General features: G+C 42.8%; 1 protein-coding gene and 1 pseudogene across 1 annotated transcript; one reads left to right on the plus strand and one right to left on the minus strand.

The window, feature by feature from the left end:
- Positions 1 to 13362: 13362 nt before the first annotated feature.
- On the plus strand, positions 13363 to 15201 carry LOC120924485 (annotated as a pseudogene).
- Positions 15202 to 31878: 16677 nt separating this feature from the next.
- TMEM38B (transmembrane protein 38B) lies at positions 31879 to 92341 on the minus strand. Its single transcript, XM_040359208.1, has 6 exons — positions 92155 to 92341; positions 49414 to 49570; positions 42408 to 42592; positions 36508 to 36595; positions 35648 to 35765; positions 31879 to 33210 (listed from the first exon to the last, which is right to left on the minus strand). Exons 1-6 carry the CDS (start codon positions 92261 to 92263, stop codon positions 32968 to 32970), a joined length of 900 nt encoding a protein of 299 aa, XP_040215142.1. The 5' UTR covers positions 92264 to 92341; the 3' UTR covers positions 31879 to 32967.
- Between the last annotated feature and the right edge of the window lie 51838 nt (positions 92342 to 144179).

A 144179-nucleotide genomic window follows, 5' to 3' on the forward strand; every position in this document is an offset into this window, starting at 1 on the left:
ATCTTAGGATGCAGTACCGCGGCCGCCGCTGGGGGGAGTTTGCTTCGTAAACCAGCGTCGGGTATGCAAATTAGGAGTTTGCGTTCGCTACGTCGCCGCTAGTCTAGTTTCCCGTCGCAAAGTTAGTCGTCGTTTTGGGTGCCTTAACTTTACACAGCCCATGTTAAAGTATGGCCGTCGTTCCCGCGTCAAAATTTAAAAAATAACGTTGTTTGCGTAAGCCGTCCGGGAATACGGAATTACGCTACGTGCGTCGCCGTTCGAAAAAATTACGTCACGTCGCGCAAAGCACGGCGGGTAATTCAAAGGGGAGCATGCGCAGTAGGTCCGGCGCGGGAGCGCGGCTAATTTAAATGGCACACGCCCCTTTGAATTACGCGGGCTTACGCCGGAGGCCGCCGGCGTAGTTTTCATCGCAAGTGCTTTGTGAATCAGGCACTTGCGATGAAAACTTGCGGCGGTGTAACGTATCTACGATACGTTACGCCGCCGCACTTCTACCTGAATCTGGCCCTAAGTCTCTACCTCCTCGTTAACATTGGGTGGTCTATAACAAACTCCAATGATTAACTTTGAACTACGCACATCTGTATGCAGTTCCACCCATAATGCTTCAACCTCATCACACTTTCCATCAACCAGGTCCTCTTTCATGCTTGCTTTGAGGTCACTTCTCACATAGAGACAGACCCAACCACCTTTCCTTTTTACCCTGTCTTTCCGAAAGAGAGCAAAGCCAGGAATATTAATAGCCAGCCAGGAATATTAATAGCCCAGTCATGTGATGATTGAAGCTAAGTTTCAGCAATTCCGATTACATCATAGCTCTCCTCATGCACCAGAGCTTCCAACTCACCTATTTTGCTTGGCAGACTTCTGGCATTGATGAACAAACACTTATGTTTTTATTAGATTTTTCGCTGGTGTTTTTCATATCATTTTTAGTAGTACAAATGGCACAATAGTTTCCAATGGCTGTTTGCAACATGGGAACTTTCTTGTCACCTGCCAAAACCCTCCCCCCATCTATTCCCATTCCATTCTCCATTAATGTCTGACCCCTAACTGACCAATGTAATTCTAGTTCACCCTCCCCTCAAGCCTAGTTTAAATACTCCTCCAGCATTCCCATAAACCTCTCCCCCAGCACAGCAGACCCCCTTCAATTCAAGTGCAAACCGTCTTTAGCATATAGGTTGCCCAATAAAAAGTCAGCCCAGTTCTCTAGAAACCCATATCCCTCCTTCCTACACCCGGTCTTTAGCCATGCATTTCGGCTCTCTAATCTCCCCCTGCCTTTCCTGTGTTGCGCATGGCACAGGCAATATTTCAGAGAATATCACCTTGGAGGTCCTTCCCTTCATCTTGCAGCCTGGTTCTTTGAATTGATTCTTAGGGAGCCTCCACCTTCCATGTATACTGTCATTGGTTCCAAAGTGGACCAAGACAGCTGGGTCATGCCCAGCCCCTCCCAGTAATTTATCCACCTGGTCCACCACATGCCGAACCCTGGCACCAGGGAGACAGCAAACCATGTGTTTGAGGCCATTCCAGGCGACAAATTATTCTATAAGTCTTTCTGATTATAGAATACCCTATTACCACCAACTGTCTAGGCCTACCTGAACTCCCCTCACCACCTCTACTAGATGGGTTGCTCTCTCGGCTGTTAGGGGTAGCAGTGACATCTAGGGCTGCCACCTCTGTGTTTGCTCTGGATTGAAAACATACTATGGGTTGGAGATGTCCAAGGCTGTGTCCAGGATGTTGCTGAAATCCCCAGCTATAATGATTCTGGAAATTTAAAAGGGGCCATATTTTTCCATAGAAAGTGTATAAAATAGATTGAGTAAAGGGTGGAGGGACATAGACATTCACAAAAACATACTGGGTGGCACAAATATGCAGTAAGAATATGAGAACATTATATAGAAAAGATTTGGCAAGGAGAATGGCAACTCCCCTTGCATAACTAGAATCAGTAGCATGGAAGGCCTGTTGGATCTAGAATCAATGAAGGACTAGGATCTTACTGGTGGGTCTCCTATTGAAAAACAATATGGGATTTACGAATGTTGAAAATTATAAACATGAGGGATTTCTTAAACTTGTTTTTGAGGCCCTGCATATTCCATGATAGTAATTTAAAGTGATTGTAAATGATCACCTTGAAAAACGACCAATTCTGTTTAAAATAGAAATGAAAGGCAAAACAGTTTAGAGAACTGACAATGGTGTGCTCTCCTGCTTAGTCTGGTCAGTTTTTAATAGGAAAGCAAGGGGACTATCAGGAACACCAGGGATTTCACACAAGGGAAGCAATACAAAGAGAACAGGATACTTTCTCATACAAGTACATGGTACAGCAGACACATGTCAGGAATATGAAGTGTTGGGGTAACAAACGCTTTAAGCTCCATAATCTAGCGGGAGGTAGAGAATCAGGAACTGTAAAGGTTGCAAGATTTGGTAGTGTGAATAAGAGGAGTTGCCATTTCCAATAAAAAAAAAAATGAGGAGATGCATGTAAACACATTTGCAAGATAAGGATAAGTGAAAACTGAGGTCATCAGTATAAAACTAGCATAGAGAACTCCTTACTGACTGATGAACATACTAACTTAACTAGCTACGTCAGTTTTTTACCCAAAACTATAACTGCCATTCCTTCACTTCAACTGTAAGGTCTACCTGAGATGGGACAGCTCTAGCCAGTCTACAAGTCCTTCCACGGAAGAAAGATAGACTTGGGGAGTAGGAAGGCACCTTGGTGTCTGTATGGACAGGTTCCTGGGCAAATAGTGCAAATGGATAGCAACAAAATACTTTTAGACCACAGGGGCAAAAACTCCCAAAGAATAGGAGTGACAGGATAGTGTTCAGTACTAGTAGAGACAGAAAGCCACAAGGTGTATTGGCAGCCTTAGCGTTCCAAACTGAAGTAAATTGATGACCATAAACAGAGCAAAAAAACTATAAAGTGCTCCACGTGCACAGAGTAGAAAAAGTGGGAACATAGTAGCCCAGGATTACAATCAAGATAGTAGTCAAATAAGGAGCAAACTACCCTGTCTGCATGTGCAGATCTTACCGAAGCAAGGAGAGTCAAAAGTCAGCTTCTGCAGGTGTATCAAATAATCTCACAGTACCAGCATATTGTACACAACTAAGATATATCAGGCTGTATTTTACATTCTGTTCCCGGAGGCACTGTCTGGCATTTGTAAAGGTTTTCCTCTTCCTCTGAAGTCCTGCTGAGAAGTCTGGAAACAAAAGTATAGGAGGCAGTCAAATGTTTCCTTGCTTCAGAAAGGATCTTGTCTCGGTCCCAATAGTTGAAAAATCCCACCAAAAGGTGACACGGAGAGTTTCCTGGGACAGAACACAAGGCCGGGACCCTGTGTACTCTTTCCACTACATAGTACTCAGTACATGAGTAGTGTTATAATACACTATTCTTTAAAGAGTGATTATGTGGGATGCTTCCCTTTGGTCCCCTCCTGGAGACCGAGGATGCGCACAATATTGCAGCTAAACCTATTTTAAAGGAACACTAAAGGTTCATTTTTTATTAGATCAATTGATTGCTGTAAGCTAGAGCATTTAAATATCACTTACCTCGTTTTTCCTTTTGACCTCCAAAATACAGTAATCCAGGTTTGAAAATGCCATTTCCTGACTCTCCTCTTCTTGCTTTCCACCAGCATCTGAGCCGTTTTGCATGGTGGAAAGTAGAATGTGCTCACCCCCTCCCTATGACTACAGCCCTGCGTGAAGATGCTCTCTTATCCCTCACAGGCATGGAGGCTAAGCCTAATGGGAACTGTAGTTCCCATTAGGCCGTGATGTAGCAAGAATGAATGCGCACCGCAAACCAGGAAGTCAGTGATAATAATGATTCAGGAGTGACGGAGGTGAATAAAACAGCTCGATTTCAACAGGTATCAAACTAGTTATAATGCAAAACATTACTTTTTACTTTATCAGCTACTGTCAGACTTTAATTTAAGAGGAAAATATTTTTGTCTTTACAACCCCTTTAAGCATTGCCAGACTTAGCCACTAGAGTCTTTACCAGACGTTTTGGATCAGTTAGGGTGCTTAAAAGCTGGGCAATGAGAGCCTATGTGATAGAGATTCAAAATTCGGGCTACTTCAAGTGGCTTTAGATTTTTTTCCAGATCATTTCTTTTTAGGTTGTATTCCTCTGTTGAGCGATCGACCTGCACCAGTTAGAAAGTTTTGCTCTGTCCTATTGTCAATGGGGTAATGGCAGTGTTATCTTACTGTGAGAGGAGTGGTTTGCTGTGCTGTCTTCTCCATCTTCATCTTAGCCAGATCACTGGGAGGCTGAGTGGTTTTTGGCATTGCCAGACAGACTATGGTACACAGGGCAAGGATATCTTGCTGAACTGGAGGAAAACCAGTCAAAACAAGGCAGGATATCAAGGGATCAAGGAAGGATTGCAGGAGCTCTGCTCAGAATTGTTTGCATCACTCTACATTTTTCCATGCACCCATGATGCTTTTTGCTTTATCAACTTGGTTGCTCTTCTTAGATAATTGGATAACTAATAGGGTGTCTTTCCAGAAGATTTTTCAGCAGTTGGATCATGAATGCATGATTTGACTAAAAAGGGTCTGGTTGTAAAGGTTTTTTTTTTTTTTTTTCTGAATAGGTTCCTTTAAGCTAGTGCATTGTTGGTTTACTTACCTTTTCCTTCGATTTTCCTTCTAAATGTTTTTTTCCTTTGTCTGAATTTCTCACTTCCTGTTCCTCCTCAGTAAGCTGTTCAGTAAGCTCTTCTGGCTGACTCACCACTGCTCGGATGATGGTGGCAAGTTTAGTGAGGAGAAACAGGAAGTGAGAAATCCAGACAAAGAAAAAAAACATTTAGAAGGGAAATCAAAGGAAAGGGTAAGTGAACCATCAATGCACTAGCTTAAAGGAACCTATTTAGAAAATAAAAAACAAACCTTTACAACCCCTTTAAGACTTAATCTGCATTTTCAGTATTGTTTTCTGATTTGTAAAAAAAATTCCATCAAACAGCAGAAAAGGCATCTGTGTGGAATCATTGGGTACCAACACCTAACAAGGTTCTTTCTTTCTTTCTTTCTTTTTTTTTTTGTGGAGGCTTGCCAAGTAAGATATGCATGGAGTTTTCCACACTTGGGGAACTTCAAGAACTGTGTTCCTCTGGGACTTCCAGTAACCCTGAGAACTTCAAATAGACTTTCTTTGAGAAAGTTTGTTAGGAAGCAAGTAGGTGCATTACCAGCTGCAAGTAATAATATTCCAATTGAAGTAAGTAGCATCAAAACAAATACTCTTGCGCATAAATGTGTTGACCAGGCAACCCAAAGTTTAGAGTTGATAAAATCTCAGGCCTTCCTGCCCTCCAGGATAGGGCTATCTTAGCAGTCAAAAAAGAGAATAGAAGAAAGAGGCCACGTCAGCCTTGTTCATTATCCTTTGATATAATTATTAAAAGAGAAAGTATTAAAAACTACTCACAAGCACGTCCTCTCTCTAGGATCTGGAGACTGCTATCAGTAGACTGATTGTCATAAGCCAAAGACTGTTACATTGTGGTTTTCTTTCCATGCTTGTGAGTAGTTTTTAATACTTTCTCTTTTAATAAATATATCAAGGACAATGCACAGGGCTGGTTTGCCCTCTTTTTTTCTTTCTCTTTTTCAATTGAAGTAAGTGCCTGATCTGATTTTCAAAATTCTATATGATTTCACATATACAAATGTTACAGTAAAAGTTCCTAAGCATGCAAAAAAATTAGTTATTATTGTCTCCAGTGGCATTAAAAAGATAGTTTGTGGAGTGGAAAGTCAAGTGAGCAATGGAAGGGATGAATGACCGGTGCAGAGTGATGAGGCTACATACTGTACGTGTAACCACATCATAAAAGTGAAAGATGTCTCCCTGTTGCTAGGCCCCAGGGATGGAGTCAGAGATAACTGGACTCTTGGAGGAGGATGTGTGAGACCTCCTAGATTGAGCCGTAAGACCTGGGGTAAAAGGTGCTTTATGTTGGAAAAAGTATGGAGTTAAGTCTCAGGTTTCCAAACGAAACCCAATATGTGCTGCAGTATGTAGAATGGGAGAACTGGCTGTGTGTTTAGCCATAGAACCTTCTGGTGTCCTCTTGACATATGACTCTCAAGCACTTGACAATAATTTCTCAGATCGCGCACTCTTCTGCTACAGGAATTTTGGCAAATGTTAAAAAGATGATATCTAAACGTACATATGAAGTCCTTCAAAATTTAAAACCCTCCAGTGGTACAGTATCTGTTAAGTGATACAGTATATAACATTATGCCATTATTTTCTCCAAACAAGTTTTAAAATGGAACTACACATCCGGAAACAAAGCTTCATAAGCCTTTTGAATTGTTTGTTGAACACCGTGTGTTTCTTTGTGGAATGTCTGTCGAATTTTTCTCTGGTTAATGACTCACACACTGATTTCCACATGACTAGTTTAAATATGTCAAGGTCAACTGAAAGGATTGTCTGCACTCGCATGAAAAAACGCAAATGTTAACAGTGCATACTTGATGAAAGTGTATGCCTTTTTCAGTAATTTGAAAGCTGTAAAATAATTCAGCTTAACCACTTCAGCCATGGAATCTTTTACCCCCTTCCTGAACAGAGCACCTTTTACAATTTGGCACTGTTCTAACTGACAATTGCGCGGTCATGCAATGCTGTGCCCAAACAAAATTTGCGTAATTTTTTCCCCACAAATAGAGCTTTCTTTTGGTGGTATTTTTTACTTTTTGCTAGAATAAATATCCCCAATTTTTGTTATAAAAAAAATCTTCATCAGTTTAGGACGATATGTATTCTTCTACATATTTTTGGTAAAAAAATAAAAATAAATTCTCAATAAGGGTATATTGATTGGTTTGCACAAAAGTTATAGCGTCTACAAGCAATGGAAAACATTTATGGCATTTTTATGGCTTTTTTTTTTGTTTTACTAGTAATGGCGGTGATTAGAGAGTTTTAGTGGTACTGCGACATTGTGACGGACATATCGGACACTTCTGACACATTTTTTGGACCATTGACGATCAATGCTATAAACATGCACTGATTACTGTATAAATGTCACCGGCAGGAAAGGGGTTAATACTGGGGGCGATCAAGGGGTTAAATGTGTGTTCCCTAGGTGTGTTTTAACTGTATGGAGATAGGACTGACTAGGGGGGGAGACATATCATTGCTCCTATTTAGTAGGAACAAACAACATGTCTCCTCTCCCCTGACAGAACAGGGATTTGTGTGTTTACACGTGCTGGCTCTCATGCATCGGGTCCCCCTGCCCTGCAGTGGGCACACCCTCTGCCTGTTTTTAAAGGGAACCCTGTACCCGTTTGGGGTTTCTTGCAGCAGTGCCATTATGCTGCAGTATATGTGTGCCGATCGGGAACCGGTTAAAGAACCAGCTTCATTGACTACCACTTACCATTCAATGAAATCTAGCTTCAAAGTAAATCAGAGTATTTTTATTCCTTAGGCAGTAAAATTGGAAATTGTTACAGGAATTTTATTGGAGTAAATACTGGTAAGTTTACTGTTATTTTTCCCGAAGTGTTGAACTTATGGCAATTTGTGGAAAAAGCTTGAATGTTTTGATACATTGCAGGGCTTAGGATTTATGTGTAGGGCAGTAATCTTTGGAAAACTGTTCACTATAATGTCTTCTAGCAATCAAAAGCATTAGTCAGAGCATATTAATGTATATACCATAGTGGATCTGACCCCTTAAATGGGCTCCAGGTCATAGGCAGAATTGAGTATAAAGATCATGAGCATGGTTAACCCATCAGTATATGGGTAAGCCCCAATTCAGGGTTGCACATAGAATGCACAAAGTACTGTGCTCTGTTGGTATAGCTTATAAACATTCATGGTAACATTTTACAGTAAACTGGTAAGCCCCCTTTCACACTTGTACGACTTCAAAGTCGCGCGATGTCGCGGACGAAATTTTACCGCGATTTTGCCGCGATTCGCGGCCGCGATTTCAATGAATGCCTGTGTAAGTGGCATCAAAATCGGACCAAAGTAGTGCAAGGACTACTTTGAAGTAGGCACAACTTAAAGTCGTGCTAGTATGAATGGTAGTCATTGAAAATAATGGAGAATGACTTGTCATACGATTTTGCAGTCCAAAATCGTGAGACAAGTCGTATAAGTGTGAAAGGGGACTAACTAGTGATGCTTAAATCAAATCTATAGCATTTCACATTTTGATAAATTGACTCTTGAAACCTATTGCAGACTATTGGAAAATGGTATTTAGAACATCAGATGAAGTAACCCCTAGCAGTCCACAGCAGGTTTCTAGTCCAATACTAGCACTTTAAACAGCCAGGGTTAGCAATATACAGAAAGCTAGTAGATCCTTATAGAAGGTAGATGGGGAAAAAAGAGACAGAGATATTCTGGGTGTAGGTATAGAAAGGGAAAGAGGAAATGAGCCATCCAGCACACATGATCGTGTGGGAAATGTTAGTGCATATTTAGGCTTAAGTAGGAGTCCCAGGTTCTCCATACAGCATTAAATGATTAAATGTATCCAACACATTCCGTAGTCTGACCATAAGGTGCATCATCAATCTCACTTTTTTTATTTGATTTAGAAGGTCATGCATAGATAGGAGTGTTGTCTGTTTCCATCTAGTGGTGATCAGCCAGTGTGTCGCTGTGAGAATATGGGACATCAATTTATTAAAATACATTTTTACTCCCCTTAATGGAAGACCTAATGCCCTGTACACATGATCGGAATTTCCGATGGGATAAAATCCGATGGAATTTTCCGTCGGAATTCCATTCAAGCTGTCTTGCATACACACTGTCAGACCAAATTCCGACCGTACAAAACGCGGTGACGTAAAACACTACGACAAGCCGAAAAAAATGAAGTTCAATGCTTCCGAGCATGTGTCGACTTGATTCTGAGCATGCGTGTTTTTTTCTCCGTCGGAGTTCCACACAGACGATCGTAAAAAAAATAAAACATGTTATATTTCTAAACTCTAAAATAAAACATGTTCTATTTCTAAACTCCGACGGAAAAAAGTCTGATGGGGCCCACACACGGTCGGAATATCCGATGAAAAAATTCTGTCTTTTTTCTTCGGAAGTTCCGATCGTGTGTACAAGGCATGAGAGTTGAGTCAGAGGATGGAATCCCCTTTTTAAATGGATTTTCATGCAATAAATTCCCTTTTTAAAAATGCCATTCTTCCTTTATTTTTCTATGCTGCTTAATTTGATAAATTCGCACTTGATTATATAGTAATGTTTGAAAACTTAATGATGAATTATTTCTCAAGAACAGCCAACAATGTTTTTGGTAAAGTTGGAAGAGTTACAAACTTTCAGGTTTTACTTACTAACTTATCAAGCCATACCGAACAGACATCCATAGATAACCCTTGTGAAGGGTGGGTGTAAGTGCAAATCCAAACATAAAGGCCCAGATTCACGAAGCAGATACGACGGTGTATCTCAGATACACCATCGTATCTCGGATTTTTTCTGGTCCTATCTATGCGCCTGATTCATAGAATCAGATACGCATAGATAGGGCTGAGATCCGACAGTGTCACACTGTGTTACACTGTCGGATCTTTTTTTTTAATTAAAAATGGCGCCGGGGGCGTTCCCGCTGATTTACACTGAATAATATGTAAATCAGCGAGATACGCGAAATTCACGACCGTACGCGGACCCGACGCGGTGTTCTTACGTCGTTTCCGTAGCGCGGTACCCGTCGTATACTTACCCCTGCTAAAAGCAGGGGTAAGTATTGTTAAGTATGGCCGTCGTTCCCGCGTCGATTTTGAAATTTCCTACGTCGTTTGCGTACGCCGATTCACGAACACGCGCGTCGCAAGTCTAGATCACGTCGCAACCACTGACGTCCTATTGACGTCAGTGGGAGCAATGCACGCCGGGAAATTCCCCGGACGACGCATGCGTATTTAAATCGGCGCGGGAGCGCGCCTGATTTAAATATGACACTCCCCTAGCCGCGGAATTTGAATTCCGCTGGGGGATTTAGGATCCGCCGTCGCAAGTTTGGAGGTAAGTGGTTTGTGAATTAGCCACTTGCCTCCTAAACTTGCGGGAGCGGATCTTAATTCACGTAGAACGAGCGGATCTATAGATCCGCTGATCTACGTGAATCTGGCCCAAAGAGTAAACCAGCTGTTTTTCTCTTCATTGTTAGGTTTTAATTATTTTCTGTGCCCTGATTAGTATGATCCCTCTTCAATTTCTGTCCTGGTAATAATACTGGAAATTAACAGAATCTCTCTAATCGGAACACAGGCAGCACTAAAAAGTTGTCAGGTGTTTTTAACCTTCCACATTCTACAAAAAAACAAATATTGCTGTGTGTGTCCTATTAGAAAGATTGTGCTCATTTGTTTCCACACACACAGAAGGCAAAGTAAAATGTCCTCAAAGAAACAAACATATGTTTGAGATGCCAAACCTTCTGGGCAAAAGTGATCAATAATACCTATTATAGAAGCACTCTCAATATTATATCAATCTCCCCAGAGAAAAACACTATTAATAATTTTTCCATAGCCAGCTTTAAAGAAGAAAGATCAACAGAACTGTGAAAATTAACATAACCCTATTTAAGCAATGAGCATTATCTAAACATCTAACTGAAAATATAAAAAAGTATACTAGTGCTTTACCAGACCCAATGAACACTACCCCCTTCCACTGAAATCCACCCACTGACCCTTTGCCCAACCTCCTTTCTTTTTACCTTCCACAATATCACACTACATAACAGTGAATGAAAATGCCTTTCACACAAAACCCCTAAACATTATAGAAAGTATTGACACCTTCATACCATGCACAAATGAGCATTTTGCATGGCCATTCAAATAGGCTAACAACATACCTAAATGCTCTGCAAAGCAGACCTGAATTTTTTTCTACGGTGATCATTTCTCCCCCACGGCGAGGCAGGATGCAGGAGCCTTACCAACAGATTTTTATTGGGCAAACTGGATGCATATGCATATTCCTGCTGTTTTTTGAACACCCCTGACCTGTCTGAGACAGCCAAGTGGAATACCAGTAATATCAGGTGGTCTCATTATGTGCTGAACTGGCCCTCATGTTTTCTGAGGCCCCTACCTATCCCACCTGTTTCTCAGATCGAGTGGGGTGTAAGGTGCCCTGTCAATGTGATGGCATTTTTTACCTCTGTTTTTATTGATGTGACCTCTTGTACCAAAGCCTGGGGACACTTCACCAGATCTACATTTTTTGCAAAGCTATCTTTGAGGACCAAGTGACTAAAAAAAGCATTGGATATGTATATGCACCCTTTGCGTGCAGATAACAATACAGATATTGTATAAAATCACACGGTGGTAACGTGTACCCCGTATTTTATTGTTCACCATATATTTTTGATATATTTGTTACTGTGATGTTTGTGATAGATCACTGTAACCCTTGCCCCTTTTTCTCCTGATGCATGATGGGGGGGGGGGGAAGCTGTACCAGGAAGTCGGGACGGTGTGTGTGGGGTGGGGAAACTGGAAGCAGACACACAAGGCTGGAGAGGGATTAAATCTGTTAAGAACAGAAACTGTTTGGATCAAGACTACTCCATGTAAGAATGCCATAATGTTTCTGAGTGTGTAACTTGCTGAGCAGATACTGGCAGCATTGCCAGCAACACCGGAGAGACACAGAGCGGCAAGGGAACATAACAGTGGCGACGAGGATTGTGGATTTTAGCACACATGGCCTTCATAGGGTTTATTCAACCATTTGATCCTGCGGCTGAGTCATGGAGCTCTTGGGTGGAGAGGCTGAAACAGTATATGGAAGGAAATAATGTGACTGTTGAAAAGAAAGTTGCAGTTTTTCTCACTGCATTAGCTCAAGCTGCATATGGATCTCTCAGAGACCTCATAGCCGGCCTCTAAGCCCCTGCCTGAGTTAATTCATACACACTACAACCCAAAGCCGTTAGAAATCACAGAGCGGTTTAAATTCTACAGTAGGAAGCAGCGGGCCAGGGAGGATATAAAGACATATATCATTGCTTTACGTAAACTAGCTGCCACTTATCAGTTTGGAGACTACCTGCAGACGGCTCTCCGGGACATGTTCGTCATGGGACTCTGCGACCCAGCCATACAGAAACGTTTACTCACAGAACCCGACTTGATTCTGGCGAAAGCCACTGACCTTGCTACGGTCATGGAGTTGGCAACTCAGGACGCCACCCTACTGAAGGCACCGCCTGAACCTCCTGCAAGCCAGGGTGAGGAAATATTCCACACTGCTATCACGCCTTACTCCCTACTTCTTCGGTCTCTGGGACCCCGACTTGCTACCGTTGTGGTAACACTATCCACAGTGCGCCTGCTTGCAAGTTCAATGATGTCGTTTGTTTTCGCTGTGGAAAGACTGGTCATATTGGGCGTGTTTGCCGCAGCTCTCGCTCCCCGAACACTACCAAAAAATATTGACGTAAACAGACTTCCCTTGTAGATATGGACAATAACGGTTTCAGCTCTGATGAGGAGACCTGTGTCCAGCATGTTGGACTGTTTCGAGTAGCTGGGAGCACTCCTGCGATTACAGTGGATGTCACACTCAATGGCTATCCTGTCTCCATGGATGTTGATACGGGGGCAGCTGTGTCTGTCATTTAATGGACTGATTTAAAGGCATCGGGTCTGTCCCTGCCGCTCAGACCTACAAAGCTCACACTACAAACCTACAGCAAGGAACTACTACAACCCTTGGGTTATGTACAACCCCTTGTTACATTAGGCACCCGCAGTCAAAGTCTAGGCCTTTATGTTGTGAGGAAATGGGGTCCTCCGCTATATGGAAGGGACTGGATCAAAGCCCTGGGCATGCCTCCTTTTGCCATTGCCCAATGTACATTGCTTTCTGAAGTAGACCATTGGGTGGAATCCCTGAAGTCACGTTTTAAAAAGGTTTTTCAGGACTCTTTGGGCACAGTAAAGGGAAAGATGGCCCACCTCCTCTTGAAGCCGGGTGCTACACCTCGTTTTTGTAAGGCAAGGTCAGTACCCTTTGCCTTGCGGAAGAAAGTGGAAGCAGAGCTGGACCACCTATTGGCTGAAAAGATCATAACAAAAGTTGATAGAAGTGAATGGGCATCGCCAATTATGCCTGTCAAGAAAAAGAATGGAGACATTAGGATTTGTGGTGATTTCAGGGTAGCCCTGAACAACCAACTTCTTGTGGATCAATACCCATTGCCTCGACTTGAGGATTTATTTGGCTCACTGGCTGGGGGGCAAAAGTTTCACGTCATCTGTTGACCATTAACACTTATAAAGGTTTATTCCAGTATAACCGCATGGTTTTTGGCATAGCCCCAGCTCCAGCCATCTGGCAGCGGCTCATGGATGAGGTCCTGGCAGGAATACCTTTCACCCAATGTCTATTGGATGACATGCTCATCACTGGTCCCACTGATGAAGAACACAGAAAGAATGTTGAAGCGGTGCTAGAGAGACTCCAAAAGTATGGTTTACGTGTTAATCTTTCAAAATGCGAATTTCTCAAGTCTCAACTGGAATTTTGTGCCCACACGGTGGACCGACATGGGCTACACACTACTGAAGAAAAGGTTAAAGCCCTTACCCATGCCCCTACTCCCCAGAATGTCACCCAGCTCAGGTCCTACCTTGGCCTCCTAAATTACTACCACCGTTTCTTGCCGAACCTGGCACACCAGCTCTACCCGTTACATCGCTTACTGGATGCAAGCGCTAAATGGATATGGACAGAAAATGTGAAGAAGCTTTTTGGTTTTCTAAAGACATCATTCTGTCTTCTCGAGTTCTGGTCCACTATGATTTAAAGAAACCTATCATCTTGGCTTGTGACGCCTCGCCTTATGGACTGGGTGCCGTGCTTTCCCATGTCATGCCGGATGGCACGGAGCGCCCCATTTCTTTTGCCTCCAGGTCTTTAACCTCCACGGAACAAAACTACTCCCAGATAGACAAGGAAGCTTTGGCCATTGTATGGGCCACAAAGAAATTTCACGCGTACATCTATGGTGGGGAGTTCACACTTATCACTGACCACAAACCTCTGTTGTCAATACTGAACCCTCAGAAGGGGATTTCTACAACGACCGCATACAAAGGTATGCTTTATTTTTAGGAGCTTATACTTATTCTATCAGATACCGCTCCCGTGATACCCATGGCAATGCAGATGCATTTTCCAGATTGCCACTTGGAGGCCACCCACCAAGAGACATACGTGTAGTGGAAGTACACAGGCCACGATCTTGCCTCTCCACCTCCCTGATTGCCAGACATACAGCCACAGATCCTTTCCTGTCTCAGATATTCTCTTATGTTCAGACTGGATGGCCAGAGAGAGTTCCAAGTGAATTTCGTCCGTACTTTGCCAGAAAATGTGAGCTTGTGACGAATGTTGGTTGCCTACAATGGGGCAATAGAGTGATTGTACCCTAGTATTTGCAATCAACCATGCTGCGGAAGCTGCATGAAGGCCATCCTGGTGTGGTGCGCATGAAGCAGCGAGCCCGGAGCTATGTTTGGTGGCCACAAATGGATACGGCAATTAAAGATTATGTTGCTCAATGCCCTGGGTGCTGTCAAGCCCAGCGACCCTAAAAGAGAGGAACCAACGGACCCGTGGTCAAGACTCCATCTTGATTTTGCTGGCCCCATCCAGGATACAATGTATTTGATCGTGGTAGATGCGCATTCCAAATGGATTTCCATCCAATCCAATTTCAAATGCCTTCTATTACCTCGGCTGCTATCATTCTAATCTTAAAGAAGCTCTTTGCTCAATATGGCTTGCCGACAGCCATAGTCTCCGATAATGGCACTCAATTTACTTCGCATGAGTTTCAATCCTTCCTTGGTGGCTTGGGCGTCCACTACTACAAAACTCCTTATCATCCAGCTTTGAATGGGCTGGCGGAACGATTTGTGCAGATGTTTAAGAAGCACTTACTGTCCACTCTGGTCCAGGTTGGACTGTCAGAGGAGAAGCTGCTGGAATTCTTGATCATGTACACACTACTACTGGGCTGTCACCAGCTTTTCATATGTTTGGCAGGCATCTCCGCACCAAACTTGATTTAGTTCGTTCGCAGGAACCGTCACCAACACCTCCTTCGCCAGGCCGTCTGGGATTCCGTGCCGGTAATCTTGTATGGTCTCGGAATTACAGAGTTTTGCCCCTCCTGGCGTTATTGATGGAACTCTTGGTAGAATAATGTACCTTGTTCGCCTGGAGAAAGGCATTTATGTTCAACGACACTTTTCGCAATTGAGGAAGCGCATTTGCCGGCCACTAGTGACGAACCCGACCCCTCTTGCTAACCACCCACCAGAGTCTACTCTGAACTCTGCTGGTGACATATGGCATGGTGTCTGGCATGATCCCACAAGTTTACAACTAAACCCTGAAACGGTTGGTGACCATATTCCTGAGGAGCCCAGTCATGTGCCTGGAGTTACAGAGACTGATTTGTCTGTGGGACATCCACTGACATCTTCAGAACCTTTGACCGACTCTATTCCTCCCGGTGCTGTGCCACTTCTTAAGTCTACCCGTCAAAGACGTCAAACGCCTCGTTGGCAAATCGCTGAAATTTTACGGGACACATTGGAGATCAGGACACAGAGACAAAGGGCTCATGAAGTGCTGCGGGAATCACAGAACTGAGTTGCAGATACTACTTGCTGAACTGATTTAGCTTGCCTCGTTATGTTCTGTGTTCAACATTTTGTTCTCGTGTTATGTTTTTTTTGGGGGAAAGAAAGGAGGTGTGATGTTTGTGATAGATCACTGTAACCCTTGCCCCTTTTTTTCCTGATGCATGATGGGGGGGGGAGCTGTACCAGGAAGTCGGGACGGTGTGTGTGGGGTGGGGAAACTGGAAGCAGACACACAAGGCGGGAGAGGGATTACATCTGTTAAGAACAGAAGCTGTTTGGATCAAGACTCCTCCATGTAAGAATGCCATAATGTTTCTGAGTAATAAACCTTGCTCTGGTTAAGAAGTACATCGGCCTGTGTGTGTAACTTGCTGAGCAGATACTGGCAGCATTGCCAGCAACACCGGAGAGACACAGAGCGGCAAGGGGACATAACAGTTACTTTGTCATATAAAAACGTTTTTGATAAATAATAGTTTTGTATTTTAATCATGTCTACTCTTTGAACCTTTAAAGTCCCACTATATGCAGGGAACCTCTTTGTTACAACATTTATGGGATGTGGCCATGGTAAGCAGAAATTCAGACCTCAATTCGTTTTGGCTAACTTTTTTTCTTAAGCCCTGTACACACGATCGGTTTGTCTGATGAAAACGGACCGATGGACCATTTTCATCGGACAAACCGATCGTGTGTGGGCCCCAACGGTTTGTTTTCCATCGGTGAAAAAAAATTAGAACATGTTTTAAAATATTCCTATGGATAAAAAAACAATAGAAAAAAAGATCGTCTGTGTAGAACTCCATCGGAGAAAAATCCACGTATGCTCAGAATCAAGTCAACACATGCTCGGAAGCATTGAACTTCATTTTTCTCAGCACGTCGTAGTGTTTTAGGTCACCGCGTTGGACCTGGTCGGATTTTTGACTGATGGTGTGTAGGCAAGACTGATGAAAGTCAGCTTCATCGGATATTCGTCTAAAAAATCCATCGGATTAGATTCCATCAGATATCCGATCGTGTGTACAGGGCTTAACACTCCATATGGCAACACACAGTAGATACGAATACAGCAAAAAATAAAATGGGCATGCTACATGCCTATTTGCAAAGTAGTGAATGTGCAGGTGAATCTTCCTGGTGAATATTTTCAGATACATTGAATGTTTGGTGAATGTTGCATTTGCTGCTTTAAATACTATAAAGACTGCAATCTTATTTTTATACAATTTGTATTAAAACATAATGCTAAAAAAGTAAGACATTTTGGCTTTCCCATAAACTCCCTATCTTGGCGTAAAGTCCAGAAACAAGACAACTTATTTATATACCATTGATTGCAGCTTTGTTCCTTTAGTTGATTGCACACTGGCAAGCTTTTGATGAAACACCAACCTGGGACACCTCCCCTTTAGACCTCGCCCACTCCATGAGTCCTCGGTTTTGTAGCAAGCCATGCAGAGTAACAAGGAGAGTTAGGGAGGGAGGCATGTATCCTGTACTGTACTCCAAGATATGAAATTCACAGGCAAGTCAAAAGTTCTCTTATCCTATTCTACAGGACACAGGCAACGTATTCATACACCATTGGATGTTCCAAGGCAATGACAACAACCAGGCAACAGAACTGTGTCAACAGCTGAAAGTAAGACGAGAAGATCAGGTGGTGGCCTTACAGAATTGGATGAGAGAGGATTGGTGCCTAAATGCCTAGGATGCTCCAACAGATCTAGTGGATTGTGAGCATAACAGTGCACTAAGAGATGTTGTTTTACAGCATAAGCCAGTGATTCTCAAATTGAGATTTGCAGGTGTGCCGTGGGATATTTTGGGGAGTCGTCAGCAAAAGACTGTAACAGTGGTCAGAGTGACCGTCAGACCCATGGGGCCAGGGTCGTAGGACTTGATGGCAGTCTGTGTTGGAGTGCAGCGTGACATCCAGTGCCCGCAGGAAAGTGGATCACTGGTTGAAAATGGCGCAATGTGTTTTCAGAGCATGCGTGATAGTCCAGAGAGCCAACAACGCTCCCTTCTCAAGCTCTCCAAGCCCTGTACCTGTGTACCAATGTCTATACCAACTTCACCAGCACCACGGAAGCACCTATTGTATGATGTGCCTGTATACTTCCTCCCTCATGTGAGCTGATTATTTTAATAAATGTTGAGATGCTACTACACTGTCTTAGACTTAGAGATGCCTGTCCCCTTTTCTCTTTTTTCTACACTATAGCAGGACATTTTTAATAAAGTATTGGCTGATATGTACTAGAGCAGGGGTGTCAAACTCAGTTTCATTGTGGGCCGCATTAGCATTATGATTGCCCTCAAAAGGGCTGGTTGTATCTGTAAGATTAGATGTCCAGTGCATCCCCTCCCTCTTACATTATATGTCAAGAGCCACCCCACCATCAGAAGTTGAGTCCCCCACTCTCCCTTACATCACAGTGCACCCCCCTTTCCTTATGCTGCTGCTGGGAAGAAGCTGGATGCATTGCTTGAAAGCCGAAATTAAGGGTCTGGAGTAGGACCAGCTGCAGGAGAGTTGCGAGGGCCACATGAAATGGCCTGGATGGCTGGATTAGGCCTTGTGTTTGACACCTGTGTACTAGAGAATAGGTCAGGGTTTTAATACAAGGATTAAGAGACCGCAATTGATGCAGTAGTGTAAAATAAGCTGGCAGAGGGAAAATATTTTAATTAGCAAGGCTCAAAGAACTAGGGTTTTACTACAAAAAATAAGATACTGCAGAGAATACAGCAGTGTAAAATGACCATTAGTGGGACAGTTTTAATCTAACTAGTGTATGCCAACCTTTTACAGTATCTATGAGGACCTTGTGTAGCTTTTTCCTGGCTGCGAGAAAAGATGTTAGAACTAGAGATGGGAAGGACTAGAAGAAAAATCATTTTTTTCCCATTTTTGTTCAAAGACTTTTTTTTGCCTTTTTGCTGAAAAAAATAAATAAAGAAATGTGGAATATGTTAATTTACAATGATAAATAATATATCTTTGACACAACATTCAAACTATTTAACATGAAGATCTTAATGAAAGATTTCTGAGACTTTATGTAAGGTCTTAAATTATTGTTCTCTCAGCTGAAGACCAGCAAATCCTGGAATTAGGTTAGTTTGCTTGTGGACTCCACCATCAGGGCCGGACTGGGAATGAAAACCAGCCCTGGAAATAATTTCATACCAGCCCCATAGTGTTATTATACCAGCCCAACGTCATTATTTTCTTGTTTATTAAAGGGGAAATCATACATTTTAAAGCACATTTGAAGAGTGTATTATGTATAGATTCGACGAGAGAGAGAGAGAGAGAGAGAGAACGAACACAGTTAAAAGAGGTAGCTTAAAGCAAAATTTCACCCAAAAAGTGATGTTCTGCTTGTCTGCCTTCTCCCCCTTTTGGCACTTTAAAAAAAATGTTGTGGGTTGGTTGGGGGCAACCCAAGCAGGACAAGCCCCCCCCCTGCAGCTTTCTGGTTACACGGCACAGGCCCCAGACCAGAGCAGGAACATTTCAAAAGTGCAGCGCAGTTTGCACATGTACAGTGGGAATCTGGCTGTAAAGCACAGCTGGTTTTCCAAGGGTAAGCATTCCAGTGCCGGGAGCCAGAGGACCAACAAAGAGCCAGCTTGGGTAAAGAGTGCTGAATCCTTACAGGTAAGTGTCCCATTATTAAAGGTCTGCAGCTACAGGATTTGTAGCTGCTGACTTTTAATTATTTGTTTCATTGCTGATGGGGACACTGCTGATGGGTACACCAATGATGGGGGCGCTGCTGATGGGGGCGCTGCTGATGGGGACGCTGCTGATGGGGACGCTGCTGATGGGGACCCCGCTGATGGAGACACGGCTGATGGGGACACCGGTGTCCCCATTTGTGGTGTCCCCATCAGCAATGTCCCCATCAACAGCATCCCCATCAGCAGTGTCCCCATCATTGCTGATGGGGACACTGCTGATGGGTACACCAATGATGAGGACGCCACTGATGGGGACACCGGTGTCCCCATCAGTGGTGTCCCCATCAGCAATGTCCCTATCAGCAGTGTCCCCATCAACAGCATCAGCAGTGTCCCCATCAACAGCATCAGCAGTGTCCCCATCATTGCTGAGGGGGACACCAATGATGGGTACACCAATGATGGGGACGCTGCTGATGGGGACGCTGCTGATGGGGACACCGCTGATGGGGACACCGGTGTCCCCATTTGTGGTGTCCCCATCAGCAATGTCCCCATGTCCCTATCAGCGGTGTCCCCATCAACAGCATCCCCATCATTGCTGATGGGGACACTGCTGATGGGTACACCAATGATGAGGACGCCACTGATGGGGTCACCGGTGTCCCCATCAGCGGTGTCCCCATTTGTGGTGTCCCCATCAGCAATGTCCCCATGTCCCTATCAGCGGTGTCCCCATCAACAGAATCCCCATCAGCAGTGTCCCCATCATTGCTGATGGGGACACTGCTGATGGGTACACCAATGATGAGGACGCCACTGCTGGGGTCACCGGTGTCCCCATCAGTGGTGTCCCCATCAGCAGCATCCCCATCAGCAGTGTCCCCATCATTGCTGATGGGGACACCAATGATGGGGACACCAATGATGGGGACACCGGTGTCCCCATTAGTGGTGTCCCCATCAGCAATGTCCCGATCAGCAGTGTCCCCATCAACAGCATCAGCAGTGTCCCCATCAGCAGTGACCCCATGTCCCCATCAACAGCATCCCCATCAGCAGTGTACCCATCAGTAGTGACCCCATGTCCCCACTGCTGATGGGCACACCAATGATGGGGACGCCGCTGATGGGGACGCTGCTGATGGGGACGCCGCTGATGGGGATGTCGGTGTCCCCATCAGCCATGTCCCCATCAGTGGTGTCCCCATCAACAGCATCCCCATCATTGCTGATGGGGACACTGCTGATGGGTACACCAATGATGGGGACGCTGCTGATGGGGACACCGCTGATGGGGACACTGCTGATGGGTACACCAATGATGAGGACGCCACTGCTGGGGTCACCGGTGTCCCCATCAGTGGTGTCCCCATCAGCAGCATCCCCATCAGCAGTGTCCCCATCATTGCTGATGGGGACACCAATGATGGGGACACCAATGATGGGGACACCGGTGTCCCCATTAGTGGTGTCCCCATCAGCAATGTCCCGATCAGCAGTGTCCCCATCAACAGCATCAGCAGTGTCCCCATCAGCAGTGACCCCATGTCCCCATCAACAGCATCCCCATCAGCAGTGTACCCATCAGTAGTGACCCCATGTCCCCACTGCTGATGGGCACACCAATGATGGGGACGCCGCTGATGGGGACGCTGCTGATGGGGACGCCGCTGATGGGGATGTCGGTGTCCCCATCAGCCATGTCCTCATCAGTGGTGTCCCCATCAACAGCATCCCCATCATTGCTGATGGGGACACTGCTGATGGGTACACCAATGATGGGGACGCTGCTGATGGGGACACCGCTGATGGGGACACCGGTGTCCCCATTTGTGGTGTCCCCATCAGCAATGTCCCCATCAACAGCATCCCCATCAGCAGTGTCCCCATCATTGCTGATGGGGACACTGCTGATGGGTACACCAATGATGAGGACGCCACTGATGGGGTCAGCGGTGTCCCCATCAGCGGTGTCCCCATCAGCGGTGTCCCCATCAGCAGCATCCCCATCATTGCTGATGGGGACACCAATGATGGGGACACCAATGATGGGGACACCGGTGTCCCCATTAGTGGTGTCCCCATCAGCAATGTTTCTATCAGCAGTGTCCCCATCATTGCTGAGGGGGACACTGCTGATGGGTACACCAATTATGAGGACGCCGCTGATGGGGTCACTGGTGTCCCCATCAGCCTTGTCCCCATCAGCAGTGACCCCATGTCCCCATCAACAGCATCCCCATCAGCAGTGATCCCATGTCCCCACTGCTGATGGGCACACCAATGATGGGGACGCCGCTGATGGGGACGCTGCTGATGGGGACGCCGCTGATGGGGATGTCGGTGTCCCCATCAGCCATGTCCCCATCAGTGGTGTCCCCATCAACAGCATACCTATCATTGCTGATGGGGACGCCGCTGATGGGGACACCGCTGATGTGTCCCCATTAGCGGTGTCCCCATTAGTGGTGTCCCCATCAGAGGTGTCCCCATCTCCCCTGTAGTGTGCTTCTCAGTGTTGTGCAACACAATAACATGATCAGCCTCTTACCTCTGTACTAGATCATTTCTTGTCTTCTGCAGCTACTGTCTCCGAGGCGCGGCACCTCCCCTCTTCCCGCTCGCTGTTTGAAGTTGCGATCCCACGAGTGACGTCACAGGCGCGGCACCTCCCCTCTTCCCGCCCACTGTTTGAGCTTCTCCCTCACTGGTGCGGTGCTAACGCGGCCCCTCACAGGCAGATGGAACGGGGAAAGCAGCACCACCACACCGCGGCGTTCTGACGTTCTGCTGCTCGGCTCCTCCCCTCGGGCACATGATCACTCTGCATCTCCTCAGGCATGTGCGCGCCAGATCAGATGCAGTACAGCAGCGATGGCGGCCGCGGCTCTCCGGCCTGCCGCTGCTTTTTGAATGGTGACAGGCAGGCAAAAGCGGCCTCAGGGGACTGAATGAAAACGGCCTACCGGGATATTTCCCGGGATCCCGGTAGGCCAGTCCGGCCCTGTCCACCATCCTAAGATTTACCTATAATTTGCTCAGTAAATTGGTTTATCTTTTCATCCTCACAGTAAATATATGCTTCTGGATCAGCATTGTCAATAACTGAAAATGCATATTGGCAAGAAGCTTTTAAATTATTATGAGGGTGTTAGAGAAAGAAGCTGTGTGTTAGTGGGCGTCCTGACACTCCTGCATAAATGCAAAATGCTACTGTCCCCTCCTGAAGCCTCCTGAAGCCTGTCAGCTGCTGCTAGACTGCTCTCTAAAAAATTATCCTTTTCAGAGAGTGGTTAGCATTACCACATGTCTGAAAGAAGCCTTAAAATACTGCAAGCAGAAGAAAATACTACCAATGTAATAAAGTAATTCAACAATGTGATTACCATAAATAGCTAAACATGTTAATCTTCTCTCTATGATTTAGGGATGTAAGTTACAACCAGAGTGATTTCTGATGTCTTGCTAGTACTTGAGGCTGCTGGGAGCAGACTGGTCCTGCAGGTGCCGTAATCCCTCCTGAAATGCATTACTGCACTACAAAAATCAATAAATATTCATCTGACATGGAGAATTTGTTGGTAGAATGTTATTATAAAGGTTGATCAAGAATGGGTAATTGGTGATGGATAAGCTTTGCATGCCCTTATAAAGCTGCTCAAATGTCATTGATATTTGGGGAATAATTAGGTGTTTCAACTAATCAAGTATAAACAAATTATTGACAATTATTTGCTTTGACGCCCAAACTGGGGAAATTATCTCAAACACAAATAGTAAAATGTAGATAGATAGATAGATAGATAGATAGATAGATAGATAGATAGATAGATAGATAGATAGATAGATAGATAGATAGATTTTAAATATTACTAAAACCATCCTTGTCCAAAATAAAAAGTAAATTACAATATGAAACACGACAAAAGCTTTTGATCTGGTATATTTCCCAAATCCAACACAATAATGCATACACTGTACAAAAACAGGTTCTCTCAAACACCTGCCTTTCAGAATGTTTCTGTAAAGAGAACCTGAATAGATTCCATTAGTAGTACAACAAAGCAGATAGTACAAATGCTATAGCCTTACACTATTTTCATATAGAACATTCTCATAGTGCTCAACAAAAACCATAAAGAGACGGAGATTGAGTTGTCATGTACAAAGTAATAATTTTCTTTGAAATGCATAACATCTACATATAACTATGTGACACTTTCAATTTGCATTTGACTTATTCCATAAAACACTGATAGCAGAGTATAATTTTCATTTCTTCACCACTCTGGCAGTACTTTTATATAGAAACTAATTTTCAACTGTATAAAGAACATATACATCAGAAAAACACCTTGACTTTTGTTATCCAAATTGTCTGAGAAATTGTCAAGCTTCTCTTAGCCAACAAAGCAACAAGGATTTAAATATATCCCTTTGATAAGTGAAAATCTGTAAAGGAAGAAAAAAATTGAGAAAACCAAGAGAAGGAGAGAAACGAGAAAAGCAAAAGTTGTAGAACAATTGGTAAGAAATTAAAAGAATAGAAATCTAAGAAAAAGATATACAAGTCAAATCCAATGTACCTTCTGTGGCCCGGATCCACAAAGAAGTTACGTCGGCGTATCTATTTATACGCCGCGTAACTTCTAGGATGCTCCGGCGTATCTTTGTTTTGTATCCACAAAACAAGATACGCCTGAAGCTGGGCTAGATCCGACTGACGTACATCTTAGTACGCCGTCGGATCTAAGGTGCATATTTACGCTGGCCGCTAGGTGGCGCTTCCGTTGATTTCCGCGTCGAGTATGCAAATTAGCTAGATACGCCAATCCACAGACGTACGTCCGCCCGGCGCATTTTTTTACGTCGTTTACGTAAGGTTTTTTTCGGCGTAACGTTACCCCTGCTCTATGAGGCATACGCAATGTTAAGTATGGACGTCGGGCCAGCGTCGGATTTTCCGCTGTGTGCGTAAAACGTTCGCGAATAGGGCTTTGCATAAATTACGTTCACGTCGAAAGCATTGACTATTTGCGACGTGATTTCGAGCATGCACACTGGGATACCCCCACGGACAGCGCATGCGCCGTTAAAAAAAAACGTCATTTACGTGAGGTCAATAGGAATTACCATAAAACACGCCCACATCTTATCCATTTGAATTGCGCGCCCTTACGCCGACACAGTTACACTACGCCGCCGTAACTTACGGCGCAAATTCTTTGTAGATACGGAAAATAGGCTGTAAGTTACGGCGGCATAGTGTATCTGAACTACGCTATGCCGGACTTATAGATGCGCCGAGGTACGTGGATCTGGGCCTGTGTATCTATGCGTGTGTGTATATATATTAATGTGCATACTGTGCAAAGGTTTTAGGCAAAGTAAGAATGCTTTCAGAAATATATATTTTAATTGTTTACTCTTATAAATTAAAAAAATGCAAAGTGGGCAAATTCAGGTCAATATTTGGTGTGACTACCCTACAAACCAGCAACAACTCTAATGCCGCGTACACACGGTCGGAATTTCCGACAAGAAATGTTTGATATGAGGTTTTGGTCAGAAATTCCGACAGCTAAAGTTTGAGAGCTGGTTCTAAAATTTTCCGATGGGAAAAGTTCTTGTCGGAAATTCCGATCGTCTGTATGGAATTCCGACGCGCAAAAAAACATGCATGCTCGGAATCAATTTGATTAAATTTGAGGCATGCTCAGAATCAGTGAACTTCATTTTTCACGGCTTGTAGTGTTGTACGTCACAGCGTTCTTGACGGTCAGGATTTTGTGTGACCGTGTGTATGTAACACAAGTTTGAGCCAAAATTCCGTCGGAAAAAAAATCCATGGTTTTCTTGTCGGAATTTCCAATCGTGTGTATGCGGCATTACACTTCCCCTCTTACATAAAGTCAGGGATTTTCTTGGAATAAGAGTCAGGTGTATGATTAACCAACTATACCAAGCAGGTGCTAATTATCATCAAATTCATATGTAGGTTGAAACACAATAATTAAAGGAGTAGTAGCAGCACCCCCTAATACATACCTGAGCCCCATCTCTATCCAGCAATGTCCACAACTGCCTCAGCCATCTGGGACTCCCCTTCTCATTGGCTGAGACACAGCAGTGGCGCCATTGGCTCCTGCTGCTGTCAATCAAAGTCAGATAGCCAATGAGGAGGGAGAGGGGGAGGGTCCAAACCGCAGCAGATGAAAGATGCATCATGCCTACAGCCGTGGCCAAAAGTTTTGAGAATGACACAAATATTTATTTTCACAAAGTCTGCTGCCTCAGTTTTTATGATGGCAATTTGCATATACTCCACAATGTTAAGAAGAGAGATAAGATGAATTGAAATTAATTGCAAAGTCCCTCTTTTCCATCAAAATTAACTTCATCCCATAAAAACATTTTCACTGCACTTGTGAAGAAGGCTTCAGGGTGCCCAAAAAAGATTAGCAAGAGTACCAGGACCGTGTCCTACATGACTGAGGTTGATTCAGCTGCGGGATCGGGGCACCACCTTTGCAGCTTGTTCAGGAATGGCTGCAAGCAGGTGTGAGTGCATATATATTACAGTAAAACATTGGTTTGAGAGTGTTTTGCAAGACAAGCAATTTTTTAAAATAAATTTTGACTTGATATACAAGCGATGTCTTCATATAAGAGTAGTGTCATGTCACAACTGAGTATAAAAGAGAAGAGAGGCGCCTCTAAGTGTAGCAATATGGTTACATTTAATGAAGGTACAACATTTAGAAACTCACACGGTTGATGATTAAAACCGGCACATCTAAGTATGCAGGCATCCGGGGTAAATCTGTCAACATAGATCATTCTCTGCACCACCATTGATGTCGTCCCTTCCACGAGTGGTTCAAGCCTTGCTTTCACATTGCTTTACTTCAGGGTAGTCTTCCCGGTCACGATTGCAGACTGACATCGGTGAGAGCCGGCGGTGAGGACGACGCTCTATGTGGATTGCTTTACCCCGGATGCCTGCATACTTAGATGTGCCTCTTTTAACCACTTAAGACCTGGACCATTATGCAGGTGAAGGACCTTGCCGCTTTTTGCGATTCAGCACTGCATCGCTTTAACTGACAATTGCGTGCGACGTGGCTCCCAAATAAAATTGGCGTCTTTTTTTCCCACAAACAGAGCTTCCTTTTGGTGGTATTTGATCACCTCTGCGGTTTTAATTTTTTGCGCTATAAACAAAAATAGAGCGACAATTTTGAAAAAAAAACAATATTTTTTACTTTTTGCTATAATAAATATCCCCATAAAAGATATAAAAAACATTTTTTTCCTCAGTTTAGGCCGATACGTATTCTTCTACCTATTTTGAGTAAAACAAAATCGCAATAAGCGTTTATCGATTGGTTTGCGCAAAATTTATAGCGTTTACAAAATAGGGGATCGTTTTATGGCATTTTCATTAATTTTTGTTTACTACTAATGGCGGCGATCAGCAATTTTTTTCATGACTGCAACATTATGGTGGGCACATCGGACACTTTTGAATTTTTTTTGGGACCATTGTAATTTTCACAGCGAAAAGTGCTATAAAAATGCACTGATTACTGGGAAAATGACAATGGCAGTGAAGGTGGCGCCAAGGGGTTAAGTGTGCCCTAAGGGAGTGATTCTTACTGTAGGGGGGGCGTGGCTGTAGGCGTGACATCACTGATTGTCGTTCCCTATAATCAGGGAACAGACGATCAGTATCACTGCCACACAAAAGAACGGGGAAGGAGTGTTTACACACACCTCACCCCGTTCTTCAGCTCCTGTGACCGATCGCGGGACACCGGCGGCGATCGGGTCCACGGGTCCCGCGGGCACGGTCACGGAGCTTCGGACCGTGCCGCCAGCGGAGCGCTCCCGAACCACGGCTGGGCTCTTAAAGGGGACATCTATATACGTCCCTGTGCCCAGCAATGCCATTCTGCCGACGTATATCGTCGTGCGGCGGTCCTTAAGTGGTTAATCATCACCCATGTGAGTTGCTAAATGTTGTACCTTTATTAAATGTAACCATATTGCTACACTTAGAGGTGCCTCTCTTTTCTTTTATACTCTAGCTTCTGCTGGATTTTGCTTTTAATCCCCATTGGGGATGGACATTCTATGGTTACACAACTTATCACATTGCTATAATCTTTTTATATGGACTATAAACTGAAGGACCTATGAATAAATGGTTGTAGAACAAATCATTTGAGTTTCCATTATTTCTTATGGGAAAATTTGCTTTGATATACAAGTGCTTTGAATTGCAAAGATGCTTCCGGGACAAATTATGCTTGCAATCCAAGGTTTTACTGTATATGAAAAATGTATTCCCAACCTGAAGCATCCCTTCTAAAATAACACCTTAAAAGGAGCACTATTGCAAAAAATATTGTTTTCTGATAATTGTACATGGTCATTTTCTGTAATAATTAATAATAGTATTCAGAACATTACTTTTTAGTTCAAATACCTTTATTATTTTTTCCTCCAGTTATTACTTCTTTTAAACCTAGGGTAATCAAAACCTTTGTGACCTGACCACACTTGAAAGTCTTGATATGCAGCAATAAACTTAACAATAACTTATTAAAGCGGTAGTGAATTAGTTTTGTGGACTTGTACCTACAGGTAAGCCCATAATAAGACTTACCTATAGGTACATTGATCATCAACTAATGCAACCAGTGACGGCACCAGCGCATGCACTCTGACGGTCTGGCATACCATGTTGGCCCATCAGATCCCTGCGCCAGAGCCAACTGCTCCTGCGTGCATGCACGGGAGCGACGTCATCTCGGCCCCAGCCACTCATATCCGGCATTTACTGTTATAAATTCTTTCCGGCTGGCGCATATCCCCCCCGGATCTTCAATTACTTCTAACTAGAATGGGTTATCTTCCTGTCTCCCTTACTGTACCCTCCACTTATCTTGATTTCAAAAGTCACTGCTAGGTTCTGCTAGATTTTAGTTAGTGGTATCAGAATCAAAGGGGGCTGAATACAAATGCACGCCACACTTTTCAGATATTTATTTGTAAAAAAAAAAAAAATTTAAAACCATTTATATTTTTCCTTCCACTTCACAATTAGGTGCCCCTTTGTGTTGGTCTATCAAATAAAATCCCAGTAAAATACATTTACGTTTTTGGTTGTAACATGACAAAATGTTGAAAATGTCAAGGGGTATGAATAATTTTTTAAGGCACTGTATATGACTAATACAGAAGGTCTTAGCAGGCAATAATGCCTTTTGAGGGATGGATAGATATATTTCATCTGCTTTTATGTAATGTTTTTGACCTATGTACCAATAAACTTTCTGTAATGCTGTATAAATCGAGTTGATGTGCAATAAATTTTTGGGATTATGTATAGCAGCTTATGTGGTACTAGAACTATCAGGTTATGCTTAATATGTGCTAAAAAAGTAGTGCACACTCAATAAAAGTGCATGGAAAAAATCAACCTAAAAATTCTAATTGAGTCTAATTGAAGCTCCCTTACTACCTGGAAACGTGTCTGTTCCATAGAAACAAATTCAAAGGTAGAAAAATGGATAGAGACACAAGAAATTTTCAAATAAGATGAGAATTCCCATCCTACCCAGAAATTTTCAAATAAGATGAGAATTCCCATCCTACCCAGAAACAAGCAATAGAAAATTATATCTGTTAGATCAATTGTGTGTAGTCCAAATTCGGAGTCTGACGGAAAACAAACAAGTACTGAGGGACAGTACAAAAGAAAAGACAATTTCCATAAACCCCCACAATCCCATAGGGGGGAAATGGTTGGTGTCAGTGGAAAGTGCAATTTTTTTTTATAAATACCAGTTTTTAAAGAATAATGCAATAAATAATCGGTCCTCCTCTTTACCTTTACTTTACCTGTGAACCGCGGGTCCATGGGAAGGTGTTATGCCGCGTACACACGATCAGTCCATCCGATGAGAACGGACCAATGGACCGTTTTCATCGGTTAACCGATGAAGCTGACTGATGGTCCGTCGCGCCTACACACCATCGGTTAAAAAAACTATCGTGTCAGAACGCGGTGACGTAAAACACAATGACGTGCTGAAAAAAACAAAGTTCAATGCTTCCAAGCATGCATCGACTTGATTCTGAGCATGCGTGGATTTTTAACCGATGGTCGTGCCTACTAACGATCGGTTTTGTCCTATCGGTTAGGAAGCCATCGGTTAATTTTAAAAACAAGTTGCCTTTTTTTTAACCGATGGTTGACTAACCAATGGCGCCAACACACGATCGGTTTTGACCGATGAAAACGGTCCATCAGACCATTCTCATCGTGTGTACTGTGTACATGGCATAACAGATCGATGCCTTTCATCTGAGGGCTGTACACATGCCTATTGACCTTTGAGGTCTGGCAAGAACCCATTAATGTTCCTTCCCTCTTTTATCCATTTTTGTTCTATAATCATCAGCTCTTTGCCGTTACACTTTTTCTTTTAACAGTAGAAAATGTATTTCTTCTTAGGTACAGGTATTTATGTATTGCTTTTACTATTTCACACACAAATATCACAAAAAAAATAATCACTTTCACAAATGTATATAAAAAAAAAAAAAAAAGTAGTGTTGCAAAACTATAGCTATTTATTGAAGTGTCATTCATTTGATGAGTTCAGTGAGAAATTTCAAAAAAGTCACAATTTGAATATCAAACAATACAAACAGCAACTTGCTTACAATAGTATGACAACAATTATCTCATTAGCTAGTAGAAAATTGAATTAGAATTAGGTTTTAAAGAACTAAATTACAATATAAAAATCAAAAATTTAATTGCCTAGCTAAAAAGTTTTACAGAGTATTTAATTTAATACACACTGTAACGTAATTGATAAAATGCTATTTGTAAGTCATTTGCTTACTTTAAATATTCAGAAAACGTATTGCTTACTTTTCTGGAAATGGATATGTGCCTAGGTAGATGTTTTAGAAACCCCACACCACAATAAAAGAAGGCCAAGAAAAATAATAAGCACATTGACATTTGCATCTTTTTTTAAAAAGCATACATACTGTAGATGCAATGTTGAAGTAGTAATTTTCCCCTTTTCATTTTCTATCTTCTTATAAATTTTTTAATTAAAATTTAATCAGATCTTTTTGTCAGTTTTAGCACCGTATGAATGGGACATTGTTTTAATGTTCCATAATTTTCCCTTCCTTTGGATGAGGTATGAGCTTTTAAGAATCTGATTAAGTTTAAATAGTTGAAAATTATACTGAACAAGCCTGGGTATAATCAAACAACTGATTCTAATTATCCCTTATTTAGAATGACATAGGTCAAGAGGTACAATTCCACACCTGTGACTGCACATTTCATTATCTTCCACACCATGAAAATTATTTGAAAAAATATATAATTTTTGTATGTGCCGTAAAATTATTGAAGTTCCTTAAGGGACAAAGGCTTCAGACACAATTAATTATACTGCTGTAAACAAAGAAGGTGGGGGTTGGGTGTAAGATAATCATGACCCTACATAGGTACAATCCCATAGAAAACTGTGCAAAAAATTATACTGCTGCCTACAGGAGGGTTTGGGCACTGTCCTAATTGAGGTGAAGGAAGGTGGCTCTGGGTCTCAACATTACATTTTTTGTGCAAGATCAGGAAAGGTTCTTTATAAGGCAATCTGCTAGCTGGCCTTGCAGAGGTGATAGCGACTATTCAGATGCCATGGAGTCACAGCTGGTGGCAGAAGAGAGACTACATGAGAGACAACCTCATTAATACTAACACTTATAGGTAAAAGTTGCCCAGCTATGACTAAGCATCTATCCATGATGTGAAACATGTTAGCTTTTTTGTCCCCTATGTCCTTTTTTACCATTGATTGCAGTGTTGCATGATTTTTTGGATGTTATACAGCTTTGGATTTTATCCTTTGTTTATTTTGTTTCAATAAATCGCCTATCAGAGTGGGGCAGTCCAGGAACATTTCTTTTTTCCCACAGGTAAAAGTTGATCCAGGGAATATCCAATTGGCTGTCGGAGGGCATCAGGAAGAATTTTTTTTTGCCTTCCTCTGCATCAACTGTGTATATAAGATTGTGAATATGGGATTGTATTTTTTTTTTCCGTTTTATTGGTTGAACTAGATGGACTTTTACACTTTAGCTAGTGATGCAGTACTGAACTGCTCAGCCGGTTATGCCTTTTCATGTAGAGTTAATAATAATAGGATTTAACAATAGCACTCAGCAGTTCTAATGTAGTATATCCCAATGTTCAGACCATATGGCCAACTCATCAATAAGTCTACAGAGACTGCATTACACCAGATACTACTATGCCATGGCTCGAAACCTGGAACGCACTCTGCAACCAACACAGTACATGAACGTCTGGAAGGCACCACAAGTAGAGCCCAGTGACTGAAAGTCACATTCCAAGCCGATCTCACATTTTCTGTCCAGTGGAGTCCAGGTGTGGACACTACCAAAGTACCAGAGAATACATCGAATCAAAGACCAGCTCAAGCGGCCAGTCAAAGTCTTGAATAGAACAAAAAATTATCTTGAAAAAATACGAAATGGCTAGCAAGTCCGTTAAGCTTTTCTCAGTGAAGATGTCAATCCTATAAGGCAGTGGTCATCAACCCTGTCCTCAGGGCCCACTAACAGGCCAGGTTTTTTGTATTACCTTGGGAAGATGCAGACTAGAATGCTGCAATCACTGAGCAGCAAATGATATCACCTGTGATGTATTTCAGTTCTCTTGCAAACCTGGCATGTTAGTGAGCCCTGTAGACAGGGTTGATGACCACGGCTCTGAGGACACTAGCAACAAATGAGGCATACTAGGAGTGTGAGAGATTATACCAGTTTAGTCACTTTTTATGTTGCCATTGTACAAATTCTCCTGTAGGTGGCTGTAAAATCAACTGTTTCTCAATCCTGTGTCCCATAATGAACTAGAAGAAATTTGTAGTTTGCGCTTTCTCTATTCATATACTGCTATAACTAAAAGATATGATGAAATTTCCTGTTAAATTGGAGAAGTACATTTTTTCACAGAATGGTTTATAGGAGTAGATGTGGCCAGCATGGCATATTTACCCTTTTAGAACTTGTAGGGAATAAATATAAGCATTGTGTAATATGGTACATTGTTTCACATTAAATACAACAAAGGGAACTGGTAACAATCAAAGATGTATCATCTTGTATAATTCAGCAGAAGGCAAATCCCAAGAGCCAAAAAGCCAAAACAGCTGCAGTACAAGTTTTTAAAATGTTTCTATTGTCATCACCTAAAACGTTGAACTGACTGGCTCTGGAAAGAATCTGACCTCCCATAGTATAAATACAACCTGAACAAGCCCAATGCATTTCACATTTCAATCATCACAAGCATATCATATTTTGTGCTTTAACAATTGGCAGCAAGTAATTCTGTATTAACACCAAGTATTTCCAGGTTTATCAGTCAGTTTCAGTAATTTTTTTAACAGGTCTTCTTCTTGTGGATCCACTGGGCTCTGAAATTTTCTCGCTAACTCCTTCCTTGTTGGGTTTTTCTTTTACTTCTGGTTCCACTTTGTCTTTGGTTGAAGGTCTTTTTTCAGCTGTTGTTGGGACTTTCTGCAGCTCGAATAACCAGCGACTCATAATGTTTTCAATGGGTTGAAGTGGAGAAGTGGAGGTCTGTGTTAGCATCATGGTAACCTAAACATAGAACCAAGGTGTAAGCTTATGTCTGACATAGAATATCTTATTTATAGACCGGAATACATTATTTATTTTTTTCAGAAGAGATATTGAATTACAGACTTAAAACAGACCGAATACTTACAAGACACAGCAGTGGCCAAGATTTGCAAAACAGGGCAATATTCAAATACAGGCTAGACAAAAGGCACACATTTACTATGAACTTGAACCTTTTATAAATGTGTTCTGTAGAGATTGGAAGTAAGATTGTTCTTTAATACATGTTTCTGACCTGGTCTAAAAGGTGATCTAATTTTAAGACATAAAAGTACAAAGACAATTTTATTGCAATTCTATGCTGCAATAATTTCAGATACCTATAGTTCATGATGCCATATTGGTTCCACCCAAAGTAACATTTAAGATATTGTCTGGCAGCTTATATATGATATACACATGCGTTAGCAAAGGGAAACATCATGTTCTAGAATGTTATCTTGTGTTATAAGATATAAAAGTAGCTTATCTTTCAGAGTATGTATTGATATGTTTTGGATTTGTGTTTTCGGTACCATGGCTGTATTTTGTACTCTGATTTTCCTTTTCACCAATAATAAAAAAAAACTTATTAACATTCTAGAACAAGGGATAAGTTATAGACCAGGGTCAAAATTCTACACACCTTAAAAGAAAAATGGCCATAGTGTTTTTCTTACTATCAGCTTTCATCACAGAGTCGATCCCGCCTTTGGAAGGATCCCAAACATATTGCTGTGATCCACCCAGCTGACTGACAGCTGGCTCTACCTCTTAATGCCATGCTGAGAGCCAAAGCCAGCTGTGCCACCTCTCCCACCCCCTCCTGCCTGGTGCTCCAACTGAGACCTGTAGGGACAGACATGGGACAGCTGCATCATCACACCAATGTTGTTTCATAGAGGTGAGTTACTGGAGCTGAAAAACAACCTACAGAATAAGCCTGTGTTTTTCATGCAATTAGGGGTATTTTTTTATTTATTTATTTTACACAGAAACTAGGAAGGGAGGAGAGGGTACTTGGTTTTGCAACAGTGATCTGACTGGAAGTTCACCTCTGTCCTCCCCCCACAGCCTTCTGCTGGGCCATTCACAAAGCACAGCTCACACATGTGCAGTAGTAAACTGGCTGTGATGGCTGAAGGCTTCACTACCGGTTTCCCTTACTTACGATGCCTCCATCTGGATCCAAAGCCGATTGAAGAATTGGCTAGGGTGAGGACATCCCTGAATCCCTGGACAGGTAAGGTCCTTATATTAAAAGTCATCAGCAACAGTATTTGTAAACTTTTTTTTTTTGTGGGGGGGGGGGGGGGGGTTAATCTTTAAACACCAAGTGTGAGTGTTTTTAATAAATCTCTGTTCATTATTTTATCCTAAACAAAGCTCTTTGTATATAGCATGGGAACTGTATTACTGAAAAATGTATGCTGCTTTATTCTTACAGAGGTTGTAAAGGTAAAAAAAATTCACTTACCTCATCCTTGGATTTTGCTTTTAAATGTCCTTATTTCTTTTGGGAAATCCTCACTTCCTGTTCTTCTGTCTGTAACTACACACAGTAATGCAAGGCTTTCTCCCTGGTGTGGAGAAAGCCTCTTGAGGGGGGAGGGGGCGATCAAGGAAAGTCAGGACACTCTCTACTTTGCAAATAGAGAAAGGAGCTGTGTGTTAGTGGGCGTCTTGACACTCCTGCTCGCCCCACACCAGGGAGAAAGTCTTGCATTACTGTGTGTAGTTAGTTACAGACAGAAGAACAGAAAGTGAGTATTTCTCAGAAGAAATAAGGACATTTAAAAGCAAAATCAAAGAATGAGGTAAGTGAAGGAGGACTGCACCAAGGTAAAGGAAGCTATTTAGGGAAACACATTTTTACCTTTACAACCCCATTAATAAGGAAGTTATTTATATCCAGGTAAAGAAGAGGTAATATCCAGGGTGGTAACAAAATGGTAGGTAAACTATATTCAGTGTCCTCAAGCAAACTTAGATTAATAAAACACTTTTGTAGTAATGATATTTGTTGCACACATTTTTATAAAATTGAGGCTTTCCTATATGCTAAACTCTCAAAAGATCAAAATTATTAAAACCCCTAGTAGTATCTGCTTTGTTGCAGTACAATAATGCATTAAGTATATGCCTTCTTCATTCTCCAGATATTTGCTCTGGTGATTTTAAATGAAATGGAGTCTTTTAGGCCATGTAAATCTTTAGACTCTACAGACAGAAGTAAAAAATCCCTTGGCAAGCAAACATATCCTATATTACACAGTATATACAAAAAAAAGGAAGTTATGTTAAACTAAAACTCATCTTCAATCTTCTGTACATATACAAAAAAGCAGGTCAACTCAAGCAAATTTTCAGTGGAGTAAAAGCCTTCTTAAAAACAATGGACTGTCACCATACCTACCTTTGTAGTAATTAGAAACATGGTGTAGAGAAATATAAGGTGGTATCTTGCTATTGGTAGAAGCTGAATTTGTTGCAGTGTAAACAAAACTGCTCCAAGTAAACTGATTTTAACAGGGCTGAAAACAAAGCGGAGGACCAAAGATTACAAAAAACACTAAAATAATGCTATACATATATTTTTCGTAGTTATTTTTACTCAATGGATGCTGACTAGGTATACAACAGAAATAGCCCAATCAGAGAACACTAAAAGCATTACTGACAACCTGGCTTCTGAAATTAGAACTTGAATTGTCCTGTGGGTCTTGGAACTAAAACATTTCCACTGACAGCATTCAGTGCAGGGAAGCTGTGCCCATAAAAGGATGACAGAGGGCAAACAACTAGTCACCAGTAAATCCTGGGCTTCCTGCAGCTGATCTTTCCCCAGTACAGACTTACCATTCCTTGTTCTAAACTGTACCTTTGTGTGGAGGTGGCCATGTAGGTAGAGGCAGGGCTTTGCCAGGGCCTCCAAGCAGATCAGTGAGCAGAATATCTTTCCTTACAGAAGAGGCATGCACTTGTTTCTTCTACAATAAAAGTCTACCTGCCAACAATATTTTGAATTAGGTCTATAATTCTGCTTTGCCCATAAAACATAACCTAATTCTTACACACAAGAAGACTAAACATAACCTTAACCCATAACTTCTAATAACTACCCTAAAAAGCTGGACTCGATTTGCTGCAAATGAATTGGCACTGCATACAGCCAGTCACAAACCCAGACACAACTGGTTCACCTCAGTTGCTATTTAAAGACCAGTTCAAACACTAAAATTAAAATGAAAAACATAAAAAGATACAATGACTTACAATGACATTTTCAGTAGTTCATTGTTCTCAGGTTTCCAGATACCTCGGACTAGTTGCTCAAAGTTAGAAATCAGACCACCTCCTGCAGCTGGAAACAAACATGCATTTTATTTAAAACAAACGGCCAAATTATTGCTTTGTGCATCATAAAATGTAAAAACTAATGCCGCGTACACACGATCATTTTTCGGCTTGTAAAAAGCAACATTTTTCAGCCTCTCGAAAAAACAAAAGTTTTTTCCAACTTAATCATTAAAATGATCTTGCCTACACAACGATCGTGAAAAAAAATGCTCTAGCAAAGCACGGTGACGTACAACACCTACGACGGCACTATAAAGGGGAAGTTCCATGTGGAGGACGCCACCCTTGGGGCTGCTTTTGCTGATTTCATGTTTGTAAAAGACGATTCACGCTTTTCTGTCTGTTACAGTGTGATGAATGTGCTTACTCCATTACGAACGGTAGTTTTACCAGAACGAGCGCTCCCGTTTTATAACTTGCTTCTGAGCATGCGCGTGTTTTTCACGTCGTTAAAGCCCACACACGATCATTTTTTACAACCAGAAAAAACGACATTGTTTAAAACGTCGTTAAAAAATAGAGCATTTTCGGTCGTTTTTCAGAACCCGAAAAATGCTCTGAAGAGCACACACGATAATTTTAAATGACATTTTTAAAAAAAATATAATTTTTATGGGTTGTAAAAAGCGTTGTGTGTATGCGGCGTTAGGATACCAGTAATTGCCTAACAATAACAAGTGTTGTTTCTAATTTGGAGCATAATTTGCGATGCTTAGGACATTTATGACCTCCTAGAATAAGCCAATTGTAGGTTGTAGTCCAAAGCAGCACACAAAATTAGGTTGTGGAGTTAGCACATTCACATGTATTATGCAAGATTCTATGCCACTAAGCTGCCAGCCAGTGCAATCCATCTGGGTATTCCTTGTTGATGTCCCTGTATAGTTTGGGTATTTTAAGCTTAGTGCTTACAATTCACCTACTCTGAGTCTGTACACCTAGTACCAAATTCCTAGCAGAGAAAGTACCAACTCAGAGCATCTTTTTCGATGTCTCTACTACAGGCCTTAGAATACTCTGTGTTGTCTGATGACTAAACTCACTGTCTGACTTAGGTATGAAGTAGGAAAGATAACAGCTGGCACAGGAGGGCAAGAATTATAAAGCCAAAACTATGTAGTTAAAAATACTTATTGCACAAGAATGTTCTCAGCTCTTTGGAAAATCCAATTATTTCCTTTTTCTATGGAGAACAAAGATGAATCAAAATATGAGCACACTATCACCAATGAGTGAGAACCATCACAGTGAGCTCCAATCACAATGAGCCAGGAAGATATTTTTCCGCATTTCCCTCTTGGGCCCCATACACACGAGAGGATCGATCCACTGAAATTTATCGGCGGGCCGGTTTCAGCGGATAGATCCCCTGGTGTGTACAACCCAGCGGATATTTATCCGCGGATTTTTTTCGGCCCGATTGATTTCCAGCGGATCAACATTTCTTAGCATGCTAAGAAATCTATCCGCTGGAATCCAGTCCAGCGGATTGATCCGCTGGTCTGTACAGACACAGCGGATCAATCCGTCCGATTACATCCCTTGAATGCGTCGTAATGATTCGACGCATGCGTGGAATTCCTTATATTACAGCGTCGCGCACGTCGCCGCGGCATCATCGCGGCGACGGCGCGACACGTCACCGCGGAGGGAATTCCGCTGGGATTTTGATCTCATGGTTAGTACAACCATGAGATCAAAATCCGCCAATCGATCCTCTCGTGTGTACTAGGCCTTAGGAAGATATAGGGGGGAAAAAAAAGCAAATTATACAGTAATAAGTAAACAAATTTGCTAAGTTATGGTTCTCTAATAATGTATTCATTAGAAAGGTTCAAAATAAAATGCCTCTGTTAATACTTCTATTTATATAAACAGCAGTGATTGGTTTGGTGACCCCAACCCCAGCAAAACAAAGAGGACACTACAGCAGGTATGTTCTGGAGATGTACGAGTATGCAACACTTCGACCCTAACAATTACCCAACATGACGAAGAAGGCAAAAACAGAGAACATCAGTCCACCTCTAACCTCCAATCACAGCCTTTATTAGGGGCTCATTTACAGCAAATAAAAGCCCCAGACAGATCATAATAAGACTCTTCACCGGGCCCACTTCAAAGCTTTCACCTCCAACAAATATACAAAAATCTTTGACCACTCTGAAATTAAACAGAAGGTCCACAGGGCTTGCTAACGAACTGTTACTAAAGAGACAATCACAGCAAAGAGTGACAAAGCTTAAAACTTCCCATGAAACAAATTAGCAACAATCTACCTTTATGTAACCCCACTTTGATGATCATAGTAAGAGGTATATGAGCACCAAAAGATAGGAAAGTGATGTCAGCAGAGGTGCCCAAATGTGAAAGCCGAGAAATGGATTCAACATTGATTCGATATTTATTGCTCACAAAATAGTATAAAACACAATCAATGCGATTTGTGGCACTACACTGGCCACTTTCTCAGGATGGTGCATAAAACACTTTGAACAGCTATAAACATCTGTGATTTGTCCCTCGTGCTGCTTGTGAGTGTGCTGGAAGCAGGTAGAAGAAATAACAGGTTTAGAGAGATCCCAGAATCCTCTGGCGCAGATGACATAAAAAACATCATGCGCCAATTTCAACTGAAATAAATAAAACCCTCCTGACGCTCAAATAGAAATGGATAGGACACATTGGACTCTAGCCCCACTGGCCCGGACAAGACTTTTTTCTTATGAGGCACAGCGACAACCCCCTTTTTGTAAAAACAGACATTACAAGTATTACCTGGTCAAACCATGCTCCATTCACGATACTGCTATAATTTAATAAGACCATGTCCCTCATGTATGACACTGGTGTCTAATAAAAGTTTACTACAAAACACATAAATATTAGAAAAAAACATAACCAAAGAGATAGACCCTTTACTTCTACACAAACACTAACGCTACACTGTTAAAGCAAAGGCCAATCTGTCTTATTGATCTTCCATGGATAAGAATGTGGATACCTTCAGGCTCTAAAAGATTAACGCCTAGGGGTAAAACAAATCTCAATGCCCGAGCACAATTTTGCAAGTATTGACATGTGTTAGTAAAACTGTACAAATCGACTACTTAGTGTATCCAGATGGATTATATCTGGCTTTTTTTCCAGGACAAATTGGGCTTTCTTTTGGTGGTAAATGATAACTGATGTCTCCTGATTTTCTTTTTTTTTATTATCAAAGAAAAACTGGGCCAAAATAGTAAAAAAAAAATGTTTTTAATTTAGCTGTAAATGGTAAGGAATATCCCATCCAATGCAGTGCACACTGTGGCCCGGATTCAGATACAAATGCGTATTGTTATGCTGGCGTAGCGTATCTCATATACGCTACGCCGCCGTAACTTTGAGAGGCAAGTCCTGTATTCAGAAAGAACTTGTGCCTAACGTTACGGCGGCGTAGCGTATATTGGCCGGCGTAAGCCCGCGTAATTCAAAATAGGCTGTAGGGGGCGTGTTGTATGCTAATTTGCCATGACCCCACGTAATTGACGTTCTTAACGAACGATGCATGCGCCGCCCGTGAAAATATCCCAGTGCGCATGCTCCAAATTACGCCGCAAATAGTCAATGCTTTAGACGTGAACGTAACTTACGCACAGCCCTATTCGCGTACGACTTACGCAAACGACGTAAAATTCGACGCTGGCCTGACGTCCATACTTAACATGGGCTACGCCTCATAGAGCAGGGGTAACTTTACGCCAGAAAAAGCCTTACGCAAACGACGTAAAAAAATGCGCCGGGCGGACGTACGTTTCTGAATCGGCGTATCTACCTAATTTGCATATTCAACGCGGAAGTCTTGGGAAGCGCCTCTAGCGGTCAGTGTAAATATTGCACCCTAAGATACGATGGCATAGGAGACTTACGCCGCTCTTATCTAGGCAACATTGAGGCGTATCTGATTCTATGAATCAGGCGCCGAGATGCGACGGCCCGCATTCGGAGTTACGACGGCGTATCTGGAGATACGCCGACGTAACTCCTTTCTGAATCCGGGCCTATATATGTGCTTTCAGGCAGCTGAGTAAGGGCTTGTGTCTCCTTCTCCCAAGGCAGCGTCTTTGCACTGTATAGCCCTGTACACACGATCGGTTTGTCCAATGAAAACAGACTGATGGACTGTTTTCATCGGACAAACTGATCCTGTGTGGGTCCCATCGGTTTGATTTCCATCGGTGAAAAAAATAGAACATGGTTTTAAATTTTTCCTATGAATAAAAAAATGATAGAAAAATCCGATCGTCTGTATGGAACTCCATCTGTCAAAAATCCACACATGCTCAGAATCAAGTCGACGCATGCTTGGAAGCATTGAACTTCATTTTTTTTGGCTTGTCGTGGTGTTGTACGTCACCGCGTTTGGACACGATCGGATTTTTGACTGATGGTGTGTAGGCAAGACTGGTGAAAGTCAGCTTCATCGGATATCCGACGAAAAAATCCATCGGATTAGATTCCTTCAGATATCCGATCGTGTGTACAGGGCTTATGAGTTTTTTTACTTTTTGGGGGATGTACACATGATGAGATGAAGATTTCTGTGGAAGTTGTGGAAACAAACACTGAAGTGAAAGCACTGTTGGACGGTACAGAGGACACAAATGCACATGATCAGAAAGTCGTACAAAAAAAAATACAACTTTCAAAGCAATCGTATGATAATCGGATCATTACTACACAGCTTTCCTCCAAAATTTTCCAAAGGGACAAACTTGAAAATGTTTCTCATACAATACCAGATCGTATGATTTTTATTTTTTTAATCAGTACAGTTTTAGTTCCGAAAATACAATACAAAATACATTACAACACATGACATCACTTCCAAAATTTTAATTCTGTCGTAAAAGGATTTTTGTACTTTAGTAAACTCCTATTTTTCGATCCAGAAACTAGCACAAAAAAAAAAAAAGAAGAAGAAATGGACGATCATTTGTCCAATAATCTCATTGTGTGTACTAGGCTTTAGACCAATTTTGATACATGTGGGTCAGAAAATCCAAAAAGTGTGGGAAAGCGAGTACTCACATTTGATAGTTAACATATTCCTGAGGCGCTGGACAGTTAAACTTTTATTGAATTTTGATATGCCTGGGGGCATTGATGTTTTGTTCAGCTGATGTGGGTTGACATTGGGAGCCCTCAAGCACTGGTGGACATTCAAACTACATTCTCCAGATTTACTTTGCAGCCATATATTGTGTTCCCCTCCCTAATTTGTCCTTGTGGCCAACATCGCTAGCAGTGAGCAATAAAAACATGACAGAGATTCTAAACCAATATCCCCCCCCCAAATGTGACGTTACATTTGAAGTAAGCACATTGTAAGTGATATTCCCTAATAAACCATCTAGCGATTTAATTTATTCATAGCTTGAAGCTGAAAACAATATTTGTTTTCCTGCTCAATTTCATATATATCTACTTTTAATTACTAGGGTTATAACCTTGGCCATTACGGAAGAAAATAGTCTTAAACATATTTCATAAATCATTTCCTGTCACACCTCAGGTGTTTTTGTACTGCCAGAAAAGTGTTATGGTATTTAATATGAAAAAAAACACTATTCTGAGATTTGCAATTTCCTTGTTGCCGTAACAGCTGCCTCCTTCCAAGAAGAATGCTGCTGCATAGATATAAGATGTTGAAGTTTCTTCATTGTCACTACTCTGAGTTTCACTGACATGATGTAGTTAAAGCTCAGTTTTCTTTTATCCCTCCTTCCTTTACACTAAATTTATTTCAATTTGCATCAAAAATGTCACATTACCTTTAGCCCAGCCATTTGCAATCATGACAAGCCAGGCATCTTTGAAACGACTATTTGCCTGTGTGACTCCAGATAAGATCTTCCCAGTTCTGGTCACTTCCTTCATTGCAGCAGCAATAACTCGAAGAGGTAGGAAGCAAAAAATTCTGTAGACCAGGTCATGTGGAAAGTAATATACCATATACCTGAAATTGCAAAAAGAAAAAAGTTGAATTTCGACATACCTTTAAATTCTGTATCTTACAGTACATGACACAGGAATTGACTCACAGTTATATGATGTTACTGTCAGGTGACTGGACAATCGCTGGGTTTGCCCCCTAGTGTCCCTAAATAACCCTGCCCACTCTGTGAGGTTCCAATTTTGTCAGCTAGCAACACAGATTAAAAAAAAAAAAAAAAAAGAGAGGGGAGAAATCTGTGTCCTGTACTGTACTCCAAGATATAACTTCCATTGAAATCAATGGGTACAAGTTGCCTACAAGTCGGATTGAAGTAGTACAGGAACCTTTTCTGAAGTCGGAGTGACTTCAGTAGTGTACATTAAGACAGCTCCATTCACTTTCATTGATTTTCTCAACCGCGCGACTTGGGACGACTTGGGGAGACTTCAAGTCGGATCCCAGGTCGCCCCTGTGTGAACCGGCTCTTACAAGATAATTTACTGTTGGTGACTGGAGAAAAAAAAATAATAGAAGGCATACCCTTTCTCCGTGTCTACAAAGGTAAATGGAGGAGCTCAAGTCCATCACAGGGATAGTAATGACATAACCCCAAAATAACTCAAATGGCTCAAAATTAAATTGGTTCAGAAACCTTTAGACAAAATAGAGATGAATACAGCACTTGGAAGAGTTGAGTTCTTATTTAAAATATGTTGGGCTTATCCAAATCTGGAAGCCCCCTTTAACGAAGGGGAACTCCAGATCTCGGCCCTCCCCATGTGAATTGGTAATGGGGTACCCTTTTTTGCTAGAAAATTACTTAGAAAAAATATATATAATGTTTGGGGGTTCCAACACCCTAGAGCAGGGATATGCAATTAGCGGACCTCCAGCTGTTGCAAAACTACAGGTCCCATCATGCCTCTGCCTCTGGGTGTCATGCTTGTGGCTGTCAGAGTCTTGCAATTCCTCATGGGACTTGTAGTTCTGCAACATCTGGAGGTCCGCTAATTGCATATACCTGCCCTAGAGACGAAAATTGCGGTCATTGCAATACTTTTTGTCACACCGTATTTGAGCAGCGGTCTTACACTTTTTTTGAAAAAAATTCACCTTTTTGAATAAAAAAAATAAGACAACAGAAAACTTAGCCCAATTTTTTTTATATTGTGAAAGATAATGTTACGCCGAGTAAAATGATACCCAACATGTCACGCTTCAAAATTGCGCCCGCTCGTGGAATGGCGTCAAACCTTTACCCTTAAAAATCTCCATAGGCGACTTAAAAAATTCTATAGGTTGCATCTTTTGAGTTACAGAGGAGGTCTAGGGCTAGAATTATTGCTCTAACGATTGCGGCGATACCTCACTTGTGCGGTTTGAACACCGTTTTCATATGCAGCCGCTCCTCACGTATGCGTTCGCTTCTGCACACAAGCTCGTCGGGACGGATCACTTTAAAAAATATTTTTTTTGTTTTCTTATTTATTTTAATAGATTTTATTATTTTTACACCATTTAAAAAATAAATGGGTTTCTTTTTTCCTACTACAAGGAATGTAAACATCCCTTGTAATAGAAAAAAGCATGAAAGGTCCTCTTAAATATGAGATCTGGGGGTCAAAAAGACCTCAGATCTCATATTTAGACTAAAATGCAATAAAAAAAAAATGTTATTTGGAAAAATGACAACAGAAAAATGTGCCTTTAAGAAGCATGGGCGGAAGTGACGTTTTGACGTCACTTGCGCCCTGCTATGCTATGGAGATGGGTGGGTGGCATCCCAGCCAAGCAGCGTAAAAGACCCGATCGCCTCCGCCGCTGCCAACGGCTCCGGTAAGTGGCGGAGGGTGTGGGAGAGCAGTGGGAAAGGGGGCCCCTCTCCCGCCGCCGATAACGGTGATCTTGCGGCAAATGCGCCGCGGAGACCACCGTATTCGTTTACAGGACCGGCCACGTTAAAGACAGATATCTCGGTTGTGGCAGCAGCTGCTGCCATTACCAAGATATTCATTTTTAAAGTGATGACGTATATGTATGTGAGCCGGTCATTAAGTGGTTAAATTACTTCCCCTTTAGAAATTACATTTTGTGCAGGGACAGTTCTAAACACGGGAAACATGCGCTACTTTACAGGCATACTATACACACTCCCCAGGTACGAAATTTAAAAGAATATTTCACTTTTATTGTTTCACTTTAAGCATTATTAAAATCACTGCTCCCGAAAAAAACGGTAGTTTTTAAAACATTTTTGCATTGATACATGTCCCCTGGGGCAGGACCCAGGTCCCCAAACACTTTTTATGACAATAACTTGCATATTAACCTTTAAAATTAGCACTTTGATTTTTAATGTTCGTGTCCCATAGACTTTGGGTGTTCAAACACATTTATTATGTTCTGGTGCAAACCGAACCGCGGGGTGTTCGGCTCATCCCTATTCCTGGGTACAAAATCCAATGCAAGCACCCAACAAAAGGTTTCAGAGTCCACAGACTTACTATAGATATTTTCTTACAAAAGACAACACAAAACAGCCAACATGTTTTCGGGGCTCAAAGATCTCCCCCTTCTTCGGGGCTTGAATGTGATGAAGATGCAACAGAGTTCAGTGGATCAATGGATCAGCATGGAGATTTTTAAACTCCCAAAACGTGTTTGATGTTCTGTGTTGTCTTGCTGTGAGCTCATATATATTGTAAAAGCATTTGGACTCAGTTAGACCTTTTTTGTTGTTGGTCTCGCTGCATTTTGTACACTGCCATGTTGTTGTCCAACTGGATGATTCTCCAGTCAGGTATCCTCCATTGTGTGGATACCAAAACATTAAGAGCTCCAGAATGTTGGCCAGGAGGAGAGATTTCTGTAGCAAAAAGGTCCTCTGCACCGACAAGGTGTCTAGGAATCCTCCCCAGTCTTTCATGCTGGTATGCGTCATGAGGATCTTCCAAGACAATATGAGAAAAGATTTCTCCACAGCCATCATGCAGAATTACAGAGTTGGACAGCACTTGTACATGTGCTGGGCCCCTAATCTACATGCAGGGCACTGGACGCATGGATTTCAATGTTTTTTTTTCCTTTAAGCAAATGATTAGAATGTAATTGGCTTCAAAAAAAGGGTGGACTCCGGGTGCAGAGCACAGCACCTTAAGCCAACCCAGTTGTGTTACATTAGCAAATTAATATCCGCTAATGTCTTCTTGCTTCTCCTCCTGGCCAATCAGAAAGTGGGTCCTGAGATCCAATTAGCCAGGAGTCTTAGGAATTAGGCTGGGAGGAGAAGCAACAGCCCGGCACTTCCCACAACAAGCTGGAGCAAGCTGGAGAGAGGAGCAGCCTAAGGTAAGGCCACTAATCTCCGCCTTTCCAGTCTGTCTCCGCGGCAGGGGTGGGAAAGGCCGGCGGTCACAATCATGCAAGTGAGGGGGAGGCACAAAGGGGTTGATTTAATAAAACTGGAGAGTGCAAAAGCTGGTGCAGCTGGTCAGTGGATGACGAAACATGCGTCGGGGGGGTTGGACGTACTGACGCCATCACGCTACTCTCGCTGTGGACAGGTGTATGCTTGCTCGCTGGCCGGCTCTTTTATGATCTTGTGATTTTTACAGAATGTAAGTGTAGCCTTTAAAATTTCAATAAATGCACCTTTTAAAACGGTTTAACGCTATGTAAGCTCCTTTACTTTTGTGTAATACACCGGCCTACTTGAGTCCTCTACACAACAGGAGTACGTATCAGACGGAGTGCTGTGATTCATCTTAGTGGATTAATCTGTGTTGCCGTGCTTCCTGGTACAGGACCCAGGGTGGGTTATAGCTGCAGGCTTTCATTTAGCTTGCTTTTGGTAAGCTCAAAATTCTCACGTGGTGGTGCACAAGTTTATTATTGGTGGACATCATGTCACTTTGAGGTTTTTTTGTGGATCATATTTCTCCATTCACTTCATCATTCACAGGACTATTACTTATCTATCTGATTCACATTATCAAGATTTAAGGACATACTTAATAATTAAATTATTGATATTTATATTAATAATTATTTTCTGTTTGCATATATGCAGTTAATCATTTTGGTTTATTTATCAATTTATGCTTATCCTTTATGGTGATCACTTAAGGGTGTTTTTTGTCTACAGTCAATTTATTAAAATTTAGACACTGGTGTATATCACTGGTTTCAGTATATATCCCCTAGAGGGATTCTTGTTAGTGCAGCTTTAATTTTCAGTATTTGTATTTTGGTGTGTATCTCACTGTCTAGCTGCAGCTTTTTGTCCCATTATAGCACGGTGTCCTGTTTTTCCCAGCTGTGCATGGTAGCCAATCAGCTTCTTACTTCAGCTTTTTCAATTAAAATAAGTTAATCTTTTAACAAAAAATAAAACAAAATGTCCATTTACTCTTTTTGTTTTAGGTGCCTGGAAAGCATTACAGTAGCGATTGGCATACAAGTCCGTATAAGCGGTCTGCCTGTACATGGTATGAGGAGGCAGTTTTTCACTGACAGGAATAATGACCTACCACAGTGCTCAACAGCACCATAGTAGTCCATTGAGAACTACAAGCCGCCAGCCGCAAAGGATGTCGGCACTTGTGGTTCATTGATTCACAGTGATCTGTGAATCAATGACGTGCCGTTTGGATGGATCACTGGCTCATAATGGGGGGGGGGGGGGGGAGTCTGATGCTGAACATATTACACCCTAAATATGGGTATAACATGTAATGTGTTCAGCAAGGTGAACTTATCGCTTAAGCTTCGACAAACCCAAAGCATTGTCATTTTTTTTTTTTTCACTTGAAATTTGTTTTATTGAGTAGCAGTCATTTTTAATAAAGTACACAAGATACAGACAGACAAATAAATGAGATGGGATAGCTGAGAAAGACAAACATATGAGACAAACAGACAAATATACAAGATGAGATAGCAGTGACACATAGGCTGTAAAACAGCTAGATAAAATATATAAGAGATTGAATACTTCCGAAACATAGATCCAAGTTCTGAGACAGATGGATTAAACACAGACAGAGCCTTTCACTTTTTTTTTTAGCATCTCTAAATTTTCTGCTACACTTGCGATACAGATGCTATAATAACATTACGCCAGCAGATGGCACTGGAGTTATACGACCTTGCAAACAATTCGCTTGAAAATCACAGCCCATTTTATGGATAATTTAATACTTGAGCTTCACAATTTCAAAAAAAAAAACTGTCAGCTTTCAAATGTAGTTAGCTATACTGTACATGTATCATCTGGAAGATATATGTCTCTGGCTGTGCAGCAACCAGTTCCACATTCTGACAGTTTGTTGTTCCCCACAACCTGAACTGATTGTAAATTACACAAAAGTACACTTCAGCAGATACACAATATGCTAGGTCCTTTAAATGCAGTCTTAGTTGAAAACATTTAATTTTGTCCAACAGATGCATGCTACTTTGCAAATGAGTGTCATGCAATGTGACATAAAAAAAAAAAAAAAAAAAAGCGTCGCTAGGGGGTGCACACCGCACCCAGGTGACACCCGCCTGAGGGGTGACACAAGGGACGGACTGAGCCGGGCCTTTCTGATGCCCCGCAAGCGGTGAGGAAGCGATCAATCTTTAAACAAAACTGTATCACGCTGCATCCGATCACAGCCTGAATATTGAGGAGAGCCAGACAGAGAGGGAATCTATTGCCACTTGGAGCCAAGATACCAGCCGCTGTAAAACAAAGTCCCGCCTCCTGGATTGGCTCCTATGATGGACACCACACTGGTCCAATGCTGGGAAATTGGACCAGCGCGACGTCCATCATAGGAGCCGATCCATCTATCGCACAGAAGCTAGTATGGGGATTCTATGCTATCCATTAATTATCCTTATTTGGACTTTTTATGAAAATTTTATTTATGTTCTCTAGGGCTGCACTCTGGTAAGGATTATGGTGGCAGCAGCACTGACATATAAACTTCCGGTTAGGTCACAGGCTTACCTGTCCCTCAGGCCAGACCATCCATGTTCATAGCTTTCAATATCCGGCCACTCTGGCAAGGAAAGAAACTAAATCGGATACAGTCTGTACTGCAACTTTAGAAGAGTGCAGGAGTATTATTAGGAGGCCTAATAAACCCCTGATGTTTCCTGAAAGAAAACCTATCACTTTGCTATCACATAGGAGGTTTATCAGCCCCCTCAAAGTACACACACCACATACAAACTCATGTGCCGAGTGCGAATGTGTATGAAAACGACAATTGTGTCACACAGATTGAGTATTGCATTGCATGCTGGAGTGAGAGCAACAATTCTAGAGCCACTATTTACTGGTAACTCTGAACTGATAAGCTGTAACGGATTTTAAAGTGTTACTTACGGACAATTTTGGGCAATGACGTTTACCATTTTACAGGCACCCATATTAGGTAATTACATTGAATTTGTGTGCACTAAAAGTCATTTGAGCTTATTTTTTACTGTAAATTGTAGGACTTTAAAAACAGCAACGAAAAGATTGTGTGACATAAAAACCTGCAACTGCCACTAGTTTATTCCATAGGGTCTCTGCTTTCATAAAATATATAATGGTTTGGTGTTAAGTAATTTTCACTTCTACATGTACATTTTAACAAAAATAAATAAATAAATAATAATAATAATAAATTACTTGTTTCTGACTTAAAGGTTTCTGAAAAAAACTAACAAGAAAAAAAAAAAAAAAAAAACTGTTTAGAGATTTATTTTAGGTACATGGATCGGATACTATAAAATGTATAGGTTTTAAATGATAAAAAAAAAATCACAATTACCAAGAAATAAATACATGTAATAGTGGAACTTACCAAACCACAGAAGCAAAAATTATGTTAGTGGTGTTCGACAAGATTGCTACAGGAGGTTCTGCTAGCATTAAAGAAGATAAGATTCCCCCACCAAAGCAGCAAAGCATTGCACTGAACCAAGATGCCATAGGACTTCGCGATGCCACATCAACAGCACCTACAATATAAAAAGAAAAAATTTAATGTGTTTCTGAAACCTTGAGAAAATGGGAGATTATAAACTTAGGCATGTGGAGACTATCACAAGATCACACATCTTCTTAAATGCATTTATAATTTAAAAAGCTTAAATTTTCAGGATTTTGGTAGAAACACCTTAAAAGCGGAAGACTATGGTGTGTGTGTGTGTATAAAGTTTAAGAGGGTGTCGGGCATCAGCAAGTAAAGTCAGTTATCTATGCAAATAACCAGGTAGGTCCCAAAAATACCATTCAAATCTACAAAGGGGATACAGCACAGTGAGTATACACTTATAACCAGTAAATTAGCAACATCAGACATCCCTGCCCTTTATAGTTACAAACCTGCACCATGCAGTAAAAATAGGAAAAAAATTAATGCTTGGGTCCAAACAGCTTCATACACACACACACACACACACACACACACACACACACACACACAAAACACATGGGAAACTGAATGAGTGTTACCCATTGTTAACTCTTGTTTGTAAAAATTAGGATTCTTAGTTACCATATATTGCAATACATATACAAGCTGGCTATATACTGTATTTATCGGCATATAACAAGCACTTTTTCCCCCTGAAAATCAGGGGGAAATCATGTGTGCGTGTTATATGCCAATTCCCCTGCTGTCTGAGGGGATAAGGAGGGGCGAGCGCCATCGGATTACACACAGCCGCGATCTCCCGATACCCGGGGCTCAGTCCACACAGTCCCACCTCCTGGCCCGGCATTGGACCACTATTCTGTCTATCATAGGAGCCGGGTCAGGAGTGTGACTGAGCGCCGGGTACACAGGAGATCGTGGCTCTGTGTAATCCGACACTGGCGAGGCTGCAGATGGGCACTGTGCAGGCTGCATTAATTGGCAATGGTGAGACTGCAGATGGGTAAAGGAGAGGCTGCATTAATGGACTGTGACCTTTATTTTGCTTCAAAGTTCTTTATTTAAAATTTATAGTTTAAAATATATAGTTAAAAGGTAACATTTTGGTAGCATAATTATTAATGTGGAATGTACGTTCCTTGCTAACAGTTATTTTTTATCAAGTTGTTATGGGTAAAGTTCCACTTTTAAGAACCCCTGTCTCTTTGAAAGAGCACTGTTATAGTTTAACCTCTGTTATATCCCGGTCTGGAGTTTCAGCGTGTATTTCATACTTTTCTTAAAAGTTAGCTTTGTTACAGTTGCTACTGTTTTCCTTTTATAACACATGGTAGTAGGTGTTCTACTGTATATATGTAAAGATTTGATGTGGAATTAACAAACCCCATTATTAAATCACCATCAGTCTAATGGCAGTTAGATTGTGCAGGGTGAGACGAAGAGTGCCATTGTCACATATTGGTGGTAGCGGCTGAAATCTGACATTGTTGTTGTCACACCATCTTTTGGTTACCTTTTTCCTTTATATATGGATATCCCTTATCATGTACTCAGACATTCCGTATTTTCTTTGGTTTTAGTAACAGATGGAACCTCCAATTCATGAGTTCTGGCCTCACTCAAACCCCTTGATTGTTCTGGGTCAGTGGCTCAAAAATATTGCGGCCAGAGACAGAAGGTCAGACATGGCAGTCTTCATTTTCACTCACTTCAGATTTTGGTTAACTAAAACATACTTACCCAGCAGTTCACCATTATTCCATATACAGTTGGATTGCAAGCATAATTCGTCCCGGGAAACATGCTTGTAATCCAAAGCACTTGTATATCAAAACTAATTTCCCCATAAGAAATAATGGAAACTCACCAAAAATATGTAGTAGAATATATATTGGCTTAAATTTATGAAATTAGATTTTTTTCATTTTTGTATTCGCTATGTATTTACGCAATGCTGTGGTATATGCACGTTCCAATTAGTTTCCGAACACTTATAATATAGATTTAAAACAAGTCTTTAAACAGAAAGCGTTCACCTTTTTATGTGGTAATCCATGCATTAATGTGTAGGCCCACCTTAGTTTGCGAATGATTTGGGATTTCCAAAGTTGTTTTCTCACAAGAAAAAATAAAACTATTGAATGGCCAATTTTAGCAAAGTTTGAGAGCCCCTACTGGTTGCATATCTAGGGACCATTAGATAATTTATGTCTTGCTTGGATATTTTTTGCCAGCAGCCTATTTGTTCAGTAAGAGCAGAAGCTATTCTTGGGGTGCTAATCATCCAGATAAACATGTCAACTGATATCCCAAGTGTGGATGCTTATGTAGGCGTTAAGAGATTAGATATATTTAATATTTTTAAAGTTGGATTCCTTCCTGAATTTCCATCAAAGTCTACTATTCATAGCAAAATCAATGAAAACTTCACTTTTTTAATAATTCTCAAATTTTCCCATAGAATGCCATACTGCCTAAGATGTCACTTTTTGAAAACAGGTATTTTGAAATGCAATTCTATCTTTGAGGGGAATATTATATACAGTTAAAATGTTAACAAGGAAATTCAAATACAATGCATTTGGGTGCAAAAATATGAATGCAATCTACTCTCACTGGGGAGGGGGGGAACCTCTGGGGGAATCTAGGATGGAAAAGGACCTGGGGGTCCTAGTAGATGATAGGCTCAGCAATGGCATGCAATGCCAAGCTGCTGCAAGCAAAGCAAACAGAATATTGGCATGCATTAAAAAGGGGATTAACTCCAAAGATAAGAGATAAAACAATAATTCTTCCACTCTACAAGACTCTGGTCCAGCCTCACCTGGATTATGCTGTCCAGTTCTGCGCACCAGTCCTCAGGAAGGATGTGCTGGGAATAGAGAGGGTCAAGAGAAGAGCAACAAAACAAATAAAAGACTGGAGGACATTAGTTATGAGGAAAGGTTACAAGCACTGAACCTGTTCTCTCTGAAGAAGAGACGCCTGAGAGGGGATATGATTTCAATGTACAAATACCATACTGGTGACCCCACAATAGGGATAAAACTTTTCCGTGTAAGGGAATTTTAATAAGACATGCAGCCTCACTAAAATTAGAAGAAAAGCAGTTTAAACTTAAACTGCGTCGAGGGTTCTTTATTGTAAGAGCGGTTAGGATGTGAAATTCCCTTCCAAAGGGAAAAAAATCACTGATCGCCGCCATTACTAGTAAAAAAAAAAATATTAAATAAAAATGCCATAAAACTATCCCCTATTTTGTAAACACTATACATGTTGCGCAAACCAATCAATAAACACTTATTGTGATTTTTTTTTAACAAAAATATATAGAAGAATACGTATCGGCCTAAACTGAGGGGAAAAAAAATTAAATATTTTTTGGGGATATTTATTATAGCAAAAAGTAAAAAATATTGCATTTTTTTCAAAATATTCGCTCTATTTTTGTTTATAGCGCAAAAAATAGAAACCGCAGAGGTGATTAAATACCACAAAAAAAGGAAATGTGATGAGAGGACCAAGAGTTCAAGAGGTGTTCAACACGAGCGATGATAGAGGGGTAATTTGCCTTGTATAGTTGTGGATATGAGGAGGTAATATTGACTCCTAGATATTTTAGGGAATCCTGACACCAATTGAACTGAAAGTTGCTGCTCAATCTGGTTAATAGATCAGGGGGTAAGTTTAGTGAAAGAGCTGAACATTTGGTGGGGTTAACTTTGAGACCTGAGACAGTGTGAAAGGTATTTAAGGTATCCAACAACACCGGAATAGACAGGAGGGGTTCTGTGAGGAATACCAGTGCGTCGTCCGCGTATAAACTGATCTTGAACTCCGAGTCCTTGCAAGGGTACCCCCGTATGTCAGTGTTGTGCCTGATGGCCTGTGCCAGCGGCTCTATGGCCAACGCAAAAAGGAGTGGGGATAAGGGGCAGCCTTGTCTGGTTCCTCTACCCAGTGAGAAGAATTCTGAGTTATGTCCCGGAATTTTGATACAGGTTTTTGGGGCGTGGTAAAGGGCATTAAATCCCTGTAGGAAGTTACCTGTGATGCCGAATTTAGGGAGAAGTTTATTCAAATAGGACCAGCTAACGCTGTCGAAGGCCTTGTGTATGTCCAAACTCAAGAGGCAGGCCTGTTTGGATTTCAGATTAGCGTCTTGTATAATATTAGTAACTAATCTTATGTTGTCTACTATCTGTCTACCTGGGATAAAGCCTGATTGATCATGATGGATTAATGGGGAGATAACAGAGGCCAGTCTGTTTGCAAGGATTCTACCAAATATCTTAAGATCATTATTCAAAACTGAAATGGGGCGAAAATTTTGGGGGAGGGTGTGGTCTTTGTCTGGTTTAGGGATCAGGGAGAGGTTTGCCAGCAACATCTCATCTGGGAATTGATTACCGTCTAGGACATAATTAAATAATTTCATAAGACTGGGTGTTAAACGGGAGGAGAATTTTTTATAATACATGGTTGTGAAACCATCAGGGCCCGGGGCCGTTGAAACCTTTAGAGATTTAATTACTTGGGTTATCTCCTCAGCTGTACAGGGTTTATTCAGGGATTCAGATTGGTTGAGGTCAAGCGAGGGAAGTCTAAGGTTGTCTAGCCACGTGTTCGCAAGGGCATCTGGGTTTGTACCTGGGTCAGATAATAGTTTTTGGTAGAATTTGGTGAAGATGTCAAGTACACCTTTGGGATGTGTCACCAAGTTGCCCTGAGAGTCTCGTAATTTATAAGTATGGGAGGGGTTAATGTCTTGATTCAATTTTCTGGCGAACATTGCCGAGGGAGAGTTACTGTATAGTAAAAATTTGGCTTTCGAGAACCTCAGAGATCTCTCTGTATTAGCTGATAAAATTAGATCAAGGGCTTTACGTTTTGATTGGATCTGTTGCGTCGTTTCTGGTGAGGCTGAGTGTTGTAATTTGTGATACAGTTGGTTCAGGTCATTGGTCAGGCTTCTAATTTGTGCCAGTCTTTCTCTATTTTTAGCTGCAGCCATTTTAATGATGTGGCCCCTAAGAACTGCCTTATGGGCCACCCAGATAGAGGTTGGGGGGGTGACATCATTTATGTTATCCTCAAAGTAGTTATCTATATGGGAGGCAATCGAATCTCTATTTATTGGGTCAGTCAAAAGGGCATCATTAAGTCTCCAGTTGTATACTGAAGGGGCAAGGCCAATGTGAGATGTGTCGAAGGATATGATATTATGATCAGACCACGGGCAAGGGTGTATACAAGCATGTGAAGAGTTAGCCAACAAGACAGGAGTACAGAAGATGTAGTCCAATCTGGCATAGCAGTTGTGTGGGTGGGAATAGTGTGAAAAGGCCTTGATCCCTACATTATGGGCCCTCCAGGTGTCAATTAATTGATTTCTATTAATTAGCCTATTAATAGTTTTGGAGAAGGATTTCGAGGAGGGTGAGATTTTACTTCTGTCCAGAGCGGGATGCGCTGTCAGGTTAAAATCTCCACCCAGGATTGTATGTGGGGAGTGGAATCTATCAAGTACATTGAAGAAATTTGAGAAAAACGTTGTTTGGGATTCATTTGGAGCATATATAGATGCTATTGTGATCTCTTTGTTATTGATAGTACCCTTAAGAATTATAAATCGGCTGTCTGGGTCTTTATACATTTGTTGTATATCAAAAATAATTGTATTACGAATAAAGATTGCAACTCCCCTCGTTTTGTTAGTGTAAGTAGTGTAGTAGTGTTGGCTATATGTCCTGTTAAAGAATGTCGGGTGGTTTGCCGTGGCAAAATGTGTCTCTTGTAACATGATTATGTCCGCACCAAGTCTTTTATAATGTTGAAATGCTTTTTTTCGTTTGTGCGGTGAGTTAAATCCCTGTGTATTGTGGGAAACTATTTTAAGGTTCATTGGTAAGAAATAATAGTATTATCCTCTGAGTATTATCTATTGGGGTATCAGACCACAAAGTTGCATTCTGGGGCAGATTTATCATACATAGGGTTATTATACACATATGGTAACTATCTCTGAAGTGTTGAACGTAGCCATAGGGGGTGTGTGAGTCATGTATTCTCAGTCTGCATGAGGCAGTGATAATTTTGGGAGCAAAATGCATCAGAAAGAAACTAGCATATATAAAACCGTAAAATGATTGTCTCTGAGTGAGCTTATCCGAAATGAAAAGGGCCCTAGTGGCCAACAACATATACCACTGAATCATCAACATAGTAGGATATAACTTGGGGACAGGAGAAATCCTGTCAAACATTACACAACACTGGGTTGTAGAAGGTGGGACCAAAATGTCCCTGGACCACAAACTGCTCGGGTGATGTCCCATCCGAGGATGGAGCAGCAATCGAGAACAGCTGTGGAAGTGGGGTCAATCTAGCGACGACGGATGTTCTAGGCATCTTGTATTATATATATCAAAGCAGTAATGCATTGTAAAGGTATTCGGTTATCAGTGAGCTGGAAGAAGCAGAGGGAGATAATAAAACAAAACAAAAACAAAAAAAAAAACCCCCTGAGATAAAATAATGGGCATAATCAAAATTTGCGAAGAGCTACTTAGGGTGGGAGCCCCCACCCCAAATTCGATGCTGCAGTGAAGATGAGTCAGCCAGGTCTATTAAAGTTGGATCCAATCGGGCAAAGAGATGCGTGCATTTTATGTATGGCAACATGGAGTTTGAAGGTTCACAAAGTTTGTGATGTGAACAATACATTTGTCCGCTTGTTCAGGGAGTAGTAATAAATCTTCTAAGGTGAGTATTCAGTTATTCATGTATCCGCAGCAACTGTCCTCCAAAGTGCAAGCAGGGTGAGAGTCTGGAAGATAGATTGGTGACCAGATCTGGCTCGCAGTCCTGCTCCAAAGAGGGGGGACTGAGTGATAAAGGGTCAATAGACCAACAGTGGGAGAGGTAACAGAGAGAACCAGGGAACAGAACGGATTCACAAATTAATGTGAGATGGACCATACATGGTCAATGAGGATTATGATTGGAAGGACTGGATCAGTCTCCTCTGATCCCTCTGATTGCGTCTGGTGGGAGGTGTCGACCAAATGGGGGAAGGCCTGGGTGTAGCTGGGGGACGAGAAGGGGGATCTTGAGTAATCAGGCCCAATTTTACCAAGAGTTCCTTCCCTTCTATGACGTTGTAGACCGTATATGTAGATCCATTGTGTGGGACCGTAAGCTTAAAGGGGAACCCCCAACGGTACCTAATTCTAGCAGCTTGTAACACAGTAGTGACTTCTGGGCAGAGTCTGCGCTATAAAAATGAGTATAATTCCAAAACTATTATACTACTTCCGCTCCCTCCCCATTTTAGTCCCCAAATCCAAGATTGAAGGTATTCAGAAATCAATCAACAAATTTATTTGGGAGGGTAGGAAACCCAGATATAGTTATGCACTTTTACACAGACCCCAATCAAAAGGAGGCCTGGGCCTACCAAACCTATGGCACTATTACCTGGCCACGAAACTCTCCCAGATATCACAATGGTTCTCCCCGCTACAAAACATACCCTGGAAGAAATTTGAATCTTCCTCAATCCTGCCATATCATCTCCAAGGTATACTATGGTCTCGAAACATTCTATATAGAAAACTCTCCAAATATAACCTAGTAGTAGCACATCTTTTCCAACTGTGGATGAAGATCAACAATATTCACTCCCTCTCCTCCCCCATTTCCCCACTTACCTCATACTTAGGCGACATTAGATTCAACCTTGCTTTTACCAACAAAAGTCACTTTTCATTATGGTTAGATAATAACTTAAGCACCTTATCAGCACTACAATCCAAATGGGAATTTAAGACTTTTGAAATGATCCAAAAAGACCATGGCCTCCCGCATTCGGAGATAGGAAATTACAGACTCATAAAATCCTTCTACGCAGATCACTTCTCATTATCCACTCTCCCTACCAAAACATTGTTTGAAAAAATATGCCTCTCTTCCTCACGGGATAAAGGGATGATCTCTCTGTTGTATAACTACATTAACAATTTTGGGGCAGAAGAGAAATCCACACAAATGCTTCATTGGGAGGCAGACCTAGGAATCACACTTACACCTGAAACTTGGTATTTCATGGCAGAAAACCTACGGAAAAGCAATAAGGCTATCCCCTTTAGAGAAACGCCAATTAAGATCTTCTCCAGGTGGTACCTCACACCCTATAAACTACACTCCTTTTATACATCAGTCTCCCCATACTGCTTCAGAGGGTGCTCTGATCAGGGGACTTTACTACACACATTCTGGAGCTGCCCTTACATAGAACAAGTGTGGAAAACCGCAGCAACTAAATTTGAGGAGTCTTCTGGCCTTAAGATTTCCTTCACCCCTCAAATCTGCATCCTTTATGCTGGGATCCCTGACATCCCCATCCCATATATTAGACTGCTTCATTCCCTCTGTAGTTCAGTTCAGTGGATGGTTGCATTGAACTGGAGATCCAACAACATCTCGTGGCAACAGGTGTTGGATCGGATGGATACCCTTAAGCTTACGGAGAAAGTTTTTCATTCCCTCAACGATTCCATGCAAACATATAACGATAAATGGTCCAATTGGCCCTTAGTTCACTAGGTTCACCTTAGGTTACACTACCCTATACACATTCCTCTCACTTCATACACTGTGGATAACTCATAGATAGGGTATGTCAAGTCATCAGAGATTGTAATAGCTGTTTTCTGTATTACATAGATACATATGTATATTTCCACAATTATAAATGTTTTGTCATCCATAGAGACTATGCTGAACAATGTATTGTCCATATATTCCACAATGTACGTTTGCTTATCCACATCTATATTTGAAATAAACTTTGGTAAACAAAAAAATAAATACCACAAAAAGAAAGCTCTATTTGTGGGGAAAAAAAATGTAGTTAGACTTACCGGTGACGGTATTTCTAAGAGCCTTTCAGGACAACCTTGGTGAGAGCGCAGCTCCGCCTCTTTAACAGGAAACTCACCCAGGCTTTAAATCCCTTCTCTTCCACCATGGCTTCAGTTATTGTGGCCTCCGACACACTGGAAAATAAAAGCACAGAAGAACCACAATACCATGATAGACACATCACAATTACTTCTAAGATATATTAGGGAGGGAAATAGCAGTTGTCCTGAAAGGCTCTTAGAAATACCGTCACCGGGAAGTCTAACTAAGTTTTTCTCAAAATCGCCTTTCAGGACAACCTTGGAGAGGATAACCAAGTAACTTACCCTAGGGTGGGACTGCTGCCTGCAGTACCTTCCTGCCGAAGGCTTGATCTGCAGCAGACATCAAGTCCAACCCATAGTGCCGAATGAATGTTGAGTAACTGGACCAAGTGACAGCCTTGCAAATTTGATCAGGCGTAGCACCGGCCCTTTCGGCCCAGGAAACTGCCGTTGACCTTGTTGAGTGAGCAGCGATACCTGAGGAAGGTATTTCACCTTTGGCTCGATAGGCTTCTGAAACTGCTTGTCTTAGCTATCTGCCGAGCGTGCTTTGTTAGACGTTTGTCCAGAGGAAAGACCCATGAGAGACCCTTTGTAAGACTGGATGAGCCCCTCCACCACTACTACTAGAGTGCTCGTTTTACCTTCGAGGATAGTTTTTCGCTTTTCCAGCGACTTCTGGTGCGACCAAACCTGTAGAATGTTCATCTGGAGGGGTCTGGAATGTAATCTCAATCACTGGACTGCTGGGATCGTGGCCGTGAGAAGGCCCAACACTGATATGGCTGACCTGACTGAAACCGAGAGATTCATCTGCATCTGACCCACTGCTGAAAAGATCTTTTCTATCTTTTCCTGAGGAAGGAAAAAATTTTGTAGAACGAGTTTAACGTGTAACCCAGAAACATCATCTCCTGTGTAGGAACTATATTTGACTTCTCTCAATTTAGTAGCCCACCTAGGCTCTTGAGATGAGTCTGTGACGTTTGAAGGTTTGTCACAAACTGATCTCTGGAATCCGCAAAGAATAATAGGTCATTCAGATATGGAATGACTGAGATCCCTCTCAGTTTCAGAGGTTCCAGGGCTTCCGCCATTACTTTTGTAAAAATCCTGGGGGAAGATGAAAGCCCGAACGGCAGGGCCCTGAACTGGAGATGCAAGACTGAAGTCCCTAGATTGATGGCCAGGCGAATAAAACTCTGGGAAGCTAGTGCCATCGGTACATGTAGATAGGCGTCTCTTAGATCCAGGGATGCCATGAAGCAGTCTGGAGATAACTTTTTTATGGAATGAATCGTGTCCAAGCAAAAAAGTGTTTGTACCGTATTGATCTGTTCAAGATCTTCAGATTTAGAATCAGTTGGTACTTGCCCGAAGGTTTTTTCACCAGGAATATATGGGAGTAAAACCCCCGGCCCTCCTGTTGCCTCGGGACCTGGACAATTACTTCTTCTTGTATCAGATCCTGTAATAGGTTCATCATAGCCAAAGATTTTTCCTGATCCCTTGGGAGGGGTGTATATTTCTTACAAAAGGGACTTGACTCCATTGCGAGAGAAATGCGGACAGTCTCCCTCCCACTGGAGTAAGATTGTCACTTATCTTAGGGGTTTGGTCTGGGGGAGATCTAAAAAGAACCCCGCCCCTTCCCCTACCCTTTTGGGGAACCCAACGTTTTTTGTTGTCTTCTCTGTTTTTATAGGGCTGCTGAACAGCACGAAAATTATTTTTGAAAGTTTGTTTCTTCTTAGCGGGGAAAGCCTTCTTTCTATCAGCTGTTCTGTCCAAGACTGTTTCCAGATCTGGGCCAAAAAGAAAATCCCCTGAAAAAGGTATGCCGCAAAGTTTTATCTTGGAGGCTGTACCTGCCTCTACATGACCCATTAGCTTTTCCACCCAGCATTCTAGATTCCTTGCCACCACTGTGGAAGTCATAGCTGGTTTGAGGCTGGCTGACGTGGAGTCCCATGCCTTTTTCAGAAGGGCATCTGCCCTTTTGTCCATTGCATCTTTTAGGACCCCCATGTCCTCAAAAGCAAGATCCGTCCGCCGAGAAACCTGCGAGAATGCAGCATCAACTCTATTTTTTTTTATTCCAAACCTCAGACTCTTTATTTTCAAAGGGGAACCTTCTTTTGAGAGATTTGGATAGAAACAGTCCCTTTTCTTTTTCTTTCAATTCTTTTTTTATTGTATCCGATAGTACCCTATGTACTGGGAACACTCTGTTTGGAATCATCCAGACCCTGGTACATCTTATCGTGGACGGATATCTGTACTTTCTCCTCCTGAATATCCAGGGTGGTGTAAATTGCGCTTAACAATTCATCCACATCCTCTAAGGATAGTTTATATCTGGAGGTTCTGCCTGTGTCCTCTTCCTCCTCTTTATCAGAATCCTTAAGGGAGGAAAAGTACTTGCCCCTTCATCCCCAGAATCCACCTCTACCGGTTTAGAGGTAGAAGCTCTTGGGCTCGATGGTGGTTGCTGGGGATCAACCTGGGCTGAGTGTGTTTGTAAGCTCACGGACTGAGGTAAACAGGTCTTTAAATTGCTGAGACGATTCCTCTTCAACCATGTTTTTAATGCTTTAATGCAGAATCTACACATTGCTTTCTGCCATGAATCTCTGAGAGGATTCTAGCAGGAGGGACACTTCCTCTGGCTTGGTGGATTTAACTGTTTAGCTTTGCTTGACATTTTTTAAACGAGACAATCAATAACTCAACTAGAGTTCTACCTAGTGACAAACACCTCAGTGCCAAACACCACCACCATAATTAAAAATAAAAAAAAGTATAGCAGCAACCACCCAAGACCAAACTGCAGAGTCAGCCAAAACACTTCTGACTAAGCAGACACAGGCTCCCATAGGGAGGAAGACAAACAGATACCCAAAGCAAAGCCCATAAGGATCAGAATAAAAGGTACCACTGTACCCCTCTTACCTGGGCCTGACCGGTGCTCACGGCGCCTGCATGCGCCATTGCTGGTGATCTCTCCTCCATCCTGGTAGAGAAACAGCAGAAAAACACTGAGGTTTTAAAATTTTCCCAGCCTCCGCGTCATCAACAGAGGCCGGAAACGGAAGCGCCGGTCTAAGGACCGGCCCCCTAGTCCCTGCGTTCCAGGCGCTTGGAACTATGAGCGCCACGCCCCCACAGGAAACAGCATCGCCAACGTGACGTCACCCACTGGCTGGGACCCAGAACAGACATGCAGGACGCACCACTGATAACAGCGGCCCCCGCCCGACCACCTGAGCCAAGACCTGCGGAATCCGGGCACATAGACACTGTCCCTCCTGTGGGTCCTTTTGCTCCCGTGAGCAGGCGAGACTGGGGACTCCGCAACACCCCCCATGCAAGGTAAATAGGGGGAGCTGGGATGGTCCGTGCAACAAACGGCAAACAAAACTGCCAAACTGAGGGAAAAAGCCTGTCCTCCTCCAACCTTGGAGAGAAGCGCAGCTCCCTGGTTCCAGCCTGTTGCTTCCACCATGGCAGAGGAAACACAATAACTGAAGCCATGGTGGAAGAGGAGGGATTTAAAGCCTAAGTGTGTTTCCTGTTAAAGAGGCGGAGCTCCGCTCAATCCAAGGTTGTTCTGAAAGGCGATTTGAGAAAATACGCCAATTTTGTTTGGGAGCCACGTCGCACGACCATGCAATTGTCAGTTAAAGCGACACAGTGTCGAATCGCAAAAAGGGACCAGGTCCTTTACCTGCATAATGGTCTGGGTCTTAAGTGGTTAATGACCACAATATACAGGGATATACAATATAGGTTGGACTTTATAGTCTTTTTTCAACCTCGCCTACTAAAAGGAACGACAGAAGAAAATAGCTACATTGCTAAAAACATTGGCCCGGATTCACGTATAAGCATGCATCTTTGTGCGGGCGTAACGTATCCTATTTACGTTACACCTCCGCAACTTTGACAGGCAAGTGCAGTATTCTCAAACCAAAGTTGCGGCAGCGTAGCGTAAATAGGCTGGCGTAAGCCCGCCTAATTCAAATGTGGAAGATATGGGCGTGTGTTATGTAAATTTAATGTGACCCCACGTAAATGTCGCTTATTATGAACGGCGCATGCCGTTCGTGAAAGTATCCCAGTGCGCATGCTCCAAATTAACCCGCAAGAAGCCAATGCTTTCGACGTGAACGTAAATGACGCACAGCCCTATTCGCGAACGACTTACGCAAATGACGTAAAACGTGAAAAATTGGACGCTGTTCAGACGTCCATACTTAACATTGCTACGCCTCATATAGCAGGGGTAACTTTACGCCGGGAAAAGCCTAACGTAAATGGCGTATCTGTACTGCGTCGGCAGGGCGTACGTTGGTGAATTGGCGTATCTAGCCGATTTACATATTTATAGGCGTAAATCAGCGTACACGCCCCTAGCGGCCAGCGTAAATATGCAGTTAAGATACGACGGCGTAGGAGACTTACGCTGGTCGTATCTTATACAAATTCTGGCGTTTCTGATTCTTTGAATCAGGCGCCAAGATACGATGGCTCAGACTCAGAGATACGGTGGCGTATCTGGAGATACGCCGTCGTATCTCCTACGAGAATCTGGGCCATTGCATATACTACTATTTATACTGCAAATTACTAAAATCTTATATTAAAAAAAAGGCATTCATACATTGCTTTAATAACAACCAGTCCTGCCTTCCTGATATGACAAGCCAAAATGGGCTTCAAGTAGCACAGTCCACTGCCAAAATGGCATTCAGTTCATTGCAGATGTAAATACCATCTAAACTCTTTCTTTAAAGTATAGCTAAAAGGCTGAAGGATCAGAACACCTGTCAGGTGCTGTCTGTGCCTCCGTTATAGAGATTCACTCTTGCCATTTGGCCCGTTTACCGTTATCAACTAACGTGGGAGTGAAAGAAAATCCCCAGTTCTGGGTTGTCACCAAAACAGGAATGGGGGGGGGGGGAGTGAAATCATCCAATGAAGATACTAGCTCCAATAATCCTGAGGACTACCAGGGACTTCTTCTCTTTAGTGGGATTTTCTCTCACTTTCTGTTGTGGCTATGGAACAGGAAGTAAAGAAAAATGTCCCCAGTGGGACATAGGCAAAACAAATAAAAAATTACACCCAATCCTACTCTATCCAAAATGAAAAAAAAAAAATGCCTTCAGTTCCAATTTAAATCATAACTAAACTCAAGAGCAAACATACATATACAGTGTGGGGAAAAAAGTATTTGATCCCCTGCTGATTTTGTACGTTTGCCCACTGACAAAGAATTTTTTTATGGTAGGTTTATTTTAACAGTGAGAACAACAAAGCTGTATCCAGAAAAACAAATAAAAAAATAAATTAATAAATATTTGATCCCCTAGCAATCAGCAAGATTTCGGGCTCCCAGGTGTCTTCTATACAGGTAAGCTGAGATTAAGAGTAGGGATGAGCCGAACACCCCCCTGTTCGGTTCGCACCAGAACCTGCGAACACACCAAATGTTTGTGTGAACTTTAGAACCCTATTAAAGTCTATGGGACTCGAACATTTGAAATCTAAAGCAGGGTTTGACAAATTTGCTTGAATCTAGGAGCCAGCTAAAAAAGTTAGGAGCCAGGAAACGCACCCCGTCCCGACGAGCTTGCACGCAGAAGCGAACACATACGTGAGCAGCGCCCGCATATGTAAACGGTGTTCAAACCACACATGTGAGGTATCGCCGCGATTGGTAGAGCGAGAGCAATAATTCTAACGACCGATATTGTTTTTTCAGTGCCGATACAATACCGATATTTCAGCCACCTCTCAGGCCAATAGCCAATATGTAGCATCACTTCCGGGTTACTAGATCCAAGATCCGAACGAAGCATCGGTTTTGTTTGGGTCTTCGGTCAGGTTGGGTTGTCGCAGTTCCGCAAAAAAATAAAAAATTAATAAAATCGCTGATCGCCGCCATTACTAGTAAAAAAAATACAAAAAAAAGTCCATAAATCTATTATATATATATATAATTCTTTTTTTTTTTTAAAACGTGGCCCCGTCCCGCCGAGCTTATGTGCAGAAGCAAACGCATACGTGAGTAGCGCCCACATATGAAAACGGCGTTTGAGCGAGAGCAATAATTCTAGCCCTCCTCTGTAACTCAAAACATGCAACCTGTAGATTTTTTTTAAACGTCGCCTATGAAGATTTTAAAGGGTAAAAGTTTGTCGGCATTCCACGAGCGGACGCAATTTTGAAGCGTGACATGTTGGGTATGAATTCACTCGGCATAACATTATCTTTCATAATATAAAAAAAAAAAAAATGGGGATAACTTTACTGTTGTCTTATTTTTTTATTAAAAAAGGTGTAATTTTTTCCCCAAACAAATGCGCTTGTAAGACCGCTGCGCAAATACGGCGTGACAGAAAGTATTGCAACGATCGCCATTTTATTCTCTAGGGTGTTAGGATAAAAAATATATATAATGTTTGGGGGTTCTAATTAGAGGGAAGAAGATGGCAGTGAAAATAGTGAAAAATGACATTAGAATTGCTGTTTAACTTGTAATGATTAACTTGTAATACCAACGGCCACCACCAGATGGCGCCAGCTTACACAAGGAAGAGCTTGCCCACCTTCCAAGCCAAGTCGCCAGGAGGCTATTTCTAGTCGCCATGGCGACCGGGATTTGTCGAGCCCTGATCTAAAGTGCTAATTTCAAGGCTAATATGCAAGTTATTGTCCTAAAAGTGTTTGGGGTGTAAAGTAAGCATGTGAAATAGCGCATGTTTGACGTACTTAGAACTGTCACTGCACAAAGTGTAATTTCTGAAAGAAAAAAAGTCATTTAAAACCGGACTCGCGGCTATAATGAATTGTCAGGTCCCGGCAATTCAGAGAGAATTCATTCATAAAAAAAAAAAAAGCGTGGGGGTCCCCCCAAATTTAATTACCAGGCCCTTCAGGTCTGGTGTGGATTTTAGGGGGAGCTCCACCCCAAATATTTTTTAAAAATGGCGTGGAGTTCCCCCAAAAATCCACACCAGACCCCTTATGCGAGCAGGTAACCTGGCCGGCCGCAGAAAAGAGGGGGGGACAGAGTGCGGCCCCCCCTCTCCTGAACCGTACCAGGCCACATGCCCTCAACATGGGGAGCATGTCCCCATGTTGATGGGGACAAGGGCCTCATCCCCACAACCCTGGCTGGTGGTTCTGGGGGTCTGCAGGCGGGGGGCTTATCAGAATCTGGAAGACCCCTTTAACAAAGCGGACCTTTAGATCCTGCCGCCCCCCCTATGTGAATTGGTAATTAGGTACATTTTACCACTACCATTTCACGAAGGAAATGTAAATAGTTGTAAAAAAACAAAAAAAAAACACACACACACACACACACACACACACACACACACAGTAAAAAAAGTCCTTTATTAATAAAAAATAAAAATAAAATCCAGCGGTGATAATCCACTCTCGGTCTGGCTCCCCGCTCCAACGTTGTCTGTATCCAGCGACGGGTGATCTCCTCTCCGGTCCAGCGATGAGAAGATCATCCGGGATCCAGAGCGCAGCATCGCCGGCCACCTGTCTCCACCGGAGACAGCCTGGCAAATGACGCTGCTGAAGCTGTGACATTTCTTTTATTGGTGAGGCAGGCCCACCCGTCACGTGACCCCATCCCCCTCTGACGCACCCTCTGCTACGTCACTGGGGAAGCCTGGCTTCCCCCTTGTGTCGGAGGGGGCGGGGTCATGTGACGGGTGGCCCCGCCTCACCTATAAAAGAAATGTCACAGCTTCAGCAGCGTCATTCACCGCGCTGTCTCCGGTGGAGGGAGGCGGCCGGCGATGCTGCGCTCTGGATCCTGGACAATCTTCTCATCGCTGGACCGGAGAGGAGATCACCCGTCGCTGGGTACCGACAACGTTGGAGCGGGGAGCCGGGACCGAGTGGATAACCACCTCTGGATTTTTATTTTTTTATTTTCCACTGTGTGTGTGTGTGTGTGTGTTTTTTACAACTATTTACACTTCCTTCGTGAAATGGTAGGGGTACAATGTACCCCATTACCAATTCACATGGGGGGGCCAGGACCGGGGGGGCCAGGACCTGGGGGTCCCCTTTGTTAAAGGGGTCTTCTAGATGATGATAAGCCCCCCGCCCGCAGACCCCCACAACCACCGGGCAAGGGTTGTGAGGATGAGGCCCTTGTCCCCATCAACATGGGGACATCCTCCCCATGTTGAGGGCATGTGGCCTGGTACGGTTCCCTCTTTCTGCGGCCGGCCAGGTTACGTGCTCGGATAAGGGGTCTGGTGTGGATTTTTGGGGGAGCTCCACGCCATTTTTTTTTTTATTTGGGGTGGAGTTCCCCTTAAAATCCACACTAGACCTGAAGGGCCTGGTAATTAAATTTCGGGGGACCCCCACGTTTTTTTTTTTTATGAATGAATTCTCTCTGAATTGCCGGGAGCCGACAATTCATTATAGCCGCGAGTCTGGTTTTAAATGACTTTTTTTCTTTCAGAAATGACACTTTGTGCAGTTACAGTTCTAAGTACGGGAAACATGCGCTATTTCACATGCTTACATTATACCCCCCCCAGGTACGAAATTTAAAGGAATATTTAACTTTTATTGTTTCACTCTAAGCATTATTAAATTCACTGCTCCCGAAAAAACAGCTGTTTTTAAAACTTATTTTTGCATAGATACATGTCCCCTGGGGCAGGACCCAGGTCCCCAAACACTTTTTAGGACAATAACTTGCATATTAGCCTTTAAAATTAGCACTTTAGATTTCTCCCATAGACTTTAACAGGGTGTTCCGCGGCTTTTCGAATTTGCCGCAAACACCCCAAATTGTTCGTTGTTCGCCGAAGAGGCAATGTTCGAGTCGAACATGAGTTCGACTCGAACTCGAAGCTCATCCCTAATTAACCACTTAAATACAGGGCTTTTATACACACTTCCATACCGGGCCTATTCTGGCACTTCTCTCCTACATGTACAAATCATAATTTTTTTGCTAGAAAATTACGCAGTACCCCCAAACATTATATATGTTTTTTTTAGCCGACACCCTAGGGAATAAAACAACGGTCATTGCAACGTTTTATCTTGTACGGTATTTGCGCAATAATTTTTCAAACGCCTTTTTTGGGGAAAAAAAATTGTTTCATGAAGTAAAAAAATAACAAAACAGTAAAGTTAGCCCAATTTTTTGGTAAAATATGAAAGATTAGGTTACACCGAGTAAATAGATACCCAACATGTCACGCTTTAAAATTGCGCACACTCATGGAATAGCGCCAAACTCGGTACTTAAAAATCTCCATAGGCAAGGCTTTGAAATTTTTTACAGGTTACCAGTTTAGATTTACGGAGGAGATCTAGTGCTAGAATTGTTGCTGCCACTCTAACGCACGCGGCGATACCTCACATATGTGGTTTAAACGGCATTTACATATGTCGGCGGGACTTGCGTGTGCATTCGCTTCTGTGCGCGAGCTACCGGGGACAGGGGCGTTTTAATTTTTTTTTATTATTATTATTATTTATTTATTTTACATATTTATTAATTTTTTTACACTTTTTTTATTTATTATTTATTTTTTATTTTCTTATTACTTTTATTCCTATTACAAGGAATGTAAACATCCCTTGTAATAGGAATGTGTGTGACAGGTCCTCTTTATGGAGAGATGCGGGGGGTCAATAAGACCCCACATCTCTCCTTCAGGCTGGAAACCATGAGATCGGTGAAAAAAATTCACTGATCTCATGAATAATGTGGCCTACAGCCGCAATCGCGGCTTTGTTTACTTACGGGACTCGGGCGTGACGTCATCACATCGCTCCCGGGTCCTCCGACGGTCATAGAGATGACTGGTGACCATCTGGTCACCAGTCATCTCTATACTTCCTGCCAGCGCCGGCCGATTCTTTCTCCGGGCCCCCGATGGCACGGGAGAGCCCGGAGAAGCACCGGATGGCGGCGGAAGGGGGGGATTTCCCCTCCCGCCGCCTGTAAGAACTATCTACAGGCTCGTTCTTATGTTGTGAAGAATCGCCGGCACAAGAGATAGATATCTGGATGATGCCTCTCGCTGCAGGCATCATTCAGATATCCCCCTTCAAAGTCCAGGACGTCATATGACGTCCACTCTGGATGGTAGAGACATTTTGTGGACGTCATATGACGGTGGCTGGTATTGAAGTGGTTAAAAGCACTCCCTTAAAGGGAGGGCTCCCAATTTCACTTGTTCCCTGTATAAAAGACACCTGTCCACAGAAGCAATCATCTGTCCACCATGGCAAAATTGTAGACCTACGCAAGGCTGGAATGGGCTACAAGACCATCACCAAGCTGCTTGGTGAGAGGGTGACAACAGTTGCATTCGCAAATGAAAGAAACACAAAATAACTGTCAATCTCCCTCAGTTTGAGGGCTCCATGCAATATCTTACCTCGTGGAGTTTCAATGATAATGACAACAGTGAGGAATCAGCCCAGAACTACACGGGGGAATCTTGTCAATGATCTCAAGGCAGCTGGGACCATAGTCACTAAGAAAACAGTTGGTAACACTACGTCGTGAAGGACTGAAATCCTGCAGCGCCCCAAGATTCCCCTGCTCAAGAAAGCACATGTACAGGCCCGTCTGAAGTTAATTTCTAAGTTCTAAATAATTCAGAGGAGATCTAGGTTAAAGTGTTGTGTTCAGATGAGACCAATACAAGCTCTTTGGCATCAACTTTCCATGTTTGGAATAGGAAGAGGAATGCTGCCTATGACCCCCAAGAACACCATCCCCACCGTCACACATGGAGTTGGAAACATTATGCTTTTGGGGGGGGGGGGGGGTTTGCTAAGGGGACAGGACGACTTCACCACATTAAAAAGGGATGATAGACGGGACCATGTACCGTCAAATCTTGGGTGAGAAGAGGTACATTAAGGTCCTGGAGTGACCTAGCCAGTCTCCAGACCTTAATCCCATAGAAAATACAGTATCTCACAAAAGGGAGTACACCCCTCACATTTTTGTAAATTATTTTATTATATCTTTTCATGTGACAACACTGAAGGAATGACACTTTGCTACAATGTAAAGTAGTGAGTGTACATTTTGTATAACAGTGCAAATTTGCTGTCCTCTCAAAATAACTCAACACGGCCATTAATGTCTAAACCACTGGCAACAAAAGTGAGTACACCCCTAAAGTGAAAATGTTCAAATTGGGCCCAATTAGCCATTTTCCCTCCCTGGTGTCGTGTGACTCGTTAGTGTTACAAGGTCTCAGGGGTGAATGGGGAGCAGGCAAGTTAAATTTGGTGTTAAATCGCTCTCACTCTCTCATACTGGTCACTGGAAGTTCAACATGGCTTAATGGCAAAGAACTCTGAGGATCTGAAAAAAAGAATGGTTTCTCTACATAAAGATGGCCTAGGCTTTAAGAAGATTGCCAAGACCCTGAAACAGAGCTGCACCACAGTGGCCAAGACCATACAGCAGTTTAACCACTTCAATACATCTCCTTCCTGCTCAAGACAATTTTCAGCTTTCAGTGCTGTCGCTGTTTAAATGACAATTGCGCGGTCATGCTACACTGTACCCAAAATAGAATTTTTATAATTTTGTTCCCACAAATAGAGCATTCTTTTGGTGGTATTTGATCACCTCTGTGGTTTTTATTTTTGCTAAACAAATAAAAAAAAGATAGAATATTTAAAAAAATTCAGTTTTTATTTTCTTTCAGTTATAAAATTTTGTAAATAAGTAAGTTTTCTCCTTCACTGATGGGCACTGAAAAGGCAGCACCGATGAGGTGGCATCAATGAGGTGTCACTGGTAGGTGACACTGATCGGTAGCACTGATATGCAGAGCCAATGGGCATTGATAGGCGGCATTGATGGGTGGCACTGGTGGGCACTAATAGGCGGCACTGCTAGGCACTGATACGTGGCACCGATAGGCATCACTGATGGCACTGGCAGGCATTTAGGATGGGCACTAATTGGCAGCTGCCTGGGCACCGATTGGCATTTCCCTGGTGGTCTAGGGTGACATACCTGGTGGTCCAGTGTGATGGTCATTCCTGGTGGTCCTGGCGCCATCCTAGTGGTCCTGGGCGGGCTTCCAAGGGGGGCTGAGCTGATATACAATCAGCACAGACCCCCCTGTCAGGAGAGCAGCCGATCGGCTCTCCTCTACTGGTGTCTGTCAGGAGCGAGTGAGGAAAAGCCAATCAATGGCTCTTCCTGTTTACATCATGATCAGCCATGATTGGACATGGCTGATCACGTGGTAAAGAGCCTCCGTCGAAGGCTCTTAACCGAGATTGGTGTAGCAGTGTGTCAGACTGACACAACGCACCACCGATCGTCGCAATGCGCTCCCCCACAGGACGTCCAGTCAGGATTACAGAACCACCGCCTGGCCGTCATTCACTATAGGCCAGTCGGGAAGTGGTTAACAGGACAGGTTCCACTCAGAACAGGCCTTGCTATGGTCAACCAATGTAGTTGAGTGCACATGCTCAGCATCATATCCAGAGGTTCTCTTTGGGAAATAGACGTATGAGTGCTACAGAGGTTGAAGGGGTGGTGACCATATGCTGCACACTGGAGAGGATCTGCAAAAAGGAGTGGGACAAAATCCCTCTTGAGATATGTGCAAACCTGGTGGCCAACTACAAGAAATGTTTGGACGGACGTACGCCTTACGTAAACGGCGTAGACTACTGCGACGGGCGTAAGTACATTGAATCGGCGTAACTAGGTCATTTACATATTCGATGCGTAAATCAATAGGAGCGCCCCTTGCGGCCAGCGTAAATATGCGCCCAAGATACGACGACGTAGGAGACTTATGTCGGTCGTATGAAGCCAAAATTCAGGCGTATCTAGTTTGCTGAATAAGGCGCATAGATACGACGGCGCATCCAAGGACTTACGCGGCGTATCAGAAGATACGTTGGCGCAAGTCCTTTCTGAATCTGGGCCATAATATATATATATTTTAGTATCATTAAAAAAAAAATTACAATCTCGATTCAACCCCCCTTACGATCTCAATCCGGCATTTCCACGATTCAATGTAAACAGTGCAAAGCCATTCTTTGCTCAGTGCTGTAAAAAAAAAAAAAAAAAAAAAAAGACAGAAAATGTTTATCAACATTGCTTAGCGCTGAGAAATAAAGATAAGAGATACAATGTAACCTTTGGTTCCTTAGATCAAAGGGATGAACTTCGGTCTGCAAACTAGGTCAGATTAACCACTTATAAGCATTTTTCTGACACGTTTTGCTTTGCGAATTGGTCTTTTAAACGTAATATTTTGGGAAAAAATACACTTCAATTAATAAATAAAAAAAAAAAAACACATACACACACACACACCAGTAAAGTTAGCTAGTTTTGTATATTGTGAAAGATGTTACGCCGCGAAAATTGTCATCTTTATTATAAGCAAATAAAATAGCGTTTTTCATTTTATCCAGAATATGTTGATACATTTATATATATATATATATATATATATATATATATATATATATATATATATATATATTATACACACACACACACATTATATATATATATATATATATATATATATTATACACACACACACACACACACACACACATACATATATATATATATATATACATATATACACACACACACACACCAAAAAAAGAGAGCGGCACTAAAGGGTCTTGAAAGGTGAACGCATGATGGCGGTTTATTTCGACGTTTCAACAAGGCACACAGTCGTCTTCTTCAGGAAGGCTTGTGCCTGGTCGAATCTTCAAGCTAAACCACCATTGTGCATTCACCTTTCAAGATCCCCGAGTGCCGCTCTCCTTTTTGGTTTATATGCACTACAGTTTTAGCTGTGCACCGGGGCCCATTTGTTATCTGTGGTTTACATGCAGTGACAACCATTGGATAGATTGAGCTAATAAAAAATTATATATATATATATATATATATATATATATATATATATATATATATATATATATATATATATATATATATATTTTTTTTTTTATGACGAACCAGACTACTAATCCTATTACCCCACATATAATGGAGGTGAACAAAGGCAGACATGTTTTGAAGTTAAGCCTGGGTGACACCCATGACTCCTTCCATTCATACCGTGGAAGATTAAGCATAGGCACCCAGGGACAGAGAGCTGTGTTATTTGCTGCATTACCAAGTGAAAATGAACTGCAATACATGTTTTTTGTTTTTAGGTTTAGCTACATATTTAACCCACTTAAAACATTCTAGTTTTTATAGTACTTATGACAAATATATATAAAGCACTTTTCTCCCCTAGGAGAAACAATATTTTATAGATCTTCAATATGGAAATACATAGCACATGCTCCTGTGACAAATCCTACAACTACTTTAAATGCAGTATACGTGACTGATTAATCACACTGCAATGCATAAAACCAAAAGGAATGCAAACTAAGATCATAGTTATGCAGTAATGATATGAATATGACCACCTGTTCTTCCCATGGAAGGTTTATATTTAGCTAAAAAGAGGAACCCGGGTATGCCTTTCCCATGCTGAAACTAGGAGTTTGCACTGAATCTGGGTCTGAGTCACTTGACATTTTTAGATGGCAGTCTTATCAATGATGCCAATAAACTTTAAATGTTGAAGGTGAGCTGATAAACCTAGTTGCGGAACAAGAAAAAAAGCGATGAATAGCTGTGGACAAGGTGCAGGCAACAAAATTAATTACTAAATAAGTTCTAACTAGTGACAATGTAATAGGCATGAGATTTGGTGGGATAGGAAAAATACGTATGCACATTTTTCAACGATTGTGCAAACAAACTCCAGGCAGATGGCTAAATACATAGTTACTGCCTTACTTTCCAAATGCTTAATGTGATTTTGACATTAAAAAGGAGTTGTAAAGGCAGGTTTTTTTATCTTAATACATTTTATGCATTAAGATAAAAAGCCTTCTGTGTGCAGAAGCTGCCCCAGCACCCCCTAATATTTACCCAAACCCCATCCCTGTCCACGAGTCCCTCGGCCGCCCGGGACTCCCCTCTTGATTGACTAAGACACAGCAGCGGCGCTATTGGCTCCTACTGCTGTCAATGAAATTCAGTTAGCCAATCAGGAGAGAGAGGGGGGCGAGGCCAAATGGCAGATCCATGTCTGAATGGATGCACGAAGCTGCAGCTCAGCTCGGGTGCCCCCATAGCAAGCTGCATGCTGTGGGGGCACTTGACAGGAGGGAGGGGGTTTACTATGACTAGTAATAACAAGTTTACAGTGGATCAGTGATTGCACACTTGTCTACATGCTCCCAGAGGTGTGCAGTTATATCAGTGTTTCTCAACCTTTTTTCAGTCAAGGCACCCTTTAAAATTATGCACAAATCTCGAGGCATGGCATTCTAAAAATGTCGAAAAAATAAACTAGACTTTTTGGAGTGCGGCTGTCCATCCATTCTCCCACCTGCTTAATTCTATGCATTGCCAGCACCCGTGTGATTCCCGAGTGGACATTGATTACCTGCCTGTGCTCACCTGGAGCGGTGGTCTCCCTACCTAAAAGTTGTAAGGGTGCTCAATAAAAACCTGTGGCTTTGTGCAACTAAAAGGCAGGCTGGATCCACCCGCTGTCTTTTATGTAACTTTTGGATAATTTTTAGGCATTTTGCCAAGGTATCCCTGGAGAAACCTGAAGGCACCCTGATTGAAAAAGAGTTATTCTACACATAGAAGTACAATTTTGAACAGTAAAAATTAGGTGGTGTTGATCTTCAAAATGGTAAAATAAGTCCTACCTCATCAGGGCATGCATCTATTCTTTGTTGACCTTACCAAGAAAAGTTTAAATCACATCGATGCTCATTATAAAAAAAAACACACACATTTCAGAAAAATAGATAAATCTAATGATGAAATGGATATCCCTTTTTCAATTGCTATATGGACTCACAATTTCATAATAATCTTGTCATTTATACACATTTTCTACGCCAAACAGCCACACAGAGTTTCCTGATCAACCTGTTAATTTTCCTGGTTCATCAATTTACAGCAGGTTCAACCAAGCTTCAAGTTAAAAAGGTAAAGTTTCTCTTTGTTGTTTTGGTAACAGAGATCAGCTTAATTCTGGCTTGGACAATTCCCAGTGCTTGAACTCCCTGGCAACTCCCCGAGCAAGAACTGCATACCTAAACCCCAAACAGAATCAGAAAATCAGTACTCAAATCCTGCCTCTGCTCCAAGACCGTGACTTGCAGGTTTTTCCTAACCCGATTGACAGATGCTAATGTAACAGGATTCCTGAGTCTCCACATGATGCCAGCAGAGGGGTGTCCAGGGGTCCAATGAGGAGGAAGCGGCAGAATGGGTCGTGGCGATGAATGTACAGGAGAGGGCCACTAACCCCCGGGTGCCACTTCTTCCACTGACACAAGTACTTAATAATCCCCACTGAATCAGGGGCATTTTTTTTCTTCTATTCACACCAGGGCATAATGCATTCCCTCTGACCACAGATTTAGCCATCAGAATAGTTAATTTTTTCAACCGTTTTTCGGGTTCTAAAAAATGACGTTTTTAAGGGTCTCGAAAAAAAAAACGTTTTTTTCAACCCGATCATTAAAACGGCCTTGCCTACACACGATCGTGAAAAAAAATGCTCTAGCAAAGCGCAGTGACGTACAACACGTACAACGGCACTATAAAGGGGGAAGTTCCATGCGGATGGCGCCACCCTTTGGGCTGCTTTAGCTGATTTCGTGTTAGTAAAAGACAATTTGCGCTTTTCAGTCTGTTACTGCGTGATGAATCTGCTTACTCCATTACGAACGGTAGTTTTACCAGAACGAGGGCTCCTGTCTCATAACTTGCTTCTGAGCATGCGCAGGTTTTTCATGTTGTTAAAGCCCACACACGACTATTTTTTACAACCTTAAAAACATTGTGAAAAATTAGAGCATGTTCTAAATTTTTAATGCTCATTTTTTACATCGTGAAAAAAGGTCTGGAGCCCACACATGATCGTTTTTAATGACATATAAAAAAAAAAAAACTTCATTTTTTAGAACCCGAAAAACTGTTGTGTGTACGCGGCATCACCTTTTTCCCCTTTTCTAAATATGATATTTTCCTTACTAGTTAAACACGGTTTCCTTTCTTCTAGGATATCTATAGTATTCTCTCTTTTCTCACAATATGCCACTTTCTCAACAATTTTCCACTTACTGAAAGTTTCTTTTATAAAAATGTATTTCCTTTCTAATTCACAATAATTATATATTCAATATCATAGCAATCTACCTTTTAAGCTGTCTCTCCACCTGATTTTTCTATCAAGCCTCCTACTCATATTTTTGTTCAATATTCCTTTTTACTTTTATTTTCTTTGAAGACAAGCTTAATTCATTACCTGCTTTTTCTCTCCCCATCAACGCTTATCTTATGTGGTGTTCACTTAAAAAAAAAAAAAAAAAAAAAAAAAAAAAACACACTCACCAGTTCAGAGGATCCAGTGTTGTCCTGTGGCAATTTGCTGTTCAAGGGTGACAGTCTGTGTTCCTGTTATCTATACCACGTTTTCATTCTGTGAATGGGCTACCGGAGCCTCCCGAGATATGTGAGGCCCCGTACACACGTCCGAGAAACTCGACGGGCAAAACACATAGTTTTGCTCGTCGAGTTCCTTGTGAAGCCGCCGAGGATCTCGGCGAGCCAACTTTTCTCATTGACTAACGAGGAAATAGAGAACATGTTCTCTTTTTGGCCCGACGAGATCCTCGTCGGTTTCCTCGCCGAAAAGTGTACACACGACCGGGTTTCCTCGGCAGAATACGTCTCCCATCGAGTTTCAGGCTGAATTCTGCCGAGAAACTCGGTCGTGTGTACAGGGCCTGACAATAATATCCCAGGAGGCTGTGCAAGCAGGACATGTCATTCTGGCCTAGGCCAAAAAAAAAACAACCCTGTCAAAATGAAAAAAGCAGTGCAGAGATAATTGTGAATGGTTGCCTTAAGCCCTGTACACAGGGGCAAGAATCTCGTCAGGAAAAAAAAACGTTGTTTTCCCTGACGAGATTATTGGCAAGAATCTCTTGCCGCCCGAGTGTACAGACTCTCCTTTCAAAAGAACCGTGGTTCTCTTGAAAGGAAAGAACGCGGTGACATCGCGTACGACGAGCATGCGCTCGTCACATTCGATGCCGTCGTCGCCATCTTGCTGAACCCTACCTATGCCTAGGAAGCTACCGCGCATGCGTCAAAGTCATTTCGAGCATGCGCGGGTTTCCACTGCGACCAGGTAAATATACACACTCTCGGGTTTCTCGGCAAGAAAACTGTCGAGAATCTCACAACGAGAAAATAGAGAACATGTTCTCTATTTTTCTCGTCTAGATTCTGGGCAGTTTTCTCGTCGAGAAACCTGAAAGCCTCGTACACACGCACGGTATACTCGGCAAGAAAGCTCTGCCAGCAGTTTTCTTGCTTTTTTTGCCGAGTAAACCGAGCGTGTGTACGAGGCTTTAGAGTTATTGTTTGTGGCGATACCTCACATGGATGGTGCAACCACTGTTTGCATATCCATTACTTCACACAGGTGCATTGCAGTAACGTGTAGTAAAACATGTGTTTTACAATTCGTTGATGCAGTGCATGGTGTTATGTGCATTGTGTTGCAGCACTACTCATTTTGGAATGGCACCCAAAAACATACCTGTGCAACAGCATACCAACACCAAAGTGCAAAAAAAGAAAAAAAGAAGTGGAAAATCCTTGTAATTCATAACCAAGATGCTTTTTATCATCCCTTGTGTTAGCCCTAACCTAAAGCTGGCCATAGATATTTTTTATTTTTTTTTTTATTTTTTTTAGATTCCTTCATCCTGTGGGCACTTGTCTGTGACAGCTTGCGGCTTCACAGTTGGATGCTAACTGCGCTTGGTCCGGCAGTCTTCTGAAACCTGTGGCGTGTCCCAGAAGACTGCAGGGAGGGAAGGGGAGAGGAGAATTTCTGCTCGGATCGACTAGAGATTTTTTCGAATGGGGAGCGGGTACCTAGTTTGACAGGTATGGGGCAGTCGTTAAGTGGTTAAGGAACACAAGGAGTTCAAGGTGTCGACTTGGCCTCAAATTTCTCCAGATATCAATCCAAAAGAGTATCTGTGGGATGTGCTGAAAAAACAAGTCTTATCCATGAAGGCCCCACTTTGCAACTTACAGGTCTTAAAGGATCTGCAACTGATGGCTTGGTGCCAAATACCACAGCATACCTTCCGGGGTCTAGTGGTGTCCATTCTGTGATGAGTCAGGGGTATTTAGGCAGCAAAAAAGGGACCTACTCAATATTATATCAATAATAGGTGGGTGGTCATAAAGCTTTGGCTGATCGATAAAGATTACCTTATTCCATGTCAATATGGCTACCCAATGAGAAATTAGGGTCTAGGATCAGACAGTTTAGGGCAGTGTTTTTCAACTCCAGTCCTCAAGGCACACCAACAGGTCATGTTTTCAGGCTTTCCATTATTTTGCACAGGTGATTTGATCAGTTTCGCTGCCTTAGTAATCACCACAGCCGTTTCATCTAAAGGAAATCCTGAAAACATGACCTGTCGGTGTGCCTTGAGGACTGTTGAAAAACACTGGTTTAGGGGGGGTACATCTGTTTCCACTTATCGGTATTTGTTAGAAAATGTGTTAGATTTCCATCCCTCTTCATGGGGGGGGGGGGGGTGAATGTGTGTCTGCCAAGAGCAGGCACAAGAACAAATAGAGGTTAATTGCTTTGAAAAAAACAGCATTATTGCAGTAATCGTGTCTGACAAGACAGGGATTACTGTCAATGGACAGCAATCCAGCAAGGTAGTTTGTCTTCCATCACCTTTACCAACTACTGCATAAAAGTGCATGGTAGACATTATTTCAGACGTAAAATATGTAGTGGTCTTTCGCGCTACTGTGAGTAAATAATGAATGACCGAATGTGGGTACAAATTCCAAAACAGCAATATCTAAAAAGTGTTCACTGTACACAAAAAATGAATAAAATTGGTGATCTTGCGCTCAAAGAAAATACATACAAAATGAAAACACTCAAGTAACAGTGAATGAAAACTCAAAATAAAAACTGGTTACCCTGATGAAGTCACGAGGAGCATGATTCACCATTCATTCAATGTTACTTGAGTTTTTTCCATTTTGTATGTATTTTCTTTGAGCGCAAGATAACCAGTTTTATTTATTCAAGCAGACGTACTCATGGATTTGTGCTTTAGGGTCCATGCTTAAAAAAAACACAGGAAAAAAAACTGTTATCCCCCAGATGAAGCTTACGAAGGTCAATTAAAACATGTTGGGGATTTACTGGTAGACTACAGAAGACTATCTTTCTGCTGAACTCTCAGGGGTTGTCGGTTTTGCCTGCTATGTTTTTATCATAACATGCCAGGGTATTGATGTATACATTGTCTTCTTTGCGTGCATTGTACAATAAAATATATTGTTTTATGGTAAATATTGTGTAATGCACTAAAGTCACATAGCTATATAGTTGGTAAAGTTGACAAAAAAGACACCAGTCTATCTAGTGCAACCTAGGGAAAATTCTCTTGCTCGTTGTGCTACTGGGGACATGGTAGTTTTTTTTGCTAGGAAAGCTCACCTGTCCCCATTTGCTTTATTTTGTTAGAAAATCACTTTGAAAAACCCTCCTTGTCACAACCCGACCATGGAGTAAGGCCCCTTTCACACGGGGCGGATCAGTAATGATCCACCCCGTGAACGTCTGCTTGCTCAGCGGGGATCGCTCCGTTGATCCCCGCTGAGCCGGCGGATGACAGGGCGCACTGTGCAGGGACCGCCCTGACTTTTCTCCGCTCTCCCCTATGGGGGGATCGGATGAACACGGACCGTCTGTCCGTGTTCACCGATCCGATCCGCCAGACGGATGGTAAAGTAGGTTTTTCCTCCGTCACACTTTGGCGGATCGGAGCGGGTCGGATGTCAGCGGTAGGGTTGCCAACTCATCCCTTTAAAACAGAACACATATGAATTACACAGGTTCTGAGGCTAATTTAATGCAAATAAGGCACCGAGTGAGTTTAATTACCTCCTTAATCAGCCACAGAACCTGTGTAATTAATATGTGTTCTGTTTTAAAGGGATGAGTTGGCAACCCTAGTCAGCGGCATGTCACCGCTGACATCCGCGGCTCCATAGAGGAGCACGGAGCGCCCGTTCAGGTCTGCCTAAAAAACTGGCAGGTGGACCTGAACGGGCCGCCTGTGTGAAAGACCCCTAAGGCTGGTCATGCACAAGTCTGGTTGAATGAAAGAAAAATTACTTGATTGCCCCTTCCACACACTCTAGATCAGTGATCCTCAAAATAAGGCCCGCCAAGGCGATTTACCCAGCCCACGGCACGGACTGTCCCTTTTATAAGATTGCAGCACTTCACCTCTGCAGCACTTCCCCCTCCCCTCTGCTATATTAGTCACACAAGACACGAAGCGTGACAGGTCCAAACAAAGGGCGGGACTTTTCGAGTTAAGAAGCGGGTAATTGGTTACTAGGCAGTGGGGCGGTCCCAGCAATCAATCATCTGCCTTATACTTGAAAAGTCCCAAGCTTTGTCCAATCCTGTCAGGCTTTGCGTCGTGTGTGAAAAAAGTAGGGGGGGGGGGGGGGGGAGTGCTGTGATATGCGGGGGGGAATGCTGCGCTGTGATATGGTGGAAGTGCTGCGATATGGTTGAAGTGCTGCGCTGTGATATGCGGGGGGAGTTCTGTGATGTTGTGATGTGCTGTGATATGCGGGGGGGGGGGAGGGAGTGCTGTAATATGCGGGGGGGGGGAGTGCTGTGATATGGTGGAAGTGCTGTGCTGTGCTGTGATATGCGGGGGGCTGTGCTGTGATATGGGGGAAGTGCTGCTCTGTAATATGGGAGAAGGGGGACTCTGATATGGGGGAAGGCAGACTCTGTGATATGGGGGAAGGGGGGCTTTGTAATGGGAGAGATCTGTGCTGGGGAGCTTTGTGATTGGGGGGGGGGAGTCTTTCATGGAGAGGAGTCTGTGATGGGGGGGGGGGAGTTAGTGATGAAGGGATTATGTGAAAAACTTATTAGTATATGTTGATTAACTGTTTTTTGTGCACTACAAAAAAAATATGTGCAGTGTGCAAAAGGTATTTGTTTATATTTTTTTTCAAACTATAGTCCGGCCCACCAACAGTCTAAGGGATCGTGAACCCCTGTTTAAAAAGTTTGAGGACCCCTGCTCTAGATGGATGGTGGAATCCCTCCCTCTGAGCCTTTGTATTCTGACAGCGGGCAGATCTCACCACCATCAGAATACACTTATTAGCACCACAAACTATAGCCAGCAGCACCGATAACAGCTAGCCATGACTAAGCACTGACGCCAGTGCGAAACGTTGGCCATACTGATTTTTGTGGGCTTGCAGTGACTGTATGCACAGTTGAAAATAAAGACATCTCTTTTAAAGAAAATTTTGGAGTGCGGCTGTCCAGCTTTTGTTCTTTTGTTTTTTGCCAGCACCGATAACAAGATAACATTTTCCAACAGGCTGGTTGTACACAACACAATCAATAGATTAACTTCTGTATAACCAGCCTACTAATACATGCATCGAAATTTTCTGAGAAAGCCCCTCATCCTCTCTTTTAACCGCTTAAGGACCTCCACACATACATACTGTATACTGTGGCAGGACTACCCTTAAGCGCAAAATCACGTACCTGTATGCGATTTCTTCTTCCTGGTCTGGGGCACGAGCGCCGATGGAAAGCCGCTCCCACTGTGAAAGGAAACAGCGGGTCCAGCGAACCTGATGTCCATCTGGAAACCGGCGATCGTTCAGAGAGAGACAGAACGGCGGTCAGATTCCCGCTCTGCTAGTAAGGAAGACAGAGCTTGTGTTTCTGCTAAACCAGGAACACAGATCTCTGTCTTCCTACAGTGCAACCATCCCCCACAGTAAGAAAGCACTCCCAGTGAACACATTTAACCATTTGATCATCCCTGATGGTAACCCCTTCCCTGCCCGTGTCATTAATACTAGGGAACGACCGATATTGTTTTTTTAGTGCCGATACAATGCCGATATTTCGGCCACCTCTCAGGCCAATAGCCAATATGTAGCATCACTTCCGGGTTACTAGATCCAAGATCCGAAAGAAGCATCGGTTTAGTTCGGGTCTTCGGTCAGGTTGGGTTGTCGCAGTCCCGCAAAAAAATAAAAAATAATAAATCGCTGATCACCGCCATTACTAGTAAAAAAAAAAAAAAAATACAAAAAAAAGTTAATCTATTATGTATATTTTTTTTTTACAAATCACCTTGGATTATTTATTTTTATTGAATTTTAGGGTAAATATGAGATCTGAGGTCTTTTTGACCCTAGATCTCATATTGCAGAGGTCCTGTTATGCTTTTTTTTTCTATTACAAGGGATGTTTACATTCCTTGTAATAGGAATAAAAGTGACACAATTTTTTTTAAAAGAACAGTGTAAAAATGAAAAAAAAGGTAAAATAAATAATTATTATTTTTTTTAAACGCGGCCCCGTCCCGCCGAGCTTATGTGCAGAAGCGAACGCATACGTGAGTAGCGCCCACATATGGAGATTTTTAAGGGTAAAAGTTTGTCGCTATTCCACGAGCGGGCGCAACTTTGAAGTGTGACATGTTGGTAATCAATTTACTCGGCGTAACATTATCTTTCACGATATGAAAAAAAAATTGGGCTAACTTTACTGTTGTCTTATTTTTTTTTTTTTTATTAAAAAAAAGTGTTTTTGTTCCCCCAAAAAGTGCACTTGTAAGATCGCTGCGCAAATACGGTGTGACAAAAAGTAATGCAATGACCGCCACTTTATTCTCTAGGGTGTTAGAAAAAAAAACCATATATAATGTTTGGGGGTTCCAAGTCGGCACTATACGGCGCCTGCGCAGTCAGCTCTACACGGTGGGCGCAGGCGCCGTATAGGGTTGACTCGCAGCTCGGCTATTTCCGGAAATCTGGTGGCGCACGTTGTGCGACAGGGGACCTGTTTCACAAGCCTTCAATCATCGAACCGAAGCATAGGAATGCCCAGTCCCGCAGTCATCGGAACCCTGAGGCAGGGATAGGAATGCCCAGTGCCACAGTCATCAGAACGCGGAAGCCCTGGACAAAATCAGAATATAAAAAGGTATGTACGGAGAAAAAATAAATAAAAATGACCCGCCGAAAGTAAATGTCCTTAGTATGCTGGCTCTAATATTAGAAATTAGTTTTTAGGGTGAACCCCCGCTGTAAGTGGTTAAAGAGGAAATAAACCTTTATGTATTCTTTATACCTATAGGCAAGCCTATAATAAGGCCTAACCTATAGGTACTGTAAATATCTCCTGAACGTGCGCCGTTTAGGAAATTTTTACTGTATACTGCGCCGATTGCGTCATCAGCGCATACGCTCTGAAGGACGGCCGCCTCTAACGTTTCTTCAGAAGCCTGCGCCGTGACTGGCGGCTCCTGTGCGCATGGTTGGGAGTGATGTCACGCGGTTCCAGACAGTCACAAAGCCAGAGTCCACTGACCCAGAAGAAAAACGGCTGGATGCGGCCTCCAGTGAGGAGGACGAGGGCTTTGTTTGCAGGTAAGTTTAACATAATGTGCTAGTATGCAATGCATACTAGCACATTATGCCTTTACTTTACAGGCAAGGGAAAAAAAATCCTCTTTAAGTTAGGAAAGATATGCCTCGTTTGTAGTAGAATCATCTCCTAAAGAATAATCATTTTACAGCCATGCGATAGAACATATTCTAAAACCTATTACAAGGTTCTCTTCTCACTCTAACTCTACGAGAACAAATGCAAAATACCAAAATACATGAAAACAGCTTAGGCAAATATTCACAAAATTCTTTGTGATGCAAAGTCCATGCTGCGGAGTCAGGTGGTATAGTACAAGAGAGGAGAAGCAGACTTGTCACAACATAAAACTATCGTATAGGAGATACCGTCCACATAAAACAAAACATTTAAAGTGGTTGTAAACCCTCCGAGACAACTTTATCTATTACTAATGTAAATAACACAGGCAGCAATCGCTGCCTCTGAAAGTGTATTCACTGCTTTAGTTTCCCTGGAAATCGTCCTTTAATCCAAAATGACGTGATGCGCGATTGCGCAGTAGGTAGTCTCGTTAACGGCACATAAAGTGTGTCGTTTCTATTATATTCTATGCTGGTGCATTTGTATGCACAAGCTTCCCCTCAGAACGGCACAGAGGAGAAGTCTTGTGATGATACTCCCCCTTGTGACAGAAAAAGACGTCACACAGGGGAGCGAATAGGCAGCATAGACAGACTGCTACAGTGGTAAAGCGCATGCGCGAGATTTCGAAAGGAAAAGAGAGTAAGGGCGGAAGTGGCGTCCATAACAGATTCAGAAAACAGTTCAAGCAATGGCGCGGCCAATACCCGGAAATGAAGAGATTAGAAATACGCTAAAAAAGGTATTTAGAGACCTCGTTTTAGTGCTATTTTAATCTATGATCCTTTATAATGAGCTATTGTATGTGAGAATTGAAAAAAATACGAAAAATCGGCCGGGGTTTACTTCCTCTTTAAGGCTGAGTTCACACTGCTAAGAACACAGACATTGCATGTGATTCGCACCGCATTGCTGTGCAGATCACGTGCGATGCAAATTCAGCCAGTTTGTATCACATTCGGATCAGAATTGTTCGGGACCCCTTTTTTTTCACTCATGCGATCCGATTCCTGCACCATTTCAGAGTTCGCACTGCAATCTGTGAACCGATCTGGGGGTGTCATTGACTTTACAGAGGGCAGTGTGGAATCGCGCTGGTTTCCCCATTGCACAAGTGTGAACCCAGCCTAAAATACATTGGGGGAAATTTACGAAAACTGAAGCAGACAGACATCTGGTGCAGCTGTGCATAGTAACCAATCAGCTTCTATTTTCAGCTTGTTTAGTTACAAAAAATAAAAATTGGATCCCGTTCCTTTATTAACCACTTCCTTACTGGGCACATATACCCCTTCCTGACCAGGTGAAATTTCAGCTTGTGGCACTGCGTCATTTTAACTGACAATTGCGCGGTCGTGCGACGTGGCTCCCAAACAAAATTGACATCCTTTTTTCCCCACAAATAGAGCTTTCTTTTGGTGGTATTTGATCGCCTCTGCGGTTTTTATTTTTTGCGCTATAAACAAAAATAGAGCGACAATTTTGAAAAAAAAACAATATTTTTTACTTGTAATAAAATAATATTGCGCAAACCACTAGGTGTCGTGAGTCAGGCTGCCAACATACCAAAGTGGATACTAAGTGAAAATGTTGTGAAAAAATGTAGCGCCCAAAATGAATGAATAAACCCTTTGAAGGATGTAAGTAAAGTAAACCTGATAGTCAAATGATCTGCATCACCGACTACTCTAGTCCCAAAATGTGTGAACCTGTGAGGTAAACACAAACACATAGACCAGAAATACTCAGATATGGGTCTATATGGTAGTGCCAAAAAATTGGTGTCAATATATATAATGCTACAATCAAAAGTGAAGATGATGTCTGTATGAGTTCAAAGCACCTGTTCCTTCTCAGACAATCACTGAGAAAAAATGGATAGTGAGCAAAGATGACGTTCAAGTGATCTAAAAACACAAACCCTTACTAAATATATAAACCAAACGTGATAGTATGTTTCAACAAAAAGGGGTAAATACACCTTAAATATATAAATGGCTGAATAAGTCAGTGAGCGTGACAACATAACAGTGTTAAGGAAAAAGTCTTTTGAAAGCACGCATATGATCTTCAATTGTTGGAGTGGAGCCAGAATCTTCAAAACACATAACACTCTTCACACATGGGCATTGATTAAAGGGTGGGTACTCTTACCAGAAAAGGTGGACCCTCAACTTCACCGTACGGTGGGAGGGTCGTTAGAGCTTGTACAGACTAGCGTCTGGATCTGGGAGTCTTCCCTTCAGATGGTCAGAACCAAAGATAGCCTCAGGTGGTCTCGATTGTCCAGGATAGAGTGTTGTGGCAGGAATCAGCTCATCAGAAGTGCTCCAAACATCCCAATTGTTATGCAAAGGAAAAACATATAGAGGTGCTCCTCATAGTGTAAAAAAGTTTTTTTATTGCACTCATAAGGCAAATTTCAAAAGTAAAATAGTGAAAAGGCTTGCAAAGCCACACTGAAGGTAAAAAGCAAACAGCAAGCTAAAAGAATCAAGATAAAAAACCACAGCAAGCTGAAAAAATAGCAGCAGATACTCCCACCTTGGGTAAGTATGGGAGAATTTCCAAATACCGTATTTATTCGAGTATAACGCGCACCCGTGTATAACGCGCACCCCTAATTTTCAATTAAAAATCGGTATAAAATCATTGTAATTGCCAAAAATCATTTATGTCCAGCCATGCCCCCTGTATGTCCAGCCGTGCCCCCTGTATGTCCAGCCGTGCCCCCTGTATGTCCAGCCGTGCCCCCTGTATGTCCAGCCGTGCCCCCTGTATGTCCAGCCGTGCCCCCTGTATGTCCAGCCGTGCCCCCTGTATGTCCAGCCGTGCCCCCTGTATGTCCAGCCGTGCCCCCTGTATGTCCAGCCGTGCCCCCTGTATGTCCAGCCGTGCCCCCTGTATGTCCAGCCGTGCCCCCGTATGTCCAGCCGTGCCCCTGTATGTCCAGCCGTGCCCCCTGTATGTCCAGCCGTGCCCCCTTACCTTTAATCACGCGGCGCGCGGGAACATTACAGACAGCGTTCGTTTGAACAGCTGTTTTCCCTGCCACGCATAGACACTCCCCCTCGTTCGCGATTGGACAGATCCGTCCAAGGGGGAGTGTCTACGCGCGGCAGGGAAAACAGCTATTCAAACGAAAGCTGTCTAATGTTCCCCCGCACCGCGTGATTAACGTTGTAGCGGCGTTTGTGGCTTCGGCGGCGGTAGCAGCGGCGGGGAAAAAGTCCTCGAGTATAACGCGCACCCAAACTTTGAACTTTTTTTTGGGTATAAAATTTTGCGCGTTATACTCGAATAAATACGGTAAGTCAGCAGTGGAGTTACAATAGAACTATCACCCTACCGGTTTCGTCTCTATAGGACTTCAACTGGGGTTCTGGGAACCCCAGTTGAAGTCCTATAGAGACGAAACCGGTAGGGTGATAGTTCTATTGTAACTCCACTTCTGACTTATTTGGAAATTCTCCCATACTTACCCAAGGTGGGAGTATCTACTGCTATTTTTTCAGCTTGCTGTGGTTTTTTATCTTGATTTTTTTAGCTTGCTGTTTGCTTTTTACCTTCAGTGTGGCTTTGCAAGCCTTTTCACTATTTTACTTTTGAAATTTGCCTTATGAGTGCAATAAAAAAACTTTTTTACACTATGAGGAGCACCTCTATATGTTTTTCCTTTGCATAACAATTGGGATGTTTGGAGCACTTTTGATGAGCTGATTCCTGCCACAACACTCTATCCTGGACAATCGAGACCACCTGAGGCTATCTTTGGTTCTGACCATCTGAAGGGAAGACTCCCAGATCCAGACGCTAGTCTGTACAAGCTCTAACGACCCTCCCACCGTACGGTGAAGTTGAGGGTCCGCCTTTTCTGGTAAGAGTACCCACCCTTTAATCAATGCCCATGTGTGAAGAGTGTTATGTGTTTTGAAGATTCTGGCTCCACTCCAACAATTGAAGATCATATGCGTGCTTTCAAAAGACTTTTTCCTTAACACTGTTATGTTGTCACGCTCACTGACTTATTCAGCCATTTATATATTTAAGGTGTATTTACCCCTTTTTGTTGAAACATACTATCACGTTTGGTTTATATATTTAGTAAGGGTTTGTGTTTTTAGATCACTTGAACGTCATCTTTGCTCACTATCCATTTTTTCTCAGTGATTGTCTGAGAAGGAACAGGTGCTTTGAACTCATACAGACATCATCTTCACTTTTGATTGTAGCATTATATATATTGACACCATTTTTTTGGCACTACCATATAGACCCATATCTGAGTATTTCTGGTCTATGTGTTTGTGTTTACCTCACAGGTTCACACATTTTGGGACTAGAGTAGTCGGTGATGCAGATCATTTGACTATCAGGTTTACTTTACTTACATCCTTCAAAGGGTTTATTCATTCATTTTGGGCGCTACATTTTTTCACAATATTTTTTACTTGTTGCTATAATAAATAGCCCAATTTAAAAAAAAAAACATTTTTTTTCTCAGTCTAAGCGATACGTATTCTTCTACATATTTTTGGTAAAAAAAATCGCAAGAAGCGTCTGGTTTGCGCAAAAGTTATTGCGCTTACAAAATAGGGGACAGAATTATTATTATTTTTTATTATTTTTTTTTACTACTAATGGCGGCGATCAGCATTTTTTTCGTGACTGCGACATTATGGCGGACACATCGGACACTTTTGACACATTTTTGGCGCCATTCACATTTATACAGCGATCAGTGCTATAAATATGCACTAATTACTGTATAAATGTGACTGGCATTGAAGGGGTTAACACTAGGGAGCGGGGAAGAGGTTAAATGTGTTTCCCTAAATTGTGTTCTAACTGTGTGTGGAGGGGGGTGACTGGGGGAGGTGACCGATCTATGTCCCTATGTACAAGGAACACAGATCGGTCTCCTCTGTCCCCTGACAGGAAATGGAGCTCTGTGTTTACACACAGAGCTCCATGTCTTGTCCCTGTAGCCGCCGATCCCGAGTGCCCGCATCGGCATCTCAGCGATGCGGCGTGCGCGCAGGCCGTAAAAACACGGCCTGTTAGAGATTCAGAACCACCCCGCGGCCGTATAAAGTCGTACGGCCATCGGGTAGTGGTTAAAGCATGTTATACAGCACAGTGCTTGTGCTGTGTAGATTGGCCCCCTGTTTAACCTAAAAAAACCTGGCTGATCCTAACACCCCCGTAAACTGACCACGGTTTATCATGGCTGCTGAGCCTTGACACCATGGTCAGTTTACGTCCCTCTGTCACCCGCAGCTCTCCTCTGTTCTCCCCCATCCTCTCCTCCCTCCACTCCCTGCCTGCCTGCCAGCGCCATCCACTCCTCAGCTTTCACCTTCCGCTGCAATCATAACTACAGTGCCTTGCAAGTATTCACCCCCTTAGCTGTTTACCTATTTTTACATTACAGCATTTAGTTCAATGTTTTTTAAACTGAATTATATGTGATGAATAGTTGGTGAAGTAAAATTACAAAAATATGTACATAAAACAATTTTTCAGAAATAAAAAACTGATAATTGGCATGTGCGTGCGTGTGTGTTCACCCCCTTTGTTATGAAGCCCATAAAAAGCTCTGGTGCAACCAAATACCTTCAGACGTCACATAATTTGTGAAATGATGCCCACCTGTGTGCAATCTAAGTGTCACATGACATGATCTGTCATTACATATACACACCTTTTTAAAAGGCCCCAAATGCTGCAACACCCAAGCAAGAGGCACCACTAACCAATCACTGCCATGAAGACCAAGGAACTCTCCCAACAAGTAAGGGACAATGTTGTTGAGAAGTACAAGTCAGGGTTAGGTTATAAAAAAATATCCAAATCTTTGATGATCCCTAGGAGCACCATCAAATCTATCATAACCAAATAGAAAGAACATGGCACAACAGCAAACCTGCCAAGATATGGCCGCTTACCATAACTCATGGAGCGGGCAAAGAGGGCATTACTCTGAGAGGCAGCACAGAGACCTAAGGTTACCCTGGAGGAGCTGCATAGTTCCACATCAGAGACTGGAGTATCTGTACATAGGACGACAATAAGCCGTACGCTTCATATTCATTAAAATTTCGTACCGGGGGGGGGGTATAGTATGCCTGTAAAGTGGCGTGTGTTTCCTGTGCTTAGAACTGTCCCTGCACAAAATGTCATTTTTTAAGGAAAAAAAGTCATTCAAAACTACTTGCAGCTATAATGAATTGACGGGTCCCGGCAATACAGATAAAAGTCATTGAAAAAAAAACGGCAGGGGTCCCCCCCATTTCATTTGGATCTGGTATGAATATTAAGGGGAACCCCTGCCATTTTTGAATGATTTTTTTCTGTATTGCCGGGACCCAACAATTCATTGAATAGCCACGAGTCATTTTAAATTACTTTTTTTCCTTCAAAAATTACATTTTGTGCAGGGAAACAAAATTAAAAAAAAAAAAAAAAAAATGCATGGGGGTGCCCCCAAAATTCCATTACCAGGCCCTTCAGGTCTGGTATGAATATTAAGGGGAACCCTGCACCAAATAAAAAAAAATGGTGTGGGGTTCCCCCAAAAATCCATACCAGACCCTTATCCGAGCACGCAACCTGGCAGGCTGCAGGAAAAAAGGGGGGACGAGAGAGCGCCCCCCGCCCTCCTGAACCGTGCCAGGCCACATGCCCTCAACATGGGGAGGATGCTTTGGGGATGCTTTGGTGGCCCTGCCCTCAGCTACATAAGAGCTGTCAGGCTGGCGCCGCATCATCCGGTGGAGTCAGGATCGTGTGCGTGTTCCTCGCTGGAGTGGAGATCATCCATCGCTGGATACCGAGAATTGATTACATCGTTGGAATCTTTTTTTTATTTTTCATTTATTTCAAAGCATCCTCCCCATGTTGAGGGCATGTGGCCTGGTACGGTTCAGGAGGGAGGGGCACTCTCTTGCCCCCCCTCTTTTCCGTGCTCAGATAAGGGTCTGGTATGGATTTTTGGGTACACCCCACGCCATTTATTTTTATTTGGTGCGGGGTTCCCCTTAAAATCCATACCAGACCTGAAGGGTCTGGTATGGATTTTGAGGGGGACCCGCATGCAATTTTTTTCAATTACTTTTCTCTGTATTGCCGGTACCCGGCAATTCATGACTAGCCGCGAATAGTTTTAAATTACTTTTTTTCCCCTTCAGAAATGACACTTTGTGCAGGGACAGTTCTAAGCACGGGAAACACGTGCCACTTTACAGGCATACTATTCACCCCCCTAGGTACGAAATTTAAAGGAATATTTCACTTTTATTGTTTGACTTTAAACGTTATTAAAATCACAGCTTCCGAAAAAAACTGCAGTTTTTAAAACGTTTTTTTTTGCATTGATACATGTCCCCTGGGGCAGGACCCAGGTCCCCAAACACTTTTTATGACAATAATTTGCATATTAGCACTTTAGATTTCTCCCATAGACTTTTACAGGGTGTTCCCCGGCTTTTCGAATTTCCCGCGAACACCCCAAATTGTTTTTTTTTTTCGGCGAACGGGCAAATAGCCAATGTTCGAGTCGAACTCGAAGCTCATCCCTAGTGTAACCAAAGGGCTAGATTCAGCAACAACATACGGCGGCGTATCTCCAGATACGCCGCCGTAATTTCAAATCTGCGCCGTCGTATCTTTACGCCGATTCTCAAAGGCAGATACGTTGAAAAAATAGGCTTCTTCCGCCGACGTAACTTGAATATGGCGGCGTATAATTGTGTGCAATTTTACGCTGGCCGCTAGGGGCGCTTCCGTTGTTTTTGGCGTTGAATATGCAAATGACCTAGATACACCGATTCACAAACGTCCGTACGCCCGGCGCAATTTAGTTACGTAGTTTACGTTAGGCTTTTTCGGCGTAAGGTTACTCCTGCTATTAGGAAGCGCAGCCAATGTTAAGTATGGACGTCGTTCCCGCTTCGAAATTTGAATTTTTTACGTCGTTTGCGTAAGTCGTTCGCGAATAGGGCTGGACGTAATTTACGTTCACGTCGAAAGCAATGACGATTTGCGGCGGAATTTCAAGCATGCGCACTGGGATTCTTTCACGAACGGCGCATGCGCCGTTCGTAAAAAACGTAAAATACGCAGGGTCACCATTAATTTAAATAAAACACGCCCCCCTCATTTGAATTAGGCGCGCTTACGCCGGCCCCATTTACGCTACGCCGCCGTAAGTTAGGAGGCAAGTGCTTTGTGAATACAGCACTTGCCTCTCTAACTTACGGCGGCGCAGCGTAAATAAGATACGCTGCGCCGCCGTAACAATGCGCAAAGCTACCTGAATCCAGCCCAAAGTATCTTTTTGTTCTTTTATCAAAGGAAAGAACTGCAGCGGAGTGTAGATGAACGAAGTTTAACCATTTAAAGACCAAACCTTTTCTGACATTTGTTGCTTACAAGTAAACAAAATATCATTATTTTCTGCTAGAAAATGACAAAATCGTGATTCTCATTTTAGCCAGAATCATACAGCTCTAATATAAAATATATATATATATATATATTTATTACAAACAAATTGACATTAGAAATACTTTGTGTTCTATAGAAACTCCAGGCGGCTGGTTTACAACAACTGGAGCAAGAAAATGAAGGAAACTTCTATTTGGGATTCCCTGTGGTATATAAAGCTGTGAGTATCAGTGTACCCACCCTGCTTGTGTACTGTATATAAGCCTTTGCATATGATCACTTGCTGGGAAGAGCCCACTTATCCCTATGGTTTACTCAGACCCAAGCAGATAAAAGTCCACCTTGCAGTCCCCCTCCAGCCATGACACATACTGTATATAGAGTACATAGTGAGTCAGAGACAAGCTGGTGTGTGTGTGTGTGTGTGTGTGTGTGTGTTCTCTCACCTGGCTGCTCCCTGGCAGACAAGACAGACATGAAATAATGAGCTCCATCGAAGAAAGGGAACATAGACAGTCGGGAGAACAGCACGGAGATCTCAGTGATCACCTCCATGCTCCCTGCTTCTTCTCTCAATGGTACGTCTTCCCTCTGTCCATGCACTCTGCTCTGTACTTCCCTATTACCCACAGAGCCGCCCCTCTGCATAGTCTGACAGCTGTGGCAGCCAATTACAGCGCAAGAGGCATTGTGTTACAGTAACTTGGTGTAAGAGAAGCGCCGTGATTGGTCCAGAGTGAATGTTGTGGAGGTGTGGTCGGGGTACATGCTTGTATGGGAGAGTGGGAGGAGTCAGAGATGACAGCTAGCCCATCCCACAGCACTAGTTAGACTAGTTATAGAATCGCTGTAGGCATGTCTGTCATCCTATTCTTTTGTTGCTAATCTATGTAATGTCCAAGGTCAGATCGCGTGAGTTACTTTGTTACACATTTGTATGCTTACAAATTCTACAGCCATTCGTTGCCTTCTTATGGGAACTTGTGGTCCCTGCGCTACCAATTATGGTAACACTTTTGCAAGCAGCTGCTTTAATCTGAAGTGTCTTAAAGTGACACTAAACTCTGGTTTATAAAATGAAAATTCTATTCAAGCATGTATTCATAAAGCCTAGGTTTAGTCACAAATGGGGAAAAAAGACACAAATCAGCACAAGCGACATATAAAACAAATGCCATGGGGGAGGTTTACTAAAACTGGTGCACACAGAATCTAGTGCAGAGTAACCAATCAGCTTCCAGGTTTTAGCCCCAATTCACATTGACTGCAGCTATGAAGTCGTGCGACTCCATCTGAATTCGCACAATTTCAAAGCCGCATGTCAGTTCAACCTCTGCCGCGACTTTGAAGACATCTGTGCGGCTTCATGCACAGATGTCTATTGAAGTCGCATCCAAAAATCGCCAAAATTAGTACATGTACTACTTTTTCAAATCGATGCAGCACCGATCTGAGCAGTGCGATTGCCGACAATAGGATGCAACTTGTCGTGCGATTTGACCTGTCAAATCGCATGACACTCCAATGCAAACGATGCTTATTGTCAGAGAATAATTTATCAACCCGAAGTAAGAAACTGATTGGTTACTATGCACAGCTGCCAGTTTGTGTGGGCATCAGTTTTAGTAAATCCCTCCAGGTGTTGCTGGCTCCTGCATTAGCTGAGAATCATCCACCCCCTCCCCCCACTGCTGCTGCCCCAAGCTTCCTGTAGCAGGTTAATATAGCCTATGGACCTGTGATAGGCACTCTTTAGGAGTGACAACTATGCCCACAGCTTCCGCCCACCTTTTCCGTTGAAGCTTTATTATAGCTTCTATGAATGAAACACAATTTATGAATGGAGGGGACAGGCCTTTCATTCATCCATCCATTCTCTATTCATAGATCATGTAGTTTAGCCCAAACAAACTATTTACTGTGACAGGAGACATGAAAGAATATCCCACATTTTGGGTTGTCACCAGAGCATGAATAGAAGTGAAATCTTCCAATGGGGGCACTAGTCCTGGTGACCCCGATGACAACCAGGGACTTTCTGACTTTGAGGGATTTCCTCTCACTTCCTGTTTTGATTATAGGACCGGAAATAAAGGTAAAAAAGACTTCAAAAATAAATATTACCTTTAGTTCTACCTTAACCACTTCCCACCCAGCCTATTGCAGATTGACAACAGGGCAGTGGCTTTCCCGTTCTGAGTGAAACACTGCATCACCGATCATGGCAAAGAGCCTATGACGTACGCGCTTTACCATGTGAACAGCTGATCACAGTGTAAAAAGGAAGTGCCGGTTATTGGCATTCCTCTCTTCACACGGACAGCGCATGAGGAGAGGAGAGCTGGCTTTCGTCAGTGGGGACATGCACACAAATAATCAATGCAGCCCCATCAGTGATGCCTGCCAGTGCCCACCAATGATGCCCATCAGTGATGCCAATCAGTGCCCATAAGTGCTGCCTTTCAGTGCCCATCAGTGATGCCTGTAAGTGGCTCCTTATCAGTGCCACCTATCAGTGCAATCTATCAGTGCCCATCAGTGATGCCTGTCAGTGGCTTCATATCAGTGCCACCTATCAGTGTCAATCAGTGCTCATCAGTGCTGCCTATCAGTGTCAATCAGTGCCACCTATCAGCGTCAATCAGTGCCGCCTATTAGTACTGAATATTAGTGCCTCCTCATCAGTGCCCATTGGTGCCACCTCATCAGTGCTGCCTTATCATTGCAGTCTATCACACACACATCAGGGAAGGAGAAAAATTACTTATTTACAACATTTTATAACAGAAACTAAGAAAAAAAAAATTCTTGAAATTTGTTTTATTTATTTGTTTAGCAAGAAATAAAAAACCCAGTGGTGATTAACCACTTCCATACAGGGCACGTATACACCTTCCCGCCCAAGCCAATTTTCAGCTTTCAGCACTGTCGCACTTTAAATGACAATTGCGCGGTCATGCTACACTGTACCCAAACAAAATTGGCGTCCTTTTTCCCCACAAATAGAGCTTTCTTTTGGTGGTATTTGATTACCTCTGCGATTTTTTATTTTTGTGCAACAACTAAAAAAAGACTGAAAATTTTGAAAAAAAATCGTTTTTATTTTTTTCTGTTCATTTTTTGTAAATAAGTACGTTTTCTCTTTCAATTACGGGCACTGAAATGGCGGCACTGATGGGCACCGATGAGGTGGCACTGATGGGCACCGATAAGGTAGTACTGATGGGCACCGATGAGGTGGCAATGATAGGTGGCGCTGGTATGCGGCACTGATGGGCGCTGGTATGCGGCACTGATGGGCACTCATAGGCGGCACTGATGGTCACTCATAGGCGGCACTGATGGGCACTCATGGGCGGCACTGATGGGCACTCATAGGCGGCACTGAAGGGCACTCATAGGCGGCACTGGGCACTCATAGGCGGCACATATGGGCACTCATGGGCGGCACATATGGGTGGCACTGATGGGTACTTATGGGTGGCACTGATGGGTACTTATGGGTGGCACAGATGGGCACTGATAGGTGGGCACTGGGCACGGATTGGCACTGTGGGGTGGCACTGATGGACACTGTGGGGTGGCACTGATGGACACTGAGGGGTGGCACTGATGAATCCATGTTGCCAATCAGTGCCCATTTGTGGGCACTGATTGGCATCTTTTTTTTCTGTCTTTTTTTTATTTATATTTTTTTTACTATTTTTTTTTTTTGCCCATTTATTTTTTAATTTTTATTCCCTGGTGGTCCAGTGTGGCGATCCGAGGGGGGGCTGCGCTGATAAACAATCAGCGCGAACCCCCCCTGTCAGGAGAGCGTGAGGAAGAGCCATCAACGGCTCTTCCTGTTTACATTGTGATCAGCCGTGATTGGACACGGCTGATCACGTGATAAAGTGTCTCCGTGAGAGACACTTTACCTAGATCGGTGTTGCGGGGTGTCAGACTGACACCCCGCAACAACGATCGCCGCGATGCGCGCCCCCGGGGGGCAGCAGCTCAATATCCTGAGGACGTCATATGACGTCCAGTCAGGATTAGGCAACCACTTTGCCGCCGTCAATCTGTCATTGGCGGGCGGCAAGTGGTTAAATACCACCAAAAGAAAGCTTTATCTGTCTAAAAAAATTAGTAAAATGTTGTTTGGGTACAGTATTGCATGACCACGCAATTGTCATTCAAAATACGACAGTTCTGAAAGCCGAAAATTGGCCTGGGTAGGAAAGGGGTGAAAGTGCCCGGTATTGAAGTGGCTAAGAAAGGCAGTAATGCAGCACCACATTTCCTAGCAACTACAACTACAAGGGCGCACTTAGCGAAGCCAGATTGAGGCATTGAAGACAAATTGCCACAAAACGCAGGGGCAGATCAAGATATTTTAGTGTCACCCAAGCTTTAGGAACTCCCAGGACACAAAATCCAAAATATTTTATTTTGTTTTGGATGGAGTGGAGAAGGGGTAGAACCTCTGTCAGGTTTTTATTGATGTATTTGTCTTAAATGGCAAGATCTACCCTAACTGCTTGTTAGAACAGAAAGTGTGGGGGAATCTCCCCAGTGCCTACTTGCCGATGGGAAATAGGAGAGTCACTTGTTGCTAACTTCCTTCTAAAAATGCCAGCTCACAAAAAACATAACTCACTGTAAGCTTGTTTCAGAAGTACTTAAAATATTAAAGTCTTTGGATCAATGGGAACTTAAAATTAACTCTTTTCGGATAAATATATTGGTGCAGCTCTAAAATAATTGTGTAACACAAATATAAAATATGATCAGTTAAAAACCTTGAGTCAGGGGTCTACCTACAGGAGTCGCAATTGCAACATGGCCCCATGCTGTAGAGGGTCTTTTCTCCGGCCCCTCCCATACACCTGATAGGAGGAGCGGTGGAGGTGGCTGCATATAGAGAAACTGATCTCTTCATTTTGCTCCTGCAGCCACTGAATGTCTGGGGGAGGCAGAACAGGAGAAGCTGGCATTCAGCAGTTACAGGAGGAAAATGGAGAGGTTGGTTCCTCTATATGCAGCTGCCCCTGCCGCTTCTGCTACTTACCTGACCCCTCGAAAGTCCTGCGCTCGGTCCCGAGATCCTCTTCGATGCTCAGCCTGGCCGCTGATTGGCTAGAGCGGATGGATTAAGAGCAGCGCAGCCATTGGCTGGCGCTGCTTTCAATCACATTCAGTGACGTGGCGTGCCGAGGGGCGGGGCCGAGTGATACAGTGAGTGGCTATGGCCGCTCGCTGTATCACGGGAGCGCGCCCGCAAGGACTCATCACCATGCGAGCTCTCTCGCATGACTGTGGTGAGTAATTGCGGGGAGGACCAGAGACAGCCGCTGAGGGACCCCAGAAGACGTGGATCGGGGCCACTCTGTGCAAAACGAACTGCACAGTGGAGGTAAGTATAACATGTTTGTTATTTAAAATATTTTTTTTTTCCTTTATTGACCCTTTAAACATAGTAAAGAGTGTTTACTATGCTTCAGTTTGTGAATGATCAGGAAGCTCTGTACCAAGCTATTCCTGTCCATCCATTCTGTGCTGAGGCTTCAGAGAAGAAGATTGAGGGCTGTTTCCTCAATCTAATTTCTCTATCTCAAAGGTGGAACATCAGAGGTCTGTTTAGATATTTCACCAAAGCCCCCCCCAATGGGGCCCCTAAAAAAAAAAAATGGTAAAAAAATAAAATGGTAAAAACAAGATACAAATAAAAAAATGGTAAAAAATAAATAAAATAACAAAAATAAAAAAAAATACGGACACCAGTGGCAAACCTACCAGGGTCACAAAGGTCACCCTGGCATTCTGCCAACGAGCTCAGAGGGAAAAGTCCAAGTGGAGGGTTTCAGGGGGCCCTCATGTTTTTTTTCACCAGGGCCTTGCAGGTTCCAGTTACGGCTAGGGATGAGCTTTGTATTCAAGTCGAACTCATGTTCGACTCGAACATCGTATTGGGCCATTCGCGCCAAATTCGAGTTACGTTTCACAGCCCATAATTCACTGCGGCATCGCAGTGCATTGCTGGCTGATGATTAGCCAAGCATGCACTATGACCCGCATGCTTGGCCAATCACAGCGTGCAAAAACGGAGAGCCATAATTGGCCAAAGCCAGGGTGCCTTTAGCCAATTATGGCTCAGAGGGTTTAGTACACGCCCCACACTATAAAAGGCCGCCTGCAGGTTGGCCTTGTGTAGTGTGTTGCGGTGGTTAAGAGAGAACAGAGAGAGAGAGAGTGTCATTTTTTTTGCAGGTAGATAGAGCAGGCAGGCTAGTCAGTTAAAGTTACAGTGTGTAGAGGATATATATGCATCCCAGGTGTTGTACATATATTTATACACTGTATAGTTTAGCTAGATCAGCTCTTCCTAATTTACTGGCAGGCAGGTGATTGTGCTAGCTGCAGTATTCTCACGTGGTGTATTGCCTGTGTCCTCTGCAGTGTGCACCTAAAGCTACGTGGTGTGTACTGCCCGTGTCCTCTGCAGATTGCACCTAAAGCTACATAGTGTGTACTGCCCATGTCTTCTGCAGTGTGTACCTAAAGCTACGTGGTGTGTGTACTTTCTGTGTCTGTTCTATTTTTCTCAATGATTTTCATCCATATTGCAGGGACCAGGCATTACATTAAAGCCGCAAGCAGTTTTAAATGACTTTTTTCTTATAGTAATCTCATTTTGTGCAGGGACAGTTCTAAACACGTGCCACTTTACAGGCATACTATAGACACCCAGCAGGCACAATATTTAAAGGAATTTTTCATATTTTTTTATTTTTTTATTTAAGCATCATAAAAAAAATTACCGTTTTTACTTTTTTTCCATTGATACATGTTCCCTGGGGCAAGACCCGGGTTCTCAAAGACTTTTTACGACAATAACTTGCATATTAGGCTTTAAAATGAGCACTTTTGAATTCCAACGTTCGAGTCCCATAGACGTCAATGGGGTTCTAAATGTTTGCGCGAACGGTCGGTCCGTTCGAAGGTTCTGGTACGAACCGAACGGGGAGGTGTTCGGCTCATCCCTAATTACGGCACTGCCTGGAGCTTAACTTTAGATTTGACATGATGTATGGACATGTTTAAGGCTGGGTTCACATATATGCAAATTGGATGCAGGGTTTACCCACATCCAATTTGTATGACAGGTTAGTGTGGAGCTGGTTCACACAGGTCCGGGGCAGCCATGGGGCAGCCCTTGCAGAAGGGTCCTGTGCATGTTTTGGTCCAGTTCAAGTGAATTCAGGCAAAAATTTGGACCTAAATCACACCTGATCCTGTGAACAGACACGCACCGGACCCCAGGCACGAACCCATGGCCGCACATTTATGAACCTAGCCTGAAATGTTGCCATCTTGAATTTACTCAATAGATCATACCTTCCCTTCAACAGCTTTTACATGTGGTACTTTAGTTTTGCCTGTTGTCAAGAAGAACCCCAGTGTTTTCTCTTTGCAAGATCGGTATGTGTCTTTTCTTTGAAAAAGAAAAGTTAATTGAGTCGCCTGCTGTACAAAGTTTACACAGAGTCTACAATCTAATTAATCATCTACAGGTTTAAATGTTTAAATTAACCAAGACTTTCTAAGTTCACTACAGAATTGGTACAGGGTTCTAGCTATTTTTTTATACAGTTCTGTATGGTTAGTCATTTAGCATAGCAATTTGTTTAACTCACTACAACAGTGATTGTATTGCATGTAATTAGAATAAAAGAACTTAGTATATTTCAAACCGTTCCATAATGTTCTTTAACATGCAAGCTACATAAGGTCACTGGGCTTTTTTGTCAATTATGTCTATACTCTGTTTACCCAAAAATAAGCCCTACTCAGAAAATAAGACCTAGTATAATTTTCGACGAAGGCTGCAATATAAACCCTACCTCGAAAATAACCCACAGTTAAAGTCCTTGTAAAATCATGTAATCCATTCTATATAATATGCACTGTGTCTCCTTGTGTAACTTTATTTTGGGTATTACCTTTTTTACAGCGCAGCAGGGCGCTCCCGTGACCCGCCGGAGATCTTCTCCTCTCTTCCCGTCTGACGTCTGCGGCCCCTCCCTCTGCAGTGCTCGGAGCGGGGCTCTCAGCCCCTCCCTCTGCAGTGTTTGGAACGAGGCTCTCAGCCCCTCCCTCTGCAGTATTTAGAGCAGGGAAGAAGATCTCCGGCAGATCACATGAGCACCGAGCAGCACTGTAAATAAGGTATTTTCCACAATAAAGTTGCACAAGGAGACACACTGCACATTATATAATCTTTTTACAGAATGGATTACATCATTTTACAAGGACTTTAACCAAGGTTTTGGGATTGCAGAATTTCATAATGCTTAAAGGGGGAGAGGGGGAGAGATGACAGGGGACACAGGAACTTTAAAAAAAATATATATTGTTTTATTCCAAGTTTTTTAGAACATAGAGAGGGGTAAATGACACAACACAAGCACTGTGCTGTCTGGTATGCTTTAAATAATTAGGATTTTATTTATTCTTTTCAGAAGAAGATGACAAGACATCCCCTGAAAATAAGCCCTAGTGTGTTTTTTGTAGCCAAAATTAATATAAGACCTGGTCTTATTTTCGGGGAAACACGGTATCAACAATTTAGACTTGTTGGGGTTTGTTTACCAGCGCCAAACAGGCTGTCTACTTTCTGCACCTGAAAGTGTGGTGCATTTGCCAATCAGTATGTGATCTGTGACTTTAACTGGAGGGAAAAGGTTGAAGACACTCAGTGGTTGATTTCCTGAAATTGGAGAGTGCAAAATCTGATGCAGCTCTGTATAGAAACCAATCAGCTTCCATTTTTTTTTTTGTCAAAGCTTAATTGAACAAGCTGAAATTAGAAGCCGCTTGGCTACCATGCACAGCTGCACCAGATTTTGCACTCTCCAATTTTAGTAAATAAACCCCTTAGTGTTACCGGAGATTTAAAGTGTATCTATAGTGAAAATATAAAATCATATATTAATTTTCACATTGTATTTTAAATAATTGTAGCCTACTCCTACTAAACTGAATGATCTTGAAGTCGATTCCTTGAATCGACTTCAATGCTGTCCTGTGGGAAAGCATTGCTGTGTCACACATTTCATAGAGCCTGCTTTCTGATTTACAGAGGTGCTGAGGGGAGGAGTTTCAGGTGGCGGAGTCAGTACAGGAATCACTGGTCTGTAATAAATGGGGAAGAGGGTGAGGGGGGGCAAGTCTGCAATATTCACTTGGAGTAATTTGGGGGGGGGATATGTGCTAGGGAGAACTTTAGGATTGGAGAGGACTTGTGCTAGGGGGGGTTGGGTATGAAATCCACCCCACCTAAAACCCCCCCCCAGCACAAGTCGTCTTCCCTCCGAAAGCACACGCTGGCACATATCCCCCCCCATGGCCCAAGGCGCCCCACAAGAGATGCAGTGCAATTGCCCCAGGTGCAAAAGCTAGTGCCCGCCTGCCAGGAAAGAGTTAGTGGTGCTAGGTGTGGGTGCCAGGACACAGGACTGGTTCACACCATGAATCACACAGGAATGCACCGTGTGTTATTTGCAATTCACATGTGACCCAGGTGCAGTGTGATTTCAGCCCATTCATTTGCAACCAGTGTTTGGGGTGTCATGAAGTTAACATTGACACTTGCTGCAGATCACAACTGCAGTGCGTTTTCAAAGCAGTGCAGGAAACGAGCATTGGTTGGAAGAAGATTTGTGCTGGGAGGAGGGAAAAGGATTTACACTGGAAGGAGAAGGATCTATGCTAGAAGAGGGATTTGAGGGAGGGGGATTTGTTCTTAAGGGGGGAGAGAATTTTTTCTGGGGTAAAAAATGTTGGGGGGATTGGTTATGCTGGGAAGGGGGATTGGGGGGGAAAGAGGATTTGTGCTGTGAAGGGGAACTGAGGGGCATAGGAATATGTACTAGGATAGGGAAGAAGGGGGAATTGTGCTGGGACTGGGAATTTGGGGAGGGTGGAGGAGGACTTGTGCTGAGAAAGGGAGAAGATTTGCATGGGATGATTTGTTCTCAGGGGGAGATAGGATTTATACTAGGGCTGTTTTTTCTTTTTGGAGGGGAGGGGGTATGATATTTTTTTATTGAAAGGGTACAGTGCACCCCTACACTGTGCATTACACACCCCTGACTCCTGCACTTTTTGTTTTGTACTCCTTACTCACTATGCATTACACACTCCTGTCCCCCGCATTCTGTGCATTATGTACTCCTGGACGCTGCATTCTGTGTGTCATGTACTTCTAAACCCAGCACGGACAACAGCCCTCTATGTATTACATACCCCTGATTCTTGAACACATTGAATTGCACATCCTGGGTCCCTGCCGTCTGTGTATGTCTCCTAAACCTGACACTGACTTCATTGGACATCCCCGACCCCTGTGCTCCTGCACTATATACACAATACTGTACATTATATACTTCTCACCAAGGTGTTCCTTGTTTCAAAAGTTGCTGGTTGCTTTGCAGTCCCTGACTATTTTAATGAAGTCCTTCTTTAAGTTAGGCTCAGACAAAGCAATCAAAGCATATTTTTATAGGTACAAGGAAGCCTGTGTTTTGTTTAACCACATCCCTTAAAGTGTTACTAAACTCACAACAGTAAAATCAGTCTGTATATGCAGTAAAGCATGCTTGTTATACTCACTATGGAACCTAAAAGGTTTATCCTGCACATTGTGCAAAAAGGCGGTTTTATCCTGTCTTCACTGATCCTCCTCTACTTTCACAGTCTACAATCCATCTCCTGATAGTACAGAGCCTTGGGGGCACTCTGCACATGCTAGTCTTTTTTTTGGGGGGGGGAGGTGCATATGTTCAGCACAGGGCGATTCAGCACTTGCCAGACAGAGGGCTAGGGGTTCTGCAGCCTCATAGGACAATCAGGGGAGAATGAAAACTCCTCCTACAAGCGTTAACCAGTGCTAGACTGGACACCGATAGAAGTCACAAGACTGCTATAAACTACAAGTGGAAGTATTTAGCCATTTATATTTACTAAAATGATTGTATTTCCATGTTCTGTGTACTGTTGGAGACCAGATATAGTAAATGCAAGGTCATTTGCCTAGCCAGTCTCCAGACCTTAATCCTATAGAAAATGTATTAAGGGAGCTGAAACTTTGAGTTACCAAGTGACAGCCAAGAAACCTTATGGATTTAGAGAAGATCTTTAAAGAAGTGTGGATCAAAATCCCTCCTGAGATGTGTGCAAACCCGGTAACCAACTACAAGAAAGGTCTTACCTCTGTGTTTGCCAACAAGGGTTTCTCCACCAAGTACTAAGTCATGTTTTGCTTGGGGATCAAATACTTATTTTACTAACCGTATTTATCGGCGTATACCGTGCACTTTTTTGCCCTGAAAATCAGGGCAAAATCGTGGGTGCGTGATATACGCCGATACCCGCTTCCCGCGCTGTGTTTGAACCACTGCGCCGACATATTCCGAGCGCAGTACACTCGGGTATAGTCGGGCAGGCTCGGCTCGGCTCCTCTCGCGGTCACGTTCTGTGCATCCTGTACGTCCTTTACGCGAGAGGAGCCGAGCCTGCCCGACTATACCCGAGTGTACTGCGCTCTGTATATGTCGGCGCAGTGGTTCAAACACAGCGCGGGAAGCGGGGATCGAGCGGGGAGGACACCACGATGGCCGCAGAAGGACGCCGGACCGGACGAGGCCGCCAATGGACGCAAAAAAACAAAAAAGCCGCGCCAAAAATATAACACTTTAAAACAACCGACTTTGAGAAAAGAGTAGGTTGACAGCAAGTCCAAGAAAGTCCATGTAAATAGTAGATTTAGCAGAGACTGGAATGTGCAATTCCTAAACATCAAACACTTGCTCCGTAGGGCTTGATAGCACTGAAATGGCAGATCTGATCCTCCAATCACCCGGTGACAAGTAAACATTCAGTGAAATCCCTCCACCGTAAGTGTGAGCAGCTTACCAGATGGCAAGTAACATAAGCAGTTGGCTATAACCCAGCCACGGCCTTTGGCTCCCCAGGGATCTCAGATGGAGCAGACAGCGTCCCAATTATCCTGATAAGGCCACTCCAATGCATATGTATGTACAATAAAAGAGAAGACGCATATAGCGTAATTCCGCGGGGTAACACAATTTAATTAAAAGTAGTGTACTTACAAACATTGATGTTAAAACAGCGTGTATGATAAAATGAAAATACCGGCCGGCATACAGGAGCCCTCCTCCCGAGCGTGGTGACGTCACTGACGTAGCCTCCCAGACGCGTTTCGTCACTACTAGGACGTTCTCAATGGGGATAGCCGATGGACGCAATGGACGATGGGCAGGACGCGATGGACGACGGGCAAGACACCGACGAGGGGCATCCAAACTGTAAGTATTTATTTTTTTCCAGGAATTTTCCTTCAAGTTCGGGGGTGTGCGCTATACGCCGGGGCACGTTATAGCAAGATAAATACGGTACCTTACACAGTTGTACAGGCTCTTCTCCTGTACTGAAATTGCTGACTGATTTCGCTGAACTGGCTAGTCAGATGGAGCCTACCACATATCCTGGCTGAAGGGCGTGCAGCATCATCCAGCTCTTTCCACCACAGTCATTCTTAGCGTGCCCCTTTTATTCACTGGATTTTATGTTTTTGATCATGGAGGCTTAGCAACACACGTACTGTAGGTGTTACCTAGCATTGTCTGCATGCAAATGCAATCTGCCTAGTCACACACACTCTTTATCTGTCTATAAGGGCATTTTGATTTTTTTCATAACGCCCTCCAATTCTGAAGTAGTTATTAGGAATTTCTGACAAAGAGTGGTCATTGTGTGCATGTGACAACAATATCACAAATTATCCACAAATGTGGCTTGTATAGGAAGGTTGCAAGAAAAAAGCCACTCCTCAAGAAAGGCCACATGCAGTCATGACTGAGTTTTGCCAAAACGCACCCTAAAGATTCTGAGGCCTCATGGAAAAAGGTGTTCTGGTCAGATGAGACTAAAACTGAATTTTTTGGCCTCAACACCAAACGATATGTCTGCATGGAGGTGGTAATATCCTGTTATAGGAGTGTTTCTCTGCAGCAAGGACTGGAGCACTTGTCAGGAGAGAAGGAAAAATGGATGGGGCAAAATACTGTCAAATTCTTGAGGAAAATCTGATGCCCTCTGTCAAAAAGTTGTCATTGGGAAGAAGGTTTACCTTCCAACGTGAAAGCAAAAGGCAACTGTTTTTACTGAATAACACTGATTCAATCAATGTGTTTTGTTGTGATTAACTGTGAGAGGCCACACCTAATCACATGGTACAAAGGGGCTGTGATTGTTCCTGTCTGTACCATGTAATCACTGTGACCAATCACAGATAGCAACACAATCGTAAACAAAGGCATAAAAGGAAGCCATATATTGTTCACAATTGTCGTTATCTGCTGTGATTGATCACAGCGATCACATGGTACCGGTAGCGGACCGGTACACTGATCAGTCATTGGCTGTGTCTGATGGACTCAGCTGGTGACACATTGCGCCAATATATGACGTCCACCCGGATCAACAAAAGTCCCACCTGGCTGTCATTTTTCTATAGGCTGGGCGGGAACTGGTTAATGATTAACACACTTCCTATCCTAACATGTCTACGCTCACTCCTCTACTGCCTTTGCTCATCTTCATTACATGGGGTATGGAAAGATCAGAAGCTTACTGAGTAAAGATAATATTGTTTTATGTTTTCAGATCAGCTTACTGGCAGTACCAAGGACATTGGATTTCTGGCAAGATTAACTGGTATTTTCTATGCTAACCGGAAAATGTTCTTAGCATTAAAAAATAAAACAACTGTGGCAACCACTTCTAAGGCCCCCTTCACACCTGGGCATTTGCAATCGATCAGGGGGATCGATCAGGGGGATTGTGCGAGAATAGTGACAGAATCACACCTGCATTTAGGTGCCATTAAAAATGAATGGCATTCTGAACAAGCGTGGTGCGATTTGTCAGTTTTTCAGAGCGTTTTACGATCACAGGTAGGATTCTGCCCACGATTGGAAACGTCCAGATGTGAATGGGACCAAAGGACTGGTAAGCTGCAATACATTACATTTTTGTTCTTGAGTTTAGGTATCCTTTAATATAATATACATCAGATCAAACAGAGTGACAACTGAAGAGGGACAGTGGGATTTGGTTCCAAAAAAGGAACTGCTTAGGCAGTTTGAATCTGCCTAAGCTATCCCTACCAGGAAGCTGTCTAAGCGGACAGCCAATCATAGACAGCAGAGGCATTCCCTTTGTATACATGCAGCTGGGGCGGAACATGCTTCTACCATCTATTATTGGCTGATGGCTTTAACAGCTTCCTGGCAGGATAGCTTAGAGGGGGTTCAGACTTGACCATCCCTGTCAGACTGTTTACTTAGATTTATGATATAGGTCCACTTTAACTTGTAGACAGCGGCCCGGATTCAGATACAATAGTGTATCTATCTCAGATACATTATGCCGCTGTAACTTAGGGCGCAAGTTCCATATTCAGAAAGAACTTGCGCCCTAAGTTACGACGGCGTAGTGTAAATGTGTCGGCGTAAGTCCGCCTAATTCAAATGTGGATGATGTGGGCGTGTTTTATTTAAATTAATTGTGACCCCACGTATTTGACGTTTTTTACGAATGGCGCATGCGCCGTCCGTGAACGTTTCCAAGTGCGCATACTCCAAATTACGCCTCAAACTGTCAATGCTTTCGACGTGAACGTAACTTACGTACAGCCCTATTCGCGAACGACTTACGTAAACGACGTAAAATACGACACTGTTCGTGTGTTTCTGACATCCATACTTAACATGACTTACCCCTGCTTTAGGAGGGGTAACTTTACGCCGGAAAAAGCCTTACGCAAACGACGTAAAAAAAATGCGCCGGGACGGACGTACGTTTCTGAATCGGCATATCTACCTAATTTGCATATTCCTTGCGTAAATCTACGGAAGTGCCACATAGCAGCCAGTGTAAATATGCAGCCTAAGATACGACGGTGTAAGAGACTTACGCTGGTCGGATCTTGGGAAAATCTATGCGTAACTGATTCTACGAATCAGATGCATAGATACGACCCCGCCACTCAGAGTTACGACGGCGTATCCGGAGATACGCCGTCGTAACTCGTCTCTGAATCCGGGCCAGCCAAGGCAACTCAGGTTAGGAACTGCACAGTAACCAACTATTCTGGTTTCTATGAAAGTCCTGCTCTAAAAATACCTATGCATCTTGAATCTATTTTTACTCCAAAGCTCAGCTAATTTCTAAGTACATTTCAGGCTGAACTGTGGTTGCAAGTGGACAATTATCAGCTGAAGAACATAGTAAACAATCGTGCTTTAGTATTTCCATGAATTTATGTGTACATAGAATTGACCCAGATGTGTTCTGTTTGTAATGTGTTTATTAACTGATAACATTTTACCTATAGAAGCTAGAAATACAAATTTAATTATACAACGACTCACCTTTAAAATACCATGTATTTAGTTTATAATTTATTTATTTGGATATGTGGCATAGTTGTATTGACAATTGTAGCTTTTCAATAGAAACCATGGGCCAGATCCACAGCCAGCCAGCGCAACGTAATTTTTTCCATTTAAGTTACACTGCCACAAAGTTGCCAAGTTAGGTGCCGATCCACAAAGCACTTACCTGGAAATTTGCGGCGGTGTAACTTAAATCCGTCCGGCGCAAGGCGGGCCAATTCAAATGGGCGAGTCCCATTTAAATTAGGCGCGCTCCCGCACCGGACGTACTGCGCATGCTCCGTCGGGTAACTTACCCGACGTGCATTGCGCTAACAGACGTCGCTCCGACGTCATTTGCTTAGACGGTAACGTAAATGGCGTCCAGCGCCATTCACGGACGTCTTACGCAAACGACGTAGAGTTTGAATTTTCGACGTGGGAACAACGGCAATACTTAATAGGGCTTAGTCAAATAGGACTCAGCCCTATTTTTACACGGCGTAACTCAACGTAAACGACGTAGAATTAGCGCGACGGGCCCGTCGGAACGTTCGTGGATCGCCGTAAGTGTTCATTTGCATATTCTAGGCCGGCCGCAATGGCCTCGCCACCTAGCGGCCGGCCTAGAATTGCATCCTAAAGATCCGACAGTGTAATTCAATTACACATGTCGGATCTTCTGCCTATCTATGGTAAACTGATTCTGTGGATCAGTTCCATAGATAGAAACAGGGATACGACGGCGTATCAGTAGATACGCCGGCGTATCCCTTTTGTGGATAACCCCCCATATTAGCAGAAGGATCCTGATAGCGGTACATGGCTGCCACTCATTAGTATGGAAGCGTGGGATGAAATTATTGATTTTGCCATTGAAATTTAACCAAAACAACAAATTACATTTTTGCTTACTAAGCTGCTTAGACACAATTTTCTTGAAAAGAAACAATCAACTTTTGTTTTCACTTTCATTTTTTGTCACTATGAAAAAAAAATTGTAAACTTTTCACTCCCTGTTTTGTCTGTCTTTCTGTGAAAAGGGGGAAATATGAAGTGCTCCACGTAGGTTTAAGAAATGTCTGATTGTGAAAAAAAATCTACAGTTACAGCTATTTATCCTATAACATTGCTTGTTTATTTGCTCTGAATGTTTACATAAAAAAAATATTGAATCACTATAGACTCAAGTGTATTTTTCAAATCTTCTGTTTTTCACCCAAATTTTGGTGACAAAAATAACTCATAAACAATAACAGCAATGGTATACAAATAAGTCTTTGGCTTTGATTAGGAGTTTACAAAATGTTAAGGGAAATCTGTCAGGAAATGGGTCCAGAGTATATATAAAAATAAATGTAAGAACACAGATCCCTCTCAGAAAAATGCACAATTAATTTGAAAACTATATTTATTTTAACTTCATGTTGAAGACTATGGGTCAGATTCATATAGACTTACGACGGGCGTATCAGTAGATACGGCGTCGTAAGTCTGAATCCGCGCCGTCGCAACTTTAAGCGTATGCTCAAACTGAGATACGCTTAAATGTTGCTAAGATACGGCTGGCATAAGTCTCCTACGCCGTTGTATCTTAACTGCCTATTTACGCTGGCCGCTAGGGGCATGTACGCCGATTTACGCCTAGAATATGTAAATCAGCAAGATACGAATATTCATGAACGTACGCTTGCCCGTCGCAGTAAAGATACGCCGTTTACGTAAGGCGTTTTCAGGCGTGAAGATAAACCACCAAAAACATGGCGCAGCCAATGTTAGGTATGGACGTTGGAATCGCGTAAAATTTTTCACGTTTTACGTAGTTTGCGTAAGTCGTTCGTGAATGGGGCTGGGCGTAGGTTCACGTTGAAAGCATTGACTATTTGCGTCATTTACGTGGGGTCACACTTAATTTACATAAAACATGCCCACAGCTTCAACATTTGAATTAGGCGGGCTTACGCCGGCCCTAATACACTACGCCGCCGTAACTTCGGCCGGAAAAATCTTTATGAATACCATACTCGCCTCTCAAAGTTACGGCGGCGTATCGTATAGGAGATAAAGATAAAGGTATCTGAATCTAGCCCAATATGTGTATATACAAAAAAAATTTTTGGGTGTATACAAATAAAACAACCTAAATACCCATCATAGTCAAGTCCAAGGAGGGGATTCAGAGATGTTCATCAGGTATCATGGCAAGAAGGCACCTGGATATGTGTGGAGCCTCTCAAGAGATTCTTTGGTTGAGCATCTTAAGCCTCATACACACGGTTGTTGGCCGTGAACTTGGTATGCATACACATGGCAGGACTTTTTCAGCAAACTTTCCCAAAATCATGTGGTTTTTCAGCTCTTTTCTGCTCTTTACCGCCACCCTTTGGTCAACTTCTGCTATTGTTGGTTGATTTTAACATTGGTTCTGAGCATACGTGTTTGTACTTTGGACAAAAGTCCGATGGACTTCTGTACACACGATAGGGCTTTGCACTGTAGGACTTTTGTTGCCGAAAAGTTTGTCCGTTTGCAGAGCAAACTTTTGTCCGATAAAAACCGAAAAGGTTTGTCCGATGGAGCGTACACACGGTCTGATTTTTTTGAAAACTTGCTCATTTTGAAGTTTGTTGTCAAAAAGTCTGACAGTGTGTGTGGGGCTTTAGGTGTACTGTTGCTTTTGTACTCATCATTAGTGTGGCAATGTCCTATTTTTAAAGTGTTACTAAACCCAGGAACCTGCATTCACTATATCTGGTCTACCACAGAACACAGAACATGGAAATGCAATTATTTTATTAAATATAAAAGCCTAAATACCTTTTTTCATCAGCAGTATATAGCAGTCTTATGACTTCTATCAGTTTCTGGTTAAAGCTTGTAGGATGAGTTTTTATTCTCTGACTGTCCTATGAGGCTGCATGACCCCTGATCCTCTCTCTGGAGCGTGCTGATTGGTTCTGTGCCAATCATATGCATCCTTCCAAACAAAAAAAACTTTCTAGCAATGCACACCAAACTGAGCATGTGCAGAGTGCCCCGAAGGCTCTGTACGATAAGGAGTTGGATTGGGAACAGTGGAAGAAGGGGAGGATCAGAGAAGACAGGACCAAACAGCCTTTTTACACAATGCAGAGGATTAACCCTTGGGTTCCACAGTGAGTATAACAAGCATGCTTTACTTCATATACAGACAGATTTTACTGTTGTGGGTTTAAGTCCAAGTATTATTAATATATTACTCGTAATGACTATATACAGTATCTCTAGGAGTTTTTTTTTTTATGTTTTGTTTGGTGTACATTAAATGTTTTCACGAGTCTCTTGTGCTTTTTTGATATGTACATTCTAGTGACGCTTCACGTTTATCATGTGAGCTTTTTTTTTTTATTATTACAATTACATCCTTTACTATGAGATTTAAATAAATAAAATAAAAATATGTTTTACATAAGCTGTGTGACCTGATTCTTTAGGTGGGATATGTGTTATTGATATATTATGAGTTTGGTTCCTTGGGCAAACATGCTGGTGCAGTGGTGCAGTTCCATTGAATGTTCTCTGAAAATAAATGTAAGGATAACAGTTAAACATATACACCTTAAAATACCTAGGCGGAACTCTTATAGTTTATCTTTAAAGATTTCTTTGGTAATTAAAGAAATCAGAAGCTCTAAATACTTATTTAGAGCATACGTATGTTATTACTGTAATATGCTCTCTTGTCCACTGTGTGGCAGCAGAATCCTTTCTATAAATATATGTAGACAGTACAGTATCAGCAGACAGGTGATAATGAGAAAGGACTAAATGAATCAAAATACCTTTTACTAATATGTAGCACAGTAAGACTTTCATAGAAAAAAGGTATTTACATGACTTTTTCCATCACATATCCCAAAAATAAGAGGTTTACTTCTCATTTAAGCACACTGGACGAAGCCATGGAAATCCACCAAATGTGCATGCAAAACTGCTAGTGTATAGTCCAAATATAGCCAAATATTATAGAGCCATTTATTCAAAACTGCATACAGCTTATCAGTTCAGTGTATTGCAACCATAGCTTCTTTAAAATGGGTCTTGTGTCCGAACGAGACCTAGGGGTTGATTTACCCAGGTAAGTAGGATATTAGTTTTGCAAGAGAAGCTGCACTTTGATTTTTTTTCCCCCAGAACATAAAGAATATGGGGAAATGTCACCTTGCAAAGAATACCCATGTGCAAGGAAAATAAAATAAAACATTTTGTCTTATGGCTTTGGATAAACTTATAACTAATGCAACTTAAGATTCAAAGTGTTCTGATAAATATACCTGTAAATTCACAATAAGAAAAGTAATAATAGCATGTGCTAATGGTACTCCACGGTTTACCCGCAGGAAGAATCACATTATAAAGCAAAGCCCCTAAAGCAGACCTAGTTCAAAAATTGATTAAAGGGCCACCCCACTGTTGTGTAACTAAAGGCAAAACTTTTTGGTTTATTTTTGGATAGAGTGGAGAGGGATTAGAACACCTGTCCGTTTTTATCGCTCTCTGTGCCCCCCCCCCCCCCCCTCCGTTAGGGCGATTTACTCTTTCTATTTGTCATTGAAAGTAAAAGAATATCCCAAATTTTGAGCTGACATCAGAATGGTAATAGAGGTGAAATCTTCCACTTTGGAGGTACTTCTTGTTTTAGCTATGGGAAAAGAAGCGAGGAGAAATTTCCCAAATGGGACACAGATGGCATAAAAAAATTGATAAGGGTGTTAAACCTCCCTAACTTAAAGGCTCAAATACATTTTTTAATAATAATTAAAATGTCATAATTACCTACTCTGTCCAATTGTTTTGCACAGAGCAGCCCTGATCCTCCTTTTTTCGGTCCCCCTCTGGCACTTTCCTCCCCTCCTGTCGAGTGCCCCCCTGCAAACTGCTTTCTACAGGGGCACTCTTGCATGCTCGCTCCCAAACTGGCTATGTGTGTACAAGACACATAAAGTGAGGCTCAGCCCCTCGCCCCACTTCCTCCTCACTAACTGTGATTGACTGGCTCCTGCTGCTGTGACTGACCCAGTGAGGCGAGAGAGAGAGCAGAAAGAGCCTCTCCTCTCATGTACATCCCTGGATTAATATCGAGCTCAGGTAAGTATAAGTGGGGCTGAGGAAGGAGCTGCATGCAAAAGGTTTTTTACCTTAACCCCTTCATGCCTAAGGGTAAAACAAATGTTAATGCCTAAGCACAATTTTGCAACTTTGACATGTTTTAGTAAAACCGTACATATCATCACAACTACTTTGTGCATCCAGGTGGATTATACCACGTTTTTTCAGAACTAATTGAGCTTTCATTTGGTGGTAAATTGTAATGGATATCTCCTGATTGTTTTTAGGAAAAAGAAAAACTGGCCCATAATAGTAAAATTATCGTCATTTTGAAATTTAGCTGTATATTTCTTGCTGCTATCCTAACCTTCCCCAAAAGAACAACCAAAATCAATTTGCCTGATCCTGACGATCGCAGTGATACCACATATGTGTATGTTAGTTGTATGTACTCGTAATACATCCCAGAAACAATAGTGCGCATTTTGCTTTTTTTTTTTTTTTTTTAACCTACATAAAATGCACTAATGCCGCATACACACCATCACTTTATGTGATGAAAAAAAAACGACACTTTCTGTGAAGTAAAAAATTACGTTTTTGAAACTTCAATTTTCAAAGACGAAGTTGCCTACACACCATCGTTTTTCTCACAATGTTCTTGCAAAGTGAGGTTACGTTCCACCACGTTTTACCATTGAAGCTAGCTTCTGGGCATGCGTGGATGAAAAAACGTCTTAGAAAACTACGTTTTTTGCTACACACGGTCAATTTCTGTGAAGTAAAAAGTGCACTTTTGAAAAACGACACATAAAATTGAAGCATGCTTCAATTTTTTTTGGTCGTTTTTTACAAGACATAAAACGACGTTTTCCCCCACACACAGTCAATTAAAGTGACGTTTTTAAAAACGTCATTTTTTTTCATCACATAAAGTGATGGTGTGTACGCGGCATAACACTAACTGACACTGATACTAATTAAAAAAAAATCCTGCCCAAAAAAAATACTGACCCTGACCTTGACCCAAACCTTAACTCTGTTACCAACCTAGATCAAACCTTGATCTAGGTATTTTTTATTATTATTTTTTTTTTTTTACAAACAGCAAGGAGAGATAGAGATACAATGTATATCTCTCCTCCATTCAGAGAGAGAAAACACGGGGTGCCCTTCACAGTGATCACTATGATAGCCAATCTGAAGCTATTACAGTGATCAGGTGACCCAGAATCTGGAGTTCCGTTAGTATGGGGCTGGGGCTCTCGGTGAGACCCCTGTCTCTGTGCTGGGACAGATACGCAAATATGCGGAAAAAAGCTCAATCCATGTGGGGCCGCATATTTGCGTATGCTCGGCACCCAAGGGGTTAATGCAGAGTGACACTTTAAATAAAATAAATAAGCATTACAGCCAGTTATACTTAATTGATTGCTGGAGAGGTATTTGTGAAATAAACTGTGGAAATGCCCAATGGTCCATTTACTTCTTCGAGGTGAATTAACAAATGTGTGTTTACACGTGTTATGCTGCTTGTTTACGTGCATAGGGATAAGGCGGCCCATTGAAATAAAAAGGTTTCCAAGGCATGCTAACATGCTAAAAATTGGACCTGTTTTTTTTGTTTTTGTTTTCTAACATACTGCAATGCACTACTGTGTGTTGCTGTGCATTGTGGCACTCTACAATGCAGGTGTGTTGCTTTAATGTGTTGGAGTGTCATCCAAAATGAATTGCACCGCAAAGCAGCAAAACATGATACATGCATTATTACATGTTGCAGTAACGTGAAAGTGTAAGTGGGCCCTTATGCCCCACACGTGCAGGATTTCCGACGGGAAAAGTTCCGTCAGAAATCCAGAGGGGAAAGCCGAGAACCTGCTTGGTTCAGTCTTTCCCCTACACACGGCCGGTTTTCCCGACAGGAAAACTGCAATGGAGCTTTGGCTGGGAATCCTGGCCGTGTGTATGCTCCATCGCAGTTTTTCCCATAGGAAAACTGCCAAAAACCGCCGGGCAAAAGCTTGTCGGTTTTCCAGGTGGGAAAAGAGAACTGGTTCTCTTTTTTTGTCCGGCGTTTTTTGGGCAGTTTTCCTGTTGGAAAAACTGTGAGGAGCATACAAACGGCAGGGATTCCCAGCCAAAAGCTCTCTTTACAGTTTACCCCGTCGGGAAAACTGATCGTGTGTACGAGGCATTAGACATCAGTTTGTCCTTAACATATACTGTATCTCCTGGAAAGAGTCTCTTTGTAAATCTAACTTTTAACAGGCTAATTATGGGTTAAAAGATGCTCCAGCGGGGCTCCTACTCAGCCCTCACCAACCTGGTCTATAGAGGACCCAGGGCCGCCCCACAGGTTACTCTCCCGATGCGCACCACGATTCAGGTTTGGGATAAGGTCACTGCAGCGGTCGCGAGCCCTGACTCCATCTCGCCTCACGCCCCGTTGTGGGGCAACCCAAGACTCTCACATTTCAGGTCCATCCCGGACCCTAGTGTCTGGGCCAGATATGGAATAGTGAAAATACAACATATTATGCCAGCGGGGGCGCTGCTCCCCTTTCCGGAGCTACGCGCAGCGTTTGAGCTCCCCTCATGGATGCTGTTCAGGTATTTACAATTGAAACATGCGGCGCAGGCACAGTTCTCGAGGACAACTACGGTTGAGCCACATAGGATAGAGAGGTTCCTTATATCCCGTGGAATTGATAGAATAGTGTCCTCCATCTACCTCCGACTTACATGCGACGACTCAAAGGGGCACTCTCCCCTTCACAGAGTCTGGAAGGCGGACATTCCCGACCTCTCGGAAGAGGATTGGGAGTCTGCGCTGGTCCAATATATACCGACAACCATATCTGCTAGAGACAGATTCATCCAATTGAAGTTCTTACACAGGGCCTATTACACCCCCCAGCGCCTTGCCAGGATATTCAGTACCCAGTCAGACCGATGCCCTAAATGTCAGAGAGAGACAGGAACGTTCTACCACGTTGTGTGGGACTGCCCGGTCGTGCGGGGATACTGGGAAGGGGTGGTGGAAAAAATTAACGCTGCTACTGGCCTCCGAGTGCCGCTGGACTCCAAGATTCTCCTTCTGGGTATCACAGAGGGCGTGACACAGTCTACCCACGCCGGCTTGCTACTATTCTTTCTCTGCTTCTACGCTAGGAAAACACTGCTACGACAGTGGAAGCTGGCGAGCCCCCCAACGGTGGCTCAATGGCTTGCACTGGTGGACTCCGTTCTGCCTCTGTACAAATTGACCTACATGGGCCGCAAGTGCCCCCAAAAATTTGACAAAGTTTGGGGGACATGGGTGGCAGCTAGGGCACTGCCTGTTTGAGAATGCTCCTGTATGCTCCGGGAATTCATAGTGCTTCTCCTTTAATCGTGTGGAGGAGGTGCACTCCCCCCCCCCCCAGGGGGTTGGGACATGACTCACCGTCCTGCAGCCTGACTAGCTGACCCTCACCCTATCCAGTGATCCAACCTAGACCCATTCAGATCTATCTCTGGTGTGTTGCCCTGTACCTGTTATGCGGATTGTATGTATGTGCTAATCCGTACAATGTCAAACCATGCTGTACCACAGTTTTGCTGATTTACTTTTTGTTTTGTTTCTTTATTTTATTAATAAAACTTTTCTGTTAAAAAAAAAAAAAAAAAAGATGCTCCAGCGAGCTGCATGGTGTTACAGGGAGCTGTCGACAGATACTAAGAAGCACCCGCTGATAGGCCCTACCCTTCGGTGAGGATATGGGCTATTTATGAAAGGGAAATTATCAACATTAGATTCACCTCTTTTTCCCATTCTGGGGAATCCACAGTTTGAACCAGGATTGATGAAGGGACAGTTTAGTAAATTAATAGAACTGGGGCTGTTTCAAGCCTCTCATTTTCTGAAGGCGGGAGTATGGCCCACGATTCAGAAGATGATAACAGGATGTACACCATATCAATTGGACTTTTGAAGGGCATTGCAATTTTTTTTGGACGCTTTGAAGTTACTGAGTAGATATGAGCGTAGGTTAACAACGTTTGAGGGGTACTGAAACGGGAGTGGAATGCTTCAACATACTCTTTCCAAAATTAGTGAATTGCTGAATATACCCGCTGAGGATTTTCGATCACCCTTCTTTAATAAGTGGGAGGCGGAGTTGGGTAGGACCTTTACAGAGGAGCAAAAGAATAAGATATTACGTAACATATTTGAATCCTCAGTTTGTGTAAAGGCGCAGGAGATGAATTTTAAGATTCTATCACAGTGATACCGTACCCCGGCCGTTCTAAATAGGTGTTACCCAGATATGTCAGATATATGTTGGCGGTGTGGGAGAAAAGGAGGGACGCTAATACACATCTTCTGGGCCTGCCTTAAAATACAGAGTTTTTGGAAAAAGGTGCGGGAAATAGTGCAAAAGTTCAGTGAGGAGGAGCTACCGGGGGAGTGGACTTTTTATCTGTTACAGGAATCGGATATATCGGTTAGACGGTATAGGAAGTCGGTAGTCTGTCATCTTTTGAATGCAGCAAGAGCCTGTATCCCAGTGATGTGGAAGCAGACTCATCCCCCGTCAGCAGGGATGTGGCTTAAACGAGTGGAAGACTTGAATAGAATGGAGGATTTGGTCTGGACCTCTCGGCAGAAACGGGGGATCTATTTGGAGACATGGGCAGAATGGAACCATTTTAAATACAGAGGAGGGAAAAAAAAAAAAAAAAGATGCCTTATTGGCAGTAGGGGGGAAAATGACGTAACTGTCGATGGTTCGTAAAATGCACCAGCTATAGTGGTAAAAAAAAAAAAATCCAATATTTTTGTGAGGAAAAAGTAAATATGTCTTTAATCAAAATATATTCATAAAAGTTGGATCTATTACCAGGTGTTAAAAGTCCCTATCACAGTTTTAACCAATTTGTCGCAATTGACGGAGTACCAGTCCAAAATATAATTTGCAGATTATATTTATGTCTTTAATCAAGCCCACTTTATTTCTTAAAAACAACTTTTAAACAACATTTAAAATGTTTGTAAAGCCAAAACTGCCTATGAACTTCCCTACCCCTACCTGCCCCAGCCACACTGCACCACACCCCAGAGCCCACCCCCATGCCATGGAAGGTTACATAGGACTGCCTGACTGCACTTTGTTGACACAAAAGAGTGTGGACCAGTAGTGTATCAGTGGAATCATGGAACTGTTTTCACCGCTGAACTACTGGCCTGCCCTCTTTCTTGTCAACAGAGGGCGGCCAGCACGGCATAACCATGCATAATGTGTCTGAACCATGTGCCTCACACCAGACCACTGTAGTTTCATTTGCAGATCCACCCTCACATCTTCCCACCAGTCAGCACAGCATTCTGCTATAAAAGCTTTCTTGTGCAGCTGCCATGGCATGTTGGCATGGGGGCTGGTGTTGTGAGGGGGGACTAGGCACTAGACACGGGACATGTGGCACTGCAGTGGCTATTTTGTTTTGATGAAAACTAACACACTCACTGTAAAATTTTGTTGGTGGTGGCCTTGGTCCGTTTCCTTTCTACATGTGCAGATGTTCTGATATGCGATCTACAGTACATCTAAAGGCCCATACATACGATCGGATTTTCCGATGGGAATTGTGTGATGGCAGGATGTTGTTGGATAATCCGACCATTTGTTGAAATTTTCGACAACAAATGTGGGATAGCATACTTTAAAATTTTCCGACAACAAATGTGTCTTGTCAGATTTTCCAGTCATGTATACACAAGTCTGCTGGAAAAAAAACAAAGTACAAACACGCATGCTCAGAAGAAATGCTAACCATAAGACAACATTAGCAGAAGTTGCCCAAAGGGTGGCGCTAAAAGGCTGAAAAAACACATAGTTTCGTGGATGACAATTATTTGCAGTTTGTATTGTTGTGGAGATTTCAAGATGTATTTAATATGTATTGTCATAGTGTCACCCAGTGTTTAGTACTTCCGCAACCCGCACTAAAGAGCTAACTGGGGCAGTCTGAGACTGGCTGAATCCCGTCTGGTAGTAGAAAATGTCTTGAGGTTGGAGTGTGATGTTTGCGGCGTGGGCATGTGTCCGCCGGCGAGGGACCCTCTGTGCATTAGCATGGACGATCGTTGAGGAGGGGATATGCACACTCCGCAAGGACATTAGTGGTTATAGGTGGATGTGCGCTCTTGTCTCTGCTGTGTCTGATCAGCATGGTCGGAAAAGGTAGCGCACGCCTGTAGATAGCCTACATTCAACCTACAATAATGGTATAATCTGAATATGCGTTATTCTATGGAATAGCGCAACATAAGGATTCCTATCAACAGTAATATGAGAGCTTGTGAGCGTTTTCAGAGTCAAGGAAGGCGTCCATGTTTTAAAAGCAATACAGCTTTGTTTGCTACCTAGCATACATGCGTTCCCTGCCTGGACACGCCCATAAGACTTTAGCTAGCATTGTATTGTAGTCATGTGTTGTATTCATTGTATTCATGTATTGTATTCATTGTATTCATGTATTGTATTCATGTATTGTATTCATTGTATTCATGTATTGTATTCACTGTATTCATGTATTGTATTCATTGTATAGGACATCCTGTTAGAGGGATGTCCTTATATGGTGTTTGCTCTGTGGAGGGGACATCCTGTGATGACCACTCCCATGGGGTGAGGTGATTAGCTGCTACAGGGATCACTTCCGGTTTGTGAGAATAAAAGGAGCCGTGAGGAGCTGGGAAAAGCAATGATGGCGGTGATGCTGATCTGAGAACAAGATGGTGGTGTTTGGTTATTGAATGAATGGCAGAACGAATGCATGGTGAGTGAACCTTTTAGCTTAAAGATGGATTATTTCACTAAGATGAAGTGTGTGCTTACTAGCACAGGCAGAATGGCGGTGTGCTCTGCATACAACCAATTCTGCCACGTCAGTATGCAAGACAAGTTCACGGGCAACGCCCTTTGGACAAAAGTCCTACGCTTTGTCTGCGTAAAATCCGATCGTGTGTATTAGGCTTAAGTCTATTACTATTTGAAAAGTTGAAAAAGTACATGTATATACAGTACATATATCAGGATACATGAGGAATCTGCACAACAGCAGGCAATTGAAAATGTATATTTGTCTGCAGAAAACAGGGGTGACATTGATACTGTAACTCATATTAATCTGCACAATAAGCAAAAGGAGAAAGTGCTTCTGTGTGAGACTGACTTTTGACTGTGAGATTAAAGGATAAATTCACCTTTTGTAACATGTTACATGCTACACTCAGGGTGTAACATGTTATAAATCTTCTGTTTCCTGCACCCCAGACTCCCCGTTGTCATAGGCGGGGGGGATCTGAAAAGTTAAAATCTGAAAAGTACATGGCCGTGTGGGGCTCCGCCCACCTGGCCACGTCATTCATTGACAGTGTTCTGTAAATGGAAAACAACAAGGTCTGACAGCCTTTGTGGCTGTTGGCTTGTAGTTCTCTATGAACTACCACAGTGCTGTGCTTTTCATTGATGCTTCCTGTGTGTGATGCCGCGTACACACGATCATTTTTCAGCATGAAAAAAAAACAAAGCTTTTCGGCATGTAGAAAAAACAACGTTTTTCCAACTTCATCATTGAGCCTAGGTTCACACTGCTGCGAATTCAAAATCGCGGTAAAATGCGCGATTTTACCGCGATTTTCCGGCTGCGATTTTGCCGCGATTTCGGCCGCAATTTAATGTAAATCGCAGGAACTACTTTTTGAAATCGCAGATGCGGCGTCGCACTGATTAGGACAGTGCCATTGCCGACAATTGCCGCCGATTTGAGATGCGATTTGACATGTCAAATCGCATCTCAAATCGTTCCAAATCGTACCCAGTGTGAACCAGGGCTAAAACGACGTTGCCCACACTCCATAGTTTTTAAAAAATTTGGGCTGCTTTAGTTGATTCCGTGTTAGTAAAAGACGATTCGCGCTTTTCTGTCTGTTACAGCGTGATGAATGTGCTTACTCCATTATGAGCGGTAGTTTTACCAGAACGACCGCTCCCGTCTCATAACTTGCTTCTGAGCATACGCTGGTTTTTAACGTAGTTTTAGCCCACACACGATCATTTTTTACAACCCGAAAAACGACATAGTTGAAAACGTTGTTTAAAAATGCAGCATGTTCGGGAAAAAAAATTGTTGTTTTTCAGAACCCACAAAATGATGTGAAGCTCACACACACGATCATTTTAAATGACATTTTTTTTAAACTACGTTTTTTTCATGCCGAAAAATGATCGTGTGTGCATTAGTTCCTAGCAGCTGAATGGAAGGTAAGTTGTGGGCAGTATTTGAATCATAGGAGCTGTTAAAGGAGCACTAAAGGAAAAAAAAAATGTTGCTCAAATGACTGTTTACATGGTATAGAGACATAAAAGTTAACTGATTCCTCCCGGAGTTCCGGCCACAATTTCACTTTTTAAATATAAATACCCCTGTAATACACAAGCTTAATGTATTCTAGTAAAGTTAGTCTGTAAACTAAGGTCCGTTTTGTTAGGTTGTTACAGCATTTAGACACTTTATAAAATAGAAATTGACTGGGGCCATCTTAAGTGTGGGCATCATGAAGCCAGACTGTATGACTTCCTGGATTTCAGCCTTGCAGATCTCGCACATGCTCAGTGCTGCACAAGCAGTGTAATAGGTTTCAGATCAGGTTTCAGCACCTGTACTGTCCAAGTCACATGATTCTTCGAGACTGGGGAGTGCACAGACTCCTGGAAAGTTACACCCACTACATTCCCAGGAGTCTGTGTGGTGTAGGTTAAGCACCTAGGTGCAGGAAGTGGGAAGATTAACTATTCTGCCTAGCAACAGACCTTTGAAGGCATCTAAAAAAAAAAAAAAAAAATTCTTAAAGGACTAATGACATTTTTTAAAACTACTGATGTAATGTTATATTTATGGGTGGAACTCCACTTTAAATTCAATCATATAATGTGCCTGTAGTTTCACTTTCGTTTTTAAACTGGTTTCATGTTTATGTGAAGTAAAGAGACCCACAGAACAAAAACAAACAAATCCAGGGCAGTGTTTTGTTTTTAAAATGAATCTGATTGGTTCTGAGGAGTTTTAGACACACAGCTTGGACCACAGTGAAAAGCTGCCATGAGATTTTTCATAAGGAGCCAGACAAGCAGGAAGTGTGGAGATCAGAGCAGAATTACAGCTACTTCAAAGCAAAAACGAACAATGAGGACATGAAACCAGGACTGCAGTAAGGTAAAGGAAGCTATTTAGCAAAAAAAAAAAATCCTTTAGTGATCCTTTAAGTTGGATAACTGAAGCTGGATTACATGACCTGTGCTATGTGCCATCCATTTGGTGATTAGGAAAACGAGAGCTCAATTCCATGTTTCAGTCTTGAGCTAGTAAAGTGATGCAAATATTTGCTGTTATATAGTCGAAGTGGATCTTTATTTGGAGAGTATACCTAATGTAAATGCAAATCAAGCATACTAGCTATGTTTTCTTTAGTCTTTCTAATAACTATTTGTATACAACGGTGATAGAAAACACTTTAGTGAATCAACGCTAGCATATCTAATGAGTGCAGGTTAACCTTCCACAAGAGAAGGAAGCTTTGACACAAATATGGCGGGGAAATGTTATCAAGACAGAGATGACAACCTTAATGGCAATGAAGCAATATGAGAATGTGCCTTTTACTGCTTGAAAGGTAGTCATACATTTTGCATAGCGTTGTCATAGAAACTGAAACTTGCCCTGTGTGTATTGGCATATGCATATTATTATGTCTAGTCAAAGGAAAAATTATGCTCAGAAAGATTTTATAATGCATTTTACCTTTCCTATCTCAGACAGGAAAGACAGACGCATTGGGCTTTCTTGGTATGTAATGTGACATAGTGGATAGAGTTGAGTGAATGGTTTTGGCAGAGCAAACGTTTGGACAGAATGGCGCCTGTTCGCCCGTTCAGCGTGCACCTGAATTTGCAGGGCGCACGGCAAAAAGTTTGCCCGCAGAGCGTCCCCAGTAGGGGGGTGGAAATATGGTGCTTGGGTGCAATACTTTTCTGCTTGGAGCACTATAAACTGTTTTATTATATATATATTTTTTTTAACCACTTAAGGACCGCCGTACGACTATATACGTCGGCAGAATGGCACGGCTGGGCACAGGGACGTATATATATATATATATACGTCCCCTTTAAGAGCCCAGCTCCTTTAAGAAGCTTCATGACCGCGCCCGCGGACCCGTTTGCCGCCGGTGTCCCGCGATCGGGCACAGGAGCCGAAGAATGGGGAGAGGTGTGCGTGTAAACACACCTTCCCCGTTCTTCACTGTGGCAGTGTCAGTGATCGTCTGTTCCCTAATATAGGGAACGACGATCACTGATGTCACACGTCTAGCCCCGCCCCCTACAGTTAGAAACACACATGAGGTCACACTTAACCCCAACAGCGCCCCCTCGTGGTTAACTCCTTCACTGAATTGTCATTTTCACAGTAATCAGTGCATTTTTATAGCACTTTTCGCTGTGAAAATGACAATGGTCCCAAAAATGTGTCAAAATTGTCCGATGTGTCCGCCATAATGTCGCAGTCACAAAAAAAACGCTGATCGCCGCCATTAGTAGTACATTTTTTTTTTAAATAAAAATGCTATAAAACTATCCCCCATTTTGTAAACGCTATAAATTTTGCACAAACCAATCGATAAACGCTTATTGCGATTTATTTTACCTAACATAGGTTAAAGAATACGTATCGGCCTAAACTGAGGAAAAAAAATTTTTTTTTATATCTTTTTTGGGGATATTTATTATAGCAAAAAGTTAAAAATATTGAATTTTTTTCAAAATGGTCGCTCTATTTTTGTTTATAGCGCAAAAAATAAAAACCGCAGAGGTGATCAAATACCACCAAAAGAAAGCTCTATTTGTGGGAAAAAAAGGACGCCAATTTAAATTTTCCCTGCCTCCGTGTCATCAACAGAGGCCGGAAACGGAAGCGCCGGACCCGCCCCCTAGTCCTTGCAATCCAGGCGCTTGGAACCCACGAGCGCCATGCCCCCACACCTACGTCACCTACTGGCCAGGACCCGGAACCGGCATGCGGGACGCACCGCTGATAACAGCGGCATCCACCCGACCACCGGAGCCAAGACCTGCGGATTCCGGGCACATAGACACTGTCCCTCCTGTGGGTCCTTTAGCTCCCCTGAGCAGGCGAGACTGGGGACTCCGCAACACCCCCCATGCAAGGTAAAAAGGGGGGAGCTGGGATGGTCCGTGCAACAAACGGCAAATAAAACTGCCAAACTGAGGGAAAAAGCCTGTCCTCCTCCAACCTTGGAGAGAAGCGCAGCTCCCTGGTTCCAGCCTGTTGCTTCCACCATGGCGGAGGAAACAATAACTGAACCCATGGTGGAAGAGGAGGGATTTAAAGCCTGGGTGTGTTTCCTGTTAAAGAGGCGGAGCTGCGCTCTCTCCAAGGTTGTCCTGAAAGGCGATTTGAGAAAATACGCCAATTTTGTTTGGGAGCCACGTCGCACGACCGCGCAATTGTCAGTTAAAGCGACGCAGTGCCAAATCTCAAAAAGGGGCAAGGTCCTTAACCTGCATAATGGGTCTTAAGTGGTTAATAAAGAAGATAAGGATTATGCAATTATGAAGATTTTTTTTCACAGCTGCTGCTGCCAAAAAATACAATAAAATAAAATAAATGTAAAAAAAAGTAGGACAGGCCAGAAACAAAACAGTGGTGACGCAGAAGGAAGACCACCTGTACAGACAGTTCCCATCAGTGCAGCCTGATCAGGGCCCATCAATGCAGCCTCACCAGTGCAGTCAGTGTTCATCAACACAGCCTGATCAGTGCCCATCAATGCAGCCTTACCAGTGCAGTCAGTGCCCATCAACGCAGCCTGACCAGTGCCCATCAGTGCAGCCTTACCAGTGCCCATCAGTGCAGTCTCACCAGTGCAGACAGTGCCCATCAATTGCATGCAGCCTGATCAGTGCCCATCAATGCAACATCACCAGTGCCACTGCCCATCATCAGTGCAGCCTGATCAGTGCCCATGGGATGTGGGGGGTCAGCTGGGGGTGTCAAGGTCTGGATCTGTCTCACAGCCAGGTCCTTGCACTGTGCACGGCCTTCGGGAGGATGAATCTCAGTCACGATGCGCATCTTCTCTCTGCAGTCACGCCTACTCCTCAAGCCAGTGCTCAACCCAGGTCACGTGTGACATCACGTGACGCTCCTGACGTGCCCCCCCCCCTCTGGCGTGCCACTTGTCCTCCCTCTGAGAATCCTGGGAGTTTGCGCAATATGCAGAGTCTCTTTAGGCCCTGAGAAACATGAAAGACTCATGGATACCTTGCAAGACTTGCAGAAATCTGTAGGAACTTTTATACTCAGCCAGGAACCTCACACTGTTTTAGGTGAATTTCAGGGGCTCACAGTAGAATGCAGGAGACCACCCCAAAAATCAATTACTCCTAAGGTTTCTGGGTGAATGGACCAGTCTGTAAGGCCTCGTACAGACGGGCAAACATGTACGATGAAAACGGTCCGCCGGACCGTTTTCAGCGTACATGTCCGCCCGGAGATTTCTGTATGATGGCTGTACACACCATCATACAGAAATCCGCGCGTACACAATACGCGGCGACGAGGCCTGGCCCTGGCAGTTCAATGCTTCCACGCATGCGTCGAAGTCATTCGACGCATGCGAGGGATGGCGGCCGCTCGGACATGTACGGTAAGTCTGTACAGACGACCGAACATATCCGTCGGACAGGATTCCAGCGGGCATGTTTCTAAACAAGTTTAGAAACATTTTCCCGCTCGAAAAAGGCCCGGCGGGCAAATGTATGTTGGAATCCTGTCCGCTCGGCTGTACAGGCGACCGAACATGTCTGCTGAAACTGGTCCGCGGACCAGCTTCAGCAAACATGTTCGGTCGTGTGTACGGGGCATTAGAGAGATCTATTTTTACTTATTGTCCCACTGATAACATTTTCACCAGACAGGAAGTAAGAAAAAATATCTAGCTGCAACTTGGATAGAAATAATAATGCTTCTTCTTCTAGTAGAGTAGGGGAACCCTAGAACCCCTTTCACCTTGTTATAGATCTGTGTCCCTGCTGTAGATTTTATCTTGTATTCTGTCAGGTAAAATCTCATGTATACAAAAAAAAGGCAACGATGCAATATTGCTAATTCTCCCTCCCCAACCTTTTTTTAAATTTTAAATGTTCCTATTTGACTAGGATAAACCTTTAATTGTTCTTGTTTGTACAGTAAAACCTTGGTTTGAGAGGGTTTTGCAAGTAAGGCGTTTTAATACATTTTGACTTGATATAAAAGTGATGTCTTGATATACAAGTAGTGTCTTGTCACAACTGAGTATAAATGAGAAGACAGTTACCTCTAAGTGTAGCAATATGGTTCCATTTAAGGAAGGTACCACATTTAGCAACTCTCATGGTTAATGATTAGTAAGCAGGCATCCAGGGTAAAGCAATCCACATAGACCGTCCTCCGCACCGCCGGTGTATTGTCACATTCTGCTGCCGATCGTAGAATGCTGCGGAAGTCACGTGGCGGCCAACTGCGCATGCGCGATACGTTCCAAATGCAAGTGCGATGCGTTCCAATGGATTCACGACAGTACACACCAGTGAAACCTCGGTCGGCATCCAGGCTCTTTCCTTAACATCCCCGTGGATTGGAGGATGTTAAAAAAAGAGCCAGGAGGCCGAGCGGCCGACTGGCCACTTTCCTCAAATTCCACGTCGCCCTGAATGCCGGGTTCGCTGGTGTGTACTGTCGTAAATCTTTTTGCGTTTGGAACGCATCGCGCATGTGCAGTTGGCCGCCACGTGACTTCCGCAGCATTCTACGATGGGCAGCAGAATGTGACACTACACCGGCTCTCACCCCTGTCAGTCTGCAATCTTGACTGGGAAGACTACAGTAGAGCGATCCAAAAGCGAGGCTTGAAATACATGAAGCGTAGCGTGGAAGGGATGATGTCGATGGCGGTGCGGAGGATGGTCTATGTGGACAGCTTTACCCCGGATGCCTGCATACTTAGATTTGCCTGTATTAAATCATCAACCATGTGAGTTGCTAAATGTTGTACCTTCATTAAATGTAACCATATTGCTACACTTAGAGGTGACTCTCTTCTCTTTTATACTCTGTAGCTCCTAGATTTAGCTTCTAATCCCCTTGTAGAGGTTGCCATTTGTGGATGGACATTTTAATGTTACACAACCTATCACGTTGCTATTATCTTTTTATACAGTATGGACTATAAACTGAAGGACTTAATGAATAAATGGTTGTGTAACGAATCATCGAGTTTCTTATGGAGGAATTCACTTTGATATACAAGTGCTTTGGATTACAGGCAAGTTTCCGGAGCGAATTGTGCATCGTAATCCAAGGTTTTACTGTTTATTTTAGAGGTACTGTTTTATCGGCTATTGCAAAGTGAACTGTTAGGCCTCGTACACACGATCGAGGAACTCGTCGTAAATGAAACATCGCTTTCCTCAACGAGTTCCTTGTTAGATTTGTCGAGGAACTCGACAAGCTTGCTTTGCGTACACACGGTCAAGACAAAATCTCCTCGTTCTCAAACGCGGTCACGTACAACACATACAATGGCAGGGGAGGTTTGATTCCACTGGCACAACCCTTGGGGCTGCTTTTGGTAATCTCATGTTACTGCGTGTTAAGTAAAAGTTTGGTAAGAGACAATTTGCACTTTTCAGACTGTGAAGCCTCGTACACACGGCCGAGGAACTCGACGGGCAAAACACATCGTTTTGCTCGTCGAGTTCCTTGTTAGGCTGTCGAGGAATGGTTACACACATGCCACTGGATATGGGCAGACAACACATTTTCTTGTTTTCATTGAAATAATTGACTGATGCTGATAGGGTAAATAAACTGCAGCTTCTTTTATTAGGCTTTTTCTAGGTGGGTTCATAATTTTTTTTCTGTTAGGCCTCGTACACATGACCGTTTTCCTCGATAGAATCCATCAAGAAGCATTTTTGCCGAGGAAAACGCTCGTGTGTACGTTTTTTTGCCGTTGTATGTGTTGTACGTCACTAACGTGTTTGTCGTCGAAAACCAAGGAACACGATGAGGAAATTGAGACTCCCGTCGAGGAAAAAGAGAACTTGTTCTCTTTTTTCCTCGACTAGTTCCTCGACAGTTTCCTCGATATAAAACGTACACACGACCGTTTTCCTTGGCAAAAAAGCTTCTTGATGGATTCTATCGAGGAAAACGGTCGTGTGTACGAGGCCTAACAGAAAAAAAATTATGAACCCACCCAGAAAAAGCCTAATAAAAGAAGCTGCAGTTTATTTACCCTATCAGCATCAGTCAATTATTTCAATGAAAACAAGAAAATGTGTTGTCTGCCCATATCCAGTGGCATGTGTGTAACCATTTTAACACTCCAGATTGTCAAGAGCTATGTAGACTTCCCAGTAAGTGCTGTGCTCACTAAAACAGAAGATGTTTTCTTTACCAACTTGAACTTATTGTCTTGCCCCCCTTTTTCTCCCACCATAAGGCCCCTTGAGCCATGCTCTTCTTCCTTTTCTGCTAGCAAAGGGCCCTGTGTCTAGATTTATGAAGTAAAAATTAGCATAATCAGATTAACTGCAGTGTTGTACATTGGAAAGAAAAGGGTAGTGGAAACAAAGTATCCCACACAAGGGGAGAGGTGCTAATGCATGGAAAGAAGGGAGGAGGAAAGAGGTGGGCTGGCCTGCTAACATTGTTCTGAAAGACTGCACCTGCAAAACTGTATAGTCTTCTTCTAAGGACTCTTAGATGCTATTACAACCTCCATGTACAGAGAAATGTAAAGGGTGGCTGCATAAACATAAAGAAAATGTAAAGAAAATGGAAACAGCTCTGCATCACATTAATTGATTTATCTGGCTGGAGATTGAGCATTTCACCCACAATGTGCTGTTTAAATTAAGGGGGGGAAAAAGCATGCATCTTTTGATTCATACTCAGCTTGGAGAGGCAGATCAGGCCAGTAATCTGTGCTTTGCAGATAAGAGAGTTACAGAATCTGCAGAAGACTGATAAGGAATAACTCATTCTTTGCAATCCATGTTGTTCAATCCCGGTGGTTTCTGTTTTCTTGGCAAAGCCCAGAGGGGTGGTATAGAAAACATGGATATGCGCACTGTAATTACTTGTTTTCATGTAATTGTTGATTATAAATAGGTACATTTGCAGTGTTATCACAATTATTCTCCTATTCCATAATCTGTAAACATTACAGGGAATATTTAATGCACATCTGGTCTTATTTTTAATTAACAATTTATTAACTTTTTTTGGTGCTTGTTATAAGGAAACAAAACTTCCCTTTTTTTATTCAGTTTATGCAGTTTACATAGCTCCCAACTGTCCCTGATTTCGAGGGACTGTCCCTGATTTGGAACAATGTCCCTCTGTCCCTCATTCCTCCTCATTTGTTCCTTATTTTGGTCTGATCTATATAGTTTTATATAAAGTGCACTATATATCTATCAAAACGTGCTCCCCAGTGCTAAACCTTTCATCCAATTTCTATATTTCTGCATTTGTAAATTCCAAAAGCCAATATAAAGGAATAGTAGTATTAAAAAAAAGCACTTGTGGGTTTAACCAATCTTTTTTTTGTACAATTCTCCTTTAACCACTTAAGGACCCCTTCACGCCGATATACGTCGGCAGAATGGCACGGCTGGGCACAACCATGTACCTGTACGTGTCTCTTTAAGGCTCAGCCGTGGGGTCGCGAGCGTTTCGCCGGCGGCGCGCTCGCGACCCGTTCCGAAGCTCCGTGACTGCGCCCGCGGGACCCGCAGACCCGATCGCCGCCGGTGTCCCGCGATCGGTCACCGGAGCTGAAGAACTGGGAGAGGTGAGTGTAAACACAACTTCCCCGTTCTTCATTGTGGCAGTGTCAGTGATCATCTGTTCCCTGATATAGGGAAAGACGATCACTGATGTCACACGTCCAGCCCCGCCCCCCTACAGTTAGAAACATATATGAGGTCACACTTAACCCCTACAGTGCCCCCTAGTGGTTAACTCCTAAACTACAATTGTCATTTTAACAGTAATCAGTGCATTTTTATAGCACTTTTTGCTGTGAAAATGACAATGGTCCCAAAAATGTGTCAAAATTGTCCGATGTGTCCGCCATAATGTCGCAGTCACGAAAAAAATCGCTGATCGCCGCCATTAGTAGTAAAAAAAAAAAATATTAATAAAAATGCAATAAAACTATCCCCTATTTTGTAAACGCTATAAATTTTGCGCAAACCAATCTATAAATGCTTATTTCAATTTTTTACCAAAAATATGTAGAAGAATACGTATTGGCCTAAACTGAAGAAAAAAAAATGTTATATCTTTTTTGGGGATATTTATTATAGCAAAAAGTAAAAAATATTGTTTTTTTTTCAAAATTGTCGCTCTATTTTTGTTTATAGCACAAAAAATAAAAACCGCAGAGGTGATCAAATACCACCAAAAGAAAGCTCTATTTGTGGGAAAAAAAGGACGCCAATTTTGTTTGGGAGCCACGTCGCATGACCGCGCAATTGTCAGTTAAAGTGACGCAGTGCCGAATCGCAAAAAGGGGCAAGGTCCTTAACCTGCATAATGGTCCGGGTCTTAAGTGGTTAAGGGGGCGTGGCAAGGGGTGTGTCCTATGCATGCATACTTTTGCTGATAGGTGTCCCTCATTCCCATTTTAAAAAGTTGGGAGGTATGAGTTTATCCTGCCAGCACATTTATAATAAGTGATTGCAGGCCTGTTTCTGCTAAGCCTGTACCTATAGAGGGCAGAGGCAACTCTAGCACCTCCATCTTTTTATTGCTAATACATCATCTGAGTGTAAACTTCTTATCCTATTCAGTAGGGTGGGGGATGTTTGTACAGAAATCTCTTCTTTGAATCAACATTTTTAACTGTATTCTTCTTGTGCACCACTCCCAGCACCTCATTGTCTATTGCAGCTCTCTATTATCAACCAGGCATGGTAATACAACATGTATATAGCGAGAGCTTTGATGCTCTGTCTCTGTATTTCAGCAAAAATATAGAACACCAAGAAAAGAAAATAATATACAGGAAGTGTGGGAGGAAAGGTGTGGCGTTACCTCAAAAAATGCTAAGAAGATTAATAATGTGATCAACTAATAAGATGACATATAGAGCCATTGGATCTAGTTATAAATAGCCTTAAACCAATATATCATATAAAGTCAAAAATATCTTGATAAATGTTAACAAACCAAGAAAAGACCAATCACTGTGATAAAGAAGGTAGTAACAAGAAAAATTAATAGTCCTTGAATTAGTACAAGTGGTGATCCACCTCAAGCCGTGTGTGAGAGGTTCGCACTCACCAACATTTGCACTGAAAACCCCTAAAGGAATGATGAGTTTTGTGTTGCCAGCGGTGAGAGGAATGGTGGTTCCTTTTCCTTAGATAACATTTAAGGTTTAATGCTCAGAAAAAACATAGGAGACATAACATAGGAAGAATCATAGTGTGATTCCAGGGATAAATGCAGGTAGATAACAATGCCCACTCACATTCCTGAATCTTCCTGATGACGTGTACAACACGAAATGCATTAAGGCTGCCCGTCCGTCCCTTGCTGATGCAATTTCCAGGCTTGTTGTTTCCATATCCCCTGTCTTTGAAACGCACGCTGTGGCCATCAAGACGGCATGCAGAGGTTCCCTTAAGCTGGTAATGTATGTGCTGGCATATAGCACCTGCTAATTAGAGTGGGCATTGTTATCTACCTGCATTTATTCCTGGTATTCAGCATATTTCACTATGATCCTTCCTATGTTATGTCTCCTATGTTTTTTTTCGAGTATAAATGCTTAAAAGTTATCCAAGGACAAGGAACCACCATTCCTCTTACCGCTGGCAACAGGAAACCCATCATTCCTTTAGGGCTTTTCAGTGCAAATGTTGGCGATTACGAACCTCTCATGCACAGCTTAAAAAGGGGTTGTAAAGACAAAAATATTTTCCTCTTAAATTAAAGTCTGACAGTAGCTGATAAAGTAAAAAGTAATGTTTTGCATTATAACTAGTTTGATACCTGTTGAAATCGAGCCGTTTTATTCACCTCCGTCACTTCTGAATCCCTATTCTCACTGACTTCCTGGTTTGCGGTGCGCATTCATTCTTGCTACATCACGGCCTAATGGGAACTACAGTTCCCATTAGACTTAGCCTCCATGCCTGTGAGGGATAAGAGAGCATCTTCACGCAGGGCTGTAGTCATAGGGAGGGGGTGAGCACATTCTGCTTTCCACCATGCAAAACAGCTCAGATGCTGGTGGAAAGCAAGAAGAGGAGAGACAGGAAATGGCATTTTCAAACCTGGATTACTGTATTTTGGAGGTCAAAAGGAAAAATGAGGCAAGTGATATTTAAATGCTCTAGCTTACAGAAATCAATTGATCTACTAAAAAACGAACCTTTAGTGTTCCTTTAAGGTGGATCACCACTTGTACTAATTCAAAAACTATATTGTACTGTACTGTACTGTATTTGTATTTGTATTGTTACCACCTTCTTTATCACAGTGATTGGTCTTTTCTTGGTTTGTTATCATTTACCAAGACATTTTTCAGGCTATTTATCACTAGATCCAATGAATCCTATATGTCAGGGATATGCAATTAGCGGACCTCCAGCTGTTGCAAAACTACAAGTCCCATCATGCCTCTGCCTCTGGGTGCCATGCTTGTGGCTGTCAGAGTCTTGCTATGCCTCATGGGAATTGTAGTTCTGCAACAGCTGGAGGTCCGCTAATTGCATATCCCTGCTGTATGTCATCTTATTAGTTGATCACATTATTTCATCTTCTTAGCATTTTTTGAGGTAGCGCCACACCTTTCCTCCCACACATTTTTTTGAGTGGTTATCCACTTTTAAAGGGGCAGTTTTACTCACCAATTACTTATACATTGTTTGGCACCATTCCTTGTCACTTTGCATTACACAAAATAATATACAGCCCCAGGTCCAACAAAAATTAGGAGGCTGTGTAAAATCTACATAAAAACATAAAGGAATCTTTTGCAAATATCATAAATCTATATTCATTTCACAACAGAAAATAGAAAACATATTAAATCTTTAAAATGTATAATTTTAAGAAAAAAATAAGGTAATTTTAAAATTGATAGCAGAAACACATCTCAAAAAGTTGGGCATGGGCAACAGAAAACAGGTAATGTTAGTAGTACTAACAAGAAAGAACTGGAAGAACATTTTTCAACTAAATTAGGTTAATTGGCAACAGGTCAGTAACATGATTGGGTATAAAAAGAGCATGTTAGAAAGCCAGTGCCTCAGAACTAAAGATGGGCAGAGGATCATCAACCTGTGAAAAGCTGAATCTAAAAATTGTCAAACTATTTTAGAATAATATTCCTCAACTTATAATAATAAATATGAAAAGACTATAAATATATCAGCTTCTACAATACACTGGGGGTTATTTACTAAGGGCAAATCCACTTTGCACTACAAGTGCACTGCAAGTGCACTTGAAAGTGCACTTGGAAGTGCAGTCGCTGTAGTTCCGAGGGGGACATGCAAGGAAAATAAAAAACAAAATTTTAGCTTGCACGTGATTTACAGCGACTGCACTTCCAAGTGCACTTTTAGCGGTGCACTTGTAGTGCAAAGTGTTTTTGCCTTTCGTAAATAACACCCATAATATCATCAAAAGATTTTGAGAATCTGGAGAAATCTCTTTGCGCAAGGGACAAGGCCGAAAATTAATATTGGATGCTTGTGATCTTCTGGCCCTCAAAAGCCAATGCATTAAAAATAGTCATGATTCTGTGATGAGCATCAATCCATGGGCTCAAGAATAGTTCCAAAAATCACTGTCTGCTATGCCATCCAAAAATGCAAGATAAAGCTCAATCATGCAAAGAAACAAGCCACATCTGAACATAATCCAGAAACACCACCATCTTCCCTGGGCCAAAGCTCATTTCAAATGGTCTGTTACAAAGTGAAAAACTGTTCTGTGGTCAGATAAATCGAAATTTGATTTTTTTTTTGGCAACCATGGGCCTTCTGGACTAGTCTTCTGGACTAAAGAGGCTTGATATCAGTGCTAAGTTGAAAAGTATGCATCTCTGATGGTATTGGGGAGCATTAGTGCATATGGAATTGACATCTTGCACACTTGGAAAGGCACCATCAATGCTAAAAGATAAATCCAGGTTATGCTCGCATCCAGATAATGTTTTTTTTCAGGGAAGGCCTTGCAAATTTCAGCAAGACAATGCTAATTGTTTATAATGCATTTATGACAACAGCATGGCTTTGTAGATGAAGAGTCTGGGTGCTTAACTGGCCTGACTGCAGTCCAGACTTTTCACCAATTGAAAATATTTGTCACATCTTGAAATGAAAAATACGACAAAGATGACCCAGGACTGTTGAGCAGTTAAAATCCTATATCAGGCAAGAAAGGGACAACATTCCTCTCCCAACACTCCAACAACTGGTCTCCTCAGTTTCCAGATGTTTACAGAGCAGGGCCCACCCTACTATGGGTCCCGGTGGGTCCATGGGACCCAAGTGGCAGCTTACCACTTGACCACTGGGCACTTAAACCCCCCTCCTAACCAGACCATTTTTCAGCTTTCGGTGCTCTCACACTTTGAATGACAATTACTCAGTCATGCAACACTGTACCCATATGAAATGTTTGTCCTTTTTTTCACACAAATAGAGCTTTCTTTTGGTGGTATTTAATCACCACTGGGGGGTTTTTGCGCTATGAATCAAAAAATACAGAAAATTATGTAAAAAAAAAAAAGTCTTTGTTTCTGTTCAAATTTAGCCAATTAATAATTTTTCTTCGTAAATTTTGGCCAAAATTTATACTGCTACATATCTTTGGTAAAAATAATCAAAATTGGTGTATATTATTTGGTCGGTGAGAAAGTTATAGAGTCCACAATCTATGGTGCCAATCTCTGAAAATTGATCACACCTGAAGTACTGACGGCCTAACTCATTTTTTGAGACCCTAACATGCCAGGAAAGTACAAATACCCCCAAATTACCCCTTTTTGGAAAGAAGACATTCCAAGGTATTTAAAAGAGGCACTGTGAGGTTTTTGAAGTTGTAATTTTTTCCCACAATTCTTTGCAAAATCAAGATTTTTTTTCTTTTTTTTTTTCACTAAATTGTCATTATCAGGTTATTTCTCACACACAGCATATGCATACCACAAATTACACCTCAAAATTCATTCTGCTACTCCTCCTGAGTATGGCGATACCACATGTGTGAGACTTTTACACAGCGTGGCCACATACAGAGGTCCAACAAGCAGGGAGCACCAGCAGGCGTTCTAGGGGCATAAATTTCAAGTCTAATTTGACTATCTATTACACTTTGAGGCACTGTAGTGGCATGGATACGAACTGATGTGGCATGGATGAGCCGTGGATGTGGATGGCTGGGTATGGATGGGATGGCTGATTTTGGCTGGGTGGGTATGGCTGAGTGTGGGTGGGTATGGCTGAGTATGGATGGATGAGTATTGCAGAGTATGAATGGACGGATGAGTATGGCTGAGTATGGCTGAGTATTGGCGAGTATTGGCAGAGTATTGGCGAAGTATTGCAGAGTATTGCAGGGTATTGCAAAGTATTGCAGAGTATTGCAAAGTATTGCAGAGTATTGCAGTGTATTGCAGTGTATTGACAGGGTATTGCAGAGTATTGGCAGGGTATTGCAGAGTATTGGCAGGATATTGCAGAGTATTGGTATTGCAGAGTATTGGCAGGGTATTGCAGAGTATTGGTATTGCAAAGTATAGGTATTGCAGGGTATTGGCAGGGTATTTCAGAGTATTGGTATTGCAGAGTATTGGTATTGCAGAGCATTGGCAGTGTATTGCAGAGTATTTGTATTGCAGAGTATTGGCAGGGTATTGCAGAGTATTGGTATTGCAGAGTATTGGTATTGCAGAGCATTGGCAGTGTATTGCAGAGTATTTGTATTGCAGAGTATTGGCAGGGTATTGCAGAGTATTGGTATTGCAGAGTATTGGTATTGCAGAGTATTGGCAGGGTATTGCAGAGAATTTGTATTGCAGAGTATTGGCAGGGTATTGCAGAGTATTGGCAGGAATGGGCACTAAGCAGCGCTGTGGGCACTACACACATCCAGCCCACAGCGCTGCTGCAACGATCTCTCCCCCTCTCCCCCTCTCCTCTCACACTGTACCGACATGTACAGAGAGGGGAGAGAGGAACCGGGGTCATCTCATGACGCCGGTTTGTTTACAAGTGATCGCTCTGTCATTTGACGGAAGCGATCACGTGGTAAATGGCCGCTATCAGCGGCCAATTACCGCGATCAGTGATGTGCCAGGTCTTCCGGACCCGTCGGTCATGAATATTTCCGGGAGCACAACCCAGGGGGCGCGCGGGAGCAAGATTCTGGGAGGACATCCATGGATGCCCTCTCAGAATAACCCGACGGCTCTGTAGCCGTCTTTCGGCTATGGCCCAGTCGGCATGTGGTTAAATAGGGGGGGTCCCGACAAGGTGCAAGGTGCCCCAAACTTTTGGGAATTGGGGTTGTACAATCAGAAAAATGAAGAGCGAATAGTAAAGAATAAAAATTGATTATTTACTGGAAACGTATAAGCAATATGATGTAAGGAAATGTTATAGTGGGGTGGGGGAAGAGGTTTTTAACTAACATGTGACTTCTGCGCAAGTTAAATGGGGTAGATTTACTAAAGCCTAGTACACACTGCTAGTTTTTTTTTTATTCAACCCAGCGGGTTGATTTTGCAATCTCCAGCTTTAGTAAATAAACCCCAGAGTGTGGTTGGTTATTCCATAATGCCCCCTAACCCATACCAACCTCTAACCCCCTCATTACTTACCATTTTCCCTCCTCCTCATAGGTGTGCGCAGCCTATTGCATTAGGGTGTGCACCCCAAAGCTCAAACACACATGCCTTTCTCTGTAGCTTCAGTTGCACTGGACAGTGAATGAATAGAAAGTGCTCTGTGCTGAGCGGCTTCCTGTTCATTCAGAAATGGAAGCATAGTTAACACCATTTACTATGCTTTGGTTATGATTGAACACAGTGAGTGAGTGTGTTCACTGTGTTAACTTAGAAAAGAAAGGGGCCGGTAAATGACATATTGATTAGCGCCTTCCCCTGCTCATTCATTCTTTAAACATCCTCTGCAGCAACCAAGGAGAGAGGAGAGGAGGGAAGCCAGCAGCACTGTGGTGGAGGGGCACAACACAGGGGAAGCCAGGTAGTAGGGGGAATCGGCACCACACAGAGTAATTAGGGTATGCCCAGGCACACCCCCTGCACACGCCTATGCTCCTCCCCAAACATGGGAGCACCGGGTTCTTAGGTACTTTAATCCTTGGGTCCCAACTACTGAACTTCTGGATTCACTTAAATAACCATAAGACATTGCATTTTACTTGTAATATCTTATTGTATTGACTCATAAGAGACTTGTTGCAAATTAAAAACATTTTTTTTATAAAACTAATTTTGTATTTCTTGTTAAAACCTAATAAAAATCTATTGCAAGACAAAAAGTGTAGTTGATTTACTTAAAGGGGAGTTCCAGCCATTTGTATGTTTATTAAAAGTCAGCAGCAACAAAAAGTGTAGCTGCTGGCTTTTAATAAACAGGCACTTACTTGCTCCAGCGCTCCAGCGACGCGCCGGCCAGGGCTCCGCTCCTCTCCCCCCCTCCCCGGCCGGCGTCTTCATTTTCAGTGTGGGCACCCGGCCGTGACAGCTTTCGGCTTCACGGCCGGGCACCCACTGCACATGCGCGAGCGGCACTGCGCATGCGCGAGCGGCGCGGCCCGGCGCCGCGCCGTGTAATTGGCCAGGAGATCGCCTAGGACCTGTGACGTGTCCTAGGCGATCGCCTACAGCAGCCACTTCCTGAAGGTGATTAAGCTTAGTCGCCTACAGGAAGGAGGAAGTGGGACAGGAAGTCCCACTCGTGCTGAAGCCCCCACTCCCCCCCAAAAAAATTACATGCCAAATGTGGCATGTAAGGGGAAGAGGAGTGGGTTAAGAGGAAGTTCCAAATTTGGGTGGAACTCCTCTTTAAGGAATATAGACTGTCCTCTTAACAAAAAATGTTCACTGAGCTTAGTAAATAAGATGTATAGTAGCTGTGTTTACTTCACTCAACTGATCATGTGCTAATAAAAAATCCTGTAATTTTTTTAATTTTCCTCACACATGATTCGTTATTCAGCTAGAAAATTATGGAGTCGTCTTATACGCCCAGTCGTCTTATACGCCGGCAAATACGGTAACAGTAAAATTATACATCACAGAGGTATTAAAACTGAAACACTGAGGAGGAAAGTTCTAAACAAAATCAAAAGCTTAGGTGATGATAACATTTTAACTGAAATAGTGGCAAATGGAACAGAAAATTTAGGAGAAATAATAAAAGTAGAAGTTCACCTTAAAACTCACTCTAAACCTACTCTCAGCCACATTTTGATACTAACCTATCTAGCCCAGTAAAGAAGAAATCACTATATATATACTATATAGTCAAAAGTATTGGGACACCTGCCTTTATGCGCACATGAACTTTAAAGCAGAGTTCCAGCCTTTTAATGTTTATTATAAGTCAGCAGCTACAAAAAGTATAGCTGCTGACTTTTAATAAAGAGACACTTGCCTGTTACACAGTCCAGCGATGCGGCCGCACGGAGCATCGCTCCTCTACTCGGTGTCTCCATTCACACTCTGGGCACCCGGCCATGACAGCTTTCGGCTTCACGGCCGGGCACGCACTGTGCATGCGTGAGTCGCGCTGCGCTCCTGGAGTGGATAGGCGATCTCCTGGGACCTGTCATGTGTCCCAGGAGATCGCCTAGAGGAAGGGGCTGCCTAGGGGCAGAGGAGGAGTAGCCTAGGCGGCCCCTTATGGAAGTAGGGAGTGGGACAGGAAGTCCCACCCCTAACAAAGCCCCCACTCCCCCCAAAAAAATTAAATGCCAAATGTGGCATGTAAGGGGGTGAGGAGTGCTTAAAGCGGAAGTTCCATTTTTGGGTCTTAAGCCTCATACACACAATCAGATTTTCTGCAGGACTTTTGTCTGAAGGGCGTTGGCCATGATCTTGTCTTGCATACAAACGGCAAATAATTGTCAGCCAACAAACACGAAACTACATGTTTTTTCAGCTCTTTAGCTCCACCCTTTGGGCAACTTCTGCTAATGTTGTGTTATGGTGAGCATTGCTTCTGAGCATATTTGTTTGTATCGATGGACTTGTGTACACACAATCGGAAAATCCGACAACACACAATTGTTGGCGGACAATTTTAAAGCATGCTATCCCACATTTGTCGGCAGAAAATCTGACAATTGTCCAACAATAGAGCATACAAACGGTCAGATTTTTCGACAATAGCCTATCATCACACAATTCCCGTTGGATAATCTGATCGTGTGTACGAGGCTTTAGTCCGTAGGGTTCAATATTGATATCATAATCCCCCTCCACCAAGTGATTTGGACCAGTGTGCAAAGCAAGGCCCATAAAGACATGGATTAGCTAGTTTGGGGTGAAGGAACTTGACTGGCCTCAACCCAACAGAACACCTTTGGGATTAATTAGAGCAGAGACTCTGAGCCAGGACTTCTGGTCCAACATCAATGCCCGACCTCACAAATGTGCTTCTGGAAGAATGGTCAAACATTCCAATAGACACACTCCTAAACCTTGTGGACAGCCTTCCCAGAAGAGTTGAAGCTGTTATAGCTGCAAAGGGAGAGCCAACTCAATATTGAACCCTATGGACTAAGACTAGGATGACATTAAAGTTCAGGTGCGTGTAAAAGCAGGTGTCCCAATACTTTTGACAATATAGTGTACATTTAATACACTCTGGGGTCTCTCTCCTCACTGGCTCAGACACTACTGTCAATCACAGCCAGTGAGGCAGGAGCGGGGTGTGGGGCTAACCCACGCTCTCTGTGTCTTATTGACACAGTACCGACTCAGGATTGAGCACCTACGAGAGCCCCATAGCAAGCCACTTATTATGGTGGCACCCGTCAAGGGGAAGGGGCAAAGAGTGGCAGCGGATGACCCAAGAAGAGGAGGATTGGGGCTACTCTGTGCAAAATCATTGCATAGAGCAGGTAAGTTTAACGTGTTTGATATTTAAAAAATAAATAAATAATTTTCTTTGCAAATGCCTTAAAACTGTAGTGCTTTGCCTGCACTGCAATGGTTAAAGTATACAGTATGTGGATCCTTACCCATTCAGTTTTAAAAAATAAATGCAAGGCAAATGTTTGTGTATACATAAAAAAAATATAAAAATACTTCTTTTTTTTTTACTTCTCTTTTTTATCAGTAAGCACATGATCTCCGCTGCATTAGGGGCTTAGAGAGCTGCAGGGGGTGGGGGGGGGGGGGCATGTCAGCTGGAGGCAGAGGAACAACAGCACACTGATCTTCCCATTGATGGGTTGTGCGGGGGGCATGTCAGCATATCTCTGACCACTGGAGTACAGGCAGGTGTGCTCCCAATTAAAAGGCAAAAAAGAAAACGGACTGAGCTAGGATGGATGTGCTTCTATGCTCCGACATGGTCAATTTGAAATAGGACAGCAGGGGGGCTGGCAGGATCACCAGGTATTTTACACAAAGGAAGCACTGCAAAAAAATAAAAAAACAAGATACTTTTTTTACAAGTACACGGTAACAGACACATATTAGGAATATAAAATATTGGGGTAACACACACTTTAAGTGCTCATTTCTGTCTAGGGGTTTGGGAAAAGCATATTTACTTACTCAATTCTTCACTCCAACGGGCTCCTTCACACTGTTAGACCAGTCCCTGCAAACTCTTCCTACTTGTCATCCTGGGGTCTAAGGTCCTCTGACGTCATCACAAACTGTCTTGTGAAAAAGCAGAGGATTGGGAAAGTAAAGGTGTTTTCCCATCCCTTAGAGAAAAATGAGCCCTTAACTCTTGCACTGGCACTGCAAGAGAGGACTTTTATCCTTCCCGGAATTGGACTTTAACATTGGTTAAGAATACAATAGCTACTACGCACACATTGGAGTTTACTCTTGCTAGTGCTTTCTCTGGGTCAGCATCTTAGTACAGTAAGGAGATGTTAATTCTAGATAATAACTGAAATAAAATGAATCCTAGATAATAACTGAAATAAAATGAATCCTAGATAATAACTGAAATAAAGAGGTACCTCACTCCTCCCTGCTTTTCTAACTTCCCTTCACCTGATATGTTGGGTTGTCCAGGATTCAGATACCAACCTGTCCAGTGGATCAAGTATTGTCCTACTGCGAACCGCTGCTCGGGTTCAACAGCCCAGGTACCTGTGCCACCATCTTCTTCTGTGATGTCTTTGAGAACCTGGCTGCCTCCTCTGGGTTCAGGCAGCCAGTCTTTGATAACGCATACTAACTCTGACCCCCTGTCATTGTGTGGTTCTACTTCTGCCAGCCTTCTGGGGGAAAATAAGTTTGAAGTCAATGTCAGAAGGAGCGCTGTGATCCTTTGGCAAGGCAACACATATCTTTAAGTATTATACTGACACTTCTAGGATGTTTGCATTTACCATGGAAAAATATGCCAGATGCTTTGTTCGCTTTCATAACTTGGTATACAATAATGTTACATCTCTGTAACATGGTACCTATCTTACATGCTATATGGCAATATGGAATTTTACTGAAATGGCATATAGAAACATGGCACCAGGAAAATATGGCACTTCAATAACATGCAATATAACCTTAATGGCATAGATTCCAGGGGTCTCCAAACTTTTCAAACAAAGGGCCACTTTATTGTCCTTCAGACTTTAGGAGGGCCAGATTGTGGCCAGCAGGGGCAGAAAATGTCATGGGCCCAGCATCAGTGAGAATAAATATGGCCTCAGGGTTGGTGGTCAATAGGAGGAGTATTCGCCCTATTAGAAAGAGGAATAGCATTCCATTATTGGTATCGGTAAAAGATATAGTGCCCCATTGTTGGTGTCAGTGGGAGAAATAGTGCCTCATATCAGTGGAAGGAATTGTGTCCCAAGGGCCGCATAAAGGCTAGCAAAGGGCCACATCTGGCCCTCGGGCCGCAGTTTGGAGACCCCTGGCATAGAAGATGGCAACATGGTACCTATGCAAAATTGCATTTCAGTAACATTCCTAATGGTAGTATGGCTGCATAATAGATGGCAGTAAGCCACCCAAATAATAATATATGGCAACATGGTCCCTCAATAACATGGTATATGTCTATACAGTATGTATCCGCTATGGGACAGAATATGGCAACATGGTACCCGTGTGACATGGCATTTTAGTATCATTTCTAATGGTAGTATGGCACCTTTCAGCATACTATATGGCAACAAGGCACCTTAATAACACTACATATGGCAATATGGCAACTCACTAACATGGTATATGGCAATATCAAATCTTAATAATATGTTATATTGCATCATGACAGTTCAGTTGCATGGTATATTCCAATGTAACATCCTAATAAGAGCAACCTGGCATCTTAGTAACATAATATATGACAACATGGCACCTCAGATAACATGGTACATGGCAACTGAGTAATGTGACACTTCAGTAACATGACGTGGTAAAACTTAAAAAACAGATACGCATCAGTAACTCTTCTTCATTTTAAAGTGTTGCATGTATTAATACAATTTGTGTTCATACTTTATTATCTATATTTAAATGAACAAAGAAAAATTATCTTGTGATACATTTTAATTTCAGTCCATGCTCAATTTATGGTCCAAGCTGAATGAATTACCTAGTTACTTACAGTATCTCAGAAAAGTGAGTACACCCCTCACATTTTTTTTTTTATCTTTTCATGTGACAACACTGAAGAAATAACAGTTTCCTACAATGTAAAGTAGTGAGTGTACAGCTTGTATAAACAGTGTAAATTTTCTATCCCCTCAAAATAACTCAACACACATTAATGTCTAAACCGCTGGCAACAAAAGTGAGTACACCCTTGAGTGAAAATGTCCAAATTGGGCCCAAAGTGTCAGTATTTTGTGTGGCCACGATTATTTTCCAGCACTGCCTTAACCCTCTTGGGCAAGGAGTTCACCAGAGCTTCATAGGTTGCCACTGGAGTCCTCTTCCACTCCTCCATGATGACATCACAGAGCTGGTGGATGTTAGAGACCTTGCACTCCTCCACCTTCTGCTTGAGGATGCCCCACAGATGCTCAATAGGGTTTAGGTCTGGAGACATGCTTGGCCAGTCCATCACCTTCTTCAGCTTCTTTAGCAAGGCAGTGGTTGTTTTGGAGGTGTGTTTGGGGTCGTTATCATGTTGGAATACTGCCTTGCGTTCCAGTCTCCAAAGGGAGGGGATCATGCTCTGCTTCAGTATGTCACAGTACATGTTGGCATTCAAGGTTCCATCAATGAACTGTTCCCTGTTACATACCTGGTGGAGATTGAGCTATAGAGGGGGCTTCTCTTGCACCTCCTGTCCAACACCCCTTGTAGTGGAAACAGGGAGTGGAGGACACAGAGTGGCACGAGGGCCGAGGTAGCAGATGGCTCTGGCTAGGTCTTGGCAGGAACCAGGTGGCTGGAGAGCGCTGGGCCGGAACTGAGAACAGGAGCTCCGTGTCGCTGAATCAGCAGCTGAAAGCATAGCTGGGACGTGAGCCAGGGGGTCATCAACAGCCGGACAGAGCAAGTACCAAGACATGAGGCAGAGGCAAAGATGGGACGCAGGCTAGGTTCAGTAAACAGTCGGGAAATGAGGCACAGGAACATCAGGCAGAAGCGGAGTCAAGCACAAGCCGGGGTCACAAGTAGGCAGGCGGAGGTCAACAAGAAGGTTCAGGAAAGCCGGGTCAGGATACAGGAAACTGGTACAGATCGGGTAAACAGGCACCAGCTAAAAAGACCACTCAACAAAGTGTGGATGTCACCGGCAGGTTTAAATAGGCGGACTGGCGCCAATGCGTGCATGTGTGCGCACACGCTCACGCATGCACCAGTACATGTCTTTTCTTGTGCATCTCTTAGAATGTCTCAGGCCCCGTACACACGACCAGTTTCCTCGGCAGAATTCAGCTTCCGACCGAGTTTCTGGCTGAATTCTGCCGAGAAACCCGGCCGTGTGTACACTTTCGGCCGAGGAAGCCGACGAGGAGCTCGACGAGGAAATAGAGAACATGTTCTCTATTTCCTCGTTGTTCTATGGGAGCTCTCGGCCCGCCGAGCTCCTCGGCGGCTTCAGGGCTGAACTGGCCGAGGAACTCGATGTGTTTGGCACGTCGAGTTCCTCGGCCGTGTGTACGGGGCCTCAGCCTGTGTACGACTGCGCACTTGTTACCTGGGTTTCTCTTACACTCCCCAGTGCCGGCAGCACTCATGCAGCCCCAGACCATGACACTACCACCACCATGCTTGACTGTAGGCAAGACGCACTTGTCTTTGAACTCCTTACCTGGTTGCCACCACACATGCTTGAAACCATCTGAACCCAATAAGTTTATCTTGGTCTCATCAGACCCCAGGACATGGTTCCAGTAATCCATGTCCTTAGTCTGCTTGTTTTCAGCAAACTGTTTGTGGGCTTTCTTGGGCTTCATCTTTAGAAGAGGCTTCCTTCTGGGACAACAGCAATACAGACCAATTTGATGCAGTGCGCGACGTATGGTCTGAGCACTGACAGGCTGATCCCCCACCCCTT

The sequence above is a fragment of the Rana temporaria genome, chromosome 1, assembly GCF_905171775.1.
Source record: "Rana temporaria chromosome 1, aRanTem1.1, whole genome shotgun sequence".
NCBI classification, from domain to species: Eukaryota; Metazoa; Chordata; class Amphibia; order Anura; family Ranidae; genus Rana; species Rana temporaria.

Coding starts and splice junctions, on each gene's coding strand:
- TMEM38B (XM_040359208.1), bottom strand. CDS start 92,263: ATGGAGGTGATCACTGAGATCTCCGTGCTGTTCTCCCGACTGTCTATG. Junction 42,593..49,413: donor ATTTTTGCTTCTGTGGTTTG/GTAAGTTCCACT, acceptor TTGCAATTTCAG/GTATATGGTATATTACTTTC. Junction 36,596..42,407: donor TGCAAATGGCTGGGCTAAAG/GTAATGTGACAT, acceptor GTTTGTTTCCAG/CTGCAGGAGGTGGTCTGATT.